Here is a 136,324-nt window from a genome sequence, read left to right as displayed (position 1 = left end):
AAGTGTTATGATGGTGGGTCAAGCTTATAAACCACATCACTTGATTTTCACCAAGCGATGTGGGACTTTTGTAGTCTTAACAAGTCATATAGGATACCCAACATGGGACATTTATATGCAGTATGAGTTGGCAAACGACTCTTATTCCACATATCCGAAAAGCTTATGTTAATAGAAAGTTGAGTTGTTATTATTTCTATTTCTTACTCTAAGAAAAGGTACGTGTTACTTCCTTACCAAAAAAAAAAGAAAAAATGGAGCTCAAGGATGGCTGTGGAAATGGAGGCTACTTTCCAAATATTTTCACTCAGGTTAATGTTTATCCTTAAATTTGGGGTAAATGTTAACCTCGGAGTGGATAGGGTAAAAAGGGTTGACTATATAATGCTCTCCCCTTTTGTACCCCCACTAACCCATTCCCTCTCCTTTTTTTCCTCATAATTTTTCCTTTTTTGGTTATTTTGCTCACTTTATATGTTTTCTGAAACTATATTATGCATTTATAGGTATATAACCAAAACGTAATCTGTACAAATGTTACTTTCATATACCAAATATAATTAATTCATATGGGCTAATAATTACCCTCATAATTAACATTACAGTTTTACACTTTGGTTTTACTTCAAAAACAATAAACGTGGGTTTTTTATATCCTTAACTGTCATCAATAGTACACCTCATGCTTTCCACCAAAAACAAACAAATTATTAAGGAACATTATTATCTTTAGAAGGACAAAAGACATTTCAGGACAAATGACAGAGCTGTTTCTTGTTGTTTAGACGTTCTTATCCCTGTACGTATTGCCCGCAACTTCTATACTCCCACTTCTCATGTATATTAACTCCTGCAAATGTGATACTGAATTCACAAATGATTTTTTTCTTCCGTTCTATAGTTCTTTCCGTCTCAGCCAAATCTCTACCTTCTTCTCTCCTTGTTTGGTTTTCATCTTCACAACTAGGATATCATGTTGTTCTCCGATCTAGCGTCTCGTCTAAGTTCTCCATTTCACTAAAAATCTAAACAAGTCCTTTTTATTTGTATTATTATATTCGTTTCCGTTTCCTTCTTTTGTTTCTGGTTTCGTGCTTGGATTTAATCTTTTTCCTTTTCCCTTTACCCTTTCCTTCGTTCTACACTGAGATGGAAATTTTGAATGACACACTTAATGCTTGTGTTCCGGCCTTTGCTTGTGGTCTCCGTATACTTTTGGTGGATCATGATACCTCATCTCTTCTGATGGTTGCATCAATGCTTGAGCAGTACACATTCAAGGGTATGTAAGAACTGTTTTATCCTCTTGGGTAAAATAGATATTGATGTTTAAATTGATGATAATTGTTTTCTAAATTTGAGACATTTATCACTGATATGAGATTTGAGGCATTTATCACTAATATGAGAATATTTATTGTTAGAAATTTATGTATAAAATATTTTTTTGATTATAATGGATACATTATAGTAACTTGCTACATTATTTGTCGTCATTATGGGGTTCCAAAGCACAAGGGATTGAGTTTACCTTTTGGTGTCAATTGGGGTGTCCTTGGACTTTTTCTGCTCTCCGTAGTGCTTTGTTCAATTGTGAACTAATAATTCAATTGGATCCTCTGCCCCAATTGTTGTTTTGTTTTGATATTCTTGATTTATCCATTTAATTAGTATGGTTAGTTTTTTGCGAATTCAATATAATTTTTCTATTTTATTTTTTGATAAAATTTACGTGATTCATTTAAGGTTGACAGATTCAGCACAACCTTGTAGAACACATTGAGATTTATGTCCAGCCAGACTTTGTTAGATTTGCACAGTTGTAACCAAATTATACGCAGAGATACTGAAATTTAATTTGACCCGCCCCTACTAAGCATTCAACCTATCACAGATGATTCTTGAGTAATTTTAAAAAGTATGATTTGGGGTTTATGGTTCAGTGGATGAAAATCAGTTCCATTTTGGAATTTGGAAGTTAATTTCATGTATACCTTGTTGTTTTGCAAAAACAGTAGAGGACGTTACTGAAGTCAATACAAAAGTGATTATTCTGTACATATGGTGGAGACATCTTTTGAGGAACCGTTAATATTTTCTGTTCCTTTTCTGGGTGATGTCTCGAGCTAAATTTGTTGCGTGCCCTTTTTCAGTCACCACCACTGTAATGGCATCCACTGCTTTGACCATGATTCGAGAAAAGGATAGATCATTCAACCTTGTCATTGCTGACGTTTACATGAAGGATATGAACATCCTCCAATTTATGGGCATGGTGCTTAAGGAGAACATTCCTATAATATGTAAGCTCCAATATTATTTTAAGTATTTCATCGTTAATTTTCTTTTATAATCTCTTTATCAATCAGTAATACTAAAATCTGCCATGTTGTGCTTTTTTTATGGTGCAGTGATGACCTCTTCTAGTGCACGTGTTGATGTTGAAAAAGGGCTAGCTAAAGGGGCATCTTTTGTTTATGAGAAACCAATTTCTTTGGCTGATCTAAGGTATGTGTGGCAGCATGTTTACAGGAAGAGAAGTAATCCAGTTTTGAGATTGAGCTGTAGTAGTCAAGGATCAAATAGTAGAGCCAAAGGAGAGACGAACTTTGGAAACAAACCACAAGGCATAGCGTTCCATGAGTCTAGTTTTTCATCTAATGCTGCACTTAGAAATAATTTGCCTGCAACAACCACTGATCAAAACTGGACCAACAAGCAACTTGGGGACTTGGTTCTGCTTGGTGCTAGCAATCAACAAGTTATAACTGCCGATCTAAAGGGGAAGAGGAAGCTATTCGAATTAGAAGTCCTGGAGCGTGACATTGATCCCCGAAAGAAAAATAAGCAATTTGAAGCAGAAGCATACCATGGAAATAGACACCTACAAATGATTAATTATCCCTTTGACCCAAGCGTATACTCTATCAATGGACAGGTGAAGTCATTTGGTCGGGAAGAAGGGTTAATGAGAAGGAGACCAAATGATGACCAGGAAAGCCAAAACAAAGGCAAACAATTTAGAATGGACTTGGACCAAATTCCTTCCATGCTTGAAATTTCAGATGATGAGGATGAATTGAAAGACCAGGGAGGCAACACCTCTAAGAACAGGAAACGGGCTGTTTGGACTCGGGAACTGCACTTAAAATTTACAACAGCCCTGAGTCTGCTGGGTGATAAAAGTAACGTTCTCTCTCATACAAAACTCTACTGAACAACCATTGCCCAGAAGCTACTTATTTTTCATTATGCTTCACATTGCATAAGGTACTAATCTCTTAGATCTTTCTTCTTCATCAGAAGCTACTCCAAAAGCAATACTAAGCTTGATGAAGGTTCCTGAATTTAATCAACGCCAAATTGCCAGTCATCTTCAGGTTATTTGCAGTCTCATTCTATAAACCTTCTCATTGTCTTTTCTACTTAGTTTCAGTCTACTTGATCCGATTTTGTATACTATGTTATGGATGGACAGAGAGAATGTTTATTCTTTTTGTATCCATTTTTCTGTGTTCTTGGCATTCACTATACTAAGAAACTAATCAAACATGCTGCTCCTGATCATTTCGTTTCTATTCATAATTGATTAGTAGAATTCGTTCTCCATCAAGGAGGATATTGATTTGGCTTACCAGTAATATTAATTATGTCTTATCTTCGTATAAGATTAATTAACATATTTGCTTCTCAGAAATACAAAGCACAAGTGAAGCGGATATACGAGGCTGGCACCACCACCACCACCTTACAGTCAGCATGTGAATCAAAAACTGGAGTTCAAAAAGTGAGTACAGAGAAGAACAATTCACTAGCAAAAGAGCAAAGCCAGAGGGGTTCGGAAGTTGAAGGTGCTAAAACACGTCCACAACAGCAACCATTTGGTACTTTGTGTGATACTTGTCCTGTTATTTTTGTATCTGACTAAAAGTTCATGGACATGGATTGACCAGATTTTTACGCTGCTTCACTTATGATTTCAGGACATAACTCCAGGTTTCCAGAGGCAACACTTAGTTTTAATGAAAGGTTGAAGTTTGCTACTTCCTACATTAATGCAAAAATTCAAAACCAACTATTATTTCCAATTCAAGGCCAAAATGCTATGCTGGGAAGAAATCTCACTATTGCAGACAAATATATGAAAAACCTCCCTGTGGAGAACAAAGAATTACAAACTATTGAGGCTTCTGCTCCACCAGCCTTCGCAAAAAATCAGGAGATGTGTTGCATTGCTGATATCTTGAAAGCGCTGGAGGAAGATGTAGACAAAAGCGAAATCTTAGCTGGTCAACCAGATTCAGGTGACATTGATCGATTCTGTGAATGGCTGGAGAAAGATACACCATGAAACAGTTCAGATCCTGATATTACTCCTGCAGTGAGTCCAATTTTGAGAAACTGCAGCAAAATTAGCCTACCCCTTGTTCGATTTGAGAACGATGAACAATTTCGAAACTTTATGAAGTATGAACCATAATATGTTGTTATGCATCCAATGCTCACAACTCTGGTTATTAGTTTTTTCCTTTAAATATTTTTGTTTTTGAAGTGTTTTTTTTTCATCTCCCAGTATATCCCACAGATTTCTTATACTGAGAGATGAAAAATCTCTCCCTATATACTTCATACTACATGGTTTGGCGGAAGTTCACATGGTTTCCGTTGTATCATAGAAACATGAGTAAGTTGTAAGCCATCGATGTCTGATTTATAACATGGTATCGATGCGGAGACTTGATCCACAAGTGTGGGAAAGTATCAAGACTTATATCCCACGTTGGTCATAGCGTGGCCGGTTTTTTGAATTCTGTGAAATCCGAGCAACATTGTTTGATGCTTCTGTTATCAGATTATCTGACTAATATAGAATTCTGCTTGAAAACAACTGAATCTTACATTGCTATTCTCTGCAAAAGAAATGTTGTCTGAGTCTTAATTTATTCACAAGTACATTGATCAAGTCCTACTGTACCGAGCATCACTAGACAGTAGGAATGAAAAATAATGCATCAACCATTGACAGAAACTGAAACTGGTAGGAGATCCGGAAAGAATTTTCGTTCTATAATAGTTCTTAATGCTGGAAATCTACGTCTACACAATGTATCAAGTGTCTATATTGGTAACAGGACCTGTAAACCAATTCCTAGCACCCAAAATCCAAGAAGAAACGATGAGAACGAGTAACCCACCAACCGCAACAGGAGTGTAATTGAGTGTTTCCTGTGTTATCGGATATGCCACAGGCAGCGAGAAGAGGACCGAGATTGTTGCTACCCAGAGGACAGCAATCCAACCGACGAAAATCCCATAGCGGCCCAAGTTGAAAGGTCCGGGGACAAAGGAATTGCGTGCCAAAGTCACCCTAAAGAAGATAGGTAGGGCATAGGCAATGTACAATCCAATGGTAGCAATAGACACCATGGCCTGAAATGCCACTAAGCTTACAAGGGACTGCAGAATATTAAGCAAAACAATATTCTATTAGCTCTGGCAGGAACAAGCAACAAATGGTTTCTCTTTTACTTTCATTGGATGAACCATATGGAAGAAAATCAAAGCATGATTATGAGGCAAAGGAAGCACTTTTAATAAAATGAAGCAGATATGATACCGTAACTAGACAGTAACATACCGTCAACGCCATGCAAAATGATACAAATGCCGAGGCCCAAACAGCATTGATCGGGACCTCCTGCCCGTTCACTTTATGCCAAAGAGACGATAATGGCATCGCCCCATCACGAGAAAACGCATAGGCCATCCTAGGAATATCAATGTTTGCATTCTCAGTAGCTAATTCAAAGATTAAAGTCATCGAGTGCTCTAGTCGCGTGAAAAGATGCAGAACAAGTGTGTATACCTGGAGTTGCTAGTGACTGAACTCATGCCACAGAAAAATATTGCAACAGCAACCACTCCCAAGCAAACAATCCCTCCAGTTCCATTCCCATATCTACTCTTGAAAGCTAGGTAAAATATCTCGGCAATAGCATAACCACCGGCATCATTGTCTTCATTCAGAAGGTAAGGGATATTGGTGACTGCAAATGTGATACCAAGTAGGTAAGCCCATCCGAATATTATAGATATCCCAATGGAACTAATTATTCCTCTTGGTCCATTCTTATCAGCATTCCTGGTTTCCTCTGTCTAGAAATAAAGGTTCAAAGAAGTTTTCAGTTATCTGATTCAGCTATTAAGGCATCAGCATGTTAAAAAGGATATACACATAAAGAATTTGAAAGAGAAAAATGAAGAAAAAGTACATGAACTTACCATATGAGCGGATGCATCATACCCTGTAAGGGTATACTGACTCATCAATAGCCCAAGAACAAATATGTAAACTTTACTACTGATCCCGTCGCCGTTGTCAGTGTTGAAGTGGGTGAACACAAACTTGGCACTAGCTCTTTCCGTTGCGACACAAGGAATGAGAATCATGAGAACCAAAACACCTAAATTGGCAAGATGAATAAAGAAAAAGTAAGAGGTTGCCTCAAGCATGTATTAGGCTGGAGAGGGGGAAACTTCTGCTAGAATTGTTCATACCTACAAGATTCCAAGCAGCAGCCAGCTGCCCAAAGAAAGATAACACTGAGATAGGAAGGCTATTTAATATAGCATGCATGAACAGAATTCCTCCATGTAAAGCAATGACTACATATTTGGACGCGTCGTATCCACCGCCATTTTTTCCACCTGTGCCGAGAAGAATAATCACCTGAATCAGCTGTGCAAGAGAGAAATCGACGCTTGTTGTCACAGCCCACTGCAAAAAGGTAGCTGGAGTGGTCAGATACCAAAAAGAATTTAGTCACTCCAGTGGCTGTTGCATCATATTAAAGTACTCCTGATGTTATATACCTGACCAACAATGTTGAACCTGCAAGAAAAATAAAATTCACATTACATTAAGATTTGTATTCATGGGAAGATTAACTTCACCCCACCATAATTGTTAAAACTGGATCAGATTGACAAAGTTAAAATTTCCGGAAAAAAAGTCAAAAGATGGTGACTTTAGTTCTCAGCATATTTTAAAAATTTTAGATCATAAGACTATCCAAATCTTAACAGAATTTTGCACTATATCCCCAAACTTGCTCAACACTGTCAACAGCAAGGGAGAAGGAGCTCTCGGAAACGAATTTGGGTATGAGTTTCAGGAGCTGATGTGTTACAATAGTTTCATTCATCTGGTTCTTCAACACAAGATAAGTTAATAAGCACTTTAGATTGCAAGTCCTTATCACAGACCACTTGGTTACCAGTACAATAAGATGGTAAGGTCACTAAGGACAAAGTAACGCAAACAACCTAATTGCAACTAGCCTAAGTAGGAGACCGGAGGTTAACGACTCGTTGTCCAGCATAAGTATAGAATTAATTATCTGCAACACTATAGTGGTGAACCAAATCAAAGCCAACTATAATGAGGACCAAACCATGGAATCTTAACCAAAAGTTAACAGAGATCTACAAAATGTAAGTGTCAAAAGAAATGGAGATGTCAAGCTTACAATCCTCATAACGTGTTAGTAGACAGAATGCAGACAGGGAACATAAAAATAAAATTCCAGACGTAGCCATGAAATTGAATTGAGAATAACAAGAATCAGCCAGCAAGAATTACCAGCCAGTCATCCATGAGGCAAAGGGAGCCCATCTTGGTCCAGCAAGCTTTGCACTCCAGTAGTAGAGACCACCAGAAGTTGGATAAGAGGAGCAAATCTCAGCCATTGACAACCCAACAAACATGGTGAACCCACCAGCAATAAACCACCCATAAATCAAAGACACTGTTCCCCCAAATTTCAACCCAGTGTTATAAAGAGTGGTTATACCAGTCAGCACCGATATGATTGAGAATGAAAACGCAAAATTGGAGAACACCCTGAAAATTTGAACAAAACCCTTAAACAAAAAAGCTTTGAGAATCCCATTTCAAACCCCAAGAACAAATGGGATTATGAAGAACAGAGAGGGGGAAACGAGAGAAGGGATTGTTGAGAAATTTACGATAGATCACGCTTGAGCTCTTGTTTGTAGCCTAGCTCCTTGAGACGGGCAGTACCTGAATCAAGCAGAAACTCGCCATTTGCAACAGTGTGAGACGGCAGGGCCATATCTCCACTGCCCATAAACCCAACTCTGCAGCACAAAGAAAAATTCAAGGGGATAGACAGAGAGAGAGATTGGTATTTGATGTTTAATCAAAAAGACCAATCTTTGGCTCTCCCTTCCCTTTCTTCTTGGAATGTTGAATAATTTATTGTTCATATCTTCATAAGAATCAGAGAATTTAATGAGGTCTGCAACGGCAAATCAAAGATAGACGTCAGTCTTACCATGTGAAAAGGAAGATTGAGAATCTGACATCTTTCTAACTGGTCAAATGGATTGAAACTTAACACCTAAATCAAAATTTAATATTCTTGTTAAGTAACAAAAGATACAGTAATGCTAATAATAAAATCATCTGACTAAATTGTAAGAACCAAGAAGGAATATCTCAAAGCCTGAGAATCCTTCTGTTTGTAGTGATTCACTGATTCTAACTCATAATCAAATCACCATCTGAGTCTAGGAATCCCAAAAATCAGGAAATAAATATTTCTAAAAGTGTACAAATTATTTCCTCTAACGACTACACGTAGAAAGAAATTATTACAAATAAAATAAAACTATTCCTTCTCAGTTCTCCCCAATCTATTTTTGACACATTTATCTGTTTGCTGTGCTACTTTGCTTATATAATTTCATTGACCAATCTTGCCACGAACAGCGGTTTAAGGAACAAAAGAGTTTCGAAAACTCTATATATCCCTAATAGTTTTTTTCATAGCTGATCATAATAGTATTACGTTGTTTAATTACATTAACTTTCGTTATTACATTATCTAATTACATTGAATTTTATTATTACGTTATCTAATTATATGTTCTAATTGATTATGATTAAATTTATTAAGGATACATAACACTCCCTCCTGAACGAGGTTAGTGAAATCTTGCCCCTAGTTCAGACCACACGTACATTGCGCCTACACCTTAGGACCTTAGTGCCAAGAAATCAAGCTGATGGACCCCATGGATAGGTTTTGCACACGTGGTCCATAAACCAGGGAAGGAAATGTCAATTGTGCCAGTTTACAAGGGATGGTTCCGTCCCTAGTAAGATATAGGTTTACTAATCCTACAAGCAAAAACAGGGCCGATATATATCTCTCTGGAAAAGAATATGTATCTTTGACCAAATAAAGCTTGTCCAAACAGTCCCTCACGTGCTTTGACTTTAACAAGTCACCAAGCTCATACTACCAACTCGTCTTTTTTTTTTTTTAAAGAAAGGTGAATGACCTACTTGTATTAGAATACAATCCAATACAAAAATCACTTGTCGTGATTACTTTACCCACTGGACAGACGAAAACCAAACATCTAAAGCCAAACAAAACAAAACATTACAACTAGAAAAGAAAGATCAAACAAATTACATTACACCATACCATTAGACAAGACAACTCCTTGAAGCTTTTGTGGAAGTTCTTCAATCCAAGCTTGGAACGAAGGGGAAGATAGACCTCTTGTAGCAAGCAAATGGGCAGCAACATTCGAATCCCGCCGCACATGCGTAACTAGAAAAATTACCGACTCGTCTTAACCATTTGTAAATGATGAATTTTTGTTTAAGACAATAAATGCATTGAGAAACGTGTTTTGTTGAGGTCATTGTGAATGAAAATAAATATTACATGTATTATATAAGATGAATATTAGTTGCATCATGATTTTTATTAAATACACTTCATTAACCCTTTAAAAATATATTAGAATGGAGTGTACATGGTAAAAAATATGGTGCAAATAATGTTCATCATTATATAATGGTGTAAATTTAATGGTTTAGTTTTTTGTGTAATAGAGTTGCGGTTTAGTATTCATTTTTGGTGTAGTTGTGGCTTATGAGTGTGGTTTAAGTGAAGTCCATGTTTAGAGCCAACATGAAAACTAACCATGTCTCATGTCTCCATGTTGTCCACAATAAATTATAACCATTAGAGTCATTTTATTCTCATGGCCATTAAAAGAGATAACAAAAGGCATTCATGCCCCCCAAAAATAGAGCTATTGTGGAGAAACGCAAGGAAGCTTGGGCTTGGGCACTGTTACAAAAAAAACGAAAAACAAAGATTGATACGTAATTTCATTGGCTTGTATTTATTAAGGCTTTATTTTGTATCGGATTGACATAACCCAACCGAATGAAAAGTAAAGATTCAGTCTTTCTCACATAACTAATATGTTTTTTGAGCTTAAGAACCAATGATGACGCCCCAAGAAGAAGAAAGCAAGCGTACTTTGGATCCGAATAGGACAATATTGGTTTGGGTTGGACTTTCTAACTTGGCATTGAAGTTAAGACTAGGTCCATTTAAACATGACCTCTACATATCCACTTTTAGAGTCGGTTATAACATAACACAAGTGTAGGCGAGTGTTAAGATTTTATCTCATATCGGATTGATATAACCCAACCGAGTAGCACAACATTTTATGAACATGGTTAAGGAAGTTATTAATTATTGAACAGATTTATATCACACCCAACATATGCATTCAAATATAATTGGGCCATAGCCTTAGCTCAAGCCCAAGTTTACATTATAATTGGGCCATCTTAGTTAACGGTCCCAGTCTAAATATCTTTGGCCCAATAAATTAGGCCCATCTAGTGTCAGTTTCTTAGGCCATTTTACACACCCTCTGTGGGCCCAGATCAGACAATCAATTCTCATCACTCTTTCTTTCATACGTGGTGAACAACTATTGGCTGAAGCTGGTCAGTTTGTGGATCATATAATAATGATGACTCAACTGAATTTCGTTCAATTCACAGTTCACATGCACAAGGATAATAACTCGGGTGGGTCCCTTATCCACGTGTTCACATCCACGTCAGAAAAGTTCACGCCCCAAACCCACACGTCAGTTCAAAAAGGCAACAGAAGGAAATTATTAAGAGATAATAAAGAAAAAAAAAGGAAGATAATAAAACAACAGAGACAAGAAGAAGAAGGAGGCTCTGCTCTGATCTTTCCAGTTCTCCTCTGCGGACTTTCTCTCCTTTTCTCTTCTTGCAGTCGCAGGTTTTTCCACTTTTCTCTTTCGTGGTTGTTTGTTTCTGTCAATGGTGATTTGGTGCTCCGTATTATTGAATATGTCGCCTTCTAATCATGATTACTCTGGTTTATGATCTATTCTGTTCAGATTTTCAGTTCGTGGAATCAGTACACGTGAGAATCCTGTGAGTGGGCATCTTCTTTCCTATGATCTTCATTTTCTTCTGGTGTATTTGGATCTTGGACATGCAATTATGAAATTTATATATGTTAATAAATTGTAGACTAATGAAAAAATGGAATCCGAAAACCAATGTTGAATTGCTGTTGGGAATACTTGTAATTGAATTTTCGTTTGCAATGTAAATTACATTTGAATTGCTTTGATTGTTTCTATTGATTTTTTTTTCCAGTATTTGATGGTGGGAGGAGTACGAACACAACTAATTTTGTATTGCTCTCCTGTCTCCGATCTTGCAAACACTTTTGAAAAGATTTAATATGAGATATTCCAGTGCTGTAGAACCTGAAGCTCAACGTGGAAATTTGTGAATTTTGTAGGGCGTTGAGGCCAGCTGTCTATTGTAAGGCTGATGGAGCGTATCTTTGCCTTTCCTGTGATTCAAAGGTCCATTCAGCTAATGCCCTCTCCAACCGGCATGCCCGTAGCCTCCTTTGTGACTCATGTAGATACCTCCCAGCTAATCTCCATTGTTTGGATCACCGGATGTTCATCTGTTGTGGATGTGACCAGAGCCTGCATGACGTCTCTTGCCAACATCGGAAGGAGGCGGTTGGTAGTTTCACTGGATGCCCTTTAGCTACAGATTTTGCGGCATTGTGGGGTTTTGATCTGTGCAATATGGAAAATAGCACTGTTCAAAACCAATCAACTTCAAGCAGTTGTGTGAATTCCAGAACGTTGACTTTAGCGATTTCAGGGCAACCTTGTCAAAAAATCAGACGCATTTCACGCGCATCTGAATTGGCTATTGAGACTTCAGTCTCGGGTGTGGAGTCGGAAGGAGGATCAAGCAACCGAGAAAGTAAGGTGGGCTTAATTTGAAGTGTCTTAAATTATACCTTATCTTTGTTTGAAAACTTCATTATTAATACATGGAAAGTCATATGCTTCAATGAAAACTTGTTCATGATCTAAGAAGTTTATTCGTACAGGAAAAAGCATATGAAGTTGATGCAAGTTACTGTTTTACATCCTATATTTTGCACCAAACCCAGATTCAGGAGTTCCATGAACATTGGAAGATTCCATTGCTTTCTTCCACTGATTAATAAAGCTCTAGTTCTTAAGCAAATTATGCAAATTTATGTCATCCTGCAAAATGATCTATTGGTCGGAGAATTTAGACATCCTGGTGTCGCTGATGACAACCATGACCGTCGCCTTGGCTATGCTTCTTATACCATTTTCCTTTGGTTTGTCCGAAGAAAGACATTGAATTTGATCTAAGTATTTGATTAATCTTGCAGACCCTATATAACTGTCAACAGCAGCAAAATGCTTGTTTTATTCTGCAGCAGATTCTGGACTTGGAAAGGCTGCAACTAAATGAGGGAAATAACCATCCACCATTGATTTGTAGACGGGAACGGATGGACATAGCTTCTTCCACATCAAGTACTGTAAAGGAACTTGAAGAATATCCTTATCAACGTTTGCAACTTACCAAGAATCTTTATATTGTCGATCAACAGAAGGAAAGTCTGCTTCGGGGGTTGAAAACAGACCCATTTCCTTTGCCATTTAATCAGTTGGACCATTTACAGTCATGTTCAACTGCTGCGGATTCTTTGCATGGAGAATCTTTCTGGCAGTGCAAAAGTCCAGTTCAAAGTAGTCAGGTTTGATGAAATCACTGCAACTCATTATTCAGATCATAAGCATTATTTCACTGGTAGTTCGTGCAGATTGCTAAACTATAGTTATGCTGGATTTAAAATCTCACAGCATATAGGGAAAATTTATTCCAATCAGCATGTACATGAAATGAGCTGTCCTATGCTTCTCATCTATAGGCAATGGATATTTTTATGTTTCATGTGTGGCATCACTCTGTTCCGACTTTTCATCAAATGGAATTTAGGTTCCATTCTAGGGCAGAAATCTTTATTTCTTTGTTAAATGACTTCTGCAGCTGTGGCCTCAAAGTATGGAAGACCTTGAATTTTGTGAAGAAGTCTTTCGTGATGATTTTAATATGCCTGATGTTGATTTGACATTCCAAAACTATGAAGAACTATTTGGTGGTGATATGGATCCTTTTAGAACAAAGGTTGATGAAAAAGATGTTTCATTCTCCCTTGCAGAGGAGGATAAGTCCCTCATTAAATCAAGTAACGCGGATACAAGACAACCGGAGGTTTGGATTATTGTTATTTTCTATTTTTATCGAAATGGTTGGAATTGTTGACATTTTGATATATGCTGCATGTTTTCCCCCACAATCATCAGAAACTATACAGTGGAAGTAATAAAATTTCTACAGATTTTATGATTAGAATAAGGTATGATCAAGAAAAAAGGTCATACTTCTAACTGAACATTCAAAAGAACATCATTCTAATATTCACATTTTCTACAATGACTGTTTTTTGTGGCTTTGTCTGTTTTCTACCATGCAGTCTACTTTCATTTACAAGGAAATTTCTACTTCAGATCAAGTCTCTAATGCTTTGGGAAGTCGTCGCCCAATTCAACCATCTTATTCAACTATGTCAGTATCCCTTTCAAGGCTCAGTGCTGAAAGCAGCCGAACTGATTTTTCTCATGGCGGATTCTCACCCAACACAAATGTGGGGAAAGCTTCATGCAATTCTTCTGAATTGGAGGGTAGACATCTGGAGACCAATGAAGATACCGTGATTAAGAACAAAGACAAGAAGGTCCGGCTGTAAGTATCAACTTTCTCTTATCTAACTCAAATTTCTGAAAAGTTATATTGCTTCTTTCTCTCAGTATGAAGTTTTAGGAATGTACCAGTGAATGCACCTCTGAAACCAAAAGACATATTGCCAAAACCCACTTCAAATGGGATGCTGACAATGACCTATGTTCCTTACTGGGTGAATTTGATGAATCATTCCTATCAAAATGGTTTTGGGCACTTAACACAAACTGAGGTGAAAAAAGATTTCCCTTTTGAAGTATTTCATTCAATTGTTTTGCACGACAAGCAGTCAAGAAACAAATGAACAATTCTTTCTATCAGTGAAAATTCTATGTCATGTTTGAAGAAATTTACTGATACCCACAACAGTGAAGCAATTAATAAGTGGCATAGAACCATCGATTGGGTTCAGAATACCAATGAGAGAGGCCGAAAAGGTCTCTTAAACGTGTCACATCCTTTTATATTCGTTGTTTTCTGGGATAGTGATTGTCTGCCAGGTCAAACCCTTCTCTGCTGATTTTGCTTAAATTGTGTCTCTTGAAATCTCCTAAATCGCATTATTTTATCAAGAAGGCTTTTAATCAGTGATGAGGGAAATACAGCGCAGATTCTTCAGCTGATAGACGGAACATTACATAAGTAGTAGCATTTCACTCTGATATATCTTACAGCGTGTTTTGTCTTCTAATATGTATGCAGGCACGAGAAAAAAGTACGATATGCATCTCGGAAAGCCACAGCTGATGCAAGGAATCAGGTAACAAGGCATTCTGTAAATCCACAAGACTATGACTCCGAGACTATTGATGTGACAACAAGTTATTAAATGTTGTGTTTAGCTCTGTAGCTAAACAAACACCATGTTACTGATATCTGTGTGTATATCATTTAAGCAATTCCTCGGCATGCATCTATTATCTGCCCTGTGTCTGATGTTTAGATGGTATTTAACTTCTATCACCGAACAACAGTGATAGATTACCCCAATAGCACCAATTAACTAGCCCACCTGCTTGTAACCTTAGCCCTCAAGCCATGCTTCATCTCATTAATAATACTGGCTTTTGAAGTCACTGGGCGGGTTTCCACTACTTTGACAAAGTAGTTATATATTATAGTTGCTGAAGCAGCCTTCATCACAGTAAAAGCTACGTCCCTCCCAGGGCAAATCCTTGGTCCTGCACCAAAAGAGAAAAACTTGCTAGTTGTCTCATATTTAACTGTACCTTTCTCATCGATCCATCGCTCCGGCTTGAATTCGTTACAATCCTCCCCCCATAACGAAGTCATCCTTCCCATTGCATATGCTGAAAGCAAAACCTTTGTTTCTGGAGTGATATGATGTCCACTGGGAAGGACGTCTGCTTTAACAGGATTCCTTCTGGTAAAAGGGGCTGGTGGATGTAGCCTCAGTGTTTCACACAGAGCAGAGTGGAGATAAACTAACTTATTCAACTCCTCTTTGTTGAATATTGTTTTCATTCTTTTATTTTCTTCTTTCTTTGTGGAAAAATGGTTGTCAAGCTCTTCTCTAATTCTAGTTTCCGCGGCGGGATTCCTGGAAAGAAGCCAAAAGAACCAAGCGAGTGTTGCGCTAGACGTGTCATAGGCAGCAAATGCAAGACCTGGAACAGTGTCTCTGATATATTCCTCACTTTGTGACCCTGCAACCTCATGTTCTGTGAGGAAACATCGTAGCATATCGAACCCTTCTTCTTCATGTTTTGTTTCTTTGCTCAGGTCTTCTCGCTTCATTGATATATATTTTGCTGCAATTTGGTGTACGGTTCTTCGTGCGTCGCTTAGTTTCTTCTCTTTTCCTATCCCTAGCCACCTTTGCATGCTCAATAAGTATTTTGGCGAGAGATGTCGAAAAAATATCGCTTCACAAGCATCGTCTATCGCCTTCAGGAACGGTTCTTCAAAGAATCCGATTGACAGGCTCTTGGGGTTGTATCCAGTAGACATCATCCAAGCAATATCACACACAAACCTTTTGAAAAAACTTTGCAAGTCCACCATTAGACCTTGCTGTGATACCTGGTCGAGAACTGGGATCAACCCTGCAGTCACAGTCTCATTGATGATCTTGGGAAGGAACTGGTGGAACTTCTTGTGGTTGAAGTAGGAATGTATGTATTTTCTCTTGTGAGCCCAATTTTCGAAATCTAAATTGAAAAGGTTATCTCCAAATATATCAAAGAACTCCCTGTTCTCAGGGCCTTTGCAATAATTCCCAAAGTTTGTGCTGGTAATGTAGTGTACGTTGGAGGGATCACAGGTGAATAACATGTCCATGTTACAGTAAGAGAGGCCTTTGTGTAGGAATGTACCTTTGCTTCTCTCTAGAATCTCGGTAGCTCGGTCTGGGATCCGGTGGAGGTTGAAAAACCATGCAGGGATCGTCCCAAAGAAAGGCCAATTCCATGGAACCCCATTGTTGCTATTTCTAGAGCAGAATATAATAAACAAGATGAAAAAATGGAAGAAGACTAAAGCCAAGATGGATCCAAAATAGCCTATTATCAGCATGCTGTCCTAAGCTCTGGCAAGCTATGTAGAATGATGATTCATGTTCCTACTTTGAAGCTGGAAGATGATCATTTTTTATATTAATAATAATTTCTCGTTTGGTAGAAAATTTGCATCCTTCATTACTGGTGGTTGTACCTGTAACATCAATTCATTAAAATGTATCATAGCGTTTACTGGTATTCGTTAGTGGTTGTACATGTAACATCAATTCATTAAAATGTATCATAGCGTTTACTGGTATTCGTTAGTGGATGTACATGTAACATCAATCAATTAAAATGTATCATGGTTTTACATTGCCTCTTAAACCTTTAACAATCCTTCCAGTGTTTAGTAAAAATGGATAGTGATTTGATTGAATAGTTTTGGCACGCAGGATATGGTTGTACACGGAACTACGGCTAGCCATGCATGGCTTCAATAATTGAGAAGTTGCCACCATCCTGGAATGAATTCAAGAACTACCTCAAGCACAAACAAAAGGAATTGTCAATGGAGGATTTGGTTATTCAGCTTGAGGATATATAGAAGAGGACAAAAAGAATGACAAATTTGTTGGTCAAACTTCTATGGAAGCCATGCATGGCTCATATTATTGAAGGACAACACTCAAAGAAGGATCAAAATAATTAAATACCAAGAGGAAGAACATAGCCCACGATAAGAAAGACATCAAGAAGGTCAAAGAAGACTGTTGGATTTGTGAAAAACTCGGTCATCATGCCAAAGATTGTTGGCACAAAGAGAAGAATTGGAAGAAAAAAAAAGAAGGCAAAACCAGCCAAGCAAAGGTAGCCGAAACTTATTGAATATATCAAACTAGCCAAGCAGGCAAGCAAAGACTGCCTCTTTTGAGCCCAAACTCTTTGTTCTTTAGGCCCAAAATTAATCAATACCCAGCAGGCCTCATCAAAACCCAACCCCACGGCCCTCAATAAGCCTAACAAATGTCTGTCTCAAGTAAATTACCGGGGAACAAGGAAAAACATGTAGGGGACCCACAACCACGAAGCATGCAAAGCACATCTAGTCCAAATCTATCCATACCCTTGCGAGTAATTTTTCACAACAATTTTAACAACATATATGCTACTAACAAAATTATAATTAAACACTATAAACATTTCAGGCACCATATATTCTCTCATTTTTTATCAATATATAATACTATCACAATATATGTTATTGTCGATATTGTCTAACAAATGGACCCTCATGTCTGAGAATGAAAATGCACTGTTTTTACTTTTTGACCTCGGTATTTCAAATGTTAAGATGTATACACATGATTCATGTGAAATTATGGATCTCATATGGAATCGTGCACATCCATCTCAATATTTCGGATAATTGTGACAAAAGTTAAAAAGAAAATCTTTTTTAAACGCATATTCAGATGGTCCTCAAAGTAGTTGCAACTTTCGCACCTACTCCCATCAACCACTGTAAAAAGAAAAGAAAAAAGAAAATTATTATTATAAAAAAAAAAGGGTGAACGTCACAATTCACACGTATACGGGATCCAATGCAGAAGAAGCGTGCGTGTGCTTTCCGTTGTTGATCGCCGTATATGGCGGTGTTTGACGACCTGAAACGGCTCAAATACGGCATGGGACTTCGGCGTGGGCCCCGCTTTTTGTCAACGTTTAACTACACGGTCAAAAGACACTTGGCTTCTTTTTATGACTTCTTTCTTCTTTGCCGGTAAATCGGTTCTAATGGACGGCTAGGATGGATTCTTGGATTCCTAAACGCTGTCGTAAATGGGTCCCATTTTATTATTGCTCTATCATGGAGAGAGAAGCTTGGAAAGTAAAACCAAATTTTGAAATCAAGATTAGTCAAGCTATGCAGATTTGTCAATATTTGTACTCTCATATCAGATTTATGTAAGTCAATTGAGTGATATAGAAATTAAGGTTAGAACGACCCATGAGAACAAATGCGTGAGTCTTTGCCCCATAACGAATTGTTCGCTCGAACTTCACCTCTTCGGCCCTACTCGTGTCCACTTGTTGGATAGTAAGGGTTGAGACAACCCAACAATATATGGTGGACATAGACTGCACAGTAGATCCACTTAAGGAAAATTAGAAAAACTTTGGTACTACTGGGGGAAAAAGTCACAAGAAGGAATCTCATGCCGCTGACTTTTGGGCTTAAAAAGCTTGAAATCTTTTGCTTTTTGGTATGAACAATGTGATGGACAAATCTATGGTAAAGCGATTCATCGGTCTCATTTTGATTTTTCTCCTTTTGTTTACACATTTGGCTTTAGCTTCTTCTTCAATCAATCGAATATAAAAAAGTGTGAATTTTTTCATGCGTGCCAACTCCAACCAGAAAAGAGACTAGCTAGCAGCCGGTACAAATATGAGTGGTGCAATTATTCCTTCAAATCCAAGGCTGCCTCCTGCCTTTTCCCACTCCTTGTTGACACTTTGTGGAGATTTCCAACCTTTTCTTTTCTCCTTTTTTTTGTGTGAATATAAATATACTGATGGTTTTTTTTATTAAAAGGAAATGGAGGGGTTGGACTCGAATCCACACACACAAGGTGAGGTGTCCTGTACATGCAAATCAAGTTGCCGTTCTACTGATGTTTTGTTTAGCACTAACATCTAATTGATGTAACGATTGATGAATAATTAGTAAGATGGACAATAAACAAAAAGTAACAAGGTTTTATTGTTACGAATTATATGTCCCACATTATTTGGTCAAGGGATGTGGGTTTCTAAGGATAAACCCACCTTTCATATGAATGAGGCATTTTCCCTTCGATCTAAGTACTATTAAGTGAGATGATCCAGTGAGAAATAAAGCTGTGTAGGCTTGATGTATCCACGGAAATCGATAAACCCAAATCGAACAATATAGTTGGTGTGAGTGGGATGAGATTTTTGACATGGTATTAGAGCATAGTTTTGATCGTGTTGGAAGGACCTCCACCTGTCTACTTGTTGAGTTTCACATAACTCAGTTCACAAGTGCGAGAGAATGTTATGAATTATAGGTCCCACATCGCTCGGCTTAGCGTCAAGGGATGTGGGTTTATAAGAACAAGCCCACCTCTCACATGAATGAGCCATTTTCTCTTGGGCCCAACTACTATTAAGTGAGATGAATTAGGGAGAAATAAAGTCGTGCGAGCACAATGTATCCACGATAACCGATAAACTCAAAGCTGACAATATCATGTATTTGAGTGGGTTGGGATTTTTGACATTTATATTATGATGAATATTAAACGTATAATATTATTCTTTTACCCAAGAACGACATGATACAAGCCAGCTCTTTGGACATCCGATATAAGTCTAAACTTAGGCCATCAAACCTGCGCCCACATAAATTTTCCACCTTGCGATAGGGTAAGTTGGGTCAAAGCCCAGTGTATGGCCACAAAGATATTGCTTCCAGTGAAAATCGAACTAAATACCTTCCTTATCCATACAATTTCACCTTAGAAAAGATTCACCAATTAAATTATCATCCCAGTTAATAACGTGCATGTAATATAACGCCAACACGCATGCATGAACTTTCTCCAATATTTTTTTTTGGACAACTCCAATATCATCAACACCACTTTGATCATATCTTCATTTATTTTGGAATTCTACAATATTTTTAAAAAAAAATGAAAGGGAAGTTAACATTGGTGTAATTTGTGTTATCCCAATGAATAATGATTCATTGCTCAATCATATCGATAATTGGAAGCACTATAAACAGGTGGGGTGGGAATTGTTTGTTCCTTTCTCCCTTATTTGACCCAATGAAATGAACCGAGTGCATGCTCCCAAAATTTTTCCATGCACAACGTCCAAGGCAATGTCCGCCCAATCCCACAACCACAATAATAGGGTAATAAAACTCAAAAGGTGCTCATTACTACAACTTTTGTCTCTCTCGAGCTCAGTGAGTTGATCAACTGATTATTCATTTATCAGCCATTCACACATTATTAAAAAGAAAAGAGAGACACAAACCCACTTTTCCCTCCATGAGAATAATATGAAAACCCCAAAGAGATAACTCATAACTCCCTCGGTTCTCGAGCTAGTGGGAGTCATTTTTAATTCCCCACAAGCATGCCCTTATTAATCCACCTCCTTTGGAATTGGACCCAAACATTCAACGTCACTTTTATCAAATCAAATAAAAAAAAAACACGAAAATCGTAATTATCCCAACATGTGGTATCTCAATTATCTAAATCGGTGGGTTTGATGCACAGAATTTGCGGGCTCCATGTCTCACAGATGCAAATGAAATTTTTTACGTACAATTCAACAGTTCAATTGGGATAATTGAGATATCAATTGTGAGCTACTATTATTATTCTATATCAAAAAATAAAAAGTCCCACTCACACACACACACTTGGACTAAGTAGAGCAAAAGGCTATAATCCTGCCTTTATATACGACCCATCATGTCCCCTCCTCATGCCTACACTCACACACGCTTCATAGTCTTTTACTTTGCTACTACTACTTCTAACTACTCTCCAATTCGTCAAAAAGTTTGGTGAGAAATTCATGATGGAGGGCGGTTGTCAACGACGGTTGTTCAACTCTGGCGGTGGACACGGAGGAAGAGAGTGGCGGCAGCCGTGGGAGGGCGGAGAAGGGTGGGTTTGTAAATATGGATGAGGAAATTAGTCCTTCTTGACAAAAACAAGGCCCTGCAATTGCGCTCTCCTGAATTCTAGCCCCCCGTGTGATGTGTGAAGGGCAGAATTGGGAGAGCGGGATCATTGCAGGGCGGGGAATTGAGGGTAGCGGTCCGATTTATGGTTAATTTAGGTGTGTTTGTTCCTTATTTGACCTTGTGTCTTTATGTTTATTACTGGCTTTGCCCTTTTCTTACTTTTGATAATTTCTGTTTTTAGTTGGATTAATGTTGTAAAACATGGGATGGGATGGGATGGGATGTAAGAGATGCATACGAGGTAGCTAGTTTGTTGAGGAAGTGGGGTTTTAAGGTGGTTTTTTTTTTTGGTTTGGTTGGCATGTTTGTAAATTGTAATGCTACTGGGCATGCATCGCTTACACTCATAATGTATTTTGCTTACTTTAACCCTCCGTCTCTCTCTACACTACCTTGTTTGTACCCATCGAGCTTGCATACTAACCCACAAATCATGCACGAGAGACAAATCCATGAAAAATCCATGTCTGAGCTTCTCCTTCCAGAGAGGATTGAATCTTGGTAAAAGAGCATGACTAGCATGCACACACTGTCATTGGCTTGATATTTGCTCTCTTTTGATTTCAGCAACAAAAAAAGATATGGTACTTGCTCTCTTTGATTTGGTGAAATCAAAGTAGTGTTTCATGCAGGCTTTAGCCTTTACAGGAGTGGCTCAGATTCTTGTCCTTTTTAACTTCACATGTGTAATTTGTTGGGTGTATATTCCTATCAAAGGCATATATACTGTATTGTGTCAGAAGAGAATAACTTGACATTAGCCAAATGGTTATATCATCGGGTTTAGAGGTAAAAAATTCCTCAAGTCAGGTGTTCGAACCAGGGGAACGTAATTCCTTGGGGTTTCCCTGGTTCCATGGCCAAGGGCTGATGGCATGGACATGCTTCATAGGAGGGTCAAGAGCTCTATAATGGACCTCAGCCCAGTCTTACTTGCACACTAAGCTTCGACTATGGACTAAATTGGTGGCCGGTTATGCACATGGAATGACCATACCAAATTTAAAACTAGTGTAGGGGTTGAGCCGGGGCCTTCCCGGTCACCCAAAAAAAAGTGTCATCTGAGTATAAAGTCCCTGTGGTTCGATGGGTCAGGCGCTTATAGGCCTGGTTTTATTCTTGAATGGGCCTGATACTTAATGCCGAGGCCCCGGAAAATGATTGGGTTGCTCTGGGCCTAATTCTTAAAGTCGAGGACCTGTAAATGATTTGTCGGTCTGGGCCTAATACTTAATAAGATGGCCCCGTAAAATGATTGGGTCGCTGTTGGCCCATTAAAGTTCAAATAAACTGGCCCAAACATTTTCAATTGACTAGGCCTGTTTAAAACGTGGGCTTGCATCAAGTCCAATGGTTCACATAAAAATGACGTTATACAGGAATCCCGTTTTACAAAAGTCCAAAAGTGAAACAAACGGAAGGGCCGACGGGGAGCGAATCTCAAAGTGGGGGTTGTCATTGTTTGGTAAGAAATAGAGTCCATTACCTACCAACCCGAATCGTTGACCTCTTCCTAGCCTTTACCATTCATGCTTATAGGACGAAAACACCCCTCTCTTTCTAATTTTTAACTTATTGATGAATATGTGAGACCAAAAATTTCACGCATGTTTGGCATAACTGAACCGAATGATTTATAAATACAGGCTAGTTCCTCTCACATTAAAAACACATTTTTTGAGGTTAAGTACTAATGTACTATTGACTACAATCCATGAAAAATAAATCCGTATGAGAACAGACAATATATTCAATGTGTTCGAATTGAGAATTTCAACATAATATTAGATCAACGTCTTAGTCCAATTGGATGGATCTCTACCTGTCCACTTGTTGGGTCTGACATAACTTAGTCTACAAATATGGGGAGTGAAGATTAAAAAACCCATATTGGGTTGGCATAACCGAGCTAAATAGTTTATAAACAAAGCTTAGCTCCTCTCACATTAAAGACGCATTTTATGAACATAAGAACCATTGACGACGAGTCAACGATCCATGAAAATTAAATTCGTACAAATCCGTGATCCAGAATGGACATATGTTTAGGCTTCAACAGACTATTTTGCCACGTAGTAGAAGGGAGGGCAACTTCGTCAATTCCGATAATCATACCAAAAATCCAATAAGGACTGTTTGATAACCCCGAGTGTTCCTTGTCTTTTTAACACTCCAATTGGCAGTTGCTGGCGGCGGACTCTCCGAGAAAAACAACTCCTCTGTCTTATAACCCAAACTGATAGACTGGAAAGGGAACAAGTTCTTAAACCATAGCGCCGGAAGCCGATCTCTTTAAATCTAGGGAACGCGATCGCCGTTCGGTTTTTTGTCGTACTCGTTCGTTTTTTCTGTTGAATCGAAATGGCTTGTGCAAGCTTTGTTAAACTAAACGCAGCGTCGTCTCAGTGGATCGGGCAAAAGTCCTACCCCAGATCATCCACCCGCCTCGCCACAGGCCGTGTCTCCGTCCCGATCCGCGCTAGCTCCTACACGGAGGAGCTTGTCAAGACCGCTGTGAGTTTATCTATAGCTCTATCACTTTTTCAGATCGATTGTTTTTTTTATTAGTCTTTCAAGGGAACCTTATTGTGTGCTGCTGTTGCATTTAGTTGGTTTTCATGTAGATGAATGAACTTTTGTGCTTCATCTATGTCATGCGACTACTTTAACATTTATTTATGGAATTACTTATGATACTCCAATGATAGAGACTAGACTATCTTTGCATATGCTTAGGTGCCGTTAGGTTCGCGGAATCCAGCTTTCCAGTAATAAGAGTTTTTCTTTTGCCAAGGATTCCTATGTTTGGTTGGTGGGATCCTTGGGAGTTAGGATTTCAAGGAAAACCGGATTCCTCCCAAAGGAGGAATTCTCCTTTCCTTCCAAAAGGGGAGGAATCCTCACTTATATTTTTTGGAAAACACATAATTTTGACAAAATCCCATAATTACATATTTTAAATATGTCATTTTTTTAATATTATTTTATTTTTCCTTGATTAAATTTGATCACATTACAAATAATTTCTTTTATTTTTTCTTTTTTACACTTTTTTAAAAATAAATTTTACACTTTTGTTAGAATCTACTTGCCTATGATTTGATAAGTAGCTGTACCAGTGGATTGTAAATTGAATTTGGATTTCTTTGTAGCCTTATGAATGTTGTAACTAGAATTTGGATTTCTTTTTCCATCAGGAATATTTGCCCTAAACATGGCTTAATGCATAGTTGTAATAGCTGCACCTTGTAATCTTTATATTTCTTAATTATTATTGCTTTTGTTGTGACGGTGTAGAAAACTATTGCTTCTCCTGGTCGTGGTATCCTTGCTATTGATGAATCAAATGCAACCTGTGGAAAGAGGTTAGCTTCTATTGGCTTGGACAACACTGAGGTCAACAGACAGGCATATAGACAGCTTCTGCTTACCACTCCTGGCCTCGGTGAATATATTTCTGGTGCCATTCTTTTCGAGGAAACCCTTTACCAGTCCACAACTGATGGCAAGAAGTTTGTTGACTGCCTGCGAGATGAGAATATTGTGCCTGGTATCAAAGTTGATAAGGTATCTTATCTCATTAGTCATTACCTGCCCATGAAATGTTTCAACTACAATTACTTGACGTAAACTTTCTGGGCTGTTTCTGCTGTTGTGTTTCAGGGTTTGGTTCCCTTACCAGGATCAAACAATGAATCTTGGTGTCAAGGTTTGGATGGTTTGGCTTCAAGATCTGCTGAATACTACAAGCAGGGTGCTCGTTTTGCCAAGTGGTAAGTCGGTCTATCTTTGCTCTGAGGCTTTTGGAGTTTATGATGTTGCCTACGAATGCTACTTGAGTTAAATGCATCGGCAAATAATTTTTGTTTTCATAATTATGTGACTTGTGTAGGAGGACAGTTGTCAGTATTCCTTGTGGCCCTTCTGCTCTGGCCGTCAAGGAGGCTGCGTGGGGACTTGCACGTTATGCTGCCATTTCTCAGGTATCACCTCACCTTTAAAGACTTCTTTCAAATGGCAGTAACTAAATATAACAGATAAGACTTAAGAAAGATTGTTGCATTCGAAAAGTAGCTATTTGTTCTTTGTAAATTCTTCTTGCTTTTTTTTTCTTTGGGGTTTGATTCTGCTGTAAAATTGAATTTAGCTAGCTTCTCCATTTCCTTTGGTACCTGTGATGCTCAAGAAGATTTGGCAGGATATTATATATTTTTAGTGGCAATATTATTAATTGAAGTTGGGATTCTATGCATGTGTGCTTCCATTTGTATTTTTTACTGGACAGCTATCTTTAACACAGCCTTTCCTCCTTTTCCTTTTTTTGGGTGCAGGATAATGGTCTTGTACCTATAGTGGAACCCGAGATTCTTCTTGATGGAGACCACCCAATTGAGAGGACACTAGAAGTAGCAGAGAAGGTCTGGTCAGAAGTCTTCTACTACTTGGCCGAGAACAATGTTGTGTTCGAAGGAATTCTACTGAAGCCCAGCATGGTAACCCCAGGGGCAGAACATAAGGAGAAGGCTTCTCCAGAGACCATTGCCAAATATACACTCACAATGCTTCAGAGGAGAGTTCCTCCTGCAGTTCCTGGTATCATGGTAAAAATGCACAGATCCTTTTTTAAAACAGTGAAATCATTTTATTTTATTTTTCGTTAATTGTTGGTCCTTTTATCTCGTTGAGCTATAGAGACCATGGAATCAGTTTCTTTGGCCATCTCTTTTATGAAATCTCAACCAGCTGATATAATTTCTCATAAAATAAGAAATGAAAACCGAAGTTTCAAAAGCAAAGTTAGCGAAAGGAATGCAGGGATGAAGCAGTTAAGAAGATTATGGGTTTTCAAGAGTTATCCAAGATTAAATCAAACAACACAAATATACTGTGATTGGCCTAGATTAGCTCAATGGTAGGATTTGTTCTGCCGCGTTGAACCTTGGGCCATAGTATCTGCCACTTAGAAATTATGTTCTTGGTTTCAAGATTGTAGAAGCATTTGGCTTATCTTCTGTCAAGTTTGACCATTCTATCGGCCCAAGTGCCCTTGTATATGCATTCCAAATTTTAATCTGTATATTTGATTTAAGATTGACTTTTTTTTGCCTGCTTATTTCTCAGTTTTTGTCCGGAGGACAGTCTGAAGTGGAAGCAACATTAAACCTGAACGCAATGAACCAAAGCCCCAATCCATGGCACGTTTCCTTTTCCTATGCACGTGCCCTGCAGAACTCTGTGCTTAAGACATGGCAAGGACATCCCGAGAATGTGGAAGCTGCACAAATTGCACTTTTAACGCGTGCTAAGGTGAACTCCCTTGCTCAGCTTGGAAAGTACTCCGCCGAGGGTGAAAGTGATGAAGCTAAGAAAGGAATGTTCGTGAAGGGCTATACGTACTGAGGAAACTCATATGGTGTACTCTTGTTTTCCAATTGTTTCCTGTAAGCTATGGATGCTCCTTTTCCTTTTTGTCTTTCATACCAGAGAGCATGAATAATCAGAGTTGGAAGAAGTTTTCTGAGTCTGTAACCCTTGAAAAAAAGGGTTAGTGGGAGAATGTATGAATTTTTATGTTTCTAAGCTATTGTAAGTTAGATTCTATGGTTTTTAAAGTTGTTTCTTACCATTTAACATTGAAAATTATGAATCATACGCTTCCCCATATTTGCTAAGAATATTTGGACTTTATAGATTGAAGTGTGTTTGGATTGAGGGATTTGGAGGGGAGGGAAGAGAAGGGAAATGGAGTTTCCTTCCAATTCTCTTGTTTGGATAGTTTATAAAAAATTGAGGGGAGGGATTTGAGGGGATTTGGGAGGAAGATTTCTTTAAATTTTTGTCAAAATTCTTTCCTCTCAAAATGGAGTCATTTGGAGGGAAGAGATTACTAATTAAGTTACTTATAAGTTAAAAACCTATTTTACCCTTGGACATAACACTTAAACATAAAAAATAAGGATAAACTAGTAAATTAAACTACTTTTCTTTCCTTTCTTTTTTTATCTATCCAAACATGAGAGAGGGAAATATATTTTCCCTTCCATTCTCTTCCCTTCTCTTCCTTCCCTTTCCCTTCCCTTCCCTTCTCCCTAAATCCCTCAATCCAAACACACTCTAAATGTTGGTTGTTGGGTTCGACGCACAAAATGACAGGATCAAAATGAATTCGCAGGCAGGCTTGGAGTGGATTCGCTCCCTATGAAATCTTAGACGCTCAAGATGACAGGGTCGGAATGAATTCGCAGGCTCGGAGTGGATTCGCTCCCATATGAAATCTTGAGCCACAGGATGACAGGGTCGGAATCAACATATTTCAGTTTAGAAGATGATTTCTGTACCAAGATTTCACGCGCCATCGAGCGCGTCTTACTTTTATCCAAACTCTATAGTATTAGGGAATACTCGGAAATTCCTCTATTTCCCACTCCAAGTTGGAAAGACCTCACTGAACACGACCCGAGAAGTGAGAACATCCCGTGACACCGCTTCGTACTACCGTGCATGCTCCCTTCTCTCCTCTTTCCATCACTGCCGCCGCCGCAGGCGCCATCACCAACAGCATTTCGTCTCACTACGTACCCGGAAACTCTAAAACCCTCGCTATTTTCTTGTCGGTTGCTGTCAATGAAGGATCGGTCTCCTTCATACGGTTCTGTTTACGTGCCTCCGCATCATCGCCTCCGTTCCTTTGTCACCGCACCCAATTACTCCTCTCATGCAAATCCTTCACCCGAATCCAAAGAAGGCGCGGCTCTAAAGCCTGGAGAAACTCTGCCTGACTGGCAATCCCAGCAGCAAAAACAACAACAACTGAAGCAACAGCACCAGCCGCAGCAGTGGAGTAATTATTCGCGGGATACTTCTATTTTACGTGATGGAGCATCTGAGGACGGCTCTGATTGGGAATTCGACTCAACTTTGCCACCGGTTAGTGAACATTCCTAAATTCACTTTCATAAATGTCATGTAAATGCGTGTACCCCTGAATGTATTCATGGTGGTTTTTGGCTTTTTCGTTGATTATTTTCTTCGTGAGGTGGGAAATTATAACAATGCTGAGAGCCTGACGCTAACTGGACTCAAAATTACTGTGAAACTGATAAATTTACTGGGAGATTTTACATCTAAATTTGCATCGGTTGATGCTTTTTGGTCTGTGACCTATCCACTTTACACAATTTCAACATTTATGAATCACGAATATCAGTTTTTAGTTTTATAATCTAATCATAATTTGGAGCAAGTAAATGAAAGAAAATCTAACGTTGGAGCAACTAAATAAGAGTATGAACTTTTAGTAAGAAATCTAAAAGCAGTAATACAGTTTACGTCTGGAAAAAAATGTCAACATGTTTCAGGGGGTTTCTCCTTCTGTGAATACGGAGGAGTGGAAACAGAAGCTAGACATACTTCTGCGTGACAAGGACAAACATGAATTGGTCTCCAGGGAGAAAAAGGATAGACGCCATTTTGATCAAATTGCAGCTTTGGCCAGCAGAATGGGTTTGTACAGGTATCTTTTGCATTATCAGGATTTATGTTATGTCAGACCGCCTACACTTGGTTAATGCTGGCTTCTGAGTGAAAGTTGTGTTTTCCAGCCATCTGTATGCGAAAGTTGTTGTCTTTAGTAAGGTCCCATTGCCAAACTATAGATTTGATCTGGATGACAAACGTCCGCAGAGGGAGGTATTCTTTTCATTACATTCACTGTTTACTGTACTTTACTGCATAGAAATGGCACTCATAATATTACTTCTTGCCCTCACATTTATTTTGATTTTACAATTAGTGTGTTGTTTTTCTTGCCATTCAATGTTGGAGCAACTTAAGCTTTTAAGATTTGACAGGTTAGCTTGCATGCCAGTTTGCTGAGACGGGTTGACGCATATTTGAGTGAACACATTTCTCAAAAATCAAGCACAAACAAAACTTTTCCAGATATTTCCTTTACAAGATCAAGTAGTATGGGTAGTTTTGCTAATGATGACTGGCTGTTTGAACAGCCAGAGCTACCAGTGTCCAGTAACGCTGTCAAGGAGAAAAAATTTTGGCGGAGAAGTTTACAACTCCGCAATCAGCAACAAACTTGGCAGGTTCATCTTACCAGAACTGTTTTAGCCGTCTACTTATATTACCCTTCTTGCATATCTAATGTAATTCCTAGGAGTGTTGATATTGTCATTTGTCAAAATGCTGTTATATCAACTTTAGGCCATGACTCTTCAGTTCCTTTGACTTTGAAAGCTACTTTTGCATTGCCTCTATAATCTCTGCTTTACCCTTCCATACTGGCTTACCTCCTTTATTTTGTTGGAGTTGAGGAGGAGTGGGGTTTATCTGTGGAGAACAAATGGGGAACTGACATTTGATTCAGTTTATCTTATTTATTGGAATAAATATGTCTAAATGTTTTCATTTTTCTTACAGTTGTCTGACCATAAATCTTGACAGTCATTTTATGTCTTAACTCTTAAATTCTTAATCTCTTGTTTTCTTAATTTTTCCCTAGGAATCACCAGAAGGTCGAAAAATGTTGGAATTTCGTGCAAGTCTTCCTGCTTTTAAGGAGAAGGGTGCCATACTTGAAGCCATCTCGCGAGATCAGGTGTGTAAATTTCTTTTTAATACTGAATGTTCTTCGTAAGGATAGGATTTATACTATTGTTAAATGTTAATCATATGAGGGCGGTCACAGTTAAACAGCGTTCCCGCACCCATTCTTCAAAGAAACGCGCATAATGAAAGAATTATATTTTTTCCAGGTAGTTATTATCTCGGGTGTAACTGGGTGTGGTAAGACCACACAAATTCCCCAGTTTATCTTGGAATCTGAGATAGAATCTGTTCGGGGAGCTGTTTGTAGCATTATATGTACACAACCAAGACGAATATCTGCTATGTCTGTTTCTGAAAGAGTGTCTTCAGAGAGAGGAGAGAAATTGGGTGAATCTGTAAGTTTCTCTCTCTAGGTATAATTATGTGGGGTAGTTCTCCAAATCAGTTCTGTTCCGATCAAAATTGTCTTGAAGTTGATGTAAAATTTACCAGATTCTTGGATTTTTAATCACAAGGTTGGATATAAAGTACGGTTGGAGGGTATGAAAGGAAGAGATACACACCTTCTCTTTTGCACCACAGGCATTTTGTTGAGAAGATTGCTGGTTGATAGAAATTTGAAAGGTGTGACTCATGTTGTTGTCGATGAGATTCATGAGCGTGGAATGAATGAAGGTAACACAGGCACTTGATTGAGGTTTTAATATTTGGGCATGGTTGAGGTTTTAATATTTGGGATTGTGAAAAGTGGTATTTTACTGCAATGCACACTATTTCATTGCAGATTTCCTGCTTATTGTGCTCAAAGATCTCCTTCCTCGTCGGCCAGACCTGAGGTTGATTTTGATGAGTGCAACCCTTGATGCAGAAATTTTCTCTTCCTACTTTGGTGGGGCTCTGGTCATTAATATTCCGGTAAGTCAACAACTTACTGTACTTATTATAGTTGGAATGTGCAGTTTTCAAGGTTGCTCAAATATTGGCATCTGCGAAGTGCTAACTTGATAGTTTTTTTTCATTCTGATTGTTTTATTTTGTTACCTGATGAAATATTTATCAGAAGGCTGAAGCAAAAATTTAATGAGAAATTGGGCTCAAAATGTTTGTTCTTATTCAGGGTTTTGCTTACCCAGTCCGCACTCATTTTCTGGAGGATATTCTGGAGATGACAACTTATAGGTTGACCTCATCCAACCAAATTGACGATTATGGGCAGGAGAAGATGTGGAAAATTAACAAGCAAACAGTAAGAAAGAGGAAAAGTCAAATTGCTTCTGTGGTCGAGGTATGCGAAATTTGTGCATCTGCCATTTTTGTTTTGCATATATTTTCTTATCTTGTGGAAATATGTAACTCAGGATGCACTTCGAGCGGCAGATCTGAAGGAATATAGTCTCCAAACTCAGGAATCTTTGTCCTTTTGGAACCCTGATTGTATTGGTTTTAATCTAATAGAACATATACTGTGCTATATATGTGAGAAAGAAAGACCTGGTGCCGTTTTAGTTTTTATGACTGGATGGGATGACATTAGTTCTCTGAAGGAAAAGCTTCAATCTCATCCAATATTGGGAGATCCTAGTCAGGTTCTGCTACTTGCATGCCATGGCTCCATGGCCAGTTCAGAGCAGGTAATCCAATATTGCATGTGTTTATTGATTGACCAGTTAATGGGTTTCTTGTCTGTACTGTGTTGAGGACCTGGTTAAGAAACTCACAACAAACAAATCTAACCCAATTGAAAGCACCAACGATGACCTTGCATTCATTTTCATTTTCCACTGACTTTGCGTTCAGCGACTATGAGTCAGCCATCTTCTGCATTTTGAATAGTTAGTTATTTCTGGGATATTTATTTCATTTCTGGCAGAGGTTAATATTTGAGGAGCCAGAAGTCGGAGTGAGGAAAATAGTTCTGGCTACAAATATTGCGGAGACAAGTATCACAATCAATGATGTTGTTTTTGTTCTTGATTGTGGAAAGGCAAAAGAGACATCCTATGATGCCCTGAATAATACTCCCTGCCTGCTTCCTTCATGGATATCAAAGGCTTCAGCTCTACAAGTAAGATATTTAATAATTTTCTGCTAGGAAAAAGTTATCGTGAAGATCAAAATAATATAATTGGAAAAAAGTATTTTCTATTAATTTCTTGGATTTTGGAAGGATCAAAAGTTAGTTATTCATATTTCATGCTACATCTTTTTTTGTAAGCTGTGGTGAGTGTAAGCGGGAGGAAAAAATAAACATTGCTTGAGGCTTTTGAAAAATGTCAAAATGGCATAATTGTTAAAAATTATAATTCTTATGAAAATTATGGTATAAGATGGGTGAGCCAACACTCTCTTGGCAGTTTGACCCAAATGTTGAAAAGATATGTGTTGACATTTCCAATTTTTCTGACCTTTTTCCAGTTTGATTTGATGTGCTCTGTTATTTAAGATGGACTGAAATTAAGTTTTGTTTATAGATTGTCTAAGATGATTTTTTTTACTTTTCAAAGTGGAAACAGTTCTCTCTATCTCATTTATGATTGAAATTCTTGGACATATCAAACTTATGACCATGTCATTCAAATTTGGAATCAATTTAATTTATTTATAGAAAGATTGAATAGAAGGTTATTATTCTTTATTCTTTTTTAGAACGTGGAACCTCTCCAAGGTTGGGCCAGCATTGGACCCATCTTGCACGGTTAACCAATGATGCAAGCAACCACTCCCAAGCCACTGCTGTTGATAAAATCCAGGGTCCTATTCACTAAGCACTGTGCTACCCGTGTCTTTGTTATTCTTTTTTGTAAAAAATCTGGAAATCCTTGACACCATTGAGTGAGATGTGTGGGTGACATTTAACCATTTACGTGACACCTTACCATCTTTCCATCCGTTGTAATGATTGAAATTCGATTGAAGGTTAAGATTTTGATGATGTTGTAGGTGTTGAAAGTTGGAACACTGAAGAATGTGTGTGGACCTCGATCATATTTTACCCAAAAGAAAGAATGTGTGTGGACACAGTCATATTTTACCCAAAAGAAGACATTGAACTTTTTTATAATCATTATGGGAAACTTAGTCATGGGACATGTTCTTTGGGAATTTCCAATTTAATGTATACATATGTAGTGGAATGTTGGAGGAATAAAGCTTTGCAAAACTGTAAGCGAGTGTGATGGATGCTTTTGCCGGCCTAAAACAAAAATGAGTTTTTTTGTCTACGACATTGCTTGGATATTTGATTGTCGTTTCTTTCTGGCTGTAGAGAAGAGGAAGATCTGGCCGTGTTCAAGCAGGAGAATGTTATCATCTCTATCCTAGATGCGTATATGATGCTTTTGCGGAGTATCAACTTCCAGAAATTTTGAGGACGCCTCTGCAGTCCCTTTGCCTGCAGATCAAAAGCTTGAAGCTTGGAAGTATTTCTGAGTTCTTATCTAGGGCTTTGCAATCACCAGAATTACTAGCGGTAATTGTTAATTCCTTTCTTTTTCCAGTTAGTATTTCCACCAACCGGGAGTGAGCAGGGTTGGGGGGGGGGGGGGGGTTGGTTCTTAGTATAGGGATTTGTCTGCCTTTTATCTGTCAGCGATTTGCAATGCTTATGTTTGATTAATTTGTGGTTGTAGGTTCAAAATGCAATTGAGTATTTGAAAGTCATTGGAGCATTGGACAATGATGAAAATCTTACCGTTTTAGGTTAGTAAACATGTGCTTTTAGTTGGAGAATTTATATACATACACATATTATATTGTTTCTGTTACTATTCTTATTTTGGTTCTGTATTATGCACTTAAGTTCTTTTAATATCTAGAATGACCAGCAGCCTTATGCGGTCTAAAATATCTCAGGTCGTTATTTAACTATGCTTCCGGTGGAACCCAAACTTGGGAAGATGCTCGTATTAGGTTCTATTCTTGATTGCCTGGATCCAATATTAACTGTTGTTGCTGGTCTTAGCGCTAGGGATCCTTTCTTAACGCCATTTGACAAGAAGGATGTAAGTTTGCTTCTTGACTGTTTTGCTTTCTGACTGTTTGTGTTCTTATTGCATGTGTCTTTTTATTTGAATCATAAGCAAGATGAACATTTTGATGTGCTATGCTTTTTTATTGTTTACATGTTTTATTAGCAGAGTAGGTGGTCAATTAGTTGTAGTGGTTTGTATGATTTTTTTTGGGTTTGTAATTTGGCATTACAAACCATTAATACATATAGGAAATTGTGGCAAATGCTTTCTTCCTTTGAAAAAGCTTCTATCTGCTTTCTTGAGACGATTGAATTATGAAGTTTGTTACCTTATCCTTTTTGTTCCTTGCAGCTTGCAGAGGCTGCAAAATCTCAGTTTTCCCATGATTACAGTGACCACTTTGCTCTTATCCGGGCTTATGAAGGCTGGAAAGAAGCTGAGGGAGATCTTAATGGATTTGATTTCTGTTGGAAAAATTTTCTTTCTGCACAATCAATGAGAGCAATTGATTCACTGAGGAAGGAGTTCTTCTCTTTGCTCAAGGATACAGGATTGATTGACAGCAACGCAACCATCTGCAATGCGTGGAGCCATGATGATCATATGATACGTGCTATCATATGCTATGGATTGTACCCTGGAATTTGTTCTGTCATGGTGAGTGATGGGCTTTCATTTCTCTAATTTTTTAGTTTTTTTAGGTTGCTCAATTTATCATACATTGCTTAATTTTCCATTGAAAAAAGAAGAAGAGATGTATTACTTAATTATGTTATCATGATAGCTCATGGAAGTACACTCAAGAAATTTGGGGTGCATGTAGTAAAAGGCATTTGACATTGGACTTTTGAAAGAGCCTTTGATTTTCCAATTTCTGGTGGTCCCTCTTTTGCATATGGAGGAGTACATTGGCATTCTTTTTGTGCAAGTATATGATGAACCATCTATTGGAAAAATTTCCACCTACATGATACAAATCCTTCAGTATTTTGTGATGGGATTACATTCAAGCGAAAAACTTAACTGGACTGTTATTTTAATGAACAGATTTGTGGGTCTGAAACTAAGGGAAGGGAAATATGAGGATTCGAATTAGAACTGGAAACTGAAATTAGCCAGGCGAAGAGAATTGAAAGTGTAGAAAAGCAATAACATAATCTTTAGTCTTAAAAACCTGTATGTGAGATCATGGACACACACACACAATATGCTCGAGTTATTATTCCTCCTCCTCATCAAGGCTTTTATTCAAAACAGTTTGAGTTTGGCTGCATGCATCCATGAGAGATCAGTTTGGATCCATTTATTTTACTATCCTTAATTATCAAGAATCTGTAAGATCTCCTTAAGCTATTATTGATGGCCTGATGGATACTATTAGAGCAACCAGTTGCAGAAACTTCGATTTCTCTTCCTATTTCAATTCTAATTTTCACTGATTGTTAACCTTATTGAACCTCTATATTTGCTGAATATCTTGTGCTATTTGGACACTATCGTCTTCAAGAAACCTTAGAAGCAGAATCAGCCAGCCAGCTGCATTGCATGCTATCTTTTTATTCCTGTAATTTTTGTAGTAATCTTGGCTCGCAAATAAGAGAGCATAAACATTGTAGCAATTTCAACAACTCACAGATGGTTTTTGTCGACTCTTAACACTGATGTATGTACAGAACAATGAAAAATCTTTTTTGCTCAAAACTATGGAAGACGGCCAGGTACTTCTTTACTCGGTGAGTATCCCGGTTTTCAAGTAATCCCTTTACTTTGCTATTTATTACTTCTGAATGGAGTATATCATGCTGTAATGTCAATTTTTTCTATGTTCTTTTAATTATGTATATTCATTTTATTTTCTTAGAACTCAGTCAATGCTCGAGAAACGAGAATTCCGTATCCATGGCTAGTTTTCAATGAAAAGATCAAAGTGAAGTCTGTTTTTTTACGGGATTCTACAGCTGTGTCTGACTCAGTGCTCCTGCTATTTGGTGGTAGCATATCCAGTGGAGACATCGTAAGCATTTGTCTTCTACCTAAATATTTTGGCACTCTTGTTTGTGAGAATGCGTTTACAACCCTCACCCCTCCCCCAGTTGGTCTATGGTTTGGCATGATGATTTTTTTTTTGGGACAGGATGGGCACTTAAAAATGTTAGGTGGCCATTTAGAATTTTTCATGCAGCCTGCCGTAGCAACAATGTATAGAAGCTTGAGGAGAGAACTTGATGAGCTAATTCAGAACAAAGTAAGTTGAACCCTGAGCTAGAATCATTCTCGTCTGAATAAAATGAAATTCCGCTGTTGTTGCTTATACATTTCCTGTTTGATTCCTTTGCTACTTCTAAATTCTGACTCAATTAAATGAATGTGCAACACCTTTCTGCTTCTGTGCTGCTGAATCTTAAATACTCGAGACAGTTCAATTAATCAAATTTTTTTTGTTAAACAACCTTGTGAATATGGACAGTTATTGAATCCCAGGATGGACATACACGGCCATCACGAGATCCTATCTGCAGTGCGATTGCTTGTCTCAGAGGATCAATGTGATGGAAGGTTTGTATTTGGCCGCCAGGTTCTTAACTCTCCAAAGACATATGTTATGGAAACGCAGCCAACCTTGGTCTCAAGGAGTGAAAGTGGACCTGGTGGTGATAATTCTAAGAGCCAGCTTCAGACATTGCTTACTAGAGCAGGATATGCTGCGCCCTCCTACAAAACAAAACAATTGAAGAACAACCAATTTCGAGCCATTGTGGAGTTCAATGGAATGCAAATTATGGGGAACCCTTGCAGCACCAAGAAAAATGCAGAAAAAGATGCTGCAGCTGAGGCATTACACTGGCTGATGGGCGGGATGCAGACAGGGGATGATGAATACATCAATCACATGTCAGTGTTGCTGAAGAAAAGCAAGAATAATCATAACTAGACCTGTAGAAACAGAGGACTTTTGTGGCAGTGCGAGCTGAATAGATGCTACCTAGGAACAGCGGTTACAGATGAGGACGGCACAAAGGGACATATTTTAACGTGTCAGAGTCCATTCCCCTAGTTCCCTTCAGTGGGAGAAAATGGTTGGACAGCACTTACCTTGAAGCCAGCAAGCTGATATTGTCCATGCATGTATTTGCTTGCTTTTGAAGAGGGTTGATTGATGGGGGGTAAAAGTGATGTTGTAAGATAAAAAATTATGGCAAAAAACATCAGGGGAAATGAGAGATGAATTTTTTTCACCAATTTTGATGTTCAGATGAACTGTTTGCTCTAATTTTATACACTCTGATTATCTACAATGACCTGCATATTGTGTAATTGGTGAAATGATTGTCCAGGGGTGACAAAAAAAAATCGTTTCTGAGTCGGACAAGAGCATATTTATGAAATATGTACATGTCCGGATCCTAACTCGGATTAGATTTCGGACGTATTTAAATTGATCAAATCCGGATTGGTTTAAGTCCGGATAATAACTTAATTCGGGTTAGGGTCCGGATAAGTGAATTAGACAAAATTTATGTGTTTGGATCCGGACCCGGTTTTAGATCGGACAAAACTTAACTTTCGTGTTTGAATTTAGATTTTGGACGTATAACTTATGTGTTGAGAACTCTTTCTCCACCAATTTTATTCTCAAGGGGGTCCACTACTCCACTGACCACAATCTGTGTCCTCAGATCGATCGATCGATCTCTGTGATTCAAAACTAAAATATGATAAGGACGTCTGTCGGGAGCAAGTAGGCCAATTTGATAAATTTTGAAAGGACTGGAATCTGATCATATGAGTATAAAGACAGGCTGGGGTTGGGATGGTATGCTCCTTCATGTCAAGATTCTTTTGTAAGATAATTAAATTAACCAACTTTTTTGTTGGGCATTAAAGAGGAAATTGAGAGAGGTAATTGGAAAATTTATCATCCTGGAATATATGTCATGTCCCGACCATGTGACGACGAGTCTTAGTGTCGCTGGAGCTGTCGGGGCCATACAATTTCATTACATGTTATTAACCCCCCATTTGACACAAACTGTTTGGAGACACACTTTTTGTGACAAAAATTTAATTAAATTAATTGTTGTCCACCTTGGGTGATCACGGTCTATGGGTTCACATGGATTTGCTTTTCATAAAACGCGTCTTCAATATAAAAAGAGTTTAGTTTTGTTTGTAAACTATTCGATTGAATTATGCTAAATCGATACGAGATTTTTAGTATTGGTATCATTGAGTCTTTACCAGTTACAAACCTAATGGTGGAGCCCTCTGCATATATACCATATATATATATATATGTGCAACAACTCAATCAAAAACACTTCATTCCCTCCAGCTGGACATTATTCTATATGACCTCCAACTGAACTCCCTTGTCTTTCAACCATTTATTCAGGTATAAAGAAACCCTACACCATAAACCATTGATGCAGAACTCCATGTGGTCACTGTTCCCCTCCCTTACATAGACATATATATATACACACACACATCTCATATATCTATATAGGACCACAAAGTTTAACATAAATTATAATACATATATATATATATATATATATATATATGTATATAAATATGAATATGTCTGTTGACTGTTGAGGATGAGAGATACATAGTGGGTTGACTAAGATTGTCTTTACATGTGTGTTTTGGCTGGCACTTGCTTTTGGGAGGAGTGGCAGTTTGTTGTCGTCATTGCCATTCAGATTTGTCCATCTATCTTCGTGAATAAGCCATATTTTTTTTCCCTTGGGCAATTTGTCTGTAATTGTGTTACATGAGATCTGCTGATATAACTAATATTTACGTTTAGATTTATAAATCTTATCTTACAAGATTAGGAGTAGGACTAGAAATATGTGAACATAAATAAAACAAGTTCGGGTTTGCTTGCCTGTCTGTCTGTAACTCTGTGGTCCCTTTTTGTTTTTTAAGAGTTTAAATCCAATCACTTCTTCTCATAATATCAAATATTACACCTAGTGCCACATAAGTATCCTAAAAATTTACAAACCTAAATAGATGAATTACAAAACCGAAGAAACAGACATCGGACACCAACGAGATGTATCCAAATAACACTGTCCGGGGATAAACTGGACATACTAAACGAAAAATAGAAAGTAAAAACAACACACACAGACTGGATCGAGATTCTTAACTTTCCCTTCATCAAGAAAAACACATCTCTACTAAATTTATGAGATTCATCGCTATGCACTAAGTATCTATTGCTAAAACACATCAGAAGAACCGATGTTGTGAAGAAACCATGACAAATGTATGAGAATATCCAGATTTCATCTTCATAGGAGACGATGTGATGTAAAAACCTGACATATTCCTTATTTAACACAAATACATAAATAAAACAACATATCCATACAAAGGAAGAGTAGATTTATGTCATGGGAGGGGAGGAAAAGGCAGGAGGCTCGTCGCCACTCTCCTCCCCTAACCGTGAAAGATGGACTTCGGATATCAACGAAGGTTGGCCCGAATGGTAAGGGGTTATGGTCGCTTAAGCAATATCTTTGGTTCGAGTCCTTGTGAATGCATAAAACCTTCTTGGGAGAGGTCCTAGCCTTTGACGCCCAATCATATCTTAGAGGATTAGTCTTGAGCTTGTCTGGGATACCTTGGGTACCCAAAAAAAAAAAGAAAAAGATCGACTTGGGATAACTACGAGAAATTTGAGAGAGAACCGGTTCCTACTCTGTGGTCCCTTGATCACTTGTAGAAACAATGTTTTTTATTTTATTTTATCTTCCTTTTATAATTAAGAGGATATCAGTGGGTATGTTATAATATTCCATTTTGTCTGTGAGTATTGAATTCGAGCAGTCACTCACTCTTCAAGCCCTTGATTTCGTACCCGTTGTTACAGGTTGGACTCACTGAATAGGCGAAGACACCATCTTCACCTTACTAGTACTATCAATGCTACCTCCTCTAATTGACTAGTATTAATATATATAAAAGCCCCCGAATGCATACCGTGTACGAGTGTTCGCGCTCGCGCTGTGCTGTAGTTTTTTTACAGCACATCCCGCTGTAACTCCATTATGGAGTTCAAAAGATTTTTTTTAAAGGATATATATTTATGTTTTGATGGATATATTTCGTTTAAAATAAAAATCAAATTGATCATGAAAAATATATATAATGTTTTTAATTCATAAAGTACTTTCCAGAGTTGTTATATACTTTAATGTTTACAATTTCAGCCCGGCACTCTACTATGCACACGTGTATTCCATCAATAAAGCCACCTTTTTGATTATTACGTGGGGAGATCCAGTTTGGACAAATGAGTACAAACATATCCTCCACCTCACAATCCCAATCAAAGCATTAATAATTAATTAATTCATAACCCGATAATTTTTTTAAAAAAAAGAATCAGTCAAATCAAATAAGAATAAACGCAACCTGAGAATCACGACTAACTCAAATGACATTCATATATGTTCTCACTCATATGTGTAATATCTTATAAATATCTCGAATTCAAGTTTTCGAGTAATTTCCTCTATTTTTTTTTTAAAAAGTTCTCGAAATTAAAGAAGATTCGAAGGGGCATTTCGGGAATGAAGAAAATTGAAAGAAAAAAAAACCTCGTCCATTGTGTGCCGATCAAATAAATCTCTCTTTGACCGTCGTACTTTCTCTCGCTGCATTTTATTTTTATTTTTATTTTATTAATTTGGCGGATCATCATCGTCATCATTATCATCGTCGTCCACCTTCGCCTTTTCGCCGCTCTGTCACAGGTAGAGAGAGAGCGAAAACACTTTCGTCTCTGCCACTGCAAATCTGCAACTTCGATTTGTATAAAATTACACAAATCAACCTTATCTTCCATTTCTGTTTCGTTCTTCTTCTTCTGTCTTCACTTCTTGCTGTACCGTTTCAATTTACAATTGAACTCTCTGTTGTCTCTGATCCGACGGCTACAATCTTCTCGGTCTCCTTCAATCGTCCGGCCAGGGATTCCTTGCCCTAACACGTATGTATTAAGAAGGACAAAAACAACTTTGCCTTTCTAAGCAATCTTTCTGTCTCTGAATCTTTTTTTACTTTTTGGCTTCCAATTCTCTATTGAAAAGTAATCTCTACTCCCCATCTCTATCTGCGTATCTCGGTGCATGTATACGTTATATGGTGTGTGTATATGCGCATACATACACAGACGTATTGGTTTCTCTCTGTTTGATTCTCTAGGTGTTGTTTTATCGTTTTCATCTGCTTTTGTTCATCATTTTAGCTTGTATTAAAATTGTGCTTTCAATCTTCTTTTTCTTTCAGTGTGTGTGTTTTCGGTAGCTTTCTGGTCGCATGCATCGCTTGAATCTTGAATTGCTTTTATATACTGCATCCATTGATTTGCTTAATTTGTATCTGTATTAGTTCATATAATTTTGAACTCAGAAATAGAATGATGCATTTAGGCACTTTTTGACATTTTGTCACAGATTTCAATAGTTTTTACTGTTTGACAGTTATATGATCAACGGGTGGTTAGGTGGCTGGGAGTCTATTTTTAGCTCTTTTATGATTTATTTTATATTTTTTTTGATCTGTATGGACTTAGTCTATGAGAGCACAGTGTCTGAAACAAGTTCAGTTCTTGATTCGCCCTTTTTACAGTGATGCTTTTCACATGAAGAGTTAATAGTGTTTGTTGTCCTACAATAATGTTTTTGGGTTGTACCCAATGGTATGTGAAAATCTTAATCCCTTCACTTGAATGTAAGATTTGGGTGTTAATTTGTGTCAGTTCATTTCATCAGTTGGATTTTTAGATATCTCAGGTGATTCTGGTTAAAGTGTTGTTTTGAATCTTGAATCCTTAGCTTGTGATATTTAGCTGTCAAAAAAATAGTCTGTAAGTCAATTTCTCATCCTTCTTTGACCTTTAGATGTTCCATTGCTGTTGATTCTTGTTCCTTCTAAGGATTTAGCTGATACGACATAAAATGATTGCTTGTTAAGTCATAACCAGTACCTTGTAATCGGTTTTGCATGGGTTCTTGTCTTGAGGCAAACCTTGCCAATTCAGTTTCAATTGTTATGTCAATTGGTCGCACAGGATGCTCTATTCATCATGATTTGCTTTTTTGTTTTCCCCTCTTTTTTAAGGTGGCTATGTTGCCGCTTTTGGTTACTGTTCCCTTAAACTTGGGGGAAATGGCGTTGATATACGAGTTTCGTGTACAAACTTTCTTGTACAAACTTACTGGATAGGTTGTTTGTACACGTTCTGCTTTGTTTAAAATTACCCACATAATTATTTCCTATCAAACCATGGGGTTGTGTTTCTTTATTTTTTATCTGTTATCTCTCTCTCTGAAAAGGTGTATTTGCAGCTTGCAGGTTGTCTCTTAATTACAGGCCATGATGGAGCCTAATGGCCATAGGAGGCTGAGGAGAAAGGACAATCATGTCAATGAAAATGGTGATGTTGACCAATCAAGTATTGATGACGAATTTGATCCATGGACTGCATGGGCATATAAACCTCATACCATTTCATTGCTACTGATCGGTGCTTGTTTTCTGATGTTAGTGCCCTTTTTCCATTTGGTGGTCTTTTTTAAATGCATCAAAGCTATTTGATTGAATTGCTATTATATGTTGTAATTTTTTATATTAGCCTTCCTCTGCCCCCAGCCTTTTGGTTTTTTTTCAGTTAATTGATTGCGTTTAACAAATATCTTCTAGTTGTTGCAAAAATGCATTTGAGTCTTTCACCCTAATCCTTTTTATATCAAGAGGAGGACTGCCTTCTGATTAGCGTTATTTCTCTTTTGTGTTAATGGGATAATTTGGTGACAATCTTGATCTTGTTTATATAATATGTGGTATCTTTCTGTGTTCCATACTTTTTTTTTTAACTTTTCCTTTTCCAATTGTGTTCAATTAATATATTTTTTTCCCTGTTGTTTGTCTGGAATCAGTTGGGCAAGTGGTGTGCTTGACACGGAAAGTGGTGCTTCAGGTGATATGATAACGTCAGTCAAAAGGTTTGTATTTTGATTTATATTGTTTTAGTCGAATCTCTTTTTGTGATATTAGACTGAATTTTCTCCTCCGCGTACTTTTTGTAGGGGTGTACTGGCAATGATTGCTGTCTTTCTTGCATATTGTTTGCTGCAGGCTCCATCAACGTAAGTTTAAGACTGAGTAGTTAGCATCATGTATTATACTTTGTTTACTTTCAAAATAGCTTATTTTTTACATTGAATTCTCTCTCCTCTGCCCTCTGGTATGGTTATTTGTTGTGAGCGTAATTTATAAAATCACAGCTAAGCACATACAATAATTTGACATACAAAAGAATGTCTGGAGGATTGTAATGGAAGTTTTTTGGTGTTGACTTTATACACTCAGTGTTCATGGAGATATTTTCTTAAACTCACTGGAAATCAATTGGATGACAATAACTGTGGAATGCCCCTCCCCAACCACCGCCCTTTTTTTTTTCCTTCCTGAATTCCTTGGATTTACAGTGGTGATTGACTGTTAGCTTTATCTTTTAACATATGTATTTTCTTACAGGATCCTTATTAGGCCTCATCCTGCACTTTGGCGGTTGGTTCATGGGATGGCTGTTGTTTACCTTGTCTCCCTCACATTTTTGCTTTTCCAAGTTGGTTTCTCACTTCCTTTCAACCTCCCTGTTTCTTTTGATGTGAATCCTGACGTCTCATTTATCTGCACTTACATTGACAACTGGCAAAGGAATGTCTAGACCCTAGAAAGACCATTATACTTTTGGGGTTGCATTTACATTGCCAACTGGCAATGGATTGAGAGAATGATGATCTGACCTGACATGGTTGGGCTGGTTTGGTTTTCTTATGAAAATATAAAGTTTACAGGTGGGTATGAAATCATAAACCCAAAAGAAAATTGTTTACTAATCAGTATGGAATTTAGTCGAACCAATTTTAATAGGGTTTTGAAATTGACCACCTGAACCTTTTTTACGTATATTTCATTTTTCCTGCAGCATCATTCTTTGGTGGATATTTATATTCTGCTCTCTAATATTATTGGTGGAGCAAATTTTAAATCTTTTACAAGCTGAGAACCTACGTTGCAACTGCTTTTGCATACTCTCTTTCTTTTACCCTCTCCATGTATGTGTGAATGTGCTCTTGCGATTTTAAGAATCTGGAATGTTTTTTTTATTGTATATGGACCCTTGAAATTGTGCGATGATCACTGATAGTAATTCACAATTTCTTTTTTCCCAGAAGCGTGATGATGCTCGACAATTTATGAGGTTTCTACATCCTGATCTTGGTGTTGGCAAGTGATTTGAGCTTTACAAAATTGTCATTTTGGCTTTGTTACTGAAATTGGATCGTTAACTTATTTCTAACAGTATTATTTTTTTTGTTGACTTTATGCAGAGCTCCCTGAAAGGTCATATGGTGCTGATTGCCGGATTTATGTGCCTGAAAGTCCTACAAACAGGTTTAAGAATGTTTATGTATGAAATCTTCTTTGACAACCCATTTGTTTCATTTTTTTGTCCTTCTTCCCCCGACCCCTTTTGTGTTTGTTTTATCGAACATATTTAAGAATGATTTTTCTCTCACTCTCTCTCTCCACTTGTTGCATTTTGCATGCAGTTACATTATCCCTACGCTACCTTGACTTCTGAATTCTGATTGGTTTATTTTTCTCCAGGACACACTTTTTGATGAATTTGTTTTAGCTCATATCTTTGGATGGTGGGGTAAGGCTATATTAATCCGTAATCAACCCCTTCTGTGGGTGCTATCAATTGGATTTGAGCTGTTGGAGGTTAGTTTCTCCTTCAATTATTTATGTTCATTGTATTTGTTAACATTTGTATCTGATTTTTTTGTTCCTCATATTGTCTGCTTGGTTATTATTGTTTTTTTTTTCTAAACTAACTTCAGTTTTGGTTTTTCAGTTTACCTTTAGGCACATGTTACCGAACTTTAATGAGTGCTGGTGGGACAGTATAATTCTCGATATTCTGATTTGCAATTGGTTTGGTAAGATGCTTTTCTTTCTTTACCTCTTATTTTTGTTCCATCATCTTCTTCTCCTTGAGGGCAAGTATCATGTGATGTTGAAAATTTGTTTATGAAGAACATGGGAATCTAAACTTAGATTTGGATTCTGTTCATATAATAAGATGAATCCTCTTTTGTTTTTTTTCCCCTACGGGTGCATTTGTTTGGGGGTGAAAGATCAAGGGAGTATCACTTACAAGGTTCACAGTTATGAGGGTAAAGGGGCTTGTTAATTGTTTTTGGATAAAAATGGTGACTATTGACCTGTATTTGGTATGAGTGTCTCTTTACCTGTATAATTTAATCTGTTGTGTTCCAAGAGAAACTGTTAATGTGTAATGTAAATGTCAGAATATTGTAAAAGTGGGTAACAGGGGTAGGTAGAGGCTTTGTTTTACGCTAGAGTAATAGTTACACCCATAAGCTCCTTTACACCCATACTGAATACACCTTTAAGAGGATTTAGCATGAACCATTTCCACTTTCCCTCCTTTTCTTTTATTTCTCATTCTTGGTTCAACCCAATTGTTAAGTGGGCTCCTAGTGGGCTAATGTCTCTTAGGCAGTATGACTTATGTAGAGGTTACTGATAAATGAAGTGGGTTAACATTTGTTCTTCTCATCATCATCATCATCTGAGCCTTTATCCCAAAAGTTTGGGGTCGGCTACACGAGTCTATGAGAACATCATTGGAAATCCATCACATGTATTTCTTTTCTCCATTCATTTCTATCATGGATCATACATTCATCCACTCCTACTAAATTCATATCATTTCTTATTCAAGCCATGTCTTTCTAGGTCTACCTCGCTGCCTCCTACTCTCTCCTATAAAAATTCTCTCATTCCTCTGATGTTCTCTCATTCCTCTGATGAGTTATTTTTAGTTTTTGACTTGTCAATATTCTAACAGTCTTTGAACTTATGTAACAGCCTTAAACGGGCTTTAATGATAATTGTGTATATATTCCATCACTTACGCTGACAATTTCTTTTCTGAAAGTATTTCAGGTATCTGGGCGGGCATGCATACTGTCAGGTATTTTGATGGGAAAACATATGAGTGGGTTGGAATAAGCCGCCAGCCCAATATTTTAGGCAAAGTATGTTCAAGAAATTTTATTACTGTTCTTCCATGTTTAAGATTTTCATTTTTCCAGTCTTTGCTGAAATATATTTACTTGCATCTGATCTGCATTTGAAAATTAGATTGTGATTCATTCTCTCTGACAAGAGATTGAAAATGATAGTACCATAGCAACTCCTCATCTGCCTACCAGATCGACATTTTCATTTGCCTGTAAAGATTGTGACATAGACATGCGGAAATTGTCATTATGTTGAACATTAAATATTCATATTTTGCAAATTATTCGCATGAAGAGAGAGATGTGTGCATTGTGAACTCTTTACAGTTACCCCTCCATCCTCCCAGCCACAGTAAGGGAATTTCCTTTTGTGATTTGATCACTAAATGGTTTTATTAGGGTGTTATGGATAGTATGCAGTAGCTAATGTTTTCAAATTTCCACAACATGATAATTTATGTTTTCCTGATTTCTTCATGGAGTTTCTTCTGGGAGACTTTTCTGCTGGTTCTATGTAAAACACATTCTATGCATATGAACTTTTCTCTTGCGAAATATGTTGTGGTTGGTGCTGTTGTTAGCTTTGGTTATTTTTCACTCTATTTGGAGCTTCAATGTTATGAATGCAATCAAGTTAGGTAGTTTTTCTTTGCTGTTATCAGGTCAAACGAACATTGGGACAATTTACACCAGCGAAATGGGATAAAGACGAGTGGCATCCCTTGCTTGGTCCCTGGCGTTTCCTTCAAGTTATAAGTCTCTGCATTGTTTTTATGACAGTAGAGCTTAACACATTTTTTCTCAAGTTCTCTCTGTGGATTCCTCCTCGAAACCCTTTAATCATCTATAGGTTGATATTGTGGTGGTTGATTGCAATTCCCACAATTCGTGAATACAACTCATACCTTCAAGACAGGTACAGTGTCTGTCATTGCCTTAATGCGATGTTACATTACTCTCTGGAGTGTTCGTCCAGTGTTACTAATATGAATATTTTGTTTTGATTTCCCAGAAAACCTGTGAAAAAAGTTGGAGCATTTTGTTGGCTGTCCCTTGCTATATGCATTATTGAACTACTCATTTGCATCAAGTTCGGACATGGTAGGTTTTAACCTATGTTTTTGGTGAACTACTTGAAATGCTAACTTCATTCTAAATTGACATGTTTATCTGTTATTGTTTACGTTTATTATATTTTAATCCAGTTTTTCAGAGATTAATGCCCTGGTGGTATTTGTTACCACAGGTCTCTATCCTAAACCAATGCCTATGTGGCTGCTGATTTTTTGGATATCTATAGCGATGGTCCTCGTGATATTCCTGGCAGTATGGTCTTGGCAGCTGCATAGGAACTTGAGGAGAAAGAGACAATAATTTTGCAGTGTGGTACTCTATTATTTTATTCCTTATTACTTTTACTCAGGCGTCCATCAATGTTGTAAATACCTGTTACTTCATGGAATTGTAAATGCTTAATTCTTTTAGGTTAGTGGATCACAGCTTATTTAGAGTGGTGGTTAGAAGGAAAAATTATCACAATATTTATACAATACTTATGAGCATGAGCTATTTTGAATCCATTTGTTCCAAGTTCTGTTACGTTTTTATTATTTTTATGCTTCACATTTGTGGATGCTAACACATTCGCTTGTTAGGGTTTATAAACTTTAAACTGTTTACAAGCTACGTTGGTTTATTTATCCGCTGCTCTGATCGAGGTGGTTGTTTGTGTGCGGGTTAATGTGTAGATAAGGTGAATATAAAATAAAAAGGCAAGAGTAGGATTTCTATAGAAGGTTGAGAGAGAGTATTCTAGCTATTTAGTTGGAAAAAAGAATGGTGATGTGAGGTTGAGGTAGTGCTCTGAACTGGTGCATGTTTTATGCTCCAAAGCTTGTTCATGGACCTTACAAAGCTCATCAATGGCTTTCAGTTAAATTGCAGCAAATATTTCAATAAGCAATGTGAATTAGTGATTATGACACATTTTACATGTTTTTATTGGAAAAAAATAAATATGCTTTTTAGTTCTATTCATCGACAGGTTTTAAAAAGGGCTGGAAGTTTTGGGTATTTATAGCGCATGATTTGCTTGCTCAAGCTTTGGTCCGTAGACATCTGGTTAAGCGATAAAAGCATGCTTGTGCGTCTAAGTATAGGGGAATGCCATAATCAGGTATAGTTTCATAATTCTCATATATTACTCTTTAGTACTTCACCAAATAATTTCTATGAAAACACACGGGCAGGTAGGTACCCTTTTCTCTTCCTATCCTATTTACATATAGCAATTTTCACAACCAGAAAAGAAATTATCACTCGGCTTATTCTACTAAACACAATCCATGAAAGGGTTACCTAACTCAACCCCTGTTGAGATGGTAGCACCCTCAACCCCATCCCCTGACCTATTGGTCATAGATTCAAAACCAACCCACTCCCACCCACACCCACAATTCTTACAAGAGAAAAAAAAAGAAAACGCAATCCATGACTAATTATGTTCTGATACCTTTCAAGGATCTAAAAGGAAAAGAACACAAAAGTCGGGGGATATTGAGCAAATCCATCTTTAATGCCCAACAAATATTTTTGGCATCTTAGCATGAATTTAGAAACCTTACCAAACCCCTGCACTTACCATGATCACTTCTGTTAGGAAGTGAATGGCAGGGTAGAAAGCTTCCTCTTCCATGTGGTCCTTCCTCTGACTATTTCTTCGTTTTTAGGCTCTCCTTTGGCTTGCAAGAGATGTGTATATCTTATTGGCATCTTATCTAAGGACCCCAGTATACCATTCCCCCCAATAATTTCTGATGCTAAAGAGAATCCATTGAGTAGACCAATGTCACCACTGTGTTTCACTCCATCACCCAAAAATCCATCTTTATCTTGTTCGCATAGCGATTGGACTATGTCTGAACTTCCGCATTCCCTTCTATATTCAAGTGTGATCTCAGAAAGTTGATGACTCTCCAAAACTTGATCTGGGATGGTCTGCGCATAAAAAAAAATGGATGAAGAAAACAAATTAGAGGCAGCCACATTAGGAAGTACCTTAAGCTTGAAGATTGTTGGTGTTGTTTGTACTGTACCTCAAGCATCCACTTCAGATACTTGACATTGTTTACGTGATTGTTCATATCCAAATCACTCCTCTTTGGCTACAAATTGATTAAAATATAGTGGTTAGAGCCCTGGTACTTTTATCTGCACCAAGAATGAATTCAAATTTTTTGGTTGTAATGTTCACCTTCAAGTCAGAGTTACAATATGTGGCTTCGTCCAACTTACGTATTTTTTCAGGGATATCGTCTCTGATTGCTTGCTTCTCTATGAACCAAGGGGAAATCTCGGCTCTAACCTCTTCTGGCATCTTTGATAGGCGTCTTGTGTGCTGGTTCATCATCACCCAAGTGCTGTTTCATGTTTTAAGTTATCAGAAGAAGCTTGAGTGTTAGTGTAAATGATGAAGATGTAGATCATAGACCAAAAGTGATGGAAAGTTCTATTAGGAACCTAGTAGCGCGTGCAAAGATGTGGCCTGTAGCTTGGCTTCGGATGAGCCAGTCTCGTCGCATTCCATTTTTGCCTGATGCTCCAACCCACGTGTCGATTTCCAGTACCTCACCCCTGCAAGGAGTGTACATATTCTTTATTGGCATCATCTTATTAGTTATTACATCTAGACATGAAATATAGTTTGGTCGTGTGGGGAGTGTGTGAATGATACAACAAAGTTAATGTGTTTTTTTTTTTATAGTTTATTTCTTGTTTGAATTCATTTTCCTATTCCTTGATATTTTTCTTGTTTGAGTTAACTTTTTTTCTTATTCCTTGATGTTACAGATGTTTTCTAGCTGAAAACATTTATGTCATGCTGTCGATGTGTTGCTAAATACATTTCCATCTACAGCTAGACTCTGTATGTTACTTTGGGGGCTGTTGATGTGCTGAAGCATTTGCCTCACTTGGACGACAGACTATTAACTTTCATTTCATTAGTCTTGTGCATTTGGCAATGATTAGCATGACACTTTTATTTAGGCTACATTGATCAACCTGTTGCTTTGTGCTGATCTCGGTTTATTCTGTCAATAATGATGATTTTTGATAGGACAGGGACATACCAGATTGGATAGTGATCTACTTGAAGTTGCATTCTGGAGACGACCCAGATGAGATTGTTCCTCATCATTCCATGTGTAGCTCCGAATCCATTCCCCAGGAGTCCCGACATCCAGACGTGATTCAGTGCTGTTTCCTACACACACATTGAAATGCTTCTAAGAACACATGTTAAGGGGATGAACAATATAGCAAGTTCAAGTGTTTTTTTATCACCTGAAATAGGTTTAGTATGCTGTCAATTGTTGCAGTCTTGTCAGGACCTACTTCGTAGGATCGGATAACAACTGTCTGCCTGTATCCGACACCGCCTTCTATCATAAGCCCCTGGCGATGAGGATCCACAAACTGTTTCTTGGTTGGAATATTTTGCCTTATTTTCTCTCTTGTTATGTAGCCGTTTTCACCAACCAAAGTGAGAGTGGTGGCCGCTCCAACGTTCTGTCTGAGCTTGTCGGTCTTAGCTGGTCTGGTAGGCGTACCGTTCACTCTAACGTTGTTCAGCTTGTACTTATTTGTGTCATGGTCACCGCCATAGGAAGAACACCTGAAGATACAGAAGTTTGTATAAGTGACATTATAAGCCATATGTTTCCTTCCTGATGTAGATGTCGAAAGTTTGAAAAGGAATGGGTATCAGATAGGATTTATAGACAGCTAGTAGCAGTTGGGGACGGATGATTCAAAGGCAAAATTTAAATTTAGGGGATATATTTAGGGAGCTTTGTTGTTTCTGGTGAGCATGCCAAAGAGAGCATTGTAGCATCTTAGGAGGGACCCATGTGCTATGACAGAAAACGGTTCATTTCTTTCTGGATTTTCAGTATATGAGAGAGCAGAGGGGTTTGGAATACATTCATAGTTGGTCTCTCTCAAAAATTGATTTTGACATGAATTTTGGAGCTTTCTGTTGTGTTTTTTTATGTGCCTTACAATCTTCGAATAGGCCAACAAAAAACAACCATATTTACTTGCAGACAAATGGGTGGAATACTTCACTCTTATGATACAGAATGGTGAGGTGAAGATTTCTTATTCTGCTTTCAACAATTACAGCCAAGTTATAGCATATTGAGGTAGAAATTTAGAATATTGAATCAGACATATGAGGACACAAGCAATGCAGAATATAGAGAATTAATCTTACTTCAGCTTTTCAGTTTCTGTCAATGTAGATTCTGGAGATTATTATATTATATTTTGTGTTCAGAGAGATTAGAATTGCAAATCTCTAGAAGTAGAGATTCTCTTTGCAAAGTCTCTATTTTTCAGATTCATCACAGATTATGATGAACAACAATACTTGCATCAGTTTACAGATACTAATGCAAGTGCTGTAAGTCTTGTCTTTTAATGAGATGGTCGGAAAACACTAGCCTGTTCTAGTATGAAGACGACAAACACAAGCAGTTGAGCAAGGAAGTAATTAAACAACTCCAAAGACGAGAGAGACAAATTATCGAACACGTAAATCAATTAACAGAGATAGCTTGATTTCTCAGCTAAATTAGACACTGTTTTTGACCTTAATTTAGCCGTGGCGATGTTTTCAAAGTGAAGGCCTTGTTTCCCTCGCTTCCACATGCTTCGTGTGGTGGTTTTGAAGAGGAAAAGAAAGTCAAAACATATATATCTTCCTGTTACTATCCAGTAGGAGATGAATTTTCTATTCAAAATTTAGGACTTATGAGAGGAGGAGCAAGTCTAAAAACCAGAGACACTGCATCAGCCTGCTCCAGCGACAAATCCCTAATATCAAGCTCCAACACCTGATATAATACCACCATACAAATTGAAGAAAAATTAAAACAAAAACCAAAATCCCTAATCTTATAAGAACCTCAACCAAGAGTTCATGTAAAAGAAAAGGCCATACCGCGATTTTCCCCGAACCGCGGAGGGCCAAGAAGCAGAATCGAGTTGTTGCAAGCTTCTGTTATTGAACTGGAAATGGTGAACTTCAGTTTACTGCACCAGACAACAAACCAAAGAAACTGAAAAATCCAATCTATCCTACATTGTTAATTGTTGTCGATCGTGAATTGCAATTTATTTCATGGATTTCTTCGGGAAACCAAACAGAGAGTTCTAAATTTAAGATCGAAATTGACCTGTAGTTTCCGTCTGGAGACTCCGAGAGAGCTCTGAAGATGAAACTAGGATCACAGAATCTGAATCTGCTTCGAAGGAGATTTAGGGTTTTATCCGCTCGATTTTCCAGTTCCATTTCGCAGGTTCTTCTTTTTCAAAATGGCGGGAAAATGGGGAGTCGCGTTCGTGATCGTCACGAGACTTTTATGGGATCGGACCCATTCGGTTTCGGGCTGAAATGGCCCAATTGTTGCTTTAACGCTATCTGCGTTCCATAGATGTCATCCCCGCAGTTGGCAAAATTGCGCTACTTAAGTGAAAATGCGGGTTGAACTAGTCAGACCAGCGGACCTGGCCCAATCTAAGTATCCTGGGCTATGTAGGTAGGGCTTCGAACATAAGCCCACTTCCCTACAATCAATTAGGCATTTTCTTGGGCTACGTATGTTGGGCTTCAGCAAGTTGTTGGGTTTTGGAGTAACAAACCCGTGCAGATCCAATATATCCATAGTGAACCAATAGTTCCAAAACAGACAAATAAAGATTGGTTGTATAGCGTGGGATTTATGACGAGGTGTTTGTTGAAATGTTTGTGTGGACAGGTTAGACATTCATTTTAGGAACCGAAGACACAAGTGTAACATCAGTTTTAGCAAATAATTTTGTTGCACAATATATGATCTTGCATGCTTTTGTTCACTCTCTCACACTCAGAAGTTCACATGAAACATTTCTTAGTCCTGCATTAACAATGAAAACCACCGCATAAAAATGTTCTTCTCATACCAATTCACCATAAGCTCATAATTTTCCATCAAATATCATCATCCTTGCCTTGCTTGCCTGCAACATCAACACATCCCAGATATATAGAAACCAAAAAGAAAAAAATTAAAGACAATCCATAGAAATGCTAGCATTGTCAGCTGAATATATATATGTTCCTCGTTACAGAATAAAATGCCAACTTATCGATCATTCGCAGTTTACGCCAAACCATTGTCAGCTGAATGTCTTCCTTCAAAGGCCCTCTCCCTTGCCTTGTTTGCCTACAATATTTTCTAAAAAACATCACCAAAAGAAATGATGTAGGGAGCACGTGGCCTTATTGTACAATTAACAATTCAGCCCAACAGTTCAGCTTTGTGTTTTGTAGCCAGCTTAGCTTTTTGTCCGTGTCTAAAAGCAAGGCTCAAGGTGCTGCACATTGTCCAAAAAGTTGTGCTCTTTTGTCAGCCTTGTGTTTTGTAGCCAGCTCAGCCTTTTGTCCTTGTCTAAGTGCAAGGCTCAAGGTGTTGCGCATGGTCCCAAAAAGTTGTGCTCTTTTGTCAGATGTTTTTCTAGCCGTTGTAGTTTTAAGCTTTTTAAGTGCGGTTGTTGTGGAAGTCCAGCAGTTTTTGCTTATCAAGAAATCTCCTAAGAGATTAGTTTGTAGTCTTTTCTTACCTTACCTTGAAGAATAGTCAGTGCATTTTCATTTTCATTTTGAGAGCACTCGTTCATGCTGGTTTTGTTTCTCTTGTGCTGATTTCGTGCTAAGTAGTGGGATTAAAACGTAATAGCTCCATCCAGTTCCTCCGGGAGCTGCACCAAAGTGGTATCAGAGGCTCAGTTGCTCATGTGCACTCGGAGTGGGCGACCTTACTTGCCCACAACCATGACCGATCCAGCACGTGATGAGGCTTTACTGGAGCTTAGCCAACAAATCCAAGCTTTGACCTTATTGGTCTCACAACGACTTGATATCTTGCCATCCAATAGTGGTAAAAAACCCTCCTCCTCCACGGCTGTACCTGAGATCACCTCCAACGTTGGTGGTTCGCATTTGTTTCCGCCAGAAGAACACAGTACTCCATCTCCACCCTCTCGTGGCCCCAACCGCAACCATACTCACCAACTTGACACCAGTTTTCTACAACGCCGTAGTGATCCGGCGGATGAGGTAAAACGGCTAGTTCGGTTAGATGTGCCAGATTTCTGGGGAGATCTTAACCCCACTACGTTCCATGATTGGCTCATCTCGGTGGAGGACTATTTTCGTTGGTATCGGATGCCGGCGGAATGTAAGGTGGATTATGCTGTTATGAAACTCAAGGGAAATGCTCGACTCTGGTGGCTTACTATCGAAGAACAGGCAGCGCGCTTGGGTAGACCTGCTCTTAATGAGTGGACAGAGATGAAATTTCGTCTCAAGGAAAAGTATATGCCCACTGACTATGTGGATGCCATGTTGAGAGAGCTCTGGGGATTAAAGCAAGGTTCCGCATCGGTTACCACTTATACTGCCCGTTGGCAAGAGTTGACTATCAGAAGTCAAATCATTGAACCTGAACGGCAAGCCATTGCCCGTTATCTAGCCGGTCTGCGTGAAGAAATCCAATATGAACTTCTTTCTAGGTCTCTATCATCAGTCGATGCGGCGTTCCAAGCGGCCCTTAGAATGGAAGCCCATTTAGCTCATCAAAAGCGTCCTTGGCTGTTAGCATCATCGAACTGCACCCCTTCTCAGGGGCGAGGTAACAACGTCAATTCCCATTTTTCTACTAACAATTCGGCTCCTCTTTCAGGTTCTTCATCTAGGACCCCACCCTTTCCAGCCTCTCAGGATCCTCGCCGACGAATGGGAGATGTCAATCCGGGCAGCTGTTTCACTTGTGGGGGCAAGGGTCACTATTCAATAGTCTGCCCAAGCAAATCCACCAAACTGGGTCTAGTATGTGAAGGTGAACCTCTCCAACAGGAGGAACCAGGGGACACTATTGCTAGTGAACCTGAAACTGAAAAACCTGAGGAAGAATATTTGGAAGCCTCCCAACTTCCTAGTTGCATAATTCAACCTATTTTGCTTGGGGAAGCTTCCTCAGCCGACCCAGAATCGTGGCTAAGAACTTCTATCTTTCATACCCGGCTCGAAGTCGGTGACAAGGCCATCGATACTGTGATTGACAACGGTAGCGGAATGAATGCTATTGCAAATGGGGTTGTTGAGAAATTGGGCCTTGCTATAGAACCACATCCTAAACCCTATAACATCAGTTGGGTGGATGCTACTTCTAAGCCCGTTGCGACCCGGTGTCGTGTTCGTTTTTCCCTGGGCCCAAATTACGTTGATGAGACCTGGTGTGATATTATCCCTATGACAGTGTGTCAACTCTTGCTTGGAAGACCCTGGTTATATGATAGGAGAGCTCAATATGATGGATTTCACAACTCCTACTCATTTCTCTTCAAAGGCCGTCATATCACTCTCCAACCAACTCGGCCTCCACCGCGGCTTCTACCCACACCAATTGAGAAAACAGAGGTCTTAACCGTAACTCGCAGTTCTGACATTCCTCAGGATGCTCCAATGATATTTCTTCTTTTGAGCAAACCCATCATCATGGATGGGAATACTCCAACTAGTGAATCTGGTTCTTTTCATGAACTACTTACAGAATTTCAAGACCTCATGCCAGAAGACTTGCCAGATCAGCTTCCACCCCTACGGAGTGCCCAGCATGTTATTGATCTAATACCGGGTTCTTCGCTACCTAACTTGCCCGCGTATCGAATGACTCCCAATGAGCACTTGGAACTCCAGCGGCAACTATCACAGCTGTTAGCCAAAGGTTTTATTAGAGAGAGCTTATCTCCTGTGGCAGTGCCTACTTTACTCATTCCCAAGCGGGATGGATCTTGGCGTCTTTGTGTAGATAGTCGGGCAATCAACCGTATCACCGTCAAATATCGGTTTCCCATACCAAATTTGGAGGACTTGCTTGATCAACTTACGGGGTCAACCATATTTTCCAAAATGGATCTCCGTAGCGGGTATCACCAAATTCGGCTTAAACCCGGTGATGAATGGAAGACGGCCTTCCGTACTAAAGATGGTTTGTTTGAGTGGATGGTCATGCCCTTTGGCTTGACTAACGCTCCTAGTACCTTTATGCGTGTGATGACCCAAACCTTCAAACCCTTTTTAGGAAAATTTTTGGTCGTTTACTTTGATGACTTGTTAATAGATAGCCGCAGCAAGGAAGAGCATTTGGAACACCTTCGCTTAGTTTTTAAAACTTTGCGATCTCATTCTTTCTTTCTCCATAAAAAAAAATGCTCTTTTCTACAATCTTCGATTAATTTCTTGGGTTTTGTGATATCGCAGGAAGGACTTGCAGTAGACCCTGAGAAGACTCAAGCCATCTCTGCTTGGCCGACTCCACAGTCCTTCACTGAAGCACGCAGTTTTCACGGGCTTGCTTCGTTCTATCGTCGTTTCATTCGTAATTTCAGCGCTATCACCTCACCAAGTACAGATTGTCTTAAGGGTAAAGTGTTCAGATGGACTGCGGCAGCTACTAAGGCTTTTGAGATCATAAAATCCAGACTGGTTTCCGCACTTGTCCTACATCTGCCAGATTTCTCCAAACCATTTGAAGTTGCTTGTGACGCCTCTATTACGGGTATTGGAGGAATCTTAAGTCAGGAAGGCCACCCCATAGCATTTTATAGTGAGAAATTAACCGAGACTCGCAAACGGTATTCTACTTACGACCTTGAATTTTATTCTCTCATTCAAACTCTGCGCCATTGGCGACCATACCTTTTGCATCGGGAGTTCATTTTGTTTACAGATCATGACTCCCTCAAATATATCAATACACAAAAAACTTTGAGTTCTAAACATGCTAGGTGGGTAGATTTCCTTCAACAGTTCACTTTTGTTCTAAAACACAAATCTGGACTGGAAAATAAGGTGGCCGATGCCTTAAGTCGGCGTGTTCACCTTTTGACTACTTTTTCTATCACTTCCACAGGCTTTGAGCATATCAAAGACTTGTATGCTAATGACCCTGATTTTTCTTCGATTTGGACAGCTATTACTAATGGTGTTCCGAGGGACACCTCTGCTGTTTCTTTTGTCCTACAGGATGGGTACTTATTTAGGGACAACCGGCTTTGCCTACCTCGCGGCTCCCTGCGAGACTTTGCTATCAATGAACTCCATTCGGGGGGCTTAGCAGGACACCTGGGCCGAGATAAGACCTTGGCTCTAGTCGCTGACCGATTTTTCTGGCCTCAACTCCGAAGAGATGTAAGCCGCGTGGTACAACGTTGTCGCACTTGTGCTCTTCAAAAGGGTACCAAATCCAACAGTGGCTTGTACACACCTTTACCCATTCCGCAACGGCCTTGGGAGGATATTAGCATGGATTTCATCCTGGGATTACCTCGCACAGCTCGTCACCACGATTCTATCTTAGTGGTGGTGGACCGTTTCTCCAAGATGTCTCATTTCCTTCATTGTGCCCGCACATTTGATGCTTCCCATGTGGCCTCCATTTTTTTCCAAGAAGTCGTCCGTCTCCATGGATGACCCAAGTCTATCACAACTGATCGTAATGTTAAGTTCGTATCATATTTTTGGAAAACATTGTGGATGAAGCTGGGTACTAAACTCCAATACAGTAGCGCATTTCACCCACAAACGGACGGGCAAACGGAAGTCACTAATCGCAGTGTGGGAAACCTCCTACGTTGTCTAGTGACTGACCATATGTCTTCATGGGATTTGGTGCGGAATTTGCTTTTAACAACTCTGTCAACAGATCTACAGGTAGTTGCCCCTTTGAAATTGTTGCAGGCCTTAAACCCAGGACTCCGGTTGACTTGGTTCCATTGCCCGGGGGCCAACAAACTAGTGGCGAGGCTCTGGAATTGGCCACGCACATCCAGCAAATCCATGCCGAAGTCAAGCAACGCATTGCGGCCTCCAATATTGCCTACACTTCGGCAGCCAATTCTCACCGCCGACATGTTGATTCCAACCAGGGGATTCTGTGTTCATTCGCATACATCCTGGGCGTTTTCCTCCAGGTTCCATCCACAAGTTACATTCCCGCCGAGCTGATCCCTTTTCCATTCTTAAGAGGTTGGGTTCTAATGCATATCTCGTGAATTTGCCTCCGGAATATCGTTTCAGTCCTATTTTTAATGTGGCCGACCTGACCGCTTGCCATGAGGACTCTTCACATCAGTCTGCTCAGCATCCTACAGTCCCAGTTCACGATCTTCTTGGTTCCCCTAGTGCGAACCTTCCGCTAGCTTCCCTCCCAAACACCTCTAATGAAACCCCTCACCTGATTGTGAAACGTGACCATGTCACTACTCGTCGTGGAGGGTACTGGCGTTACCTGGTATTGTTTCGTAATAGGCCTATTTCAGACGGCGTGTGGCTCTCCGAGAATCATCTTCGTCATTTTTATCCTGCCCTACTGGATCAATTTCTTCAGTTGAACTCGCCGGAGTCGAGTTCTTCTTAGGGAGGGGTAGTTGATGTAGGGAGCACGTGGCCTTATTGTACAATTAACAATTCAGCCCAACAGTTCAGCTTTGTGTTTTGTAGCCAGCTTAGCTTTTTGTCCTTGTCTAAAAGCAAGGCTCAAGGTGCTGCACATTGTCCAAAAAGTTGTGCTCTTTTGTCAGCCTTGTGTTTTGTAGCCAGCTCAGCCTTTTGTCCTTGTCTAAGTGCAAGGCTCAAGGTGTTGCGCATGGTCCCAAAAAGTTGTGCTCTTTTGTCAGATGTTTTTCTAGCCGTTGTAGTTTTAAGCTTTTTAAGTGCGGTTGTTGTGGAAGTCCAGCAGTTTTTGCTTATCAAGAAATCTCCCAAGAGATTAGTTTGTAGTCTTTTCTTACCTTACCTTGAAGAATAGTCAGTGCATTTTCATTTTCATTTTGAGAGCACTCGTTCATGCTGGTTTTGTTTCTCTTGTGCTGGTTTCGTGCTAAGTAGTGGGATTAAAACGTAATAGCTCCATCCAGTTCCTCCGGGAGCTGCACCAAGAAAGTTGTGTGTTAACCTGTAATGTGTAGCTTGTTAAGATTTAAGTTATAGACCTGCTTTTCCCAATTTGTGCAACCTGTTACAATAAAGAGGAGGACTGTCTGTGTAAAAGCACCGGCTTGTATTCCCAACCAAAGTCCCTTCCCTCCCAAGTGTGCCCAGAAACCCAACATTGCGGCACAAGGTATACCGCAAAGATAGTATGCCGCTAGGTTGACATAAGCTCCTATATGCTGCCATCCGCATCCTCTGGCAACACCTGATTAGGAACAGAAGGAGAAAACTCCATAAAATCTTCAACGACAAGAGAAGTGTTACTCACAGAAAAACAGATGAGGGTCTAACCTGAAAGTACTGCTTGTAAGGAATCCAGTATAATGGAAATACAGATCAAGGGAGACATGACACTGACATAATCCACAACTTCCTTCTCATTGCTGAATGCGTAACCAAAAAAGTGCCGGCTCGCAAAGATTATTGAACTTACTGTAGTTGTTTCTATTACTGTAAGAAACATCAGAGCGTAGACAACTATACGTGCAGATTCTGGGTTCCCTGCTCCTAATTCATTTGAGATTCTAGTGCTACACCCAAAAAGGAAACAAGTAATGTCTTGTCAACAATCAATGCAACAAAAATCAGTGGTATGTAGGAACCAATATATGTAAACGAATACGGATGGCTGTTTATGTTGGAAAAAAACCTTGCTGCTGCACCAACTCCATATGGTATCATAGAGAGTGTCGCAATTGTTTGGAGACTGTAAAGAAAATTCAACAAAATAGAGATTATGCAACTATATTTTCTTCCTGGAAGCAATGCTATTTAGATAATCAAACGAGCTCATGTACAAATTCAAGGAAAATTCTCAAATTTTTTGAGACTGTCATAGTGCATTCAACTTCAATGCATGCTAGAGAAACATACCATACAGAGAGGACTGAAGTCTCAAGCTGTGGATTAGGCAAAAGCCCAGACAGCAAAACAAGCAACTCATATGACCACCATTCGAGGCTGCAATGATGAACATTGAAGAAAAAATGCTTCAAAGATTGTAATGTTTACTTCTTTCACAAGAAAATAAATTAAACATATTACCATATCATTACTGCAGAAGGAATGGCAAAGCGGAAAAATTCTCCAATCCCCCGGAACAACTCCATAGAAATTGGCACACGGGTTTTTGCACAGGCGGTAGAGAACTTCATGTATAACCCAAGGAAAATCGCATTTAACCACATAGAAATACTGAGTGCAAATGCTGCTCCAAGGTTCTCAAGTCTTGACATAAATACTAAAACCCAACAGAGTGGTATGTGGAGACACAGAGTTGTCATAGAGATTATAAACATGGGAAAGATCAAACTCTGCATCTGAAAGAATCGAATCAGGGGTTGAACAATTGCGTAAGCAAAGAGTCCAGGAACAAGCCATAATGTAAATCTACCAGCTTCGTGAGAAATTTCGGGGTCTTGGCCGATTAATACAAGTATCTTTCCCATGTTTATCCATATCAGAGAGATTGGAAGACAAACTAAAATTAGGCAGAATATAGCAGTGTAAGTCTGAGTTCCAAGTTTGTGATACTGCTGAGCTCCATAAGCTTGCCCACAAAGAGTTTCCAATGCACTTGCCATCCCTAACTGTTTAACATGCCAAAGTTACATATAATCAGATACTTTGAAGTTCGCACTCAGATTCAGCAACAAAACTAGTTCAAAGACATTGCATGATTAGATTAAATCAAATCAATTCATGGTTTCAACCAAATTAAATGTAAACAAATAGTATATATATAATACTAGAAGTATTGCTGTTTGATATAGTTCTGTACATAGCCTTGCCTTTTCTGCTGGGCTGGAAATTCTCGGTTATCAAAAAAATCCGGACTTAATGTATCATTTGTTTAACTACAAGTAAACCCATCTTCATAATTGGATCTCATTGTAGTAAAACTTAAGTTGCATACTCTATTCCTCATTGATTAGTAATGTGCCCTTCTGGTACACTGCCGACTGCACTCTTAATTTTTTTTCAATAAAAGGTAAGCACTAAGGGAAAATTAACGCGTAATATGATAAAAAGCTTAACTGAGAAGATGACAAAAGGCTTAACTGAGAAGGAGGGAAGGACTTACAAGGACGCTGAAGCCGGTGACACCAGAAAGGGAGACGGCTAAGGCGGCGCTTGAGAGAGAAAGTTCACCGAGATGACCGGCCATCATCATTGAAATAACTTGCAACAGGAGCAGCGACAGATTCACAGCAACCATTGGTGCAGCTATCCAGCCCAATCTCTTCACTTCTTCAAAGAACACCTCCCACGTTAGAGACGAGGACGAGGACGACGACTCCTCTCTTTGTTTCGGTATCAGACTTTCTTCCATGCCCTTCTTCTCCTCTGTTTCCCTCATCGAAACCTTCAGGTCGTTTTCTTCTGAATTCCAGCTCGTTAGTATATAAAATTTTCGTTAGAATTTCCATTCCTCCCTTTTGTTTTTATTGGTGAACCGAGGCGCCACCTAACGCATGGCCTCAGAACAACTCACATCACGTTGACTAGCCCAGCATGACCATAACCTTTCTGATAACTGAGTGAGTGTAAATCTCAGAATGAAGAATAACTCTCACCAAGTTTAGTACAGGATAAAACTGGACTGAAGTCCAGGTGAGTGAAATAAAACTCCTAACCCATTCGAAAATCCCATGAAAATACTATTGATTGGTTAAAACTCCCAATGTTAGCACCATTCACTTTAAACACAGAGATATAACTACAGATATAACCACATGCTTAAGTTGCTAGATCTATCCCCCTCTTTGCTTATGCATTGAAGAGAAAGTAACCATCAGATTTTCTTCAACTTCAAGTACTTACACATAATGACACAATTATTTGTGTTGTTGGACTCAACTGGAATGAAATTTAAGACCGGTATTAATGATGTCTCTTCAAAAGTCTAATCCAATCTGCTACATATTGAAGAACATTAATTGAAAGGATGGTGATAGTATAGACCCAATATGTATCCAAATTGATCCGCTTTGATTATTTATATACGAGTGGCAACTAGCGTGTACCCAACATTGATGGGTGGGCGCTTCTCGGCTCATGACCTTTAAGATTCATAATGGGTTTGGTGCAACACACTGCATGGTAGTTGGGGCTTTATTAGAGAGAAATAAGCCCGGTAGACTTGAAGGCCTTTTTCTTTTTTTTAATAGACTTGACGCCTTCAAACATAATGGAAGCCTTCAAACATAATGGAAGTCATAATATTTTCTTGTAGAATCCTGGCTTGTACCATTTTCGGCGTCCACCCGAATACATTTTGATCCAGTCTTACACTGTTCTAGCGATTCGAACTTTACACTCACACAACTATCCAGTCTTACACTGTTCTAGCGATTCGAACTTTACACTCACACAACTATCTAAAGGACATATCTAATTGGGTTGTTCCTCGGCTAAAAAAAGAAAGAAAATGATATCATGTAGATTGTCGTTTTTGTTTAAATTTTGGTCTGCAGACTAGGTGTTTGTTGAAATGTTTGTGTGGCAAGTTTCTACATGACTTTTGGGAATTGAAGAGATAAGTGTGACATCTAACATTTTTAGTAAGTAATTTTGTTGACATTCGGCCACGCGTGGGCCGAACCGGATATTGAAAGTTGAAACGCTTGGATAGTAGTAAGGGCCCATAAATGAATTCAATTCCTTGAATCTGGTTCTTGAGGCCCAGATTCTCTCATCAATCGGTCGGTTTTGGGTCTGGCGGCGGTGACTGGGGAGACTTGAGAGATGGGCAAATTATTAAGCACGTAGCATGTGACACCAAGGAACTGATAATTTTTTTTTGATAAAAGAGTATTAATTCTATTAGAGAGGAGTAATTAATATTATACTGACTTCGATTTTAAAGATTGAATCTTGATAGTTTAGAATCATACTACTTCTAATCTCAAGGAAGAGATAATTTACCACACATGTTATTAGGTTGTGACTGTACTTTCTTTTTTTTTCCAATTCGAGAACTACACTACACAAGTTCATTTTTTGAACATCCGATATAAGTTTAGATTCGATTCCATCATACTCGCTCGCATAGAAAATTTTCACATGACGACATGATAAGGTTGATTAAATCATTATGTTTAATAGCACCTTAGGATGGCAACGCCTTAAAGTGAAGGGCGAGATTCAAACGAAGAAAGACTTATAGTGGATACTTAGGCACTCTGGAGACAAGAAACGGCGTAGCACGCGACGAAACGCTTTAGGGAGTTGAAAATAAACGTAGATCTGGAGATTTTCAAAACAGGTCAACATTTCAAACTTCTACTCAATCCATGGGCAGGCAAGAGACAACCTGATGAACTACATCTTAGTAACCAGAAGAAAAAGAATCAAAAAAGTCAAAACCCATCGCGTGGCCACAAGGGTACCTGTTGAAGCACTGTTTATTGACCTGCCTTAGTTATAGGCTTAGAACTGGATTAAGCTGAGGATAACTCTACCATTGCGGTTTCACTAAATATACATGTTAACATGCTATACTTGATGCTGCTCTATATATACGCCAAACCATTGCGATTTCCTTCACATGCTCTCTCCCTTGCCTTGTTTGCCTGCAATATTTTCTGAAGAACATCACCAAAAGAAAGTCATGTATTAAACTAACTCTAATGTGCAGCTTGTTAAGATTTGATTTATGGACCTGCTTTTCCCAGTTTGTGCAACCTGTTACAATAAAGAGGAGTATTGTCTGCGTAAAAGCACCGATTTGTATTCCCATCCAAAGGCCCTTCCCTCCTAAGTTTGCCCAGAAACCCAACATTGCAGCACAAGGTATACCACAAAGATAGAATGCCGCAAGGTTGATATAAGCTCCTGTGCGCTGCCATCCACATCCTCTGGCAACACCTGATTAAGAACAGAAAGCGAAAACCCTTTAATACAAGTGTCTTTCTGAAAAACATCTGTTACTTGCTGAAAAACAGATGAGCATCTAACCTGAAAGTACTCCTTGTAAGGAATCTAATATAATGGAGATACAGATGAAGGTAGACATGACAGTGACGTAATCCACAACTTCCTTCTCATTGCTGAATGTGTAACCAAAAACATGCCGGCTAGCGAAGATTGTTGAACTTACTATTGTTGTTTCTATTACTGCAAGAAACATCAGAGCGTAGACAACTATTCGTGCAGATTCTGGGTGCCCTGCTCCTAATTCATTTGAGATTCTAGTGCTACAACCCAAAAAGGAAAAAGTAATGTCTTGTGAACAAACAATGCAACAAAAATCAGTGGTAGGTATGAATGTATATATGTAAATGAACATGGATGGCTGTTTATGTTGAGGAAAAAAAACCTTGCTGCTCCACCAAGTCCATGTGGTATCATAGAGAGCGTTACAATTGTTTGCAGACTGTAAAGAAAATTCAACAAAATGAATTATGCAACTATATTTTCTTCCTGGGAACAATGTTATTTGGAAAATAGAACGAGCTCATTTAAAAATTCAAGGCAAATTCTCAAAATTTTGAGACTGTCATGGTATATTCAACTTACGCACTGCTAGACAAACATACCATACAGAGAGGACTGAAGTTTCAAGCTGTGGATTAGGTAAAAGCCCCGACAGCAAAACAAGCAACTCATATGACCACCATTCCAGGCTGCAATGATGAACATTGAAGAAAAATGCTTCAATTTTTTTTAATTTCTTTCACAAGAAAATAAATTAAACACATTACCATATCATTGCTGCAGAAGGGATGGCAAAGTGGAAAAACTCTCCAACCCCTCGGAACAACTCCATAGAAATTGGCGCACGGGTTTTTGCACAAGCAGAAGAGAACTTCATGTATAACCCTAGAAAAATCACATTTAACCACAAAGAAATACTGAGTGCAAACGCGGCTCCATGATTCTCGAGTCTTGACATAAATACTAAAACCCAACAGAGTGGTATGTGGAGACACACAGTTATGATAGAGATTAGAAACATGGGAAAAATCAAACTCTGCATCTGAAAGAATCGAATCAACGGTTGAAGAATTGCATAAGCAAAGAGTCCAGGAACAAGCCATGTTGTAAATCTTCCAGCTTCACGAGAAATTTCGGAGTCTTGGCCGATTAATACAAGTATCTTTCCCATGTTTATCCATATCAGAGAGAGTGGGAGACAAACTAAAATTAGGCTGAACATAGCAGTGTAAGTCTGAGTTCCAAGTTTGTGATACTGCCGAGCCCCATAAGCTTGCCCACAAAGAGTTTCCAACGCACTTGCCATCCCTAACTGTTTAACATGCCAAAGTTACATATAATTCAGATACTTCGCAGTTCACACTCTGATTCAGCTACAAAACTGGTTCAAAGATATTGCATGATTAAATAAAATCAATTCATGGTTTCAACCAAATTAAATGTAAACAAATGGTAGATATATTGTTTGATATAGTACTGTACATAGCCTTGCTTTGGGTTGGAGAATTGTCGGTTAAAAAAATCACAACTTTAAAAATCACAACTTTAGGTATCACTTGTTTAATTTCAAGTAAACCCATCTTCATTAGGAAAATTAATGCGTAATATGACAAAAAAGCCTAACTGATAAGAAGACAAAAATAGGAAGGAAGGGCTTACGAGGACGCTGAAGCCGGTGACACCAGAAAGCGAGACGGCTATGGCGGCGCTGGAGAGAGAAAGTTCACCGAGATGGCCGGACATCATCATCGAAATAACTTGCAATAGGAGCAGCGACAGATTCACAGCTACCATTGGTGCAGCTATCCAGCCCACTCTCTTGACTTCTTGAAAGAACACATCCCACGTTAGAGACGACGACGAGGACTCCGACTCCTCTCTTTCTTTCGGGATCAGACTTTCATCCATGCCGTTCTTCTCCCCTGTTTCCCTCATCGAAACCTTCAAGTTGTTGTTCTTCTGAATTCTAGCACGTTAGTATATAAATTTTTCGTGTAGTCGACAGATAAACGTGTTCTAGCACGTTAGTACTGGATGTTATCAGTTCGCATGTTTAAAAAAAAAACAGTTACAAAGGGAACAACCGACAAAAATTTCCATTGTTTTTTTTATATTGGTAATTGGAAACCACCTAACCCAATATGTTGTGGGCATAAAACTCAGACCGTCAAAACGATCCAATCCACACCATACTGACAACAAATAATAGACCTAGCCCGGTACCTTTGGGAGCGCGGACATCGGTGATGCATGGCTTTTTAAGTGGGTGTAGACCTCAAGCCGCCACAACAACCTGCACCACCTTGGCGACAAGTACGAGACCTATACCAACTTGAAGTTCTAACAACTGAGTGACCATGAATCTCGGGACGCCAAACTAACCCACACAACGCTAACGAGAGTTTAAGAATGGATCGAAGCACATGTGGGAGAAATGAGGCTCCTCCCTCCTCCTGATGGTGGGCGGGCCCATGGAATTTGAGAGAAAACATACCAGACAGAACTGAAGTTTCAAGCTTTGAATTTGGTAGAAATCCGGAGAGCAGGATAAGCATACCCCATGGAATAGCTCCACACAACTAGGAGAGAATACGATCCGAGCAAAATTACAGTCAACCAATACGAACCACTGAGCGCTACTGCTGCTCCAAGGTTGCCTAGTCCGGATTTGAATACCAAAACCCAACAGAAAACAACATGAACAACCGAATAATAGACGACTAAACATGTGATTTACACACACACAACCGAATGCTCAGCAAATTAAACTGCTAGACAAGTTAACTTGGTCAATTAATCGAACAGGTGGAAAACTAAAATCAATGGGACTTACAACGAGACTGAATCCGGTGATAGCGCAGAAGGAGAATTTAATGGCGGTGCTAGAAAGAGCGAGCTCGCCAAGATGACCAACCATCATGATTGATATTACTTGCAAGAAGTACTGTGAGAAATTCACAGCCACCATTGGTCCTGCTATGTACCCAACTCTCTTCACTTCCACCATTAACACACCCCATGTTAATAATCCCCTGTTTTCCTCTTCTCCTTCTCTAACCAACAAACCCCTTTCAATCTTCTCTGTGTCTCTCGTTTGTGTAGAGAGAATGAAAATATAGTGATTGTGAAATATAGTTAGAGAGGGAATTAAAAGGAGAGAAATGTAGTGACCGTATAATTCTTTTACAGCCTCGTTCCATAGCTTCCCGAATCTCCAATTGCTCATTTCCCTTGTTGTACGATCACAAAAAAATTGATTTGAAGGTTCTCTCTTCATTGCCTAAAACCGCGTGGGCCGAACCGGATATTGAAACGCTTGGATAGTGATGGGCTTAGTAAGGACCCATAAATGAATTCAATCCAGGCCCATATCCTCGCATCAGTCCCTGGCCGCTTTTGGGTCTGGCGGTGAGGGGGATGAGATCTTCAAATTGAGCACGAGGCCACAATGGTATTCCTCTCAAGTGAAAATCCAACTCAAAACCCTCTGAATCCATACAGTTTGAGTCCAAAGAGATTCACCAATAGATTATTGTCATAGTGGTTAGACTATTTGTAGACGATATTGCGGAGGTCTAATAGATAGGTATTATTAGGCAAGCACAACCAAAAATCATTGGGAACGCTTGAATCCATTTTAAAGAAAAGGCCAAGATGCAATAACAAAACTACAAAGGACACACCTGCTTGGAGACAGATTTTTAAGGGTACATTTTGTGTAGTTGCCTACATAAGCACGCACCTGTTGAAACACTGTTTATTGACCTGCCTTAGTTATTGGCTTAAAACTGGGATTAGGCTGGGGATATCCCTAAATATACACGCTATACGTGATGCTGCTCTATATATATGTGTTCCTCGTTACAGCAGAAAATGCCACTCACTGATCATTTCCAATTTACGCCAAACCATTGTCAGCTGAGTGTGTTCCTTCAAAGGCCCTCTCCCTTGCCTTGTTTGCCTGCAATATTTTCTAAAAAACATCACCAAAAGAAAGTTATGTGTTAAAACTCTAATGTGCAGCTTGTTAAGATTTAAGTTACAGACCTGCTTTTCCCAGTTTGTGCAACCTGTTGCAATGAAGAGGAGGATTGTCTGTGTAAAGGCACCAGTTTGTATTCCAATCCAAAGGCCCTTCCCCCCTAATTTTGCCCAGAAACCCAACATTGCAGCACAAGGGATACCACAAAGATAGAATGCCGCTAGGTTGACATAAGCTCCTATGTCCTGCCATCCGCATCCTCTAGCAACACCTGATTAAGAACAGAAGGCAAAAACTCTATAAAATCTTCAATTACCAGAGAAGTGTTACTTGCTGAAAAACAGATGAGGGGCTAACCTGAAAGTACTCCTTGTAAGGAATCTAATATAATGGAAATACAGATCAAGGGAGACATGACAGTGACATAATCCACAACTTCCTTCTCATCGCTGAATGTGTAACCAAAAACGTGCCGGCTAGCAAAGATTGTTGAACTTACAATTGTTGTTTCTACTATTGCAAGAAACATCATAGCGTAGACAACTATACGTGCAGATTTTGGGTGCCCTGCTCCTAATTCATTTGAGATTCTAGTGCTACAACCCAAAAAGGAAAAGGTAATATCTTGTCAACAAACAATGCAACAATAATCAGTGGTATGTATGCATGTATATATGTAAACGAATATGGATGGGTGTTTATGTTGGGAAAAAAACCTTGCTGCTCCACCAAGTCCGTATGGTATCATATAGAGTGTTGAAATTGTTTGAAGACTGTAAAGACAAAAAGACAACTCAACAAAATAGATTATGAAACTATATTTTCTTCTGGGAAACAATGTTACTTAGAAAATCGAACAAGCTCATGTACAAATTCTCAATTTTTTTTGAGACTCATAGTATATTCAACTTCAATGCACTGCTATAGAAACATACCATATAGAGAGGACTGAAGTTTCAAGCTGTGGATTAGGCAAAAGCCCTGACAGCAAAACAAGCAACTCATATGACCACCATTCGAGGCTGCAATGATGAACATTGAAGAAAAATGCTTCAAAGATTGTAATGTTTACGGCTTTCACAAGAAAATATATTAAACAAATTACCATATCATTACTGCAGAAGGAACAGCAAAGCGGAAAAACTCTCCAATCCCTCGGAACAACTCCATAGAAATTGGTGAACGGGTTTTTGCACAGGCAGAAGAGAACTTCATGTATAACCCAAGAAAAATCGCATTTAACCACATAGAAATACTGAGTGCAAATGCTGCTCCATGATTCTCAAGTCTTGACATAAATACTAAAACCCAACAGAGTGGTATGTGGAGACACAGAGTTATGATAGAGATTATAAACATAGGAAAAATCAAACTCTGCATCTGAAAGAATCGAATCAGTGGTTGAACAATTGCATAAGCAAAGAGTCCAGGAATAAGCCATATTGTAAATCTACCAGCTTCATGAGAAATTTCGGGGTCTTGGCCGATCAATACAAGTATCTTTTCCATGTTTATCCATATCAGAGAGATTGGAAGACAAACTAAAATTAGGCAGAATATAGCAGTATAAGTCTGAGTTCCAAGTTTGCGATACTGCTGAGCTCCATAAGCCTGCCCACAAAGAGTTTCCAATGCACTTGCCATCCCCATCTGTTTTAACATGCCAAAGTTACATATACTCGGATAGTTTGAAGTTCACACTCAGATTCAGCTACAAAACTAGTTCAAAGATAGCGCATTGTTAAATCAAATCAATTCATGGTTTCGACCAAATGTAACCAAATAGTATATATATGATACTAAACGTGTTACTGTTTGATATAGTTCTGTACATAGCCTTGCCTTCTCCTGAAGATTTATTACAAGCAAGAAACAGACGGGCATTATTACATAAACCCATCTTCATTGGATCTCATTGTAGTCAAAGTTAAGTTGCATACTTATTGGTCGTTGATTAGTTATGGGCCTTTCCGGGTACACTGCACCATTAATTTTTTGCCACAAAGGTTAAGAACTACATGACAAGAAATGTAACTATCTAAGCTCTGAGCTTTCAGGTTAGAAGACAAATCTTAATTTTGACTACACCTTATATTAATTTCCCAATATCTATCCTTGGTTCCCAAGCTAATGAATAAAATAATTTGATCCATAAAAACCAATAAAAATCCTAGATTCCCTTCAAAAAGTAACAAAACAATGTCACTCTCTCGACCCTTGTTGCACAAACTTAATTGACTGATAAATTAGAAAAAACCAGATTACTCTAAGAGTGTGTTTGGATTGAGGGATTTGGGGGGAAGGGAAGAGAATGGAAGGGAAAATACATTTCCCTCTCTCATGTTTGGATAGATAAAAAAAGAAAGGAAAGAAAAGTAGTTTAATTGACTAGTTTATCCTTATTTTTTATGTTTAAGTGTTATGTCGAAGGGTAAAATAGATTTTTAACTTATAAGTAACTTAATTAGTAATCTCTTCCCTCCAAATGACTCCATTTTGGGAGGAAAGAATTTTGACAAAAATTTAAAAAGATCTTCCTCCCAAATCCCCTCAATTTTTTATAAACTATCCAAACAAGGGAATTGGAAGGAAACTCCCTTTCCCTTCTCTTCCCTCCCCTCCAAATCCCTCAATCCAAACACACTTTAAATGAGCCATGAGAATAATAATATATATATATATATATATATATATAGAGAGAGAGAGAGAGAGCAAACAAACATTGATAACAAAAAAAAAATTAATCAACATCACATATGCAGTGACCATTACAGCCTGTGATAATTCAGCTTTTTGTAATTTTAGCAACAAATTACTAGACCAATTTTTTCATCAGGCTTTACCTTAATAAAGGAACGTGCGTGAATTTGCAATAAATGACCAGTTCAGTACGAATACTCTGTTTAAGTCTTCGTCTTTCTTTGACTTTTGACAAGAAAGTGCCATTGATACATGAAATTCTGTGTTTTCGACTGTGCTTGATAGGTGTTAATTCTATACTTAAAATTGGGAAATTTAATGCGTAATATGACAAAAAAGCCTAACTGAGAAGAAGACAAAAAAAGGAAGGAAGGACTCACGAGGAAGCTGAAGCCGGTGACACCAGAAAGCGAGACGGCTATGGCGGCACTTGAGAGAGAAAGTTCACCGAGATGACCGGCCATCATCATTGAAATAACTTGCAACAGGAGCAGCGACAGATTCACAGCAACCATTGGTGCAGCTATCCAGCCCAATCTCTTCACTTCTTCAAAGAACACCTCCCACGTTAAAGACGAGGAGGAGTCCGAGTCCTCTCTTTGTTTCGGTATCAGACTTTCTTCCATGCCCTTTTTCTCCTCTGCTTTCCTCATCGAAACCTTCGGGTCGTTCTTCTTCCTGCTTCCTTGCTCCGCTTTATTTAATTATAAACGCGAGCTGAATGAAAAAGAAGGAAAGACGAAGACCACGTTAATAATATTTTCTTTTAAAATAAAATTTGGCGTGGGCCACATTTGATGATGTATTGTCGTTTTGGAAATCCAAAATCCCCAGTTAGGATTAGGCAAGTAGGCTTTGATAATCTGTCGGAAGGCCACGTCTTCATGGATTATGGCTATCCACATACGTCATGTTATTTTGGGTTCAAAGCATATATAAACCCAACGGAGTGTCATGTTATATTCTGATTAAATAATGCACGAGATCCCCAAATATGATCCTCATTTTACCTATATAGGTGTTGGATGTTGAGGGCTTCTACATATGTTTATAATTAATAGTTATTTCATTTCACTGTGCTAAATCCTAATAGTCACAAATAAAATATCAAATGAATTCACTAAACAAACACGCAATCTAAGCGTAAGTGGAGAAATAAATAATAATCAATATCAAAGCGGTAAAAAGACATAGATACAATCGATATATGTGGTTTGACATAAAAGTTTATATCCATGGTAGTAGAGATCCGATATTTCACTATGTTTGAACAAATTATAAGTTGAGAGACTCATCAATACAAGGAGAACAAGCTCAATCTAGATGCTATCTTATTCTCTCAAGCTCTCTCTACAAGAAACAAAAAAGAGAAGAAAACAAATACAATAACCCACCCCACACACGCCAATTGGAACCCCAAGAGCCGCTCTCTCATCTATCTCTTGAATCCCTTCACTCTCTCTCATGTGTGTATCCAAGCATACTGGACATTGATCCCAAACAAGCAAGTACCTGTTGAAGCACTGTTTATAGACATGCTTAGTTGTAGGCTTAAGACTGGGAGTAAGCTGGGGATCTCCCTAACATTGCAATTTCCCTAAATATACATGTTAACATGCTATGCTTGATGCTGCTCTATACATACGCCAAACCATTGTCAGCTGAATGTCTTCCTTCAAAGGCCCTCTCCCTTGCCTTGTTTGCCTGCAATATTTTCTAAAAAATATTACCAAAAGAAAGTTGTGTGTTAACCTGTAATGTGCAGCTTGGTTAAGATTTAAGTTACAGACCTGCTTTTCCCAGTTTGTGCAACCTGTTACAATAAAGAGGAGGACTGTCTGCGTAAAAGCACCGGCTTGTATTCCCATCCAAATGCCCTTCCCTCCTAAGTTTGCCCAGAAACCCAACATTTGAGCACAAGGTATACCACAAAGATAGAATGCCACTAGGTTGACATAAGCTCCTATATGCTGCCATCCGCATCCTTTGGCAACACTAGATTAAGAACAGAAGGCGAAAACTCTTTAAAATCTTCAATGACGAGAGAAGTGTTACTTGCTGAGAAACAGATGGTCTAACCTGAAAGCACTCCTTGTAAGGTGTCTAGTATAATGGAAAATGCAGATCAAGGGAGACATGACAGTGACATAATCCACAACTTCCTTCTCATTGCTGAATGTGTAACCAAAAACGTGCCGGCTAGCGAAGATTGTTGAACTTACTATTGTTGTTTCTATTACTGCAAGAAACATCAGAGCGTGGACAACTATTCGTACAGATTCTGGGTGCCCTGCTCCTAATTCATTTGAGACTCTAGTGCTACAACCCAAAAAGGAAAAAGTAATGTCTTGTCAACAAACAATGCAACAAAAATCAGTGGTAGGTATGAATGTATATATGTAAATGAACATGGATGGCTGTTTATGTTGAGGAAAAAAAAACCTTGCTACTCCACCAAGTCCATGTGGTATCATGGAGAGTGTTACAATTGTTTGGAGACTGTAAAGAAAATTCAACAAAATAAATTATGCAACTATATTTTCTTCCTGGGAACAATGTTATTTAGAAAATCGAACGAGCTCACGTAAAAATTCAAGGCAAATTCTCAAAATTTTGAGACTGTCATGGTATATTCAACTTACGCACTACTAGACAAACATACCATACAGAGAGGACTGAAGTTTCAAGCTGTGGATTAAGTAAAAGCCCCGACAGCAAAACGAGCAACTCATATGACCACCATTCCAGGCTGCAATGGTGAACATTGAAGAAAAATGCTTCAATTTTTTTAATTTCTTTCACAAGAAAATAAATTAAACACATTACCATATCATTACTGCAGAAGGGATGGCAAAGTGGAAAAACTCTCCAACCCCTCGGAACAACTCCATAGAAATTGGCGCACGGGTTTTTGCACAAGCAGAAGAGAACTTCATGTATAACCCTAGAAAAATCACATTTAACCACAAAGAAATATTGAGTGCAAATGCTGCTCCATGATTCTCGAGTCTTGACATAAATACTAAAACCCAACAGAGTGGTATGTGGAGACACACAGTTATGATAGAGATTAGAAACAGGTGGAAAACTAAAATCAATGGGACTTACAACGAGACTGAATCCGGTGATAGCGCAGAAGGAGAATGTAATGGCGGTGCTAGAAAGAGCGAGCTCGCCAAGATGACCAACCATCATGATTGATATTACTTGCAAGAAGTACTGTGAGAAATTCACAGCCACCATTGGTCCTGCTATGTACCCAACTCTCTTCACTTCCACCATTAACACACCCCATGTTAATAATCCCCTGTTTTCCTCTTCTCCTTCTCTAACCAACAAACCCCTTTCAATCTTCTCTGTGTCTCGCGTTTGTGTAGAGAGAATGAAAATAGAGTGATTGTGAAATATAGTTAAGCGAGGGAATTAAAAGGAGAGAAATGTAGTGACCGCATAATTCTTTTACAGCCTTGTTCCATAGCTTCCCGATTCTCCAATTGCTCATTTCCCTTGCTGTAGGATCACAAATAAATTGATTTGAAGATTCTCTCTTCATTGCCTAAAACCGAGTGGGCCGAACCGGATATTGAAAAGCTTGGATAGTGATGGGCTTAGTAAGGACCCATAAATGAATTCAATCCAGGCCCATATTCTCGCATCAGTCCCTGACCAGTTTTGGGTCTGGCGGAGAGGGGGGAATGAGTTCGGCAAATTGAGCACGTGGCCACAATGGTATTTCTCTCAAGCGAATATCGAACGCAAGACCCTCCAAATCCATACAGTTTGACTCTAAAGAGATTCATCAATAAGTTATTGCCCTAATGGTTAGGCTATTTGTAGACGATATTGCGAAGGTCTAATAGATACGTATTATTAGGCAAGCACAATCAAAAATCATTTGGAACGCTTGAATCCATTTTAAAGAAAATGCCAAGATACAATAACAAAATTACAAAGGACACACCTGCTTGGAGATAGATTTTTAAGGGTACATTTTTTGTAGTTGCCTACATTAGCACGCACATGTTGAAACACTGTTTATTGACCTGCCTTAGTCATTGGCTTAAAACTGGGATTAGACTGGGGATATCCCTAAATATACACGCTATACTTGATGCTGCTCTATATATATGTGTTCCTCGTTACACAAGAAAATGCCAACTCACTGATCATTTCTGATTTACTGTTGGAAACATGCAACTCGCAGAAGCGTATAAGTACCTCATAGACATAAACGATAGCTAGACAAATTTCACAAAATTTCTTATCAAATACTAATCACCATAGCACAAACCATATATCAATTAATTGCAAGAAGATTATATACCTTGAGATCTCTCTGATTTGATCTCTAATAATCGGGAACGAATGATGGAGTCAACGAATTTGATACTAAGCTCAAACCTGTGGATCTTCCACTGTATGCACCAATTCCCAAACTTGGATTGAGAAGGTGGTCTCTTTCTCCAATAACCTGAAGAACACAAACCAAAACTAGTGGAAACGATTAGAGAGTAGAGAGGCCAACTGGTGTCTCAAAAACTTGTGTTAACAAAACACACACTATGTGTGTATTTATAGGGTTTGGCCACTCCTAGGGTTTTCTCCCTAGGTGGGCCGGCCCCTAAGCCTTTCCCTCTCCTAATTTCGGTCCATTTTGGCTTTCCTATATTTTCTAGTATTGCGCTTCTGGGCTACAGTGGGGACCAACTAGGAAAAATAAAACATGGGTTTCCTATGAATTTAATTATCAGCCCAAACCCATGGATATAATTATAATTCATAAATTATAATATATTCCACTAAAATATTATAATTGCACTCCCGTTTTTATCTCAAATTAAATCTGAGCCTTTCGTTATACTTGTTCATAAAATTTCTCACGTTAAGTTACAGATACCCGTCAATTAAATATGCCACTGACATATAATATTTAATTGACATCTTTAAATATTTCCTTGAGCTTACCGCTTAACTTATTTGAATGTGTCGGATTAATAAAAAATCCACCTGCAGGGTTTTGACACAATCTCAAATCCTATAAGCATTCTCAAGAGGGTATCATCAATCCATAATTGGACGTGAATTTTATTAACAGATTATTTTTTATCGTACAATTAATGCGGTGACCCAACTCACTTGGTGTTTGTTAGCCTGTACAAAAAGACCTCACCATTTAGCAAAACAAAATTTCGTACATTAAATGCACATGTAGTAATAATTTTTAATAAATTAAGAATATGAACAATTCTATAACGTCTGTGTGAGTGTACAATTTTCCATATAGTCAGACTGGGAAAATTGACTCACATGTAGTCCTGATCAATACACTCCAAGTGTACTGGTATAGTAAGTTCAAGCTTTGCCGCTCTCCGTAACCAAGATAGGTATACTGAAATAGTATACCACAATCAAGCCGACAGTTTGTCCAATTCCGTCTTAGTTGTGATCGCTTACTTATATTCGATAGGAACTTATGAATTGATCTTCCGTGTGCAAGCTTAGACTCTACACACCAATGCATATACCATATAGAATAAAAGACACTGATGCCAATATGTATTTTTTCATTTTAAATGCTAAATATATTTTATTCAAATAAATAAATAGAGTTTGAATATTACATAAAATATTGGCCTTTAGCATACTATTCCTATCATTTACGCCAAACCATTGTCAGCTGAGAGTCTTCCTTCAAAGGCCCTCTCCCTTGCCTTGTTTGCCTGCAATATTTTCTAAAAAACATCACCAAAAGAAAGTTATGTGTTAAACTCTAATGTGCAGCCTGTTAAGATTTAAGTGACAGACCTGCTTTTCCCAGTTTGTGCAACCTGTTGCAATGAAGAGGAGGATTATCTGCGTAAAGGCACCGGTTTGTATGCCCATCCAAAGGCCCTTCCCCCCTAATTTTGCCCAGAAACCCAACATTGCAGCACAAGGTATACCACAAAGATAGAATGCCGCTAGGTTGACATAAGCTCCTATGTCCTGCCATCCGCATCCTCTGGCAACACCTGATTAAGAACAGAAGACAAAAACTCTATAAAATCTTCAATTACCAGAGAAGTGTTACTTGCTGAAAAACAGATGAGGGGCTAACCTGAAAGTACTCCTTGTAAGGAATCTAATATAATGGAAATACAGATCAAGGGAGACATGACAATGACATAATCCACAACTTCCTTCTCGTCGCTGAATGTGTAACCAAAAACGTGTCGGCTAGCAAAGATTGTTGAACTTACAATTGTTGCTTCCACTATTGCAACAAACATCAGAGCGTAGACAACTATACGCGCAGATTTTGGGTGCCCTGCTCCTAATTCATTTGAGATTCTAGTGCTACAACCCAAAAAGGAAAAGGTAATATCTTGTCAACAAACAATGCAACAAAAATCAGTGGTATGTATGAATGTATATATGTAAACGAATATGGATGGGTGTTTATGTTGGGAAAAAAACCTTGCTGCTCCACCAAGTCCATATGGTATCATATAGAGTGTTGAAATTGTTTGAAGACTGTAAAGACAATTCAACAAAATAGATTATGAAACTATATTTTCTTCTGGGAAACAATGTTATTTAGAAAATCGAACAAGCTCATGTACAAATTCTCAATTTTTTTTGAGACTCATAGTATATTCAACTTCAATGCACTGCTATAGAAACATACCATATAGAGAGGACTGAAGTTTCAAGCTGTGGATTAGGCAAAAGCCCTGATAGCAAAACGAGCAACTCATATGACCACCATTCGAGGCTGCAATGATGAACATTGAAGAAAAATGCTTCAAAGATTGTAATGTTTACTGCTTTCACAAGAAAATAAATTAAGCAAATTACCATATCATTACAGCAGAAGGAACGGCAAAGCGGAAAAACTCTCCAATCCCTCGGAACAACTCCACAGAAATTGGTGAACGGGTTTTTGCACAGGCAGAAGAGCACTTCATGTATAACCCAAGAAAAATCGCATTTAACCACATAGAAATACTGAGTGCAAATGCTGCTCCATGATTCTCAAGTCTTGACATAAATACTAAAACCCAACAGAGTGGTATGTGGAGACACAGAGTTATGATAGAGATTATAAACATGGGAAAAATCAAACTCTGCATCTGAAAGAATCGAATCAGCGGTTGAACAATTGCATAAGCAAAGAGTCCAGGAATAAGCCATATTGTAAATCTACCAGCTTCATGAGAAATTTCGGGATCTTGGCCGATTAATACAAGTATCTTTCCCATGTTTATCCATATCAGAGAGATTGGAAGACAAACTAAAATTAGGCAGAATATAGCAGTATAAGTCTGAGTTCCAAGTTTGCGATACTGCTGAGCTCCATAAGCTTGCCCACAAAGAGTTTCCAATGCACTTGCCATCCCCATCTGTTTAACATGCCAAAGTTACATATACTCGGATACTTTGAAGTTCACACTCGATTCAGCTACAAAGCTAGTTCAAAGATAGCGCATTATTAAATCAAATCAATTCATGGTTTCAACCGAATGTAACCAAATAGTATATATATGATACTAAAAGTGTTACTGTTTGATATAGTTCTGTACATAGCCTTGTCTTCTCCTGAAGATTGATTACAAGCAAGAAACAGACGGGCATTATTACATAAACCCGTCTTCATTGGATCTCATTGTAGTCAAAGTTAAGTTGCATACTTATTGGTCGTTGATTAGTTATGGGCCTTTCTGGGTACACTGCACCATTAATTTTTTGCCACAAAGGGTAAGAACAACATGACAAGAAATGTAACTATCTAAGCTCTGAGCTTTCAGGTTAGAAGACAAATCTTAATTTTGACTACACCTTATATTAATATCCCAATATCAATCCTTGATTCCCAGGCTAATGAATAAAATAATTTGATCCATAAAAACCAATAAAAATCCTAGATTCCCTTCAAAAAGTAACAAAACGATGTCACTCTCTCGACCCTTGTTGCACAAACTTAATTGACTGATAAATTAGAAAAAACCAGATTACTCTAAATGAGCCATGGGAATCATAATATATATATATATATATATATATATATAGACCAATTTTTTCATCAGGCTTTACCTTCATAAAGGAAAGTGCGTGAATTTGCAACAAATGACCAATTCAGTACGAATACTCTGTTTAAGTCTTCGTCTTTCTTTGACTTTTGACAAGACAGTGCCATTGATACATGACATTCTGTGCTTTCGACTGTGCTTGATAGGTGTTAATTCTATACTTAAAATTGGGAAAATTAATGCGTAATATAACAAAAAAGCCTAGCTGAGAAGAAGACAAAAATAGGAAGGAAGGACTCACTAGGAAGCTGAAGCCTGTGACACCAGAAAGCGAGACGGCTATGGCGGCACTTGAGAGAGAAAGTTCACCGAGATGACCGGCCATCATCATTGAAATAACTTGCAACAGGAACAGCGACAGATTCACAGCAACCATTGGTGCAGCTATCCAGCCCAATCTCTTCACTTCTTCAAAGAACACCTCCCACGTTAAAGACGAGGAGGAGTAGTCCGAGTCCTCTCTTTGTTTCGGTATCAGATTTTCTTCCATGCCCTTCTTCTCCTCTGCTTTCCTCATCGAAACCTTCAGGTCGTTCTTCTTCCTGCTTCCTTGCTCCGCTTTATCTATCTATCTATCTATCTATCTATTACTTTTTTTTAAAATTGTAAGTGTAGACGTGATTTGATGGCGAGTAGGTATTAGAATTCTCTACTACTGCGTGTGTGAGTGCTTTTCCGTTGTTGTGGTGTGGTTTTTTTGTCATTTTCTGATGGCGTGTGTTATTTTGCCTTTGTTCAAGTGTGTGGTTTTGATGTGGTATTTGAGGTGGCTTTTGGTAAGTGGATTGGGGTCAGTTGCGTCTTTCATATGTGACACATGTGAGTCAACCACAGCAACAGCCGTAGAGGCCTTGAAATAAGTGTACGATAATAAGAGGAGATGAACTACTTCAGTTCATGAACCAAAATGTTGGTGTACTGATTGACACGTATATTACGAAAGAGTTAAAACATATGTCCAGCTCAATGAGTAGTAGTAAATATAAAAAAAATGTATTTCATCAAACAATTGTAAAGCTATAATTTACACTGCTTCAAAGATCTACGTCCTTCAAATTACAAAGTTGTTGAATCTCATCTAAATATACAAAAAAAAAAAAAAAAAAAAACAATATAAGAAAAAGGTCATCTCAACTTCATCTTCACAGGCCTCCTTTGCAATCATTAGCTCTCCACAAAAACCAAAATCCAGCATCGGAGCATCTCTAAATACCCTTAAAAACATCTTCCGCAACAAGAACAGAACAAAAGGTACCCCTAACCAGCCACACCAACGTTTAATATCAACGTAAGTATTGTTGGATTTTGTATAGCAATAAGAAAGTCCCACATCGGAAAAGTATAGAAAGAAATAGTAGTTTATAAGTGCGAACTTAACACACTTACTAAATTAGATAAACATTCATAGATGGGCTTGGGTTGCATGCTTGCCCTATATGATGAGTATATATATATATATATATATATATATCAAAAGATGGGTCTTGGGCCTCTTGGGGTCTCATTGACTTAAGAAATATTCTTTATTTTTTTTCAATCCAATTATAGTTTATTTTTTATCTTAACAGTTATGTTTGTCTGAAGAGTTGTGTCTGATCAACACAAATTCTCTGTGATAACTGCTTGTAAACTGCTTCTTTTCTATTCTATAAATACAAGAAATAACATGAGTTTGAGTACATCAGAAACTCTGACATTCAAACCTTCATCACAAACGTTTTGATCTGAGAGAAAAAGCACCCAGTAAATTCGTCAAGACCAAGAATCAAGTGCTCGATTCTTGGCTACAGATTGTTGAATCCTGGTGGCAGACGCTCATTGAACTATAAGCACAAGAGTAGGGGCGAATTTCTGCTATAGGACATAGCATTACGCTATCCTCAATCTCAATTCAAGTCAGTATTTTGATTGTATCTTTGTTGTATTTATTTTGTTCTTTATTGTAATTATTTAGTTTTAATAAATTCTTTGAATCTAGTATTTTATGCACTGTCATTCCTGATTGTTTCCAACAAGTATTTCACTCCAAACTACAATGGTGTAGAACAATCACCTATTCGTTGTCAAATTCACCTTTCATTTCACTGATGACAACTTTCATGACTGCAGGCACCCAATGAAAGATGATATTAACAATCTCATGCAGTATATCATATTACTGCAACCCTCTATAAGTTACATTTCTCTCGCTCCCTCTACTATCACTCTATAACGCCCAATATGATTACATCATCAAATACATACAGGAATAAGGAAGCACCCGTTGTAACGCGCGGGCACCATAACTAGTTTAATTATAAAAGCGGGCTGAATGAAAAAGAAGGAAAGACCACGTTAATAATATTTTCTTTTAAAATAAAATTTGGCGTGGGCCACATTTGATGATGTATTGTCGTTTTCGAAATCCAAAATCCCCAGTTAGGACTTAGGATTAGGCAAGTAGGCTTTGATAATCTGTCGGAAGGCCACGTCTTCCTGGATTATGGCTATCCCACATACGTCATGTTATGAGGAAAGCATATTTTTGACCACTTACAAAGAGAAACTCTATTACAATTCAGTTCTTACGTTTCATTTCTTTCGGTTTGTCCACTCATTTTATATTAGTGTTTCATGGATAGATTTTTTATAAATCTAGTCAGTCAAATTATTGACATATTACAAAAAAATCAAACTAATTGTTTTTAACCAACTTTTGTATAAGTGGATATTATAAAGACCAAAATTTCACTACGTATTCCATCAGTATTTCAGTATACATAAATGGTTGGAAATGGTCGGTAAAACCATCAATTCATTGGATCCCATTGTAGTCAACCTTAAGTAGCATACTTTATTGGTCATTGATTGGTTATGGGGCATTCTGGGTACGCTGGTAAGCACTACATGAGAAGAAATGTAACCATCTAAGCTTTGAGCTTTCAGGCTAGAAGAGAAATCTAAATTTTGACGACACCTTATATCAATATCCCAATATCTATTCTTGGTTCCCAAGCTAATGAATAAAATAATATCTGCAATACAAAACCAATAAAAGTCATAGATTCCCTTCAAAAGGTGACAAAACGATGTCACTCTCTTGATCATTGTTGCAGAAGCTTAATTGACTGGATTTAATTTGAACCCAACTGAGTAATCAATTTTCTTGATTAGACAAACTCCACTTTGAGATTTAAAAAAAAAAAAAAGAGTCTTCGACAAGAACAATAAATTATAAAAAAAAAAAAAAAAAAATACAGATTATGAACCCTGTGAATCATAATAAATAGCAAACAAACATAGATAACAAACAAAAATTAATCAACATCAAATATGCAGGGTCCATTACCCTATTACAATCTTTGATAATTCAAATTTGTACGTTTAGCAACAAATGATTACGCCAATTTTTTTCACCCTGTTTACCTTAATAAAGAAAAGTGCGTGAAATTTGCAACAAATGACCAGTTGAGTATGAATACTCCGTTTCCCACCCACAATAATGGCGGGCCCAATTTAGGCCACTTTAGAGTAGAGAGGAGGACTTTAGTAGCCTGTCAAAGTCTTCACTTTTCTTTCACTTTCGACGAGAAAGTGCCATTGATACATGGGATTCTCCGTTTTATTTTAAGCTTGTGTGTAAAAGACTAAAAACCTAAAAGTCCTCGAAGATGGGCTTGATATATTGGGCCTACAACTGTGGACCCATGCTAGTCATTCCAAGAGTTCAAGGTGAAGACCAAATCCAGTTGGTCAAAATTAAACTTAGGTCCAATTGCTGGCCACGAATGTTTGCTTCATGTTCGTTCCAATTGTTATTAAGCTTCATTACGGTACTGAATCGATCAATCTCAGATGGAAGTATATGCAAGCATATATAAGCTGGAAAATTTGTGAAACCAAAAAAGATAAATTAATAACCAGAAAAAATATGCATGTGTCATGATTCTTATAAGCATATATATAAATATTTCGGCATTAAAAACAATATGCAAAGACAATGTATCATCAAATACATCTTCTTGGGCAGCACTACCATCAAATACACGGTCGTATGTATGCTGCTTTGCTAAATCATCTTTCCATGGATGCTCAATTGTGAACTCATCTATATATACTTGTAAGCACACCTTTTTTTCTTTTTCAGCATTTTCTTTCTCATTTAAAGGTCTTAAATGACAATATACACTAACCTTGCCGTTCATATATGAAATTGATTCAAAGAATGCGAGGATGTTGTGGAGATAGTCAATTTAATCGAGGTGAGATTGAATAAAATTATTTACAAGTTAAAACTTATTTTATCTCTTATACATGCCTAAAGTGTTTCATTGTTGGCTCCTTTCACTTCCCAATTGCTGTTAAACTTCATTGCGGTACTGAATTGATCAATCTCAGATAGATTGCACGCATGCATATATAAGGGGAAATGCACGTATCCCTAGTGACTTCAAATTCTAGATCTGTCATTGCTCATAATACCGTATAAAACACCAATATGTAAAAAAACATTTACACAAGTGACCATAGCTGAGGATGTGGATGAGAATGACCATGGCTGAGGATGTGGATTTGGAAAATTTTGGTCACATCAAGAATGCCTACTTAGTTGGATCAATTTGATGTCTTCAATAGTTTCAAATCGCCTACATTGCGAAGTCATTAACATGGTATTTGGATATATTTCTCGGACTGGGCCATTCAGCTCACCATTGATGAAAGTTGGGCTTATCTTCGATCTTCGTGAGTTCGTGGACTGGACTTGCCCAAATTCAACAGGCTCCAAAGTGCCTGGCCCGACCTTTTATTTAAATGGGCCACTTCTCAGGCTTTAAAAGGCGCAGTTTCGTCGAATTGTTTATTTAAACGCCATCGTATTTGTTACAGAATTAAAAAATGGGAAATAAAAGGCGTATATACCTATTTTGGGCACAGTAACAGTAAATCAGATCCAGCAAGCAAACAACGTCGGATGTACAAATAGTGAACAACAACACACTACTCACAGAGTAAAGTCTCTTCAAACCCTAGCCACTCTCTCGAAGCCCTCACCAATGGCTTCCCGCAGACTCCTATCTTCGCTTCTCCGATCTTCCGTTCGCCGATCTCCCTCCAAATCTGGTTTGTCAAATCCTAGAATTTCTCCATCTCCCGCCACGCGCGGGGCTTCTCCCTATGGCTACATCCTTAACCGTGTTGCAGAGTATGCTACCTCTGCTGCGGCATTAGCTCCGTCTTCGCCGCCGACGCCGAAGGCCGACGCTAGCAAAAAGGGGAAAATTGTCGATGAGTTCACTGGAAAGGGTGCGATCGGTCAGGTTTGCCAGGTCATCGGTGCTGTGGTCGATGTGAGATTCGTGGAGGGGCTGCCTCCGATTCTAACGGCTCTTGAGGTTCTTGACAATCCGATCCGATTGGTGCTTGAGGTGGCGCAACATTTGGGAGAGAATATGGTTAGAACCATTGCCATGGACGGAACTGAAGGGCTTGTCAGAGGACAGCGCGTGCTTAATACTGGTTCTCCTATTACTGTGAGCCCTCTATTCTTTTTCTTCATTTATGTGCCTGTGGCAATCTTTTTTTTTCGGATTCAATGTCCTGATTAATGGAAACGATATCCCAGTTCCAGATCTAAGTGTTGGGTGGAAGGCTTGAAATTTTTTGCTGATCTCGGGTCTTAACAGTCTGCCAGAGCAAAAGCAATTTTTTTTTTTTATTTCTACATTGCTACCTGCAGCTCCTTACATGTATCTCCCCGTCGTTAATTTCATGTAAACATCTACGTCTTTCTTTTTTCTATGGGTCGGTGTTTTTATTTAATATGGGATATCCACACTGCTTATACTGCTCATCTTGCTGCCCTGTTTTCATGAGTTCTTCCATTTGTTTCCATGATTGTGGCTTTCCTACATTACGATGTGGTTTTTGTTAATTTTTTGCTGAGTAGATTTTGATGTCCTCACTTATCTGGTTTTAATGGTAGAAGCCTTTGTTTGGCCATAAATCTTCCCTTTTGTTGAGTGGGGCAGGTTTGAGTTGCATTGTTATTGTTTTCTTTCTTTTACATTTTTGCGATGTGGATGCTATTGCTTATTTATGCCTTTTGATGCTATTCAGGTTCCTGTTGGTAGGGCTACCCTTGGCCGTATCATGAATGTGATTGGTGAGCCAATCGACGAGAAAGGAGATATAAGTAAGATTCCTTGACCCTTTAATTGAATAGTTATTTTTTGTTAGGTTAGTATAGGTAGTGGTGCTTCTGATGCATTTAATTGACGGTTTATTTCAATGGCAGAAACCGAACATTTCCTGCCCATTCACAGAGAAGCTCCAGCATTTGTTGAACAAGCTACTGAACAACAGATTCTTGTGACTGGTATCAAGGTATTTATTTCTCAATTCTTTTGATGTGTTTCTGCACTGTTGCCATCTTTATCTTGAAAAGGCCAAACTGCATGTGATTAATCAAAGTTGCTAGGAGCATTGAAAAGTTTGGATATTAAGATTAGCATTTTTTATTATTTATCTACAGGTGGTTGATCTCCTTGCACCATACCAGAGAGGTGGAAAGATTGGGTTGTTTGGTGGTGCTGGTGTTGGAAAGACTGTGTTGATTATGGAACTTATTAACAATGTCGCAAAAGCTCATGGTTGGTTTTACTCATATACCTGTGTAGTCTACTAGTTTGCTTTAATATTCCTCACTTTTTATTCAATGTATATTTTTTTCTTGGATCAGGTGGTTTCTCAGTATTTGCTGGTGTTGGGGAACGAACAAGAGAGGGGAATGATTTGTACAGGGAAATGATTGAGAGTGGTGTCATTAAGCTTGATGATAAGCAGGTCAATATTGCTCACAGTGCATAAGCATTTCTCTGACTTTCACATCCTATTATCCCTGATTGCTCACAGCTTTGCTTTCACATTGGGTGTTTCTCACTAGGCTGATAGCAAGTGTGCCCTTGTCTATGGTCAAATGAATGAGCCTCCAGGTGCCCGTGCTCGTGTTGGTCTTACTGGACTGACTGTGGCTGAACACTTCCGTGATGCTGAAGGACAAGATGTGCTTCTCTTTATTGACAACATTTTCCGCTTCACCCAAGTAAGATATAGCTGGTTTTAGAAATTTGGAAGCATCACTTAGGTTCAGTTGCACAGACTGTTACTGTATTTTAAAAAAAAAATTCAACCTCTTGCAGGCTAACTCAGAAGTGTCTGCTTTGCTTGGTCGTATTCCATCTGCCGTTGGTTACCAACCCACATTGGCCACAGATCTTGGAGGTCTTCAGGAGCGTATTACCACCACCAAGAAGGGTTCAATCACGTCTGTCCAGGCCATTTATGTACCTGCTGATGACTTGACAGATCCAGCTCCTGCTACAACCTTTGCTCACTTGGATGCCACAACTGTGTTGTCACGACAGGTATGGCCACATTTAAGTGAAAGTGGCTCTAACGAAAATATTGTTTGTTTTAATGTCTGAATTCCTTCTCCACTCATTTCCTTTGGAACAGATTTCCGAACTTGGAATTTATCCTGCTGTGGATCCACTTGACTCTACATCTCGTATGCTCTCTCCTCATATTTTGGGTGAGGAACACTACAACACTGCTCGTGGGGTGCAGAAAGTTCTTCAAAATTACAAGAATCTGCAAGATATCATTGCCATTTTGGGAATGGATGAGCTAAGTGAAGATGACAAGTTGACTGTTGCCCGTGCTCGTAAGATTCAAAGGTTCTTGAGCCAGCCTTTCCATGTTGCAGAAGTTTTCACTGGTGCTCCTGGCAAGTACGTTGACTTAAAAGAAAGCATTGGCAGCTTCCAGGTAAACAATTCTCTTTTCTTTTTTCGCTTCTTATTTTTTTTTGTGTAGAATAGCATAAGTTGAATATATATTCACAAGTGACTGTTTTCTTAAAGTTCCAGCTATACCTTCTGCATTACATGGGGCAAATCATTTCTCTTATAAAATAAAAAGGTGCTTGTAAGCATATAAACGTTACTCTTAGGTGTTAGGCGCTAAGTTCCATTTGTTAAAGCAGTAGGGAAATGCAATGAATTCCCTTGAAGCTCTATAGAATTCAAAGACAACAACTTGTAAACGTATTTGTTGTGATGAAATCCATTTGTAGATGTGATGCTAATGTCTTGAAGGACTCTGGCTCATTATTTCATTAGTCTGCAAATTTATGTACTTGCTGTTGCCTGGGTAATCAACTAAAATGTTCAAACTTATATTCGAATGAGCTGGGAAGGCACAAATATCTATTGGGGTTATGTGTGTGAATTTTTGAAATCTGTTGGAAAAGTTTTTCTCATACTTGGTGCGATATCATGAACCTTTAGAGTTACTGCATTTTGTAATGAATACAGTGATTCTTTTGTTATCTCAGCTGTTGGTTTGGCGTGAAACACTTGCTATGATGTTGATTTCATTTGAGGACCCTTTTTTGTATCTATTTTTTATTTGACCAGGGAGTGTTGGATGGAAAGTATGATGACCTTTCAGAACAGTCTTTTTACATGGTTGGAGGCATTGAAGAGGTTATTGCGAAGGCTGATAAGATTGCCAAAGAATCTGCTGCCTAATCTAATATCTAGCCTCTGCCTTCTCTTTTGTTCCCCGCTCCCGGCAGTTGTGAAAATCAGTAATTTAGGTTGTGTTGGCAATGCCAGCAACAGGATGTTCATTTTTTTGGTATCCACTGTATCAGGATTTCCCAATTTCTGTTTTAATGTTTATTGCAGAGTGTGAGAGGACTAGACTGGGGGCCTGTGTTGCCAACCATTTTTCCTTGTGATTTAATAAGGGGAAAAAAATGAAAGACAGACATGTATATTTTTACCTTTTTGCCATTGGAAAAAACCATCAGATGCTACAATCATCCCTGGAGTCAATTACCCTACTTTGGTTTATGCCTGCGGCTGAAATCTTCGCTTCTTGGCAAAATGATTACAAATTTTATGTTGGAATCGTGTCATTCTGAGTTTGGCTGCTGAGTCGAATCAACTGATATCTATATGAAATCTGTTTGAATTTGGTATGGATTATATCTGATGAGCATTTGAATTTGATTCGGATTAAATCAAGTTGTACATATATATATATATATTTGAAATTTGGGTTTAAATACAAAATGTTGAATGATAACAAATTGAAAGTCAGACAATCTGAATTTAAATATATTTGAAATTCGGATTTAAATACAAAATTCTGAATGATACCAAATTGAATAAGTCAGACAATCTGAATTTAAACAAAGCGGAGTTTGATGAAACAAATACATCTAAAATTAGATCCGGATTTGTGAGACCAGACAGGTTAATATGTTGTAAACACCTGTAACGGATCCTCCAAATGTACAGGATTGTCTGACAAATAAGACACGTGGACCCAGTTATCTTCCAGCCAAAATTTTACTCTCCGGGCACTTTATCACTCGCCACCTCATCACCTCTTCTAGCGCCGCCTCTCCCTAAAACCGGCGAGCAACAGTCAACTGATATTCCACCCAGAAACCTACCACAGAGAATCATCATGCCCGTTACACTCGCTCTCCCTCCGCCTTCCTTCCATTCTTTTTCCCACAGTGTCCCCTTTGCGTACTTTAGCCCAGCCCTCCCATCAATGTCCATCCTTCGCTACTTGTCATCACATTCCCACCGCTTCAGAAGGCGCGTCGCAACGGTTGCCGCCGCTGTCCGGCAAGATACCACAATCTGGACACAAGCGCCTCTATTGGAGATCGATCCTGTCGCTGAGTCTCTCTTTCATGTCACCATCGATGTCTCCGACTCGCCCGACGTAGCCACATCTCACACTCGCGCGGGCCAGTACATCCAGCTCCGAATTACGGACGTAGCTAAGCCCTCGTTCCTCGCCATTGCCTCGCCTCCTGCTTTCTCGGTGACGAAAGGTGCCTTCGAGTTCTTGGTGAAAAGTATACCAGGATCGATTGCCGAGCTTCTTTGCGGGCTCAAGAAAGGGGATGTAGTTGAGCTGACCCAAGCCATGGGGAATGGCTTTGCAATAGATCGGATCGAACCGCCGGAGAAGTACCCAACAGTTTTTATCTTCGCAACTGGATCAGCAATCAGGTAACTTGGTTTCTAAGCCAAAAAACTGAGGAAAAATATTGGCTTGTTTTTGTTAACTGAATGGTAGAGTTAATAAGAATGTTTTCTGCATTGTATCAGAGTTCCATATTTTAAAATGAATTATAGGTTCTTGATTACATTTACGGGTCATCTGTAAGTTTCACCTACTAGTATCTCATTCGAATAAAGTAACAAACTTGTCAAGTTGAATTAGAAATTTTTGAGTTTCATCTTCTGGTGAAAGTATCTACTTGGTTTGAACGACAACCTTCTTATTCCCTATGAAGGGAACGACGGAAGAGGAAAATTCCTTGAAAATTTGTAGCAGACCAAGCCATTCACTAGTGTTTTTGTCATTCCAAATTCATACTGAAAATCGTTTCTTTTATAGAGGGGGCAGTTTTGGCTATGGAAGATTTGTTCTGATCATATTGTGTGCCTCTGTTGATAAATAACGCGTTCTTTATGGGGTCTTCATTTCTCCTTTTCCCTCCTATGCATGGTGCAGTTACGTAACCCATAGATGGGAGATGAAAGGCTATTATTTCAATTCTAATTGTTGTCCCATTAAGAGTTGATCAAAATTAGGACTAGGTTGCCTACTTTCAATTTCTAATTTCCTATGCCCTGAAATTAGGCACTGTATTAGTGCCACTCTAAACAGTTATTTTTCATTGTGAAGAATTATGCACAAGGGTTTTCGATTCATCCATTTTCATCTTTCCTAACAGTTTGTGATACCATTTCTGCTGTAGTAAGTCGGAGTTTGGCCTTTCTGTCTTTTGGTTAGTGAGTTTTGACTTGTCTGTTTCTTAAGGCTATGGATATATTGGTTTTTCTTTTTTCATTATGCACAATTTTTAATAAGTTTAGAGAGGTACGTACTGTTTCAAGCTAGCCTTCTGCTCGTTTATATGTCAGGGACTCTTTTCAATGCATTTTTATTAGCAATGGCCTTCCAGCAGCTTAACAAAAAATCTTGTGAATTAAAAGGTGGCTGAAGGTGATATGACCTTTTGGAGCTCCCTTTTCTTTTTCTTAATGGAAATGGGGTCTTCCAATTTCTTAACACATGTATGCACATTCCTTGTCCCACAAATGCTTAATGTTGTGACACATTTCATATTTTTTTGACCGTTGGATCTAATCATCTGTAGTAGGAAAGATAACATTCAATAACCAACTTTTTCGTTGACAAAGATCAAATCATATTTGTTTGCTTAATCATGTAAGATGGTGTTAATTTGCTTAATCTTCTAGAGGGATTTGCTCATGCCAAAGTATTTCTATCCTTTCGCTATTGTGCAGTCCAATCAGGTCTCTCATTGAGTCAGGGTTTAGCGATAAAAGATCTGATGTAAGGCTTTATTATGGTGCTAGAAACCTCAAAAGAATGGCTTATCAGGTTTGATGATTTGCTTGCTTGTTCAGTTACAATCTCTGTTTTGCAAAATAAGCGAGTTTTTTTTTTTTTTAATTTTTTTTTTCAAATACAGGTGATTTTGAATCTTGTGCTTCTCACTTTATAGGATAGGTTCAGAGATTGGGAATCCTTGGGTGTAAAGATAGTTCCAGTATTATCACAACCAGATGATAGTTGGAATGGTGAAAAAGGCTACGTGCAGGTAAAGTGTCTGAATGTGCCATTTTAGTTTAATTTTGTAGTGCAGCAATCAAATTCAGATATAATTTTTCTCCGGATGGATTATCAGAATTCAGGAGTCAAATTCAGATATCTTCATGCCATTGTTTTGCAGGCAGCTTTCAGTAGTTTAAAGAAAATTACTAGCCCTATGGCCACGGGTGCTGTGCTGTGTGGGCAGAAACTGATGACTGAGGTTTGCTCTTCTTTTTTTTTGGTTTTGTTTCAAGTCTTAATTCCATATTTCGTTCTTAATGGTATCATTTGCTTAGAGAATGCATGACACATTGGACATCATCCACTGAATTCACGAACTTCAAGATCAAAACTTCCAGTAATGTTGCCCCTTGAACATCTACTTTCTAGATCCATGCCTGCTAATGGAAGATTATTGAATTCATAGTACCCTTGATTAGGATTACCTTTTAGTACAATGATTTTGATTGCACATTGGAGAAGTTACAACTGGTTTGAGTATCAAACGAGCAATGCCATAGGTCTCTAGACATGAATCTTTGACCGTGTGACGCTTCTATTGCCTATCGATATGTGTGAATCGCTAAAATATCTTGCAAAGTAAGTAAGATTAATAGTGTTGTCTGGTTTATGCAGGAAGTTACCTCAATGCTTGTAGCAGATGGAGTCTCCAGTGAAAATATACTGAAGAACTTCTGAAATCCAGTGAAGAGATACTGAAGAACTTCTGAAAAATTTGCGATACAAGGGGTGTAAGCTTCATATTGTTGTATTATTATTGAGCACAAGTGATTCTTTGTCCCAATTCCTGAGTCGAATGTCTCAGATAATAAAAGCAGTTTAGATGGCGTTTATCTTTTAATTTTCCTACTGTTGTTCAATCCTCTTTTTGTCTCCCTTAATGCAGCCTATTAAACAACCTGCAAACGGGGATAGGGAGAGAATCTCAACCTGAAAACTATGCACCGGCATGCTTAAGCATCATATCACCGGCCAGTCATCAGGGAACCACCATATGGCTCTTTCCCCTAACTGAGAGCACCCAACATAAAATTATTACCAAATAAAAATCCAGTTGAAAGGCTGGTCAATGTCTTGAATTAGCTGAGAAAAATCTAATTAATCCAAGTAAAAATGGCATTAACAATCCTCCACATCATCCAGTACAAATAACAGGCTTACAAAGAATTCTAGCCATCCGCTGGTAAACATGAGAGAAACCAGATGCGATTAATCAATAAAAAAAAATTGAACAAGAAAGGTCTCTAAGATCTTTGGACGCTTGAGCATCAATTCTTTTCAGTTGTAATCTTATCCATACCGCCAGCCAGATTTCCATTGCAGTCTCCTAAATGCATGGGTGGTGTTACGTGCACGTCCCACATCGCCCAGATGTGGGAGTGAAGTGCAAAATATAAGGGGGAGGAATGGGCCTCCCCTTGCAACCAGAGTTTTCAGGGCATTGGGCTTGGGCTTAGGGCCTGGGCTCCCTGGAGACTCTGGCCACAGCCGGCCCATTAGGTGGGTGTCGGTTGGGCCTTGGTTGTAAGGAGATCCTTATCATTTGGTATCGGAGCCACCCAGCTGGGCGGCTGTGGGATGTGTACGTGCTCCTCTGTCCCGGTATGGGCCGGGCGGGGCTGCGTTCGCGGAAGGGGCGACCTGTCTTAGGGACAGCGTGGGCCAACGTGGGCGTTGGCCTTGTAAGAGCGGGGGTATGTTACGTGCACGTCCCACATCGCCCAGATGTGGGAGTGAAGTGCAAAATATAAGGGGGAGGAATGGGCCTCCCCTTGCAACCAGAGTTTTCAGGGCATTGGGCTTGGGCTTAGGGCCTGGGCTCCCTGGAGACTCTGGCCACAGCCGGCCCATTAGGTGGGTGTCGGTTGGGCCTTGGTTGTAAGGAGATCCTTATCAGGTGGATGATATTTCGCCTCTGGCTGAAAGAGTTTATGTTTGTCCTCGTCCAAGTGATGCTGCTGGTGCTTGTGACGATGGTGCTGATGATGGCTAGATTTATTGTGCTTTGATCTTTTAAATGATTCTTCATTGTTGTCATCCGATGACTTTCCCAAAGACCAGCTCCTCCGATCACGTCTGAATCCATCAGTATCTGATGAACCTGGGTCCACACTATGACGTTTATGGCGCTTTGCATGGCTTTTCCTTCTGGAAGCACCATTATCATCTGTTCCTGATGGATCTGAATCACTAAATTGTGACCGACGATGGTGTTTGTTGTGCTTTCCATGGATTCTTCGTATTGCACCATCTTCTTTCTCACTCCATGAATCTGCATCAATAGATTGAGATCGACAATGGCATTTGTGGTGCTTCCCATGGTTTCTTCGTATTGCACCACGTTCTCTCACTAGGTGAATCCGCATCAACATATTCTGACTGCCGATGGCGCTTGTGATGTTTTGCACTTCTTCTACTTCTGGACATCTCATCTTCCCTATCATCACTTGAAAAATCAGAAGCACTAGAATCTGAATCACACTGATGCTTGTGTCTTCTGTAGCTTCTCTTCTTCCTCCTGTCTTCGTCAGAGCCACTCAAAAATTCATCGCTGCCATCGTCACTTGAGTCCGAAGATCGTCTCTTTGGTTTTCGTCTACTACTTCTCTTATCCTTCCTCTTTTCATTGTCACCTGAATCTGAGTGGGCATGCTTTCTATGCTTTTTGTGAGTTCTCCTATTCTTTCTTCCCCCATCACTGCTGTTATTATCACTCTCAGTATCAGATTCTGACACAGAACGTCTTTGGTGCTTTAAAGCTCTTGATTTCTTGTCTTTGGCTTCTGCATCAGCCTTTGCTTTTGCAGCAGCTTCTAACTTCTGCTCCCATTTCAATGGGGCTTCCTTCTTCTCCAAAGCTCTCTTCTTTTTCTCCTCAACCAACTGGATGAACTTTCTGCAGTCCATTTAGATATAAAAACCAGCTCAAGATCTGCATTATGGTATGATGATGACCAGAAGTACATCTCACAAAAGAGAAAAAATAATGTTAGTTCTTCCATCATAAAATTCCATATATTCACATAACATCTGATAAAAGTGACTCAATAAGACCTCACAACCAGCCCTGACAAAGTGAGAAAATAAGATTCATTAAATTATAGTTAATATAAGGTCAGATCTTGACAAACCAAAAGAGCATGTAAAGACTTTAATTCATGCTTTTTCACTATATGCTAATTTCAAAAGACAGCCATCATAAATACATGCAAGTAACATTCATGCAGGCACAATCATCAACTTCAGTTAGTCAATAACAGGCATCGCAAACTTATTTACGTGAGATGATAATTTTTGAAACAAATGTGTTTTCCTCCCCTTCAAGTTACAATTGTTAATATTTGAAAAACAATAAAAGCCAAACCAATTCTTCCTATTCAAAGGAATTGTATGACTAATTAACACACAAGTTACAGACAAGTGCTACTTTCCAAATAAAAACCATGACCATCATTACTGTTTTTCAATAATCAAAGGGAACTGTGCAAGAAACAGACAGGGTTCAACATTCCCATAGCATAATATATGCAAAAAAAAAAAAAAGAAGAACATATTCCCATACATTGAAAAGAATTAACAATTTGATTCAACCTTCTCACCTTATATGCGAAAGTTTGGGAATCAAAGATCTGCCTTCTTTTCTATATTCTCTTACTGAAGGCACCAGAGACCCACCAAAATGACAAGATTTTGTCTGTGTTAAACCAGTCAAATCTGCAGCATAGATAAAAAGAGATGCCACAGTCAGGTTCCAATATGTAAACTAAAGCCACTAAAGCAATAGAAACTGCAGATAAACACAGATAAACTGCAGATAAGCAATAGAAACGAATAGCAGGTCAATAAGAGAGGCGTGGTAACACGAAACCAACCAAGAAACCCAAAAGCCAAATACTTTCGCAGCAGCTTCAGGCGGAACTTCACCTATTACCTCTTCTATTCAAAACTATAATTTTTAAGAAAGTCGAAGTCCTAAAAGATAACACACGACAAACCCTAAAAAATCTCAATCTACGCGAGTCCAATATAACCACCAAACACAAATCTAACACTTCAAAATCGATAAAAAAAAAATTACAAATTCAAACCCATTCAAGAATATGATTTCAACATAAAACCCTAACTAGAAATAAATCAGAGAAAATAGAACATATATAAAACGGTGAGTAACACAAAGAAGGAATACCGAAAGAAGCACCTGATGGAGACTGGAGAAGGAAGGAGACGAAGAAAGCGAAGAAGTAGATCGGTGACCGACTGAACGAGAGACCGAAGCAATCCGTCCGCGTAGTATGTATATATAGCGTCTGAATTACGTTCTGTCTACTAAACCGGTTCACCGGGTGGACCGCTTGCTCTGTCACCAAGTCACTTGGTGAATGAAGAGCCAATCATTATTTTTGCTGAAACTTATTAAATTACACTTAATTTCCCTAATACTTGGATTTTCCTAATCACTATATTTTTGGCTTCACAATTCACGCAAAACTAGTTGCATGCCTGCGCTTCGCGTTACAGATAATTAGTTTGGAAAACAAAGTTTTTTAATAATTTTTCGATACTTTGTTATCATGATGAACAACACAGCTGTTGGGTCTAAATTAACCTTACTAGCAAGTGTACTAGTCGGCGACTACAGCACAATGATAAGCAAGGGTCGAATCCACAGGGACGGTGTTATGTTTAATCCAAATGTCTATTTGTATGTATATATGGACAATGCAATCAAAAGTAAAATTCAACTCAAGATTGTTTGGTTTGGTAATTAAACTAAAACAAGCAAAGAGCAAAGTGTTTTTGGTATTTTCTTAGAATTAGGATGCAACTAATGCAAATGAGATGATTTAACAAATATGAGATGAACACCAAGGCTTCGGAATCCCCCTTGGGAAATGACTTGGAATGACATAAATTCACACACATATTTGCTAATTCGGGCATAACGAATCCGTACCTAAGTCGGTTTTAGCGCACTTAAGCCAAATCTCCCTAAAATCGATTACTAGCCATCTTATTGGTCTAGGTCGGATATTCCTAAATACATTCTAGCCATCTTATTGGTCTAAACATGCATAGGAATTTATGGAGTTCTATGGAGATTAGGATTCATACAAAATTGTCACCTAATTAAAGGGAGACACATTCATAATCAAGTGTTTCAAGAAGCATAATCTACTTGACATATTATTGTCTAAGCAAATTCTCCAAACAATTTCATCCAAAAATCTAAAGTGTTGGCCAAACACCACAAGCATGAAGAAATTGCAATCAAACATAGAAACACAAGATTTATACCCAAATCAACTCATATATATGTAAATCAAGTCATAAACAAAGTCATCAAACCCAAGGCTTCATCCTAGCCTTGGCACAAGAGATTTAGTTACACATAATGAGAGAAAAACACAAAAGGAGAGATGAGAAAATCATGAATAAACCCAATTAGTTGAGTAGATCCAAGTTGAGCTGAAGAATCTCTCCTCCTAGCTCCAAGAATCGCCTTCCCCCTCTGGTTTCGCTCCCCAGAAAATCAGTTCTAGGTTCAAAAGTGTCCTGCGGCTCGGCAAGTTCGCGAATTAAAACATCCCAAAAAACTGTCTTGTGCGCCTAGGCGCGTTGTATTCACGCCTAGGCGCACCACGCCTAGGCGCACGCCTAGGCGCACGCCTAGGCGCAATCCTAGGCGTGCACAACTTCAAATTCACGCCCCAACTCGCTGGACTGGGCGTGCACAAGTGATACTGGGCGTGCACAAATATTGCGCCTAGGCGTGGAATGCTTCCAAAATCTCCATACGACGTCCGATTTGCACGATTTTAGCGTCTACGGAAAGCTTGAGATGTCTAGTTTCCAATGCCTTTTATTTCGCTTGATTCCGATAACGTGACAAAAAGTTATAAGTATTTGAACACACGAAGGTCGGTGGACATTTTCTTCAGTTCAGCCCTTTTTTCATCACTTTTCATCCAAACCGCAATCAACCTATCAAAAAATACAAATCAAAACATAAATACACTCATTATTTATTTAAATGAAGCTTAAGAGGGGGAGATTCCTACCAAAAACAATAGGTATTATCACACCTATCAAACACCCCACACTTAAACCTTACTTGTCCTCAAGTAAAACTAGATTAAGTACATGTACCACTAACATCTTAACTCACTAACGCAGGAATCGCGGTTGCATTTAGCATATGCAACAAGCCTTTAAACCCCTAGGTGTCCCTAGTGGAGGAGTTGTGTCTCCTGAGGGCTTACAAGAACGACACCCACAAACATTTCAGTCCCAAGATATCAAACACCCCACACTTCATCCGCATGATATACTCATGGAAAATTTTCAGCCTACTCAATTAAATATATTTTTTTTTTTAGATGGCATGCAGTGCTAAGAGGAAATGCATAAAAATGTGGCTTCCAAGAGTTTATACATGCTAAACATAGTCACATTCCAAGAATCCCAAGAACAACCAAACAATGATACCAAGGCACATTTATTTATATACATACTACTCTGTCTAAAGGTTTTCTCTTTTTTTTTTTATCTAGAACCGTGCAATGCTCACTCCATTAAACTTTCTAGTCAACCCATGTAGCGAGTTCTCAACCAATGACTCCCAACCAGTAGGTTTAGGGCATTAGGTGACAAAGCACCCCTCGGATCAATTTCTCGAGTTGACAAGGTTTCGAAGTTAAGCAGGCCTAGTATGTTCATCATGACTGCCTCACCTTTTTACGCGAAACTCAAGTTGGTTAGACAAGAGCCCCGGTTACTCAGCAAAAACACATGAGCGGAACATGATTTTCATCATTTTCAAGCTTTTTTTTTTTTTTTTTTTTTTTTTTTTTTTTTTTTTTTTTTTACTTGTATACAAATAACTAGTGCCAATGATATTACTGAAATGATGTTCTAGCTCATCTAAGAGAAAATCCACATTCAACACATATATCCAACCAAGTCATACCCCACTACATTTCAATGCAAGTGAATCAATTTCGTAAATAATCAAGTAGGCATCAATGATTCCTCAAGCATATAAGGGGACAAGATGGGTTCGCAACTTAAATATGAAACATAAGGGAGTCCATCCACGCACAGATTAACAGAAAATAAGAGGGCATCATCCATAGTACTTGACCTTAATAACAGCAGCATAAAATAAGACTACCCAACCACCCCACTGTTAGAACAAGCTTTGTCCTCAAAGCATAAGAGAGGAATAATCGGGACAAAATAAAATGGATGACAAGCGTAGAACAATACAACCTGCAGGGGAAACTACTGAGTGGGTCCACCAGAGGTCTTGCGGCGAACATAAGTGAGATTTTTGTCGCGCCGCATCTCCTGGAGCATGGATAGGACATCAGTAATCTGCTGACCCTGAGTCTGGAACTGCTGCTGGACATACTCAGCATGAGACTGGAAAGTGTGCTCAAGACGAGTCAGCTGGTCGCTCATCTCCTTGATCCGAGTATCATGATCAGCAGCATCGGCATCACTCGGAGCGGTATCCTCCTCCTCGCCATCCTCGTCCTCCTCCGCAAACTGCTGCACACCCGGAGCATATCGAGCTCTCCCAGCAGGGGCAGAGCGAATACGAGCTATACTAATACGCCAGTTGCTCAAATCATACGCCTCCATGGGAAGAGAGACAGACTGCAGAGTCAGAGGTAGCACCTGGAGATATGTCAGCAAGCGAGTGATGATCCGCGGCAGAAAGAGCCTCTTCACCTTGACTTTGGTGTCCTCCACGCTCCTACGGATAGCCAAAAAGGACTGAATATAATAGTGGCCAAGATCAAACCAAGTACCAGTCCAGATACAATAAAGAATCTCCAAGGCCTCCTCCCTCCTCTCACTCTGGTGCCCAGTTGGCCATAAGTTACCATGCACTAGCCGGTCCACAAGATACATAACCTGCGGAAGAGCAGATTTCCGAACAAATTTTCCCCGCCGACCAGTAAAATGTTGGACCATCCACTCATGATCCTCCAGCTGGGCAGAAGGAATAGGTGGCTGGAAACCACTATCAGGAGGCTGGGAAGTAGGATGTCCAATACTGGCACTAACATCAGCAGCAGAAAAAGTAATCATCCCGGAAGGCAATATAGCTTGGTAGAGGCCAGGCCCTGTTGCTTCCACGGTGCGATAGAATGCACGCACCAGGCTTGGATAGACCGGAACATCAGCAGCAGAAGAAACATCCGGGGTAGCAATGAAAGAACAAAAGTGGCGGAGCCGGCCGAAAGGCTCACTTCTTACCCCAACCTTGTTCAACAGATCAGCAGATAAATATACCTCCGGCACAAGAGTAGCAATGTCAAAGTAATCAATGGCAGCTCCAGAAGTAGACCCCTCTGTTGCAGGAGGTGGCTGAGGTGTTGTGAACCGAGAAGTGCGCTTCTTGCGCATGGATGCCACTAGCTTTTGACGCGGCATAATTACTGCAAAAGCAATGTAAAACAATTAAGAATAGCAGGGATAATCATTAACGCAATACTGCACAGAAAGATGACAAAAGATGGTATGAGATAAGACCAACTCACGCCTAGGCGTGAGTGAACCACGCCTAGGCGAACTCACGCCTAGGCGTGAGTGAACCACGCCTAGGCGAACTCACGCCTAGGCGTGAGTGAACCACGCCTAGGCGAACTCACGCCTAGGCGTGAGGGAACCACGCCTAGGCGTGGTCCCTTCTTCCCCAACACGCACGGGTTGCCATGGCAACCCGAGCTTCAAGCACCAAATCCCACACTTTGTACACAAAAACAGCAGATCAGGCAACCAATATGTCCTACATGACTCAGAATGAGAGAATCAACCAAGATATCCCATACTTTAGCCCTAAACTTCCAAAAATTAGGAGATGCCATTGCCAAACTTTGCAATTCTCTCACTTCAATTCTTGCTTGGAATAGAGCAAGCATAGAGAAACTATTACATACCTGATGCGCTTAGATTGTCGCTTAGGCGAGGATTGGAGAGGTGCGCCTAGGCACGCGGTAGAGAGAAAGCTCGGCGTGGGTATGTGACTGTGTACAGATTGTGTGGTATATAATGAAGAGTTTTTTTTTTTTTTTTTTTTTTTTTTTTAAATAGACACGCCCAGGCGTGGATTGTCCACGCCTAGGCGTGGTGATAAGTTGCGCCTAGGCGTGGATATGCACGCCTAGGCGTGGTCTGGCTGTAACATATTGCCCAGAAATTTCAATTTTCCTGCAGCCAGATTTCAGCACATGCAAACTAACATCCACACAAAATTTTTGCCAATAAAAATAGAATGATAAAGAAGAAAAGGATACACAAAAGGATATACTGCATTGGGTTGCCTCCCAAATAGCGCTAAGTTTAATGTCTTCAGCCAGACGTGGCGGTGCTAAGATCTTCAAAGGGATGGAGGATCTTCCAAGCGTAACTTGTACTTTTCCATATCAAAAGAGGTCTCAAAATAGGGCTTGAGGCGGTGACCATTTACTTGCTGCTCAAAACTTGTGCGAGGGTCCTTGATAAATACAGAGCCATAAGGAAGAACTTTAATCACCTCATACGGACCACTCCACCTTGATCGAAGCTTTCCCGGAAAAAATCGAAGGCGAGCATTATACAGCAAGACTTTTTGACCTGCTTCAAATACCTTCCTTGAGATATGTTTATCATGAAAGAGTTTGGTCTTTTCCTTGTAGATTTTAGCATTCTCATAGGAGTCATTCCGCAGCTCATCAAGCTCATTAAGTTGGAGCTTCCTCATATTGCCAGCTTCCTGGAGATCAAAGTTCAAAACCTTGATTGCCCAGTATGCTCGATGTTGCAGCTCTACCGGTAAATGACAAGGCTTCCCAAAGACTAACCGGTAAGGAGACATGCCAATAGGAGTCTTAAAAGCAGTCCGATAAGCCCAAAGAGCATCATTAAGCTTAATACTCCAGTCCTTTCTACTAGAAGAAACCGTCTTCTCAAGAATATGTTTGATCTCCCGGTTCGATATCTCCACCTGGCCACTCGTTTGCGGGTGGTAAGGTGTAGCAACCTTGTGAGTTACCCCACATTTTTTCATCAACTTCTCAAAGTACTTGTTGCAAAAATGCGATCCACCATCACTAATAATAGCTCTTGGAGTTCCAAACCTTGCAAAGATCATATTTTTCAAGAAATGCAAAACCACACCATGATCATTGGTTTTGCACGGTAGAGCTTCAACCCATTTACTCACATAATCAACCGCCACCAAAATATATAGATTTCCATGGGAATTGGGGAATGGACCCATGAAGTCAATCCCCCACACATCAAATAGCTCAATAGTCAATATGTTGTTCAATGGCATTTGATCTCTTGCTGAAATATTCCCGGTTCGTTGGCATCGATCACACGTCAAACAGAAAGAATGAGCATCTTTGAACAGAGAGGGCCAATAAAATCCACATTGAAGTACCTTGGCAGAAGTTTTCTTCCCCCCAAAATGCCCTCCACACACATGAGAGTGGCAAAAGTGAAGAACACTTTCTTGCTCATTAACCGGAATACATCGTCTGATAATCTGATCAGGACAACATCTGAATAAATAAGGATCATCCCAATAGTAATATTTGATGGAGGATAGAAACTTGTTTTTCTCATGTGTGGTCATACCCGGAGGTAACTTCCGGCTTACCAGATAATTAACGATATCTGCATACCAAGGAACTTCCTCGACCTCAAATAAATGCTCATCTGGAAAGGTCTCATTGAAATCCATATCTCTTTCACCGTTTTCCTTGATAGCGAGCCGAGAGAGATGATCAGCAACTACATTCTCACACCCCTTTTTATCCCGAATCTCCAAATCAAACTCTTGGAGAAGCAGTACCCAACGAATGAGCCGTGGCTTGGAGTCTTTCTTTGACAATAAATACCGCAATGCTGCATGGTCAGAGTAGACAATCACTTTAGAGCATGCTAAATATTGACGAAACTTGTCCAAGGCAAAAACAATAGCCAACAACTCTTTCTCGGTGGTGGTATAATTGACTTGAGCATCATTGAGTGTTTGGCTTGAATAATATATAACATGAGACTTCTTGTCAACTCGTTGACAAAGCACTGCTCCAATGGCAAAGTCAGAAGCATCGCACATAATTTCAAATGGCAAAGAAAAATCTGGAGGCATCATAATTGGAGCGGTAGTAAGTTTCTCTTTCAACAAATCGAATGCCCTCATACAAGCTTCATCGAATAGAAAAACTGCATCTTTGGCCAAAAGGTTGCATAAAGGCCTAGCAATTTTAGAAAAATCTTGAATGAACCTCCTATAGAACCCTGCATGTCCCAGAAAAGAACGAATTCCTTTCACATTAATCGGAGGAGGAAGCTTCGATATAAGCTCTATCTTTGCCGGATCAACTTCAATCCCATTTTTGGAGATAATATGCCCCAACACATTTCCTCGTTGCACCATAAAGTGGCATTTTTCCCAATTTAGCACCAAATTGGTTTCTTCACATCTCCTCAACACAATAGATAGATTTTGAAGGCAATTGTCAAAACTTGACCCAAAGACAGAAAAATCATCCATAAATATCTCAATAAAACGCTCCACCATGTCAGAGAAGATGCTTATCATGCAACGCTGAAATGTTGCAGGAGCATTGCATAAGCCAAAAGGCATCCGACGGTAAGCAAATGTTCCAAATGGACAAGTGAAAGTAGTCTTGTCTTGATCTTCGGGAGCAATGGCAATTTGGTTATAACCAGAATAACCATCCAGGAAGCAATAATACTCATGCCCTGCCAGTCTCTCAAGCATCTGATCAATAAAAGGTAATGGGAAGTGATCTTTTCGGGTAGCTAAATTCAGTTTCCGATAATCAATACAAACTCGCCATCCCGTGACCTTCCGAGTAGGAATAAGCACATTGTTCTCATTAGCTTCGACAGTAATCCCAGATTTCTTCGGCACAAGATGGACTGGACTCACCCATTTGGAATCAGAAATAGGATAAATAACGCCAACATCCAAGAGCTTCAAAATCTCACTCCGGACAACTTCTTTCATGTTTGGATTTAATCTTCTTTGTCCCTCTCTAGTGGCTTTAGTTCCGTCCTCCATCAAAATGCGATGCATGCACACAGAGGGGCTAATGCCACGAATATCCGCAATGGTCCACCCAATTGCACTCTTGTATTCCCTGAGAACACGGAGCAATTTCTCTTCTTCCAAGAGAGAAAGATTAGAAGAAATAATAACAGGAAGAGTTTTAGAGTTACCTAAGAATGCATATCGCAAATGTGCGGGCAAAGGCTTCAACTCTAGCTCTGGCGGACTCACTATAGATGGTACTAGCTTCTCAAGATTTGGAGAGTCCCTTAAATTTTCAAAGGTCGGACGCCACTTGTGTTGATAACTAGGAGAAGCCTCAAACATGTTTACAACTTCTTGAGTATCATTGTCCAGAGTCCTCTCAATATCTCCCACTAGAAAAGCTTCCAAAGCAATGGTTTTATCATTTCTATGCAGCTCCATGTCGACTCTTCTATCCACCACATCCACCCAAAAACAAGTCTTTGAATCATTAGAATGTCTCATGGCCTCAAAGAGCCGAAACTGAATTGTTTTATCAAAGACTGTCATAGTGAGAACTCCCATCTTGACATCAATGATGGTGTTGGTGGTTGCCATAAAACCGCGGCCTAGAATGATTGGTACATCTTTTCCCGGATTAGGTTCACCCTCCATATCAAGCACTAGAAAATCCACCGGAATAACAAACTCTCCCACCTTCACTAGAACATCTTCAACTAGCCCAAAAGGATGCACTAAAGAGCGATCCGCTAATTGGAGAGTGACTGATGTTGGTTTCAACTCACCGATCTTCAATGTAGTGTAAACAGAATAAGGCATGATATTCACACTCGCACCAAGATCCATCAAGGCTTTTTCAATTTCTTTCTCTCCAATAATACAAGGAATGGTAAAGCTACCCGGATCTTTTAATTTGGGTGGGAGCTTCTTTTGTAAAATAGCACTTGTCTCTTCGGAGAGAAATACTTCTTCATGATCACCAATCTTTCTTTTGTTAGTGCACAACTCCTTCAAAAATTTTGCATATGCGGGAATAGACTTAATTGCCTCAATAAGTGGAATATTAATCTCTACTTTCTTCAAAACTTCAAAAATGTCCCGATTATACTTGTGTTTTTTAGCCGGTGCAAGACGAGATGGAAAAGGCACTGTTGGAATAACCTCTTCTTCCGGCTTTTCCTTCTCAACATGAGGTGTGGTGGGAGCACTCGGTACCACCACTGTAGGTTCATCATGACTCTCACCATCAAGCCCTTTATATTCAATCTTGTTGTCCACCTTTTTCCCACTTCGCAAGACAGTAATAGCATTAGCATCTTCATGCTGTTTAGGATTTACCTCAGGTTGACTTGGAAGCTTTCCCGGTTGTCTTTCACTCAAAGCCTGAGCAAGTTGTCCTACTTGCATTTCAAGCTTTGCGATGGACTGAGTATTGCTGGAAACAGTTTGTTGCAACTGAGTCATTGAATTGCTCATCTCTGCTTGGGAATGCTGCATTGTGACTTGTGATTGAGCAAGTTGGGTGATAAGGTCCTCCATAGCAGACTTCTTTGCATCTTGAGAAGGTGGTCCTTGTCGTGGAGCTTGCCAAGGTCTGGGCCCTTGATTGAAATTCTGGGATGAAGCATAGGAGAAATTTGGGTGATTCTTCCATCCTGGGTTATATGTGTGAGAAAATGGATCATTCTGCTGCCTATGAAAAGGTTGAACTGCATTAACTTCAGCTTCAGGAAATGTCCCACTTCTAGAACATACATGAGTAGGATGATCGGTGCCTCCACAAATGCCACAAGGCTCCAAATTTCTGCTCAGCAAAGTTACTACCGCATCCAATTTCCTAGCCACAGACGCCATCTCTGAATTTGAAGCACTAGCCTCATAAACCATATGTCTAGGAGCATCAAGATCACGATTATCCCATTGTGAGGAATTTGCTACCACAGTCTCAATAATTTCATTGGCTTCAGTCGGTTCCTTAGCCATAATATTTCCTCCAGCAGCTGCATCTAACCTATGGCGGCATTCATCAGCCAGATGTTGGTAAAAGTATGATATAATCTGCCATGGCAAGAATTGATGATGTGGGCAACCAATCAATAAAGTTTTATATCGCTCCCAAGCCTTAAAAAGTGGTTCTCCCTTGTTCTGTCTGAAATGGAAAATCTGATCCCGAAGCCTCTGTGTCCTTGATTGAGTATAGAACTTCTGAATAAACTTAGCAGAAAGTTGATCCCAAGAAGTGATAGAATTTGGTGGCAAAGTCTTGAACCAGATCTTAGCACTTTCCTTAAGAGAAAAAGGAAAAAGCTTCAACCGTATGAATTCTTCAGATATGCCTTGAATTTTTTGAGTGCCACAAATTTCCAGAAAATTATCAATGTGATCACTAGCATCTTGATTTTCCGCTCCTGAGAATGATGGGAGCATGTTAATCACATGACATTTAAGCTCATAAGATAGATTTGGCGGAATGGTTGGTAATATGATGCAAGATTGTCTAGTAGAGAATTGTGGCATAGAGTAGTCCATGATTGTGACCGGAGCATTTGCATTGTTGGCATTATTGCCAACTTCCTCACGATTCTCAGCCATGCTCTCCTGTTCAGAATGTTCTCCCAAAATGTTGTCACTAGATGAACTAGAGCTGGATATAGGAGGAGAGATAGAACGAGTGGAAGATTTCTCCTCAAGAAAATCCTTGTCTTTCTTGTTCCTTCGTGCACGTTCCAAGTCTAGATCGACAGGAAGAATTTCTGTATCTTGAGAACGCCTTCCTTGCATGAACTACAAACAAGAAAGAAAAGTATAAGGATCACTAATTATCAAGTAAGAAAGAGCTAAACTAAGTATGTAAGTATCTATGTATATAAACAAGAATGGATCAAATATAAGCAACCGTCCCCGGCAACGGCGCCATAAACTTGTTGGGTCTAAATTAACCTTACTAGCAAGTGTACTAGTCGGCGACTACAGCACAATGATAAGCAAGGGTCGAATCCACAGGGACGGTGTTATGTTTAATCCAAATGTCTATTTGTATGTATATATGGACAATGCAATCAAAAGTAAAATTCAACTCAAGATTGTTTGGTTTGGTAATTAAACTAAAACAAGCAAAGAGCAAAGTGTTTTTGGTATTTTCTTAGAATTAGGATGCAACTAATGCAAATGAGATGATTTAACAAATATGAGATGAACACCAAGGCTTCGGAATCCCCCTTGGGAAATGACTTGGAATGACATAAATTCACACACATATTTGCTAATTCGGGCATAACGAATCCGTACCTAAGTCGGTTTTAGCGCACTTAAGCCAAATCTCCCTAAAATCGATTACTAGCCATCTTATTGGTCTAGGTCGGATATTCCTAAATACATTCTAGCCATCTTATTGGTCTAAACATGCATAGGAATTTATGGAGTTCTATGGAGATTAGGATTCATACAAAATTGTCACCTAATTAAAGGGAGACACATTCATAATCAAGTGTTTCAAGAAGCATAATCTACTTGACATATTATTGTCTAAGCAAATTCTCCAAACAATTTCATCCAAAAACCTAAAGTGTTGGCCAAACACCACAAGCATGAAGAAATTGCAATCAAACATAGAAACACAAGATTTATACCCAAATCAACTCATATATATGTAAATCAAGTCATAAACAAAGTCATCAAACCCAAGGCTTCATCCTAGCCTTGGCACAAGAGATTTAGTTACACATAATGAGAGAAAAACACAAAAGGAGAGATGAGAAAATCATGAATAAACCCAATTAGTTGAGTAGATCCAAGTTGAGCTGAAGAATCTCTCCTCCTAGCTCCAAGAATCGCCTTCCCCCTCTGGTTTCGCTCCCCAGAAAATCAGTTCTAGGTTCAAAAGTGTCCTGCGGCTCGGCAAGTTCGCGAATTAAAACATCCCAAAAAACTGTCTTGTGCGCCTAGGCGCGTTGTATTCACGCCTAGGCGCACCACGCCTAGGCGCACGCCTAGGCGCACGCCTAGGCGCAATCCTAGGCGTGCACAACTTCAAATTCACGCCCCAACTCGCTGGACTGGGCGTGCACAAGTGATACTGGGCGTGCACAAATATTGCGCCTAGGCGTGGAATGCTTCCAAAATCTCCATACGACGTCCGATTTGCACGATTTTAGCGTCTACGGAAAGCTTGAGATGTCTAGTTTCCAATGCCTTTTATTTCGCTTGATTCCGATAACGTGACAAAAAGTTATAAGTATTTGAACACACGAAGGTCGGTGGACATTTTCTTCAGTTCAGCCCTTTTTTCATCACTTTTCATCCAAACCGCAATCAACCTATCAAAAAATACAAATCAAAACATAAATACACTCATTATTTATTTAAATGAAGCTTAAGAGGGGGAGATTCCTACCAAAAACAATAGGTATTATCACACCTATCAGGAGACAGATGAATAACTGAGAAGGGAACTTGACTATTATGAACATGGAGTCGATCAAGTATCAGGCTATTATAATGATGTTATCTGAATATGATTAGGTACACACAAACTAAAAATGGAGAAGAAACTAGAATATAACGTTATACTTCACCTAGCCACACATGCCTTAAGTATAAAACAACTTTCTCTCAACGTTCAAGCTAGACTAGACACTAAACGAGGTGGCGAACACTTTCCCTCCTAGGTGCCCAACACCGTCTCGCCGAGGTGCCAAGCAAGGTCCTATTGGGGTGACGAACCAAGCAACAATACCCGAGGAGTCGCCAGATAGTGCACCCGGATAAATGTGATCGAGAGGAGAGCATCTCGACAAAACCGAGATGTCACCTCATGACAACCAAGTAGAGTCACCTTGGGAGCCCCTGGTGACCAAACACCAAGAGTCTTGAAGGACACCGACTCCACTTAGGAAAGAAATCAGGATGTGATTCATCCACCTCAAAATATGCCCAAGAACTAGAACGTAGAAATCTTCACCTACCTAAGTTAGAACTCTCCACCTCATATAAAATGGGACCTCCCACTCCAAGAAAATGATTATGAACCTTGCACTCTTTATAGCTACTTAGGAGAGAGAGAGCACCAAGCAATCCCCTACTAATAGCATACGGACTTGAACTTTGGAAAGGCCCACCAAGCACACTGACCGACACAAAAGTGTGTGTGTATACTTACCCCAAGTGTAAGGTATCGAAAAGTAATAAATCGGTGAGTCCGGTATCGATCCATGAGGAAGCAATGCAAATTTGAAGGTGAATGATATGCAATTGACTAGCTACCACAACTAAACACAATGAATATCAAAATAAAGACAAGTAATAAAAATGACCGAATGACTCGGTAGCATAAGCGATTTTTGTAACCAAAACAAGTGAGAATTAGATTTAAAACAATTAATTAAAAAAAACCTAGTCTCTAATCCGTCCCAGTGGCTACATGGTTCTCATTACTCAAGGTATCATTACAAACACACACAACCATACACAATGCATTGTGTGATACTATCAATCATGCATATGTAAAGAGAATTGGGATATAAGACTTCAATTCATACATGTAGCCCATCGAGTCTCCTAATCGACGATGAATGCAAATGGATAAACACCTAATATTATGGATTAATGTTACCCCTTGGGGCTCGGCTTGGCTAACACCCTAGTTTCACACTCAAAGATCAATTAACCATAACTCTCCCATGCACATTCCTAAACTAACCCAAAACCCCATCATTAATACACATAATTAATAGCTATGCAATGGAAAAACTCGATTAATTAAGGAAATCATGGCAATGGGTTTAACAATTCTCAATCGAACATATTAGATGCAATCCCTAGACTAGACAATCCAAGAATACAATCAAATATGTCATTCTCATATATCCAATCAAACAACTATCAATTAAAAGAGAGAAATTGAAGCTATGATTCTTTGAGTATACCTTGAGTAATCGAAACCTTGCACCCACCGTTCAGGACTAGAAACTAGAAAGAAAACTTAGCCACTCATCATAATGGATATAAACATCAATTTTATAGATGAAAATCAATGTTTACAAACAAAATCTCAAGAACCAAGCAAAACCCTAAAGAGAGAAAATGAGAGAAACTATGGAGGCTCAAATGTTGTGTAGAGTGAATGAATGAGAAAGAATCCCAAATCCTAGGGTTTTCCTCTATTTTACAATAGAAAATACCTAACTACCCTTATAAAATAGTTCCTCATTGGTTACATACATGACTTACCCCAAATGCCCTTGAAATTTTGGTACAGAAAATTACAGATCCGTGATAGGTGTCTGGACAGCTCCTGTGGTGTCCGGACACTCGAGCATCACTAGGGGTATTTTGGCTTGCTTTTGTTGAGTTTTGTGAAGTAAGTGTCCAGACACCTAAGGAGGGTGTCCGAACACTTCAAGCTTCCTCCAAGTTGGTGAAACCTCTATCTTGATTTGTGAAGGAAGTGTCCGGACGATACATCAGGTGTTCGGACACTTAGTGAATTACAACTTCCTCATTCAGCTCCAAAAGTCCCCAATTCAGTTATTTAAGCCCGATTTCCTATAAAGCCAAAGGGAAATATCTATAAGGGTAAAATTACTTTATTTAAACACAAATGCATTACTTTAGACACTAGAACGCCCTAATTAGATGATATTGGGACCTCAAAATAGAGGTCCGATCACACACTCTCGGGGGCCTCTATAGTTCACGTTTTCTAATGTGTAGGTCATCCTCAGCAGAACCAAAGACACTATCCGACATCAATCCTATCTTGATACATCGTAAAGACAAAAGCCAGTTTTGGACGTCATCAGACATATAAAGACTTCATTGAAGAAAAACATTCTCTTTCAATAAGTCTCTTAGTTTCTTCGGTGGGCTAATAAATTGTACCACCTCACTTTTATCTCATCTATCTTAAAGTCAATGGAAGCGGCCTTTTCTTGAATGAGGTCTTGGCTATACTCATTTACATCAAGCTTCTTTGCAAACATGTCAAACTTCAAGGGAAGTCCAGCATTGGTAAAAATGATGGTGGATAGAGAGATATGGCAAAGGAAGAAAAGCTAGGCAATATTTACCACTGGTTTTAATTGGTTATGTTTATTTTATAAATTATTTGTAATTTATTTCACTATTTTTTTTGCATCGATTACAACTAAAATGTATACCACTCATGCACATAATTTACCAGAGCAATTACAAATCATATATGTTGTCAGCAAAAATTAAACCAAATACTATCAATATTTTAAACAGTATATATGCTATTATTATGGGTTAAGTCAATTTTTAGCCATTGAAAGATACTCAAAAGTTTCACTTTGGTCACCCAAAGATCAAACGTTCCAAGTTTGTCACCCAAAATTTTTTTTTTTTATACACTTTGACCACTTGGTCAGATTTTGAGGATTCCGGGCAGTCAGTTAGCTTATGTGGCATTAAAAAAAAAATAAATCAGTTTTTTTTTTTAAAAAAATGTGATTATGTGGAATTTTGTAATAGAGATTAATTTTTCTTAAAAAAATTGAAAACTCCATCTCACCTTCTTCCCCAAATTCATCTTCTACCTTTTGATCTAGTTCCTTCAATTCTACCATTTTTCTAGTAACATAAAGCTCCTTCTCAATAAACTCCTTCGATAGCTCAGATTCCTTGGCCTCCATCCCCCTCCATTTTCTTTCCCAATCCTACTTTCTCATCAACAAGATCGAACAAGTGAACACAACCAATCCCTCAATTTGCCACTAAGATACCCATCCTAACCAAAACGGCCAGAACAAATCTCCAATTGAGATGACATCTTGCGAAACGCCGAAGCCGTGGGTTGGGATTCAAAGGGAAAATAGCAAAAATGGGTTTTCAGAGATTCATATGTGTATTCGGTGAGGTGCTGGATGTAGGTGGAAGGGTTGACGTCGATGTTGCCGGACCTAGAAAGATGTCTTGACGTCGATGTTGCATAACCTACCTTTGTTGCTGCAGAAAGTCATGGGTGAGAGCTAGACCTGAACGTCCAAAGTCATCCTCTCAATGTCATTGAAAACCTTATTATCTTGCTTGGATCGATCCTGGGAGTTCAAATCAATTCTCGAAAAACCATTTTACATAAATCTGGTTTAGGGGACGACGATGAGAGACATTTGGGTAGACGTATGAGTTTTTTGATTTTGATTTTGATTTTTTTTGATTTCTAGGTATTAATTTATTAAAAAGACAAATAAGATACTGATAATAATTATTAAAAATATTTTATGCCACTTCAGCATTGAGAACTGAGTCATCATGCCACATAAATAAAAAACAATTGTATTCTAACAGTCAACGTGCCACGTCAGACCATTGACAGCCCTAAATAGCCAAAATTTGCCCGAGTGACCAAAGTGTATTAAAATTTTTTTTTGAATGATCAACTTGAAACGTTTGATCTTTGAGTGACCAAAGTAAAACTTTGAGTATCTTTTAGTGGTCAAAAGTTGACTTAACCCCTATTATTATTATCCAACATATCTAGTACCACCATATACGTTAGCATATACACTAACAAAATTGTTTTTCTAATTCTCGGAGCCTGTGATAACGGCACTTGCAATGGTGGGCTTTTTGGCAAGAATGGATGGGTTAAATGGATCTCTAATGGGAAATGGAGAGGTGTAATTCTACAATGGTGGGCTTTTAGGAAATCAAAGTTACTGGATCAATTTGGAGACCAAAGACTTCTATTGGGGCATCAAATTGCCTGATTGATGTGGGCCCATTCTCAACACCAACTACAAACCTATTCTCACGTGAGGAAGAAAACGCAATCTCCAGCAACCTCATTGGAAACAACCTCTGTCTGCAAAGTCATCATCAACGCTGTGACTAGTGTTCCAACTGGGGGTCCTCGATCGTTGCTCGTCGAAGAAGAAGAATATCAGGTTTGTGAATCTATTTATTGATTAACCTGTTCTGGTGAGGTCCTCGAATCTGATTGGCTGGCCCTTGTTTTATTCTTTTTCTCTCTATGTCTTGCAATCCTTAGATTTATTCTCATTCACTCGCGTCCTCTGATCGGTTCTCTGCGAGCTCTGGCTGATTGTTCACTCATCGTTTTGGTGTTTTATGTTTGGTATTTTCTTTGAACTTCTTAATTCATGTTTGCATGGACTTCTAAATTCGTGTCTGCGTTTCTTTTGTTGATGTGATTAGCTTGTGATGTTTATGGATTGTGTTTTTTTTTATTGTTTTTCATTCGTTCTCCTCTTGATCATTTGTTTCTTTAATTCGTATGAACCCTAATTTTTGTTTGATTTTATTGGCTCAGTTTTTGAATTCGGGAGAATAGAAATGTGAATCAGAAAGTATAAGATTCAAACAGCTGAAATTGAAGAGATGTGATTGTTATTTTTGAAAATTTCTTTTAATATAATGAACTTCAATTTGTTTTAGATTTCTAGTAGAGAAGGAGAGGTGTTATTAGTTGGTAGCAACATCATTCGCATAAACATTTCCATGAACAATACACATTGAGGTAAATATTAGGGTTCTACAGTAGAGGCGCGAGTCAAAAGTAACTCACGTTGGTTGATTAAGTGTTCGGTCTTTTACGGTTCTTGTTATATATGTTCAGAAGATGTTGTTTGGTTTTTACGATGTAGCATAACTTCATAATATAGTGGTGCAATGTTGAGCCTTCCCACTTCCAATTATTTTGCAGTATACGGTGCCATGAACCCAAGCTAGCCTCCAAATTCCCAACATCCACCAAATTATCAACAAATGATTCCAGGTGACAATTATGCTTTCTGGAATTACTTCATCCAAATGGTGCAATATGGATTTGACCCATCAGCACTCCAACACTTTGTATCTAATATATCAAACAACCAAAGTTATCCAAATATGACCCACCATCCAACTGTTAATGCACCCAATGTGAACCAAAGCCAGCAGGATTTTGATCAATCTGCGTCAGTATCGGGTCCTACTGTACTGCCAAGCGAGGCTGGAGGGTCAAGGCGCAGGACGAAGTCACGCCTTCCTCTTGAGGAGCGCCACCCCAAGACCACCAAACTGGTCACTAGAGGAGGATGTTGATTTGTGTAAATCTTGGGTCACAATTGGAACAGATCCGATCATTGGAATTAATCAGGATAAGCAATCCTTCTGGACACGTGTCAGGTCAGACTTTATTCAACGAAGAGGACCGGCAACTGGATGTAGGAATGAGCAGACTTGCGAAAGTCGATAGGGGCTTATTCATCTATGGGTCACTAAATGGACTGCAATATAGAAGCAGAGCATGGAATTAATCCCTAGTGGCTACACCATACATGATCAGGTACATTATATGTCAATTTTATTAATAATAAGTGTGTTTATACTATGTCATTATATAAGTGTTGCCTTTCGGTGATTTGTATCAAACTCTATGCAGACATGTAGGCCTAGTTGGGTTCTATGTTTTAATATGACTGGGAGTCCAAGAACACAACCATTTTTGGTTTCTTCTTTCCTTCTGTGTAGGATTGTGTAATGCATCATAGGGTATTTAATTTTGCTTATATTGGTATATGACATAGAAAAGTGAAATGCCTTTCCCCTGTTGCTGCTTTGGTGTACCTTTCAAACTTGTCTTGTAATACCCCGAACTTCATTTCTTTTAGAAATTAGGTATGACAAACACGTGTTGAGTATGTATATGTATATAAAATCATTAGAAATTAATACCGAGTGATTTGGGAGGTGTACGAGTGGTTTTAAAACTGAAAAATTTGACTACATGGGTAACCGTCCGGACAGTTTTTAAAAGCCTTTTAGACAGATATAGAGGAAACCGAAATGGGTTTAAAACACTCATTTTCGCGATTTCTTTCAAAATACCAGACCTAAACAAACCCTAAACCTCATTTTCTCTCAAATTTCCTCCCTCCCATCAATCTAAGATCATCAACCAAGGTAAGATTACCCTCTTTCAAGTTGTTTCAAGTTTGATTCCTAACTTCTCTCTCTAGCTTACATATTCTTAAATCCGTCTCTTTGTTCTAATCGTTCAAGGTTTGAACCCAAACTCAAATCCATGGGTTCCTACATTATTTGAGGCCTAAAGGAAGCTTGAATCCCTTCCCTCTACTTGTTTCTACAACCTTGGTAAGTTTCTTAAACCTAAAAGCTAGTATTTAAAGATTGAGTGATTTGGGATTATAGGGTTTTATGGGTTTTGTAGATTTGGGGGAAATTCTTTCAATTAGATGAAATTAGTGATCTAATAGGTTGATTTAGACTTGTTTATGGTTGTATTGCTAGATTCTATTGTGGATTGGAGTAGCAAGCTTGAGTAGGTGAAGTTTAAGAATTTGGGAAGTTTTGGGTAAGAGAAGGTAATGAGTTCTTGATTTATTGGATTAATTTGTGTTAGATATGTGCAATTGAAGTTGTTTGTATATTGATTGGAGGATGGGTTTACCGAATGATAGGTTGGTTGAGGCCAGGAAAAGTCAAGGTTGAGTATTGATTTACATAGCTAATTTTTGGAGTGCGAGGTAGGGAAATTCCACCCTTTGTTATTCTCTTTGAATGTGTCTTCCTATTGAGAATATTTATCTTTCCCAATGTTCATTATAAATTGGTTCTCGCCTTAATTGTACCTAAGGGAGAACAACCCCACTTTGTGATATCCTTATTGTATGATTTGAATTATATTACATACTCTACTTGTTTAATCTTCCATTGAGCATGAATTACTCTTGAACATGCATCATGTAGTAGTATATATATATATATATATATATGTATATATCTAGAATGTACAAATATCCTATTGCATAACCATGTTGGACATGTATGGTAGATGTCGGGTATGGACTCGTATATCTCCTAGTTGTGATTGATGTGAAATGTGGAATGTCGTTGGGCTGTTCAAGGTTCCCATGACTACAGGAATGCTGGTGGGCCGGATCAGGATTCCATATGTGCTTGAAACACCATGTGATGATGTCGTTGGGCTGTTCAGGGTCCCGATATGTGTAGGGATGCCGGTGGGCCAAGTTAGGATCTCGTATGGTGTGGTTATCTACTTGTGTTTGGTGTACATGATGTTAGCTATCATATTGTTGCATTTGTGTCTTTCTTTGATATTTCAGCCTTATATTATTCACTTACTCTTTATTATTCCCTACTGGGCCTTTCACTCACCCTTTACTTTCTCCTATTCCCTCCTCGTAGGTGAGTCTAGTTCCGGTACCAGGGTTGTGGATCAGGAGGAGGGTGCGTGACATGGATGGACCCCTGGAGAGTGATAGGACTAGATAGTTCTAAACTTTATTTATGTTATTACTATTTTGGTCGTATCTATATTTCTTAGTTGAGACGTTGTGTGATATTCCCATTCTTGACTGTGGGATGGACAGTAGGGAGGGTACTCCGTGTGATCGGGACTCCCGAACCGGGTTTGTGGACTTTGTGTCCTGACGACTTCTTATGTTTGTTAGATTGCTATTTGTGCTGGATGTTGATTATATATGTTGTTGTGTGGAGAAATTATGTGTGACTGTTAGGTGGCCTGAGGCCCTGATTAGATGTGAAATTGATTGATGATATGACATGCTAGGAGGCCTGATGCCCTGGTTAGAATTGAGAATTTAAATTGTGATATGAATTGTTAGATGGCCGGAGGCCCTGCCTAGGTTGTGCATATATTTGTGAATTTGCTGCGTGTTACTCCAGGTTGGCATCCTCCGTATTATGGGGAGGTGCTATCAAAATTTTTGGTGACTTAATGATTGAATAAATTAGGAGATTGATTAAGAGGATACCAAAAGTAACACATTCCGGATCGGGGTGTTACAGTCTTGTTATGACCTGTTAATTTTAATTTTATACATCCAAAAATTGCTCTTTAAAATTTAATATCCTAACTTTCTGAACTTCTTCGAACCACTTATTAAAATCTGTTTAACTTTTTGAACTTCTTCTGAACGTCTTCTTTGTTTTCTGCATTTTAGAGGGCCTTTTGTTCTTCATTGAACTAACATTTGGTTTGGATTTACTTGTCTTTTGGAAAATGCCCTTGCCATTTTATGAAGCTTTTTAGTTTTTACTCAATATTAGTTGATAGTTGTTTTTATGTTTCTCTAATCATATATAGGAACGAGCTGCGAGATCACTATTCCACAAGACATACAATCATCAATTCAAGTACGAGCATTGTTGGTTGGTGCTGAAGAGCTGCCCCAAATGGCAACAATATAGTGCTGAGAGCAAAGCTGGTATTGAAGTTGGTCTTGACAAGCGAGGACCTTTTGTTGACACAATGTCAAATTGGAATGTTGGGGGGTCACATGGTGATGATTTGGAAAGAGAAGTGACTGATACAGGGCTGCCCGAGCATAATTTTCAGCCAACATTCCCCAAGACACCTTTCACGGATGATTCACCATTTCAAGCATCGAATGGTAACGAGAGAAACGTTGAGGATCAAAGACCAATTGGTACTAAGGCTGCCAAAGCAGTGAAACAACGTAAGAAGTCTAGGAAAGGAGAGGCTTCAAGTCAAGTTAGCGAGAGTTTAAACGCTGGATTCCACGAGATGATTAAAACAAGCCGTTCAAATTGCGAACTATTGGTGAAGAACCATGACGATACACGAAGGGAAAAAATAGAAATTGACCGACAGCGTCGTGAGGATGATAAAAAGGTGTATGAAGAGGAGAGACAACTTACCATGAAGGCCAAAAAATAAAAGATCATGAGGAACATGGCCGGGATCACAAAGGATTTGATCTCCACAAGAAGGGAACTCAGGCATGTACAATCAGAGACTGAGTATGGGAAGTTGAATGCTTTGCTTGCTGCCCTAGAGGTCGAGCTAGAAGCGGAGATGGAAGGTAAAATCATATTAAATAAATCTGATACTAGAAGCTTTTCTTAATTTTAAGCCTTAATAATGTATATACTAAAGCATATTTTAATTCTACATATATGAAAAATGATAAGAACGTGGAAGTCGTAAGTCCTCCAATTCACACCGTTGAACACGGAACGCGACCCTCCAACTCAAATTGGCGTCAACGCTGGTAATTTTAATCATTGACAATTTAATATACCTTGTAGATGTTGATATAAATGACTATTGTGCTTCATCGGCAATTGAGCTTGATGCTTTGTAGTATATCCATCTTCCCAATTAATTGACACATGTTTTTAAGAATTAAAAAAGCAATCTACATTTACGCTTTTACCTTATTTTGTGCTGAATATGATCGAGCATGGCATGTATGTTATGTCACGCAAGGAACGCTACATTAAGTCTCTCTCTCTCTGCAGACATGATATTCTATCAACTTCAATTATGTGTTAGGTTTTGAGTGGTTTGTTCCATTCATTGTACTAAAACCATCGGACAAATAGTTCTCTATAGTATGCTTTTCCAAATTCTTTATTTAATTATATTATCACGAGATGTTGTATATATGTACATGCACACGTTTTCTAGACAATAGAGAAAGGGTTGGGGACCTAACACTAAAGTTCTTTATCTTAATTATATTATCGCGAGATGTTGTATATATGTACATGCATATGTTGTCTAGACAATAGAGAAAGGGGTGGGGGCCTGGCACTAAAGTTCTTAAAAGGACGACCATGAATTTGTGGTTTCATTTATTTATCTCTTATTCATGATTGTTTTGCCAAAAAATTTAATAGCGACCAGCTTATAGCCAAAATGTTTCTTTATCTTATCTGTGACAATGAATACATGTAGGATGTCGGACGACCATTGGCTCGAGAGGGAGAGGGAGACACATACTTCTGACGATGACACTAGCTAGATGTAACTTGGAAATCGAGTTTGCGTATTATTAATTTGGCCCCTATCTACTTTAGCATGCAATTCAGATGGTTGGATGTTTTATTCTTTGTATTTCAAATACTCATATCTGTTTATTGTGAATTTTATTTATTTGGAATGTGATTCACGTTGGATATTATTCATTTGGAATATTTCTGTATTTGATATGATTGTTCTATATTGAGTAGATGTTTTGTTGTGTTGTGAAAGAGAATTATTGATGTAGGGAATCTTATTGCTTTGATATCTATGGTCAATATTTCATTTTCATGCTTCAAAGCTAGTAGATTCCTGACTAGGACCAGACTGGTTCCAGCTGAGTTGCTGGTTACAAGGAGTACACATATTATATTTGAAGGTTGCCATGTAAACTCCATATATAAGCCATCAAATCCATTTTCAGACTTGCATTGATCTGGTCATCACGTGCCTATTCCATACGCGAGTGAATGTAGTGTGCAAGAACCTCTGGGATTGTAATGGTGTCAATGGCGGATACAACCTCATCGGACGGAGGCATCCATGGATCGATATCAATATGCCTCTAATCGTCAATAATCATGTTATGTAAAATGATGCATGTAAGCATAATTTTCTTAAGCTCAGAAGTCTTATAGTAACAGATTAGTCCCTTTGTGATGCCCCATTTAGCTTGTAGAATGCCAAAGGCACGCTCGACATCCTTTCGAACACTCTCGTGTGTTCTTGCAAATACTTGTTCCACAGGTGTGTGCGGATGAAGGAATGATTGCATTAGTGTAGCATATCGCGGATAAATTCCATCCGTTAGATAATAAGGCGTGAGGTAAACGGACCCATTGACAATGAATGGATCATTTGGCGTGCAATCTCTTATGAAATCGTTGAAAATATGAGAGTGTCGTAATACAGTAATGTCATTATGGGAACCAGCCATACCGAAAAATGCATGCCGAATCCATAAGTCATACGATGCCACTACTTCCAAGATTATCGTAGCAGATCTAGTGTGACCAAGGTATTGACCCTTCTAGGCGGAAGGACACCCATGCCACTCCCAGTGCATGCAATCAAGTGATCCTATCATGCCAGGGAATCCCCTTGCTGCATTTTCTTCCATTAGGTGCATAGTGTCATTCATGGTAGGTGTCCTCAAATGTTGATCCTTGTACAAAACCAAAATATTTTCACAGAATTTGGTAAGCGCTACCTTCGCAGTTGACTCACCAATTTTGATATATTCATCAAGACTATCCATTGGACCACCATATGCAAGAATTCTTAGTGCGGCCATCATCTCCTGAATAGCAGATAAACCCAGTCGTCCGATGCAATCAGGAAGACGCTGAAAATAGGTGTCTGTAGCTTCTAGATTGTCCTTGATCCTTAGAAATAATTCCCATCACATACGAAATCTTCGCCGAAACATATGAGGAGGATAAGTACAATTTGGTGCAAAGTAATCTTGCACAAAATCATTGTGAGCCATCTCGCGATCTCTATGAATGTTAATGCGTCCTTGGTTGGAAGGGACCAGATGATACCATCATGGTAAGCATTTGAGTAGCATTTTGTATTTCCTGCTACTCAAAAGCATACAAATCTTCATCTGAATCATCACTCGACTCCTCCTCAACAATGTTGGCTCTTCGACGAAAGAAACTCCACCTTCTATGAGAAAAATCTCCAGTCGTTGTTATCTATTGATAACTTTAATAAATGGAATTTTCTTGAAGTAGAATGGGGATTTGATTTGGCTCTGCTCAAAATATTGAGTGTATAGGATATTTATAGACAAAAGAGGCATGTATACAAGAAAGACAAATGTAGATGTCGTCATTTACATTTTTTTTTTAAAACATTTTCTTCCATCATTTACTATTTTTTTTAAAAATATATTGTATTTATTTGATGTAAAATTTTATTAATTAAAATAAGTGTTGAGGTTTAATGTAATTTAATAGAAAATCATTTTCAAGAGTATATATATTGTTGTATGTTATTCAAACATTTGCCACCAAAATTAACAACTCAAGCTAATATCTATTTAACACCATTGTACAATGATAAGAGACAATACATTTTCATTCACATCAATATCAACATCAACAAAACACCTTTTCCAATACATTTTACCCACCAACCATTGCAAGTGCCCTAAGTTGAGTTGCATTCATTTCAATCCATTTAGTATATTTAGTTGGGTTGGGCCGTATGTGGGCCAAGCCGAACATCAGCCCATGCATTCATGATACTACGAAACATGGTCAGAGGAGAGAGAGACACAGGACCTGATTATCCACCCTGTTTTTGGCAGTTCTCACGAGCACACCATTCGAGATGAGCAACATCTACGGCTGACATCATCATCGATATTTGTTTTTCCCCCTTCAGTTTCTCTTATTTTCTTTGCTTCTCCCCTCTCACTGATTGCCTCTTTTGGATTAGGGCTTGAAATTCAGTCGACGGAGGTGAGCAATAATGGCTACTCAGTCATCGCCTCCTCCAAATCCCGCCGACGATAAACCCCAAAATCAAGGTGCGATTTCTGTTCTCTATGTGTTTCTTTTCTTAATTCACGGGTTGCATATTCTGTTTGTTCTGTATATTTCTTTTTGGTTTCTCTGAAAATGAGAAAGCTGGATGAGAAGGAAATTGACTTGCAATATAGTAGGTTTTCGAGTTTTAAGCTAAAATTTCTCTTTCGTTTCTCTCTCATTTTGAATATCGGTTTCTAGATAGGGTAAACGATGTCTTTCATTTGTTGTGTTTGTATTTGGATTTATGGATTTAACTGCAGTAAAGGTGTATACTCGAGGGTTTTCACAACTCCATAGCTCTCGCAATTGACCTTGCTGTACGCCAATTTGTTCCAAAACAAAGCATGAAAGGAAGTGTAACCTAATATGTCAATCTTGTCCACTTAATAAGTTTGCAATGATTTGAGTATTTCTTATTATTGCTTTGTAGATCATTATGTTTTGATTACACAAAACTGAACAGTGGTAGAGCAATAGAAGTATTCTGAACTTTATGTACCTTGAGGATTTTGAAATTTTGGAGACACATGGAAGAAAAATCAATGACTACGAGGGGGAGCAAAGCAAATATGGTATTTAAAACTGGAAACTTAGTAACAAGTGAGAAGGCTTTAAAACACTTTCGCCAGTGTGATAACACACATTGACACTCAAGTTCCTTGTGCAATAAAATTATGTTTAATATTTATTAGAGATCAAAGCTGACTAGAAGTTGCTTTTCTTTTTGGTTGATGGTAATGGGGGCCATATCCGGCTTCAGGATGCTTGAATCGTTTGCTCTTCTTAATCTTTGAAGTGCGTAAAAACTGTGCATCCAAGATAATTAACCTGTCTTTTCAACTTGAGTTACAGATACTTTACAGCCCAAATACGATGTTCAGCAAAATGCAAGCACAGAGGACACCAAACAGAGTTCTACAGCATCTGTGTTTGTGAACTCAGAACCAATGCGGGAGGACCAAGTGCAGAATGCTGTAAAATTTCTCTCTCATCCAAAGGTCAGGGGTTCTCCTGTTATGTATAGACGATCATTTCTTGAGAAGAAAGGCCTTACAAAGGAGGAGATAGATGAAGCTTTTCGACGTGTTCCTGTAAGCAAGTTTTTTTTTTTAAAAAAACACCTTTTGCCTTATAGTTCCATTCAATTGCTTCTGAGAAGCTTATTTTTTAAATACATTTTAACCTTTTGTCTCTTTGCACCAAATTTTATGCGACCTACAGGACCCACCTTCTAGTTCTCAGGCAGCTAGTACAAACCAAGGTAAGCAAATTATAATCCATGGTTAGAGTTCATGGTGGTACTTGGATTTGACTAGGACTTGGATTGCATGAAAATTTTGTACCTAATTCTATGTCGTCTACCATTGCATCAACAGATGGACAGGTTAAGCCAACTTTAAACTATCAGCCACAATCCCCAATGCAAACTCTGCAGCCTGCAGCAGCTTCACCAACTGGTGTCGTTTCCTCAGTGGGGGCCTTAGTGCAGTCTCGGTTTCACTGGTATCATGCTATTCTTGCCGTTGGCGTCTTGGCAATTTCAGGAGCTGGAACAGCCGTTTTAATTAAGGTATTAATGAGCAATCTTTCCTCTCTACTAAGCTGTTAGATATTTCATACTGCTTTTATGTGTGTGTGTGTGTGTGTGTGTGTGTGTGTGTGTGTGTGTGTATATATATATATATATATATATATTATATTATATTATATTATATTATATTTCCATTGTTTTTATTGTATAGTATTAACTATTATGTACCATATTCTTCTTTCTTAAAAAATTTAGCACGAACACATGCTAAAATTTGTTAACATGTAATCATGCGAAAGTAGTTAAGAGAAAGATAACGCATTCCTTGTATAGAATGCTCTGGTACCCAGGTTGAAATCTTGGATACGTAATGTTGTCTCGGAGGAAGATGATGATCCTGCGAAAAAAATAAATGCAAAACCAAGTTTGGCAGAAGAAACGGCGGCGGCGGCAAAAGCTGCTGCAGCTGCTGCGGCTGATGTGGCAAAGGCAAGCCAGGAAATGCTAAGTTCCAAAAATGAAGGTAGAACTGTTATGGTAATTTAATTTATTCTGTCACGTGACTTGTTGATGCAAGAATTCCTATTATCTTTTCAATCCTTATTTTGATCCATTGGAATTATTTAGTGATGAGCAACTATTCATTTGATTTATGAAACTTGGCTTGTCCTTTACAGATAAGAGATACTTTGAGGAATTTATGAATCTTTTAGATGTGCAAGTAAAGGAAATGAAGTCTATGAGTGTTGCCATACGGAAGTTGGAAGGTAGAGAATACTTCTATATCATCACAATCAGATATGTTGATATGTTTTCTGTCGGGCTTTCTTTGTTTTTCGCTTTTAAATTTTGTTTTTCTTGCTGTAGACTTCTGACTGCCTATATCTGTAGCACTTTGTTTTAGGATTTCAATTTGTTCTGAATGGGGGTTGCATGGCGTGGGACCTTGAGGTCCAGTGAAAGGGTTGCTCTTGCTCTTTATTGATTGGGAAAGAAAAATAGAAAACAATTTAAGATTATAATAGTTGTCTTCAGTCTTCACCTTATTTGGGTTTCTCTCTCTGTCTCTTTTTCTTTGCTCGGGGGTAGTGTGATCATAAGACTCATTGGTTTAGGATATCCCTAGAAATGTAAGTGATCTCAAAATTCTGTTTCATTGACCTTTAAGTATCACTTCTTCAAAGAAAGGGAGTTTTTAAATTTTAATACCTAGCACCTGTTTGTTCATGATTCCATTCTGTGGAAAATTGTTTGTAAAGTTGGCCATTTTGGCTTAGAAGTTTGTGATCATCTGTATCTGTTTTACCTCCTGACCACTTCCTTGCTTCTATTGACACTAATATTGCCTGGAAATAATGATGAGGGGCCACAACATGCTTAGCGGTTAAAGGCCATGAAATGTGGAGTCTGTGACCATCTCTTTTGCTTCTGGTAACGCGTTGTTCTGAGTCTATTATCCTTTATTTGTCAGGACAAGCAAATAAACCTGGAACTGCATCTGTTTTTGAGGAAGATCATGGAGTCTCAAACATGAGTTCAAAGGTTAGTTGAAAATAGTTCAGGTACTGATTACTCTGTCGATTAAACCTAAGTTAGAGGTTTACTAATTTATATTTCTTGCAGCACACGTATGCGAATGGCGAGGCGGATGTTAACTCACGCTCAGGTTGCTCCTTGAATTTCAGTTATTGGTTCTTTGTTTTCAACCTTTTACAGTAGTGTCAGTTTTAATGTTAATAATGAAATCTTCATTAATGTCCTCTACAGTGAGGCCTTCCTCCTCACCTGCTTCTACAGAACCCTCTGTTGCACCTCACCCAAAATCATACATGGAGGTCAGTCATTTTCATGTTTCCTTTGTAGTTGTTTTTCTTTAGTTTGCTCATTTATGATGGAAACATGTGCAACTCTGTTATTTTAAATATGCATATCACCGTATCGGTGAGCTGATTCCTCGGAAAAAATGTAGATTGTAGAAAGGGTTTAATTGTTTTGCATCAATGGGCAGAAGATGTTATCAACCAGGAATGTGAGTGAGGGCGTGACACTGTCATTTACTTTCAAATATCATACCATATTCATAGCTAATGCAAAAATGGAAACCGTAATGCTAACAGTCTAAAATTACCATAGGATTTGGTCACTGCATCGCAGATTCGCAGTGCAGCTTCAAAAATAATATGGAAGATTACCCATGAACCCGCTCAAGTTAGGTAAAACGAAAGGGGAAAGAAACTCGAAAAACAGCCTTTGCTTTTGAAACGACACTAACTGCCTTGTTGGAATTACAAGGTAACTGGTTGATTTCATTATGGTTACAAGGTAACCGTAATGCTAACAGTCTAGAATTGCCATAGGATTTGGTAACTGTATCGCAGATTCGCAGTGCAGCTTCAAAAATAATATGGAAGATTACCCATGAACTCGCTCAAGTTAGGTAAAATGGAAAGTGAGAAAAACTCGAAAAACAGCCTTGGCTTTTGAAACAATACTAACTGCCTTGTTGGAGTTACAAGGTAACTGGTTGATTTCATTTTCGCTTGATATATATTTTAAACTTTGATGCATTCAAGTTTTGGTGTTGCCCTTAATTAATTCTTCTGCAATCCTTCATCATGATTTGCAATCTGAAAAATGCTATTGGAATTTGTGTCTTGATTTTTTTTAATCTAAGTGTACATCTGGGCAGTGTTGTCACGAGGCGGCCGGGCGCGCGCCTAGGAGCGCCGGGTGAGGCGCAGCCTAAGGGCCTCGCCTAGCCTTAATCGCCTGGCTTCAGCCAGGCATGGCCTAGGCGCACGCCTCAGACCAGGCGCAAGGCTAGTCGGGTGTGCGCTTAGGAGAAAAAGGGAGGTTTACGTGGGTTTTTTTAAAGATTTTTTAAAATTTTATTTTAAAGAGACTTCTAGATCTAGGAGAAAATGGGCCATGTGGGTTTCTATTTTCTAAGATCTATTTTTTTTAATGTTATTTTAAAGAGACTTCTAGTTCTAGGACAAAAGGGTTAGGTGGATTTTAAAGAGACTTCTATTTTTTGATGTTATTTTAAAGAGACTAGTAGTCAAACATCTTTGCCACCTAGATCGACTTTGCTGTCCCTCGCGTGTCTCTGCTGCAGCGTCTCTCTGTCGTCTCTCCTCTCTCCTCTACTTAGTCTCATCTCTCCTTGCTGCTCTTTCTTATTATTTTTCATGTATAATACAACTGAACTGCTCCTTCGATTGTTACAGCTTCAAAGCGCTCTGTAAAATTTACAGCCTTCGATTGGTTCCATTATTAAGAACAAATCGACATCCATTTTTTCATCATCTTTGGTTCTTGATATTTTTTCTACTAAATGAAATTGCATGTATGTTTGCAATCTAGCCAATATAATATATTTATCTTTTTTAAAAAATATTGCGCCTAGCTTCAGCTCGGGCGGGCGCATTGCGCCTCGAGCGTTTGAAGGGCTGTGCGCCTTTTGCCTTTAACAACACTGCATCTGGGGTGTTGGATCCGAACCCCTGCCCTCATGGGCTGGCTGGAGGGGATCCTACCACTTGAACTAGTTGTGATCCTCAATCCAGTGCCATGAATTGTATATTTGGTACCTTCATTTATGTATGAGATACGGATACTTCCGTAATAACTAAAGTGACTGTTGATGCATCACATTACTGAGTACTTATTGGAAAGAGAGTGACGAAACACAATAAACCCGTCCAGAATTCCCAAGAGGTGTGTGTATCAGCTAAATTGTGCCCTATCGGTTCCAAAGAAATTTGTGAATATAATTATCCTGCTCCTTCATTCGTGGCTGCTGCTTCTTTGGATCTGAAGAAATTTGTGACAATAATTATCCCTTTTCTCTGCTGGAAGTTGAATTTGCATGCTTGCCTTCCCGAGATTGGAAGTGCTGCAATCCACATAATTAATGTGTAGTGAATCTTATAATTTATTACAGTTAATCTTTTTTTAGATTTCACAGGGTATATCTATATATGGTTTTCCTTATTATTCCAAATGGAGGCGAGTTGATTTGTTTGCCATCTCAGAAGTCTTAACTGCATATGTTAGTTTGACTTTTCTTCATATTTTGTGGTAGTGACGCTGGAGATACAATAAACGGTGGCCTACAAAATTTTTGAATGCAGTAACCTACACAAGTTATAGCATTGCTTTGGATTTGGCATAATACTTTTTACTCATTATCTTACTCTGACAGATTATGGCAATGGTCCAGAGAGGGGAGAAACCTCCTAACATTAGAGTAATTTACCTCTATTTTTTTTTTTTTTCAGAAAGCAATTTATTCCTAGTTTGTATGCTGGGGTAGACCTCTCTGTTTGGTCAAACAACTAATTTCCTGTCATTCTGTGGCTTATGTAGGACATAAATGATCAACCTCCTAACCCTAACCAGCAAATCCCTAATCCACGTGTAGCACCAAGAACTAAGGTATGCTTTCCAAGACACATGCCTCATTTTATTTCTATATAAGATTCATGGATATTTGATCTCTTTAAATTCAGTGGCTGTTTAAGAAAGGGAACTTTTGGACTTCATGTCAGTTACATAGAGGGGGATGTTTCTTTGATTTCGCACATTCAAATATTCAATTCCAGCACTGTCAGTGGGGCATTATATGCATGTACTGCTAATACAGTTGCAAATCTGACAATTAGAACTACTGTACTAGGAGAAGTGTTACTGATGCAACAGTCCTCCTCATTGCAAGTTCTTCGACTATTGGCCTTTGCAAAATTAATAAAGAAGTGCTCTCGAGTCTTCAGGATCTGTCAATGTTTATCTGACAACTATCGAATAAGAAGAATTTTTGAATGCCCCTCATTTACCGTAGTCTGATGATACTCTCTCTTCTTGTATAGCCTTGGGAGGTTGGTCAGGCCCAAAATAGCTCCAACCAAGTACTTCAATCTCAAGTGAGTGTGGAAGGCTTGAATTCGAATGCACAATACAATGGGCTGAGCTATCAGTTGGATGGTGAGAGCTCAGTGCCCTGGCGGCAGCAAAGGAGTGCCAGAATCACTGAGATAGAAAACGAAGATGAACTCAAGGCCGGAGCTTATGGCATACAAACTAATGAGCAACGAGTCCAGCGCACATGGGTTCCTCCGCAGCCACCCTCCGTTGTGATGGCTGAAGCAGCTGAAGCAATCCGACGGCCAAAATCAACTGTCCAGAGGGAACAATCAGCAGATGATCTGTCAGCATCCCGTCCTGACGATGCAGCTGATGAGTTGCACAGAGTCACAAAAATATCTGAATCTGGAGGTGCGGCGGAGATTATTGGGGAAGGGTCTGGATTGAATTCTAGCGAAATACAAATAGAATAGGAGAAGAAACCATCGTGAAGCTGGATTGAATTTTCCCGATCTGCCGCTGATAAGTTATCTAATAGATATTTGTAGTGATGGAACTTACTCCCATCAATATGCTGGATCTACATGAAACAGGAAAAAACTTGTCTAGTTAATGCTTGTACCATGTGTTTGTCGATTCATTTCATGAGCTAGTATTGTTTGAAATAAACAATGAAAGCTAATTGTATTGGACTTTCTCCTTGTAAACCTGTAGCTATTGATTATGAAAAATTATGTTGCGTCTTTGTTTAGCTTGCTTTTTAGGTAATATTTTTTTTCCTTAAGGTCCATAACTAGTTAGCATCAGTCCTAACCTTTAGACATCTTCAGTTCCGGTACACCATATTTTTACTGAATGACTCATTAATTAGTAACATATTTGTAGTGTTTACTATACTGCATTATGACTAGTACAGGATGAAATGTGTAGCATTAATTGACTTTGCACGGCCAAAAAAGAAGAAGTGAATTTACTCTCATTTCTTTGCGTTTGAGTAAAACCAAAAAGGGCAAATAGAAACAACTAGAATCAAAGTTGCATTTGAACCATACCGGGTTAATAAAACTTGTACTCACTGTAGAAGGATTTGTCATGTTCCAACTCAGTCATCAAATGCTCAGAGGTAAAACGAGACTTGTTCTCAAATCCAAAATTTTTTTTCTCAAACCCAATCTTATTCATAGATCTGTTAAGATAAAGGTTTTGATCATAATGTTAAGACGTTTTTAACTTAATAATCTAAATTTCAAATTTGTTTTCAATTTGGTACCTCGGATAGATTTTTCCATTTTCAGGCAATTAACCCGCCTATGTAGCATTAGAAATAAAATAAACAAATTTTTTGATATAAATTATGAATTATGTGGAATTATATAGGAGAAATTAAACTTTCAAAAAAACTAAAAAAAATCCACAATCTTCTACTCTGGTAAGAAGAATAAGAAGTGAAATGTGTGATTTTGGTTCTTGTGATTGGGTTGTGACAAGCACAGAACAGAATTAGTTGTCTCGCCGTCGTTGGGGGAAATTATTCACCTACGACTTATGGGCGAGGGAATTCGCTGCTGGTTACAACAACAGTCTTGGGTTTAAGTCCCGTCTTTGCATGAATTCTAGAGTGATCATCATGAAGAATTTAATGGCTGAATCTTCTATATTCGACGTAAGGTTTTATTTTGTGCATTGTAAGAAACTCTTGAAACGTCAAGCACAGTGAAGTATTTTGAATTAAGTAGAGAATTTGTGAGAAAACGCAACTTTTAATTTCCAGGAAAGAAAAGAGAAACTGAGTCCTACATGACATCTTGTTGGCTGCAGCTTTTGTTTTAAAACCAAGCAGCAGATGATAATGTGTGGAGAAGGGGCTTGCGCAAATCATGGAAGGGTCCCCTTGAGGATTTGGGTTGTATTGTATGCCCCAGAAGAAAGTAAAAGAAAGACTGAATTGTGAAGTAGCCCAACCCTTCTGCTATGTCTCAATCATATTCCAACTTTGAAGTCTTCTCTTTTCTTTTTCTTTCTTTTTTTCTCTGATTCTTGCTTCTTTTTTTCTTTTTTTTTTCTTTTCCTAGTAAGAATCTTGAATGAAGTTATGGTTTTAGCAAGCCAAATGAGCATGAATTGATAATTATTTGGTGAGCAATGCCAATTAATTAATGACCCAGATGTGACATCTATAATAGTCATTGATTATACACATACAAGACCCATTTAACATTCGCACTCACCATGAATTTGGGGTAAATGAGGGTGTCATAAATTGGAGGTCTTGAGCATTTTCCTTATTTGATGCGTATGAGACCGATAGTTTTAGACTCCAGGCGAGTTGATACGGAAATATCAAGCAATCTCTCTCAAATATCAAGATGAATCTCCATCGATAATATGGTTTTAAAACAATATATTATTGTAAATAACCATTAAAAAAATACTGAGAGCTACCGAAGATCCCAGCAAAGTTTTTCAGACGGATCAAAGTAATATTATTTTAATATTAACTCCCCTCAACATAATTTAGTGGCTCCGTCCTTACAAGAAGGGACAAATTGCTTGTTATTGTGAACACAATTGGGTTTAAGAACAAAAAGGAGTGGACACTAAAACTCACTAAGAACAACAAGAGCGATTTGTGGGCACTAGTCCTCTGTTCTGCTGGTATATTATCCCAATCAATCAATTATTCTTTGGAAAACTTTTTGTCTCATCTTCCACTTCCCAATGGCCAATACTAACATCTAGTTATATGTATCAATATCAATATATGCTTCTTAAGGTCCCACTTGCCTCCAACTAGGCGAGAGAGAGAGAGAGTATGATTGGGGAGATGGTGAAACCTTTAACACATTTCCCAAAATCCCAAATTAATAGTGGAAATGACGAATGTCAAAACAAATAGATCATGACCAACAGATAGATCATCCACCCAAAATGCTTGTCGTATTGGGCATCCGGCTCACCCTTTATTTCCTTTCAACTTCAATTACAAATTTTGAGAAAAAATAAAGAGACCTATGGCCCACTCTAACCCATCCAATTCCAATACACAAGAAAGTAGAATTGTAGAAACATCTCTGCTCTGCAATTCCAATTATGTACAAGTGTGGTGGGACCCTAGGCCTGCCCTTTACTAGTCCTCACTTTTTTTCTTTTTCCTTTGAGGGGAGTCAAAAAATGGATTTCGGATCAGAAAACATTACATATTTAAGAAATATTTATATGTTTGGATTCTAATTCGGATTGATTTAATTCCAGACAAATAAATCAGACGGATCGATTTAATTTCAGACAAGTAAATCAGATAATAATCTAATACAAGTTAGGGTTCGGATAAAATTTATATGTTTGAACCCGCACTCAATTTTAAACCGGACAAAATTGTTTTTTTTTTATCTAGATTTTGGAAATATAACTTGTGTCCAAACTTTATTTAATCCGACCAGGACAAATTCGATCATCTAGATCGGACGGAATTTTGTCACCCATATATTCCTTTTCGTTTGTGTCAACTATAGAGTATATACTTATAGACTTTATTGTTATACTATGCACTATTTTGTATATGTTTTTTTTTTTCTCTGTATTTTAGTTAGCCATTTCTTTCATTCCAGGAATCCGGATGGTTAGACTGCAAATCAGATTTCCCAATTGTCAACATATATATTAGGCCGGTGATGTAGTGCACAAACTTTTGACGGTTTCTCAATGAATTGACGACAAACTTTTGTGAAAACTATTCATTATTATTTTTTATCAAACATTTCGTCCTTTTGCTGGTGATTTTGGCGTTTAACTTTTTTCTAAGTTTGCGTATAAATATTTCTCCCCTAACTTCGAATCACCTTCAAAGAAATAAAGAATTTGAAATTATCTTGAACAAGTAAAACCAAATGTCAAAACAGAATACTCAACCAATTTCAGCAAATACAGCCTTTGCTTGGTTGTAAAAACTTCCAGAAAGTAAAGGTATACTAGAGAAAGGGATAGCAGATGAACGCACATGATTTATGTGAAATCATGGGTTGATATGTCTCATAAAATTGTGTGCGTCCATTTTAATATTTGGGAGAGTCAAGACAAAAAATAATGAGATCCATATTGATAAAGCAAACATACCCTTTTTATGGTGTGGATCTACCCCACCTAGTCACCACACTATACCTTAAACCACTCATGAAAAATATGATCAGTTTGTGATATTTGCATATCTTAATTATCAACAAAACACCTTAGTCATTAATTGGAATGGTAAGGATAATGTCTATCACCCTTACCAGGGTTTGAATCCCCCCTCTCCCCGTTTCAAAAAAATTATTAACAAAGCCAACTAATTAAATAAATCGCCAAAACCATAACCATGTGATTTGTCTGCCAATAACATATTACATAATTAATAACTAATTAAAATCTATTAACACAACCAAAAAACGTCCCAACCTTTAGCTTCAATAGCGACGAAAATTCCGAGTTTGCCCATACACATTCGTGAAAACCCCAACCAGGTCCTGCCGATACGGCAAGTAAGACCGCCGTTTCTCGCTTTCCTTCACTGCCCTGTTTCGTTTTACAGATTCCTCCTCAACTCCCCCTTTCGCCTCCTTTGCGTTGGAAACTGGTGTTCTCTGCTTCGCTTCCCCTGCTTTTTTGTTGTTATTGATTGATGCCAGGAACACGAACGTGTCCTTGCCGTCGCTGTGGCTTCGGTTCAACAGGTCTCGAAACTTCCACCGCTTCGACGAACCTGTGGAACCGCTCTTCTTGCACATCCTTGGCGACGACTCTCCCGCCTTTTTCGGAGTCCAGACGCAGTAAGTGCCTGGTTCCGCGCCGTCTAGTTCGTCCGCCTCCGACGATGAACAAGACGTGGATGTCAGTTCGCGCTCTTCGCTAAACAGCTGCCGTAAGGGCAGCCGATTCGACGTCGCTTTGGTTTTAATTGTGGTGGTTTCCTCGTTGATTTTGCACAACGCGTTAGAGATCAAATCTGTGTTGAAGAGAGGGTAGACCGGCCTGATCTGGCCGTTGTAGAAGATATCGTCAGCGGTGATAGGTATGAACTCCCGGTCTCTGCTCACGATTGAAAACTCAAACTCTTCATCGCTTACATCTTCATCGTTGTTATCGTTCTTTTCGTCGTGACTTTCTTGTTCTGGTTGTTCACAACTCCCGGTGCTGAAATCGTAGAAATTAGAGTCGGAGACTGTTCCATCGTCGAATTCTTGAACGACTCTGGCAGCAATCTCGGCGAGCTTTCCGAAAGAGTAGGTGTCGAAACTGGGAGATCTGTCCGGAGAGATCGAGAGTAGTGAACTACTTTCCTGCATTTCCGAATTCACTTTTCAATTTCTAGAGAGAGGAAGAAGGAGGAAGGAATTGGGAGATATATAGAGAGAGAGAAAGAAGCCGTGTTGATGGAGATTTGAAGGAAATGAGGAGGCGGTGTTTGGATATACGCGAGCGTGCGAGTGGGGGTGGAATATTTATTATTGGCTTTTGCGGAGCTTCATTTGAATCCAAATCGAGCGCAACGCGCTTTCTTTATAAGGTGGCGGAGCCGCGGAGAGGTTGGTGGGCCTGGGCCTAATAAGTAATCAAAATGGGCTTTTTATGGAATGTTAATACTAACTTGGGCTTTGGGTCCATTTCGTAAAAAATTTGAGAAGTATATATACCATTTCATGTTGTGATTGTTTGGTTCAATTTTCGTTGATTGTTGTATATATGTTGTGATAAATTACATAAGGGATAGTATGCGATTCATTATAAAATAAAAGAAATTAATTATCAAAATTGTTACACATTTTAATCAAACAATTTGACAATACACTATTAGCTCAAAATGGTCTTTTTATGGGGAAATTCATTATACTAACTTTGGCCCTTTATAGGTGAGAAGGAAGACCAAGGAAAAAAATCATTATTCACAATTATGGTTATAGAGTCAGAGTGTACTACTTAGCTAGTTGGTACGCAAAATTCGCAAAATTTGAGTAATGACTAGTGCTAGTGTCTATGGTAGAGGCTAATGCGAGTGCAAATTGGCACTAATTAAGCAGTAACAACAACCACAATGGTGTAAATTTGTCGTGGCCAATAAAATATATTGGGGATGTATTTTGTTGATGTTGTTGGGCCAACAACAACAACCACAATGGTATAAATTTGTTGGCTTGATTTTTGGTGTAATAGAGGTGGGATCATGTTTGCTCCCCATGTGGATCTCACTTCTAACACACTCACATTTACACAAAAATCAATATTGTGCGTGCTCCACCTTTATTACACCAAAAATAAAGTCAGCAAATTTATACAATTATATCAATATATTTTTTTAGTCCAGCCACATCAACAAAATATTCAGTCGTATCAGCAAAACACGTATTCCAATACATTTTGTTGTCCCAAACAAAAAATTACCATTGCAAATACTTGAGTGTGGATTGAGTGGGACCCATGTGTTGGAGTCAACATGGAGGTCAACCATGTCCCATGTCTCCATACTTGACCCAACAAAATGGAGACAATAAATTTACATCATTGTACACATCTAATCCCATGTTGGGCCAATAAAACACACTTTTTGCTCATTCATGTCCATCAGATGTGCACCATTGTGGTTTCTCTCAAGTCTTAAGCACCGATGATGATCAACAAGTGTTGAATCTTGGATTGGATAGAACACGTGGAGGATTCCATGCAATTTACAACCACCATCTCATATAATAATTGCTAATTTGAATATATCCAGGTTGAGGTTGGTAATTAATTGTATAGAAGATAGAAAATGTGTACCGATAGATGGAAGTATGGAACTTATCTCAACCCTGTTTTGGAAGTATATAGACGTCAAAATCCAGGTTTATAAGAAAGATGTAGAATAATGATACACAGCAGTCACCGGTTGATGTCAATTACCTTAGTGTTAGGAAATTAACACTATATATGTGATCTGTCTTGTACTTTGAATGAGACAACCCTTTTATATATATATAAACTTGGACGACTAACAAACCCCAACAGGGACAATAAACTGTTGTCGGATAATGATGATAATTTCTAAACTATATACTCAACTAGTTTTGTCTGTTGCCACCTATATATGTAGGCCTACCTACACCCACTTCAACAAATTTACACAATATGATTCAGTGTATGTATATATATATATATGATAGTGAATGCAATCAGTGTTTAGGCTGGAATGATGAATTGCAGCTGTATTAATTATCGAAGCACTATTACAAATAAAATCAGACATGCTTAATGGAGAGATAAATATACTTGACTTGATAGAAGAACCAGATATATTATGAGTGTGATCAAACGAGATAAACTCTGACGAGATTACAACTCATCTACTAAGATGACTTAGGAGTTTAAATGTTTGTTACATATGCTAAATGTAACGGTGATGTCTACGAAAGTGAGTTAGGTTTTATTTTATTTTATGAAATCAAGGCTATTATTGGATTGATGAGACTAATATTTCCACTAATTATTCTAAGTTCTAACCCAAGATATATTTTTTAAATGCAACAAGAATTTATATTATCAAATGATATACATCAGAGAATTTCTTCGTCGTTGTGGAAATTTAATTTTTCCTACAATTCGCATCTTCTGTAGAAAGGTTAGAAAAATAGTAAAATATCATAATGTAAGATCAATTCATTCAATATCTCATCCTTAGTTTAGATGACCCACTTATGCTAATTCGAAGCAAACCTGGTAGTAATGAATATTAGCCTTTGGGATTACGTAAAGTCCCATATTATAAGGCATGCATGATCAGTGCAATCAATAATAAAGACCATTTTTAAGGATGGACGGTGGTGCTGTGTTTTACAGTAGTGATTTCCTGGCTACCTTGCTTCCAGCATGAACATTTTATGGTGGGAATCGAATTTTGGGCACACAAATGTCTGACCTAGTCAATTGTCAACCAAGTCATCTCTCGTTCATCGTATCTTATTGTTGTTGTGTAACTATATGTTCTTCTTTATATTAATTATAATAATTGCAGTTTGATAACTTTCATAAAGAGGAAAAAATAATAAAATTAAGAAGAGAAATTTGTGATGATATGCCATTGTTTGAAATACGGCTACAAATATCTTTTATTCAATTTGTAGAAATTTTTTTGGTTTTTCCATACACAATAGTTCACTATTTTGCAAATAAATGTTGTATTCATAAAACAATTTTTTTTGAAAATATGGGATCTTGAAGCAATTTCCCACGTCTATTTCTCATGGATTTTTTCATAATTGCTTAGGGTTTATTTTTCCGAAATGCGCTTAGGCTTAAAACAATTGTGGATTGCATTACCAACAAGAGAAGACTCGGTTGATAATCGGTTGGGTTAAGCATATATGTGTTTAAATTTCGATTTCAATTACAAACATATTTCTCTGTGATATTTCAAAAAAATATATTTTATGGGATGCATTTTCAGACTCGGATATTATGAAGCTTGCAAGGTTACTTGATGGACCAGGCCCACACATTATGTAGTCGCATTGGGCTGGCTTCCACCTTTTGGGCTTCAGAAATCACAAACCCAGGTCCATCCTTAATAGCCTGTGAAGTGTGAACAGAAAATCCTCTTGAACCATATGACCTGTAAGTCACTGACAAGTCAAGGGAGGTTCAAACTTTACGAATATATCAACTTGATAATGATCATACACGTGCACAGGCTGCATGCATTCTTTCATTTCATCGAATCAAATACTGTAAGCACATACAAGCACATGAAACAATAATCAATTTATTAAACAATTTAAGACAAGAGCACATTTACGAAATACAAAAAATTTTGATGACTGATCGGATGGAGTGAGGTATGGTATAACCGAATCTTCTTAAGGTGATTTACGCCCAGCCAGTGGCGGAGTTAGGATGGATTGTCACTGGAGTCGCACTTTCTATAATGATAAACAATTATATACCAAAATAACCTATTAAGAGGACAAAATGATATTAGTTAAAATAACCCAAATAATCATAGTCATAAAAACAAACATATTACAATTTGACAAATAACAAATAAAATATTACATATATTAATTTTTTTTAAAAAAAAATTGAGTGGGGTCACTTGACCCCACTCCACCCGCCTATCTCCACCACTGCGCCCAGCCACAGGTGTCTTAACTCTCTTCGAACTAACACCTCCCAAGATACAACACTCCTTTACACTACAAGAATTTCACGGATTACCAACCGCTTTTTTCCAACCGATTGTTTCCGTTGGAATTTCCAACCGAATTTCCCACCGATTTCCAACCGATTTGGATTATATCAAGATTTTCAAACCGATTGAACATCGGTTGGAAAAATAAATTTTCCAACCGTCGTTCCAATCGATAGTGTGGTTGGAAAAAAAGTTTTTTTAAAAATTTTTTTAAAAAGATTTCCTACCGAATATTAGGTTGGAAATTTTTTTTTTATTTTTTTAACTAACGAATAATATTACAACCGATTAGTTCGGTTGGAAACTATTTTTATTTTATTTTACATATTATTTTCCAACCGATGTTTATCGGTTGGAAATTGGTTTTATTTTATTGTGTTTTATATTTGGAAAATAAATAAATTAATATCTACAATTTACTCACACATATATCTACAATTTAATATTTAATATATTAAAAATTCTGTTATTAATATTCACCATTGATATGATTTATGAAATCCATTTTCACCATTAGATTAAACATTTAAAATAAAACATAAAAAGTACTCTCAGGTATGAACTCCTTAAGGTGATCACCGCTTGTTAGAGACACTTCAAAACAAGCAGTACTATCGAACCAATTCAAAAGGTACTCTCAGGTATGAACTCAAGAATATAACAAGAGGAAGGCTTTGAAAACATAGACACTCCAATTGGAAGAACATAGAGAAAACGAATAGCAATGTGTAGAGAATGGAGGATTAATTCAGGTTCGTTTTGCTGGGTTAATGGGAGGCTCTATTTATAGTGATAGAGCCCAATAATTGACCCAAAAAATCAGGTTTGTTGCTGATTTAATGGACCTACTCTCCAA

The 136,324-nt window shown here is 38.6% G+C and overlaps 19 protein-coding genes, 1 long non-coding RNA gene, 1 other non-coding gene and 1 pseudogene across 39 annotated transcripts in view; 9 read left to right on the top strand and 13 right to left on the bottom strand.

The window, feature by feature from the left end:
* The window catches only part of LOC120011827, a 5,981-nt gene extending 1,425 nt beyond the window's left edge, over positions 1-4,556 (top strand). For 4 of the 6 annotated variants that reach the window (XM_038862989.1, XM_038862974.1, XM_038862983.1 and 1 more), the window contains exons 3-8: positions 1,270-1,282; positions 2,154-2,303; positions 2,412-3,185; positions 3,304-3,380; positions 3,695-3,884; positions 3,984-4,556. In XM_038862989.1, the coding sequence (XP_038718917.1) occupies positions 1,270-1,282; positions 2,154-2,303; positions 2,412-3,185; positions 3,304-3,380; positions 3,695-3,884; positions 3,984-4,351 (1,572 nt within the window). In that variant the 3' untranslated portion in view covers positions 4,352-4,556. Of the gene's footprint in view, positions 1,283-2,153; positions 2,304-2,411; positions 3,186-3,303; positions 3,381-3,694; positions 3,885-3,983 lie in introns of all 6 variants that reach the window. The other 2 variants (XM_038862957.1, XM_038862991.1) reach the window with 2 other exon arrangements.
* A 322-nt stretch (positions 4,557-4,878) lies between these two features.
* LOC120011852 (amino-acid permease BAT1-like) lies at positions 4,879-8,498 on the bottom strand. 2 transcript variants are annotated; one of them, XM_038862997.1, is made up of 8 exons: positions 8,029-8,498; positions 7,643-7,903; positions 6,874-6,892; positions 6,559-6,778; positions 6,283-6,464; positions 5,867-6,156; positions 5,639-5,768; positions 4,879-5,457 (listed from the first exon to the last, which is right to left on the bottom strand). In XM_038862997.1, the coding sequence occupies exons 1-8, from the start codon at positions 8,148-8,150 to the stop codon at positions 5,110-5,112; spliced, it is 1,572 nt and encodes a 523-aa protein (XP_038718925.1). In that variant the 5' UTR covers positions 8,151-8,498; the 3' UTR covers positions 4,879-5,109. The 2 variants fall into 2 exon arrangements, with proteins under 2 accessions (XP_038718925.1, XP_038718931.1); XM_038863003.1 differs by having other exon boundaries at positions 8,084-8,482.
* Positions 8,499-10,338: 1,840 nt separating this feature from the next.
* LOC120011186 lies at positions 10,339-14,950 on the top strand. The gene is made up of 8 exons (XM_038862256.1): positions 10,339-10,395; positions 10,789-11,159; positions 11,281-11,317; positions 11,656-12,183; positions 12,624-12,995; positions 13,289-13,513; positions 13,776-14,044; positions 14,744-14,950. Exons 1-8 carry the CDS (start codon positions 10,339-10,341, stop codon positions 14,868-14,870), a joined length of 1,986 nt encoding a protein of 661 aa, XP_038718184.1. The 3' UTR covers positions 14,871-14,950.
* On the bottom strand, positions 14,786-16,780 carry LOC120011866 (alkane hydroxylase MAH1-like). The gene has a single exon (XM_038863013.1). The coding sequence runs from the start codon at positions 16,574-16,576 to the stop codon at positions 15,041-15,043; it is 1,536 nt and encodes a 511-aa protein (XP_038718941.1). The 5' UTR covers positions 16,577-16,780; the 3' UTR covers positions 14,786-15,040.
* A 6,684-nt stretch (positions 16,781-23,464) lies between these two features.
* LOC119982008 (fructose-bisphosphate aldolase 3, chloroplastic) lies at positions 23,465-26,910 on the top strand. Its single transcript, XM_038825159.1, has 6 exons — positions 23,465-23,812; positions 24,596-24,865; positions 24,962-25,071; positions 25,191-25,281; positions 25,630-25,899; positions 26,420-26,910. Exons 1-6 carry the CDS (start codon positions 23,660-23,662, stop codon positions 26,696-26,698), a joined length of 1,173 nt encoding a protein of 390 aa, XP_038681087.1. The 5' UTR covers positions 23,465-23,659; the 3' UTR covers positions 26,699-26,910.
* Positions 26,661-26,984, bottom strand: LOC119982018. Its single transcript, XR_005464262.1, has 2 exons — positions 26,931-26,984; positions 26,661-26,829 (listed from the first exon to the last, which is right to left on the bottom strand). It is a non-coding gene; the product is annotated as an uncharacterized LOC119982018 (long non-coding RNA).
* Positions 26,985-27,569: 585 nt separating this feature from the next.
* LOC120014920 (DExH-box ATP-dependent RNA helicase DExH5, mitochondrial-like) lies at positions 27,570-37,124 on the top strand. The gene is made up of 19 exons (XM_038867049.1): positions 27,570-28,225; positions 28,657-28,811; positions 28,900-28,987; positions 29,149-29,394; positions 29,811-29,906; positions 30,064-30,252; positions 30,373-30,532; positions 30,642-30,772; positions 30,975-31,142; positions 31,216-31,488; positions 31,728-31,922; positions 33,123-33,326; positions 33,487-33,556; positions 33,710-33,858; positions 34,180-34,485; positions 35,502-35,561; positions 35,690-35,842; positions 35,963-36,073; positions 36,296-37,124. The coding sequence occupies exons 1-19, from the start codon at positions 27,800-27,802 to the stop codon at positions 36,758-36,760; spliced, it is 3,645 nt and encodes a 1,214-aa protein (XP_038722977.1). The 5' UTR covers positions 27,570-27,799; the 3' UTR covers positions 36,761-37,124.
* A 3,360-nt stretch (positions 37,125-40,484) lies between these two features.
* LOC120014683 (CDP-diacylglycerol--serine O-phosphatidyltransferase 1-like) lies at positions 40,485-50,479 on the top strand. 6 transcript variants are annotated; one of them, XR_005471610.1, is made up of 15 exons: positions 40,485-40,837; positions 42,198-42,392; positions 42,789-42,854; positions 42,939-42,998; positions 43,390-43,480; positions 44,091-44,145; positions 44,250-44,329; positions 44,530-44,646; positions 44,780-44,864; positions 45,898-45,989; positions 46,637-46,890; positions 46,987-47,075; positions 47,221-47,360; positions 48,019-48,150; positions 50,097-50,479. XR_005471610.1 is itself a non-coding variant. In XM_038866732.1 (14 exons), the coding sequence occupies exons 2-13, from the start codon at positions 42,226-42,228 to the stop codon at positions 47,346-47,348; spliced, it is 1,284 nt and encodes a 427-aa protein (XP_038722660.1). In that variant the 5' UTR covers positions 40,485-40,837; positions 42,198-42,225; the 3' UTR covers positions 47,349-47,360; positions 49,281-49,418. The 6 variants fall into 6 exon arrangements, 4 of the variants coding, with proteins under 4 accessions (XP_038722660.1, XP_038722667.1, XP_038722655.1 ...); XR_005471609.1 differs by having other exon boundaries at positions 50,092-50,479; XM_038866732.1 differs by lacking the exons at positions 48,019-48,150; positions 50,097-50,479 and adding an exon at positions 49,281-49,418.
* LOC120014714 (palmitoyl-acyl carrier protein thioesterase, chloroplastic-like) lies at positions 48,131-52,351 on the bottom strand. Of its 3 annotated transcripts, XM_038866761.1 has the most exons (9): positions 52,214-52,351; positions 51,979-52,070; positions 51,815-51,871; positions 50,319-50,649; positions 50,105-50,238; positions 49,494-49,607; positions 49,228-49,393; positions 49,070-49,138; positions 48,131-48,971 (listed from the first exon to the last, which is right to left on the bottom strand). In XM_038866761.1, exons 3-9 carry the CDS (start codon positions 51,826-51,828, stop codon positions 48,630-48,632), a joined length of 1,170 nt encoding a protein of 389 aa, XP_038722689.1. In that variant the 5' UTR covers positions 51,829-51,871; positions 51,979-52,070; positions 52,214-52,351; the 3' UTR covers positions 48,131-48,629. The 3 variants fall into 3 exon arrangements, with proteins under 3 accessions (XP_038722689.1, XP_038722696.1, XP_038722679.1); XM_038866768.1 differs by having other exon boundaries at positions 51,979-52,348; XM_038866751.1 differs by lacking the exons at positions 51,815-51,871; positions 51,979-52,070; positions 52,214-52,351 and adding an exon at positions 51,628-51,805.
* An 818-nt stretch (positions 52,352-53,169) lies between these two features.
* On the bottom strand, positions 53,170-71,420 carry LOC120014943 (protein DETOXIFICATION 12-like). Of its 4 annotated transcripts, none has more exons than XM_038867093.1 (7): positions 71,074-71,420; positions 69,099-69,643; positions 68,929-69,015; positions 68,710-68,766; positions 68,351-68,589; positions 68,059-68,264; positions 53,170-53,242 (listed from the first exon to the last, which is right to left on the bottom strand). In XM_038867093.1, exons 1-7 carry the CDS (start codon positions 71,344-71,346, stop codon positions 53,180-53,182), a joined length of 1,470 nt encoding a protein of 489 aa, XP_038723021.1. In that variant the 5' UTR covers positions 71,347-71,420; the 3' UTR covers positions 53,170-53,179. The 4 variants fall into 4 exon arrangements, with proteins under 4 accessions (XP_038723021.1, XP_038723028.1, XP_038723038.1 ...); XM_038867100.1 differs by lacking the exons at positions 68,059-68,264; positions 68,351-68,589; positions 68,710-68,766; ... (1 more) ...; positions 69,099-69,643; positions 71,074-71,420 and adding exons at positions 59,073-59,278; positions 59,365-59,603; positions 59,723-59,779; ... (1 more) ...; positions 60,118-60,662; positions 61,157-61,445 and having other exon boundaries at positions 53,180-53,242; XM_038867110.1 differs by lacking the exons at positions 53,170-53,242; positions 68,059-68,264; positions 68,351-68,589; ... (2 more) ...; positions 69,099-69,643; positions 71,074-71,420 and adding exons at positions 58,033-58,616; positions 59,077-59,278; positions 59,365-59,603; ... (2 more) ...; positions 60,118-60,662; positions 61,157-61,445.
* LOC120014966 (protein DETOXIFICATION 12-like) lies at positions 63,462-67,249 on the bottom strand. 2 transcript variants are annotated; one of them, XM_038867122.1, is made up of 8 exons: positions 66,845-67,248; positions 65,671-66,668; positions 64,779-65,323; positions 64,614-64,700; positions 64,394-64,450; positions 64,033-64,271; positions 63,737-63,942; positions 63,462-63,647 (listed from the first exon to the last, which is right to left on the bottom strand). In XM_038867122.1, the coding sequence occupies exons 2-8, from the start codon at positions 65,944-65,946 to the stop codon at positions 63,588-63,590; spliced, it is 1,470 nt and encodes a 489-aa protein (XP_038723050.1). In that variant the 5' UTR covers positions 65,947-66,668; positions 66,845-67,248; the 3' UTR covers positions 63,462-63,587. The 2 variants fall into 2 exon arrangements, with proteins under 2 accessions (XP_038723050.1, XP_038723059.1); XM_038867131.1 differs by lacking the exon at positions 64,394-64,450 and having other exon boundaries at positions 66,845-67,249.
* Positions 71,421-72,019: 599 nt separating the features above from the next.
* On the bottom strand, positions 72,020-73,988 carry LOC120011176 (annotated as a pseudogene).
* Positions 73,989-76,252: 2,264 nt separating this feature from the next.
* Positions 76,253-79,279, bottom strand: LOC120006694 (protein DETOXIFICATION 12-like). The gene is made up of 7 exons (XM_038856831.1): positions 79,004-79,279; positions 77,531-78,075; positions 77,361-77,447; positions 77,150-77,206; positions 76,791-77,029; positions 76,499-76,704; positions 76,253-76,413 (listed from the first exon to the last, which is right to left on the bottom strand). The coding sequence occupies exons 1-7, from the start codon at positions 79,277-79,279 to the stop codon at positions 76,351-76,353; spliced, it is 1,473 nt and encodes a 490-aa protein (XP_038712759.1). The 3' UTR covers positions 76,253-76,350.
* A 4,430-nt stretch (positions 79,280-83,709) lies between these two features.
* LOC120015677 (ATP synthase subunit beta, mitochondrial-like) lies at positions 83,710-87,628 on the top strand. Its single transcript, XM_038868206.1, has 9 exons — positions 83,710-84,272; positions 84,859-84,934; positions 85,037-85,125; positions 85,274-85,391; positions 85,481-85,584; positions 85,685-85,843; positions 85,941-86,165; positions 86,257-86,568; positions 87,219-87,628. The coding sequence occupies exons 1-9, from the start codon at positions 83,796-83,798 to the stop codon at positions 87,330-87,332; spliced, it is 1,674 nt and encodes a 557-aa protein (XP_038724134.1). The 5' UTR covers positions 83,710-83,795; the 3' UTR covers positions 87,333-87,628.
* A 544-nt stretch (positions 87,629-88,172) lies between these two features.
* On the top strand, positions 88,173-91,325 carry LOC120009227 (fruit protein pKIWI502-like). Its single transcript, XM_038859712.1, has 5 exons — positions 88,173-88,841; positions 90,150-90,246; positions 90,371-90,466; positions 90,599-90,679; positions 91,096-91,325. Exons 1-5 carry the CDS (start codon positions 88,282-88,284, stop codon positions 91,156-91,158), a joined length of 897 nt encoding a protein of 298 aa, XP_038715640.1. The 5' UTR covers positions 88,173-88,281; the 3' UTR covers positions 91,159-91,325.
* Positions 91,326-92,380: 1,055 nt separating this feature from the next.
* LOC120011165 (uncharacterized protein DDB_G0283697-like) lies at positions 92,381-97,611 on the bottom strand. The gene is made up of 4 exons (XM_038862237.1): positions 97,580-97,611; positions 94,679-94,851; positions 94,080-94,194; positions 92,381-93,376 (listed from the first exon to the last, which is right to left on the bottom strand). The coding sequence occupies exons 1-4, from the start codon at positions 97,609-97,611 to the stop codon at positions 92,758-92,760; spliced, it is 939 nt and encodes a 312-aa protein (XP_038718165.1). The 3' UTR covers positions 92,381-92,757.
* Positions 97,451-99,543, bottom strand: LOC120016570. Its single transcript, XM_038869407.1, has 2 exons — positions 99,429-99,543; positions 97,451-98,927 (listed from the first exon to the last, which is right to left on the bottom strand). The coding sequence occupies exon 2, from the start codon at positions 98,920-98,922 to the stop codon at positions 97,762-97,764; it is 1,161 nt and encodes a 386-aa protein (XP_038725335.1). The 5' UTR covers positions 98,923-98,927; positions 99,429-99,543; the 3' UTR covers positions 97,451-97,761.
* A 277-nt stretch (positions 99,544-99,820) lies between these two features.
* On the bottom strand, positions 99,821-103,939 carry LOC120016583 (the record flags this gene model as incomplete). Its single annotated transcript, XM_038869424.1, has 3 exons — positions 99,821-100,875; positions 100,984-101,129; positions 103,323-103,939. Coding segments are annotated over 3 exons (1,770 nt in total), but the record flags the coding sequence as incomplete, so codon positions are not given.
* A 673-nt stretch (positions 103,940-104,612) lies between these two features.
* On the top strand, positions 104,613-104,719 carry LOC119983423. The gene has a single exon (XR_005464623.1). It is a non-coding gene; the product is annotated as a small nucleolar RNA R71 (small nucleolar RNA).
* A 13,649-nt stretch (positions 104,720-118,368) lies between these two features.
* Positions 118,369-119,689, bottom strand: LOC120011156. The gene is made up of 3 exons (XM_038862225.1): positions 119,630-119,689; positions 118,938-119,038; positions 118,369-118,723 (listed from the first exon to the last, which is right to left on the bottom strand). Exons 1-3 carry the CDS (start codon positions 119,687-119,689, stop codon positions 118,369-118,371), a joined length of 516 nt encoding a protein of 171 aa, XP_038718153.1.
* Positions 119,636-127,026, top strand: LOC120016530 (peroxisomal membrane protein PEX14-like). Of its 2 annotated transcripts, XM_038869350.1 has the most exons (12): positions 119,636-119,877; positions 120,731-120,969; positions 121,100-121,139; positions 121,255-121,448; positions 121,743-121,932; positions 122,087-122,176; positions 122,881-122,951; positions 123,033-123,075; positions 123,177-123,244; positions 125,617-125,661; positions 125,781-125,849; positions 126,281-127,026. In XM_038869350.1, exons 1-12 carry the CDS (start codon positions 119,820-119,822, stop codon positions 126,746-126,748), a joined length of 1,575 nt encoding a protein of 524 aa, XP_038725278.1. In that variant the 5' UTR covers positions 119,636-119,819; the 3' UTR covers positions 126,749-127,026. The 2 variants fall into 2 exon arrangements, with proteins under 2 accessions (XP_038725278.1, XP_038725284.1); XM_038869356.1 differs by lacking the exon at positions 125,617-125,661.
* A 3,557-nt stretch (positions 127,027-130,583) lies between these two features.
* Positions 130,584-131,857, bottom strand: LOC120016600. The gene has a single exon (XM_038869448.1). The coding sequence runs from the start codon at positions 131,594-131,596 to the stop codon at positions 130,718-130,720; it is 879 nt and encodes a 292-aa protein (XP_038725376.1). The 5' UTR covers positions 131,597-131,857; the 3' UTR covers positions 130,584-130,717.
* Between the last annotated feature and the right edge of the window lie 4,467 nt (positions 131,858-136,324).

Source organism: Tripterygium wilfordii, chromosome 2 (assembly GCF_013401445.1).
Source record: "Tripterygium wilfordii isolate XIE 37 chromosome 2, ASM1340144v1, whole genome shotgun sequence".
Lineage (NCBI taxonomy): Eukaryota > Viridiplantae > Streptophyta > Magnoliopsida > Celastrales > Celastraceae > Tripterygium > Tripterygium wilfordii.
The sequence above is the reverse complement of the archived record's forward strand: the minus strand, read 5'-3'. Positions and strand labels throughout refer to the sequence as shown.

What these genes read in the sequence shown, in the direction of transcription:
- LOC120011852 (XM_038862997.1), bottom strand. Translation starts at nt 8,150, where the DNA reads ATGGGCAGTGGAGATATGGCCCTGCCGTCTCACACTGTTGCAAATGGC. An exon ending in ATGATGCATCCGCTCATATG is followed by an intron (nt 6,157 to 6,282) that starts GTAAGTTCATGT and finishes CTTTATTTCTAG; the next exon opens with ACAGAGGAAACCAGGAATGC. An exon ending in TCAGTCACTAGCAACTCCAG is followed by an intron (nt 5,769 to 5,866) that starts GTATACACACTT and finishes TGATATTCCTAG; the next exon opens with GATGGCCTATGCGTTTTCTC.
- LOC120011186 (XM_038862256.1), top strand. Translation starts at nt 10,339, where the DNA reads ATGACGCCCCAAGAAGAAGAAAGCAAGCGTACTTTGGATCCGAATAGG. An exon ending in TTCTCTTCTTGCAGTCGCAG is followed by an intron (nt 11,160 to 11,280) that starts GTTTTTCCACTT and finishes TATTCTGTTCAG; the next exon opens with ATTTTCAGTTCGTGGAATCA. An exon ending in CGGATACAAGACAACCGGAG is followed by an intron (nt 13,514 to 13,775) that starts GTTTGGATTATT and finishes TCTACCATGCAG; the next exon opens with TCTACTTTCATTTACAAGGA.
- LOC120011866 (XM_038863013.1), bottom strand. Translation starts at nt 16,576, where the DNA reads ATGCTGATAATAGGCTATTTTGGATCCATCTTGGCTTTAGTCTTCTTC.
- LOC119982008 (XM_038825159.1), top strand. Translation starts at nt 23,660, where the DNA reads ATGGCTTGTGCAAGCTTTGTTAAACTAAACGCAGCGTCGTCTCAGTGG. An exon ending in GGTGCTCGTTTTGCCAAGTG is followed by an intron (nt 25,072 to 25,190) that starts GTAAGTCGGTCT and finishes TGACTTGTGTAG; the next exon opens with GAGGACAGTTGTCAGTATTC. An exon ending in CTGCAGTTCCTGGTATCATG is followed by an intron (nt 25,900 to 26,419) that starts GTAAAAATGCAC and finishes CTTATTTCTCAG; the next exon opens with TTTTTGTCCGGAGGACAGTC.
- LOC120014920 (XM_038867049.1), top strand. Translation starts at nt 27,800, where the DNA reads ATGCTCCCTTCTCTCCTCTTTCCATCACTGCCGCCGCCGCAGGCGCCA. An exon ending in AATCACCAGAATTACTAGCG is followed by an intron (nt 33,327 to 33,486) that starts GTAATTGTTAAT and finishes TTGTGGTTGTAG; the next exon opens with GTTCAAAATGCAATTGAGTA. An exon ending in CGCCATTTGACAAGAAGGAT is followed by an intron (nt 33,859 to 34,179) that starts GTAAGTTTGCTT and finishes TGTTCCTTGCAG; the next exon opens with CTTGCAGAGGCTGCAAAATC.
- LOC120014683 (XM_038866727.1), top strand. Translation starts at nt 42,226, where the DNA reads ATGATGGAGCCTAATGGCCATAGGAGGCTGAGGAGAAAGGACAATCAT. An exon ending in ATGATAACGTCAGTCAAAAG is followed by an intron (nt 42,855 to 42,938) that starts GTTTGTATTTTG and finishes TACTTTTTGTAG; the next exon opens with GGGTGTACTGGCAATGATTG. An exon ending in ACAGGTTTAAGAATGTTTAT is followed by an intron (nt 44,330 to 44,529) that starts GTATGAAATCTT and finishes ATTTTTCTCCAG; the next exon opens with GACACACTTTTTGATGAATT.
- LOC120014714 (XM_038866751.1), bottom strand. Translation starts at nt 51,686, where the DNA reads ATGTGGAAGCGAGGGAAACAAGGCCTTCACTTTGAAAACATCGCCACG. An exon ending in GTAGATCACTATCCAATCTG is followed by an intron (nt 49,608 to 50,104) that starts GTATGTCCCTGT and finishes CACTCCTTGCAG; the next exon opens with GGGTGAGGTACTGGAAATCG. An exon ending in ATCTTTGCACGCGCTACTAG is followed by an intron (nt 49,394 to 49,493) that starts GTTCCTAATAGA and finishes AACATGAAACAG; the next exon opens with CACTTGGGTGATGATGAACC.
- LOC120014943 (XM_038867100.1), bottom strand. Translation starts at nt 61,432, where the DNA reads ATGAGGGAAACAGAGGAGAAGAAGGGCATGGAAGAAAGTCTGATACCG. An exon ending in TCACCGGCTTCAGCGTCCTT is followed by an intron (nt 60,663 to 61,156) that starts GTAAGTCCTTCC and finishes CATGTTAAACAG; the next exon opens with TTAGGGATGGCAAGTGCATT. An exon ending in CTTACAAGCAGTACTTTCAG is followed by an intron (nt 59,279 to 59,364) that starts GTTAGACCCTCA and finishes GTTCCTAATCAG; the next exon opens with GTGTTGCCAGAGGATGCGGA.
- LOC120014966 (XM_038867122.1), bottom strand. Translation starts at nt 65,946, where the DNA reads ATGAGGGAAACAGGGGAGAAGAACGGCATGGATGAAAGTCTGATCCCG. An exon ending in ACTTCAGTCCTCTCTGTATG is followed by an intron (nt 64,451 to 64,613) that starts GTATGTTTGTCT and finishes TTTTCTTTACAG; the next exon opens with TCTGCAAACAATTGTAACGC. An exon ending in CTTACAAGGAGTACTTTCAG is followed by an intron (nt 63,943 to 64,032) that starts GTTAGATGCTCA and finishes GTTCTTAATCAG; the next exon opens with GTGTTGCCAGAGGATGTGGA.
- LOC120006694 (XM_038856831.1), bottom strand. Translation starts at nt 79,279, where the DNA reads ATGAGGAAAGCAGAGGAGAAGAAGGGCATGGAAGAAAATCTGATACCG. An exon ending in CCTTCTGCTGTAATGATATG is followed by an intron (nt 77,448 to 77,530) that starts GTAATTTGCTTA and finishes TCATCATTGCAG; the next exon opens with CCTCGAATGGTGGTCATATG. An exon ending in CTTACAAGGAGTACTTTCAG is followed by an intron (nt 76,705 to 76,790) that starts GTTAGCCCCTCA and finishes GTTCTTAATCAG; the next exon opens with GTGTTGCCAGAGGATGCGGA.
- LOC120015677 (XM_038868206.1), top strand. Translation starts at nt 83,796, where the DNA reads ATGGCTTCCCGCAGACTCCTATCTTCGCTTCTCCGATCTTCCGTTCGC. An exon ending in ACATTTTCCGCTTCACCCAA is followed by an intron (nt 85,844 to 85,940) that starts GTAAGATATAGC and finishes AACCTCTTGCAG; the next exon opens with GCTAACTCAGAAGTGTCTGC. An exon ending in AAAGCATTGGCAGCTTCCAG is followed by an intron (nt 86,569 to 87,218) that starts GTAAACAATTCT and finishes TTATTTGACCAG; the next exon opens with GGAGTGTTGGATGGAAAGTA.
- LOC120009227 (XM_038859712.1), top strand. Translation starts at nt 88,282, where the DNA reads ATGCCCGTTACACTCGCTCTCCCTCCGCCTTCCTTCCATTCTTTTTCC. An exon ending in GCAACTGGATCAGCAATCAG is followed by an intron (nt 88,842 to 90,149) that starts GTAACTTGGTTT and finishes GCTATTGTGCAG; the next exon opens with TCCAATCAGGTCTCTCATTG. An exon ending in TCAAAAGAATGGCTTATCAG is followed by an intron (nt 90,247 to 90,370) that starts GTTTGATGATTT and finishes CTCACTTTATAG; the next exon opens with GATAGGTTCAGAGATTGGGA.
- LOC120011165 (XM_038862237.1), bottom strand. Translation starts at nt 97,611, where the DNA reads ATGGATGATGCCCTCTTATTTTCTGTTAATCT. An exon ending in CTCTTATTTTCTGTTAATCT is followed by an intron (nt 94,852 to 97,579) that starts GTGCGTGGATGG and finishes TCATTCACCAAG; the next exon opens with TGACTTGGTGACAGAGCAAG. An exon ending in CCCAAACTTTCGCATATAAG is followed by an intron (nt 93,377 to 94,079) that starts GTGAGAAGGTTG and finishes AATGGACTGCAG; the next exon opens with AAAGTTCATCCAGTTGGTTG.
- LOC120016570 (XM_038869407.1), bottom strand. Translation starts at nt 98,922, where the DNA reads ATGCCGCGTCAAAAGCTAGTGGCATCCATGCGCAAGAAGCGCACTTCT.
- LOC120011156 (XM_038862225.1), bottom strand. Translation starts at nt 119,689, where the DNA reads ATGTTGCTCATCTCGAATGGTGTGCTCGTGAGAACTGCCAAAAACAGG. An exon ending in AAAACAGGGTGGATAATCAG is followed by an intron (nt 119,039 to 119,629) that starts GTCCTGTGTCTC and finishes AGTTATCAATAG; the next exon opens with ATAACAACGACTGGAGATTT. An exon ending in GATGATTCAGATGAAGATTT is followed by an intron (nt 118,724 to 118,937) that starts GTATGCTTTTGA and finishes ATTATTTCTAAG; the next exon opens with GATCAAGGACAATCTAGAAG.
- LOC120016530 (XM_038869350.1), top strand. Translation starts at nt 119,820, where the DNA reads ATGGCTACTCAGTCATCGCCTCCTCCAAATCCCGCCGACGATAAACCC. An exon ending in CGATAAACCCCAAAATCAAG is followed by an intron (nt 119,878 to 120,730) that starts GTGCGATTTCTG and finishes CTTGAGTTACAG; the next exon opens with ATACTTTACAGCCCAAATAC. An exon ending in GTGTAGCACCAAGAACTAAG is followed by an intron (nt 125,850 to 126,280) that starts GTATGCTTTCCA and finishes CTTCTTGTATAG; the next exon opens with CCTTGGGAGGTTGGTCAGGC.
- LOC120016600 (XM_038869448.1), bottom strand. Translation starts at nt 131,596, where the DNA reads ATGCAGGAAAGTAGTTCACTACTCTCGATCTCTCCGGACAGATCTCCC.